We start from the raw sequence: 121,896 nt of genomic DNA, 5'->3' as shown, positions 1-121,896 counted from the left end.
GCTGTTTAATATCCTTATATTAGCTTGGAATAATTTTTCCAGGCTATTTAATTTTCTTGTTAAAAGCATCAACTGTTTCATAACAATCAACCCTTTTGAACGCAAAAATAAGATTTTACTACTAATTAAAGTAACAGCTGTTTTAATAAAAAGAAAACTAAAATAAGCCAGGCGAACAACAGAGTCAGCCACAGAAGCTGCTGGAAAGCACCAAGACTCCTTAGGCAGGTGACTGAGGAGATGGGAGCCTTCTTGGGCTGCAAAGAATTTTATAGAAACTGGGTTTGTGCCTTTTAGGTTATTTGTCATTTAAAGAAGGCCTAAATTTACTTTAAGGTAAAGAGCCCTTTAAGCTAGGAAACATGAATTTAAGCCTCCATAAGCTGAAGTATTTTTGCTTGCAAAGGTAGGAGCTGAAGGTACAGTTATGGGAAATATAAACCTAATTCTGTGAATAACTGCATATATGTATAGAAGATATAAACCAATATTATTTTCAAGTGGCACAAACTGAACAGTTAGTTTTCTTAAGGCAACAAGAGCAGCCCGCTACAAGATCACTGGATGGGAGAAGAAGTTCTTCAAATGGTCTCTGCACGTAGATGTGCAACTTGCCATCCATGGCAAAATGGGTGGAGTCCATCCTGAAGAAATCAGGTTACAGATTAACTGTAGTTTCCCAATTTTCCATCTTGCTTTCTAGCATGATCATTACCCTATTATGTTGACTCTTCTATGCAGTATTGTTATGGAACAAAACCACCACCACGGCTCCATGCCACTATGTAGGACAGGAAATAAGACAAGCTGCCCTGTGATGAATGTTTTTAGTAGCTCGTGAGAGGGGGAAGTGTAAACACTACAGAAAGTCTTACGATTTACATAATCATTTAAGTTATACATAAAAAGGTGATTTACAAGTATATGCAAAATTTAAAAAAAAATAAGGTTAAGGATGAGAGCTGATCTTTCATTTTAAAAACATCCTTTGTTCATTTGTATTTATCAAAACTAAAAAAAAAAATCACAAAACAGCATCGTTATAAAATATGCAAATACCAATATTTAGTTACATTGCCATGATAAATTTAGGTGCAAAGCAAAACACAAAGTGGAATGTTAATCATGCCCATCCACATCTTCCTTCCTCTTCAATTAGATGCTCATAACACACTGTATGAACTGAAAGAAAACAGGCATCCATATTAACCACATGCAGTGGAACAGAAATAATCTCCTCCCCCCAACCACTCTATTGTTTGAAATGCTCTCCACATATACCCATTGCCATCAACTCCATTTTCCACAAACTGTCTTCAGCCAAACAAGACACAATCAGGGAGCCATGCCCAAGGAGGCTACCAGAGCATCAGAGTCCCCCTCCAAGGGGCGGGTGGAGGGGTTAAAAAAGTTTGACGGCATGAGAGCTTCACTGAGGGGAAGCCAAGCCAACCGAAGGAGTGAAACAGAAACCTAACTATACCTGGATCCCAGCCCAGAAAGCACACGATATTCTGAAGATCTAGAACACCTACTGTCTGAGGGAGGAGTGACGAGTATGCACCACCATTTTTTTCCCTCCACAATTGGTTAGGAGGGAAGAGCGGATGGGAAGAGACAACTTTCTCAATACCTATCCTATCCTTGGGATCTCAGCTAAGATAGGAAATAAGGGTGCCACTTGTAATAGTCTTTAGCAAAATGATTTTTTGGCTCCAGTTCTAAGTACTTTTTCTTTCATTACAATTGTAGCTAGGATGGCGTAAACAAGTGTCTTAGGTGCACTTACATCATCATACTGGAAATTCACAACACCCTGCTGGGATGTATCCCTTCTTCGAAAACTGTCTGCAAAAATATATAAAGAACTGTGTATTACTGGAATCAATGGAATCACTCTATTTTATCAAAACATTAAGTATTTAGATGCTATCCTTCGGATTAAAATCAGCCACTACTTTATTACTAAGCAGCATATGCAAAAACAATCCCTCTCTCCTGTAGTCTACTTCAAATTTGTAGCTTTTAAGCACTGCTCAGTTGGCACAAGGTTTTCATGTGCCAGTTTGTCCAAAGGCCAGTTTTTCTTTTCAGCAAAGTCCTGGAGACTGGTTTTGTGAGGATTAATAGGTCTCTTGCTAATGCAGAAGAGCTTTGATGCTGCCAAATAATTAACACTCTACACCTTCTACTGTGAACACTGGCTCAGCAGAGTAGCTGTGGCCCACTCGTAAGTGCACTATTCGCTACTGAGGAAGCGTTAGGAGCAGTGTTCTTACAGGGCAGGAGCAAGAAGGAGAAAGAGCTGAAGAGAGCAATGGAGAGGGTTCTGGAGCAAGGGTGACAGCAAGAAGTTAAGGGGGCGAATGACAAGAGAACAAACAGAAAATAGAAGAAATAAGGAAAGAGGTGGGGAAGACAATAGTTGAGCTCAGACAGGAAGCAATTCATACTACTGTTGAAACTCCCAAGATGGTAATTCCTTAGGTTCTTAACCTCAGTCTTTCAAAGCAACAGTTTGGAATTTTTCCATACACTTTTATGGTAATGAATAGCTGGAGAGACTTCTGGTCTGGCTAACAAACAATCTTTATAACCATTGCTATGTTTGTAATGTGGCATAAAAGTTGGTTTCCCTGAAGCGATTAAGCCCTTTCAGAAGAGGACAAGTGGGAGAACTTCAATAATAATATACGGTATCAGCTCTGACTGCTGTAGGAAGAGCCAACTCCTGGGATTAAGAGTTTAAAGTTTTCTGAGACACCTTAGATTAACCTGATTTCATAAAATAAAAAATGTATTACCAGATACTTCTCTATAACATACCAGTGAGAGCTCTGAGTTTTACACAGCAGGCAATGTAATCATCAAATGTAATCTTCCCATGGGTGCTGTATCGTTTTGCGACTGCAGTCACGGCCTGTGGGCTCAACCTAAATCCTAATTAAAAGAGTCAGGAAAAATAGTGAAATGACAGCCAAGTTACAGTGATCCAAGGCAATTTTTATGCGAAGATTTGTTGTGTGCCAGTTAATGCAAAACATTATTATGTTGGGAAATCCCACCAAGTCATGATATTAGAAGCAGGAGAAATTTCAACAGCCAGTAATAGGGAAGTTTCACAATTTACCCATAGTTGTCAAGGCTTTCTGCAGCTCTTGAGGATCCACTGTACCACTTCTGTCACTGTCAAAATTTATGAAGTGTTGTCTCCACCCATTCAACACAGCCCAGAGCTCTTTAAATTCATTGAATCCCAATGTACCAGACATATCCCTCTGAATCATGGCTAAGGAAAAACTGTTTAATTTCCAAACAAGTGCTAAATATTCCTCAATGAGGATCTATATTCAGTCATGCAGGATTGAAATTTATTTACTGAAGTTTGGGAAATAAAAGATATCTTAAAAAAATTCATTGCACTAGTGTTACCTTCCTCTAGAGCAAAAAACTATCCCAGAGCTCAGGTAGACAGAATACTTTTGGCCAAAAGTCAGCAATCAGAAAGCCAAAGGTACTCCTCCATCCATCTGAAAAATAAATACAGCATTTCCTCTCTGGTGCTGTACTGCCTCCTTGCATTTTTCATCATTAAAGTGCAGCTGTAGCTTTGTCCAAACATCAGAAAAGCAAGCAATAAAATAAAGGCTTGTGCATATACTAGTATTTGATATCATAAAAATAAGATTTGTTTTGCAGGTCAGGTACTAAGAGTAAATAAGAAAGTTAAGGTAGTTAGAGCCCTGCAAATCCATGGATATCTGCTTTATATCTGCGAATGTGGTTGTATTGTTTATGATCTTTGCGGATCGCATATGGATCCAAATTTTTGTATCTGCACAGGGCTTTAACAGCAAGATAGGTGATATGGGTGTGGATAGATATAAAAGTTAATAGTTTTTGCATCCGTGCAGACTCTAAAGGTAGTGGACCAGAGAACTATAGGGGAGCTATATTTTGTTAGTGGTGAGCCTACATGTCCTAATGCTTCTTATTTTATTTCTGATAATGTCTTGCAGCAAAGCATTTGGAATAGTGGTTATAGTTCCAATAGTGTACAAAAGAAACCAACTCTCCTCTTGTATTTTTCCCTTTTCATTCCTTTGGCATTTTGAGTTAGAAAATGAAGGCTTTTTTTTACGCTTTGTGTTCTCAATTCTGTCACTCACAAGAGTCTACTATTGGTATGCTAAATATCAAGTGATCTATCGGTGCACTGAGTACCAATCACATCAGTGCAGAGAAACTTTATAAATGAATATAGTAGAACCCCTATTTTATCAATTGGGTACTCAGTTCTTAATATCAAAGATCTCAGAATTACATAGGTATAATGCATAAGTTAATCGTTCATAACCAGTGTATACAGTATGCTTTTCTTTTCTTTTTTTTTGAGCGAACTGCAAACTTGTCAAACATGTGCAGCCACTTGAATGCTGGCTGAAGGACTGAAGTCACATTCTGTGGCAGAAAAAGGACTTGGCCAGCAAAAGAAAGAAAAGGTTAATATAACACGTCTTTCATAAGATCAATGTTCATAAAATAGGGGTTCTACTGTAGCTAATCCTTCCAATTCCAGTTGTGTGTTAGAGCTGTACTACCTTGGATACTCTTCCATGGAGACTTTCTACTTAAATGACATAACTAGCAACTCATTCTGCCTACAATATAAAGATTAACCAGTGTGTTTTTAAAAAGCACTTTAAGCCGTCAGAGCTTTCATGTTAATGCAATTACAGGCAGGCCTGATAGCAGCACATATTAAGGTTGCCAGTCACTTTCCATTATAACACACTGTTTTCAGTTACTTATAACTTTACCAATCTTTAACCATTTGGTCTGAAATTTTCCAGAACAAAAGCCTGTAAATTTCCAGTTTACCCTTATAGTTTGAAAGATTTTCCTAATAGCTAACCTAAATTTCCCTTGCTGCAGATTAATCCCACTACTATTTGTCCTACTTTCAGACATGGAGAACAATTTATTACCATCCTCTTTATAACAGCCCTTCCCTTAACATACTTGATTTTTGATACCAGGTTCCCCCTCCCACCCAGTCTTCTTTTCTCAATGAATGAGACAGGGTTCTGTACAAAAAAGTATTATGGGATTGAAGACGATATCAAAATGCATAAATACAAGGGGAAGAATTAAGGTTGCCAGTGCAAACTAATTCTGGTATTTCTTAACATCGGAGTGCCTGATTTTGCAACTGTAATGTTCTTTTAGCAGTTTCCTTTTGTAATATTTATGTAGTACACACGACAAAGGATACATCCAGCATAGAAATCATGAGCCTGCACGTCTCTAGGTTGAAAGCTGTTTAAATGAGGGGGGGGAAAATAGATTAGTAGCAGTAAATATGAATTACTGATTTCTCAGTTTGGTTTCATACTATGGACATGAAATAAAACATCACTCCCACTGGAAAGCTGCAGTCTTGCAATTAGCAATCTCACTCTGATTCAAATAAAGAAAAAACCTTACATTATGAGTTGGGTGGTGCAAGAGGTTATTATTTTAAGCCTGTTTTTGGAATCCAGTCTTAAATTACAAATGAGATAAATTTTAGTCAATCTCAACTCATTTAAGCTTTTGGTTACATCAAAATGGGTAGTCTGATCAGGACAGTAATAACAGTAAACGCTACCAGCCTAGACTGGAGTCAAACTGTTGGGATACAGAATGTTTCACATCTAGACCATTACTGGTGCCCTGAGCAATTCAGCTCCACTCAACACATAAATTTAACTTTGTGGACATCGTATCTCAGGTACTTGGATCATCAAGTCTACTCATAGCATTCTTTGGTGAACATCAATAGATGCATGCGGGTGTCACTTTCCTAAATGTGTTAACACTGGTCATTTTAATACGTTATAGATATTATCGAACTAGAAAAACTTGTTTTCCGAGTGACTTATTACAAAATAAAGGGATAAAAATGGAATTATGAAGGCTCTCTCAAAATTAGTTTATTGTAGAAGTTAAAAACCTGAGACACTTGTGTACATAGTTTATTTTTAACTTCCCAAAAGCTTGACACAGAGCTGTTTTTGCAGTCTAATTACCAGCCTCTAATTGCGCTTTAAGTTGTTTTGTTACTGTAAGTACAAGGCTTTAGACACTATGAATGTGTGTCAACTCTGCAAAGTGACTCTTTGAAAAATGGCACATTCTTACAAAACAGATCTGTTCTTGGTGGATTCAGAATTATACCTGCTTGCTTGAGAATCCACACTACTCTTGCCATTAGTCTCACTGCACGTCAGATTAGTTAAGAGAACTTGGTACTTCATTAGGAATTTATGTTCTAAGAGAAATGGGGCTGCACAGGTGTAAAAGAGGGAAGAATTTGGCCCACACAATCTTCATTACTGGTGATGATACAAGCAGCAGGGGAGGGGGAAAAAAAAAAAAAAAAACCTTGATTTTCAGATCAAGTTAAGTTTCCAAAGCAGGCAGCAAGAAAAATCTTTATTTATAACTGTACAAGTTAGAGTTGGACTCACAGAAGAAAACATGGAATTGAATCTACTCTGCTACTTTTATAGTACCTTTTCAGAACATAGCTTCACATTAAAATATCTGTGCATTTGTTTTAAAAATTTCAAAAGTCAGTTGCATGAACTTTAAGATTAGAAAGGTCTAAATTTAACCTTTGTACTTTGTCTGTAGTGTCTAAAGAGCATCAACCCAGATTTGTAGTCCGAGTTGTAGCCTTCACTCCAGATTTCTTTACTGCTCAGGATAAAAATTCAAAATATAATTTTTGGATATTCTACAGAAGTTTCCTCATTATAACCACCTACTCAGGGTTGTGAACCCTCCAGGACTGTCCTGGAGTCTCTAGGAATTAAAGATCAATCTTAATTAAAGATTATGTCATACAATGAAACCTCCAGGAACACATCCAACAAAATTGGCAGCCCTACACCTACTAACTATGCTTAAGTAAACACATGGGGCTCAACTCAACTGAAGGTATGTCAGCTTCTGCTGTATAAACCCTCTATTATCTTTGTATGAAGACTATCATGCAGACAAGATCAATATTTAAAAAGGTTACATCCCAGGTCATCAAATTCCTCTGTTTGATGTAGTAATCAATAAAACCTGTACTGCTCAAACGGCTGATGACAGGATTAGGTGTAAAACTCCTTCACTGGAGGTTTTATAGAGATGACTATCTAGTCAAATAGATGTTGCAACTGAGTCGCAGAAAGACCACTTCTGAAACATGAACTCTTTTACACATTACCATTTAGAATTCAAAATTCTAAGCATTAATATTTGGAGAGTGGCTGTTCTGAGTTAAAACTTACCCAACATCTGAAACAGACAGATATCTCCTAGACAGCCAAATACTGTAGAGTGAAAAATCAACAAGATACTTAAACCCCTGAATTCTGTGACAGACTAATTAGAGAAACTGTATCAAAAAGTCCTTGAACCGATCCTCTGGAAATCTGGTACTAAATACACTCCAGGAGCCATGGGCCTAGGGATGAAAAGAGAACTCATACCTTCTCAATAGAAGGGCCTGCTCCAAGGGGACCTTTTATGCTGGTTTCTAATGGACTCTGTGGAAGGCTCTCTCGTTTATTGAATCTGGGTGTCCACAACACCCGGTCCAACATAAATCTTAATTGTGCATTGGAATATCACATTCACAAAATTATTAGGGCAGTCAAGCAATTACTCGCACTGTTAAACAACAGAATACCATTTATTTAAATAATTTTTGGATGTTTTCTACATTTTCAAATATATTGATTTCAATTACAACAAAGAATTGAAAGTGTACAATGCTCATTTTATATTTTTGATTATTTGCACTGTAAAAAAACAATAGTATTTTGCAGTTCACCTGATATAAGTACTGTAGTGCAATCTCTTTATCATGAAAGCTGAACTCACGTAGAATATGTACAAAATAAACTGCATTCAAAAATAAAACAATGTAAAATTTTAGAGCCTGCAAGTCCACTCAGTCCTACTTCTTGTTCAGCCAATCACTCAGACAAACCAACTTGTTTACACTTGCAGGAGATAATGCTGCCCGTTCTTGTTTTCAGTGTCTCCTGAAAGTGAGAACAGGCATTCTCATGGCAGCGTCATAGCCGGTGTCTCAAGATATTTACGTGCCAGATACGCTAAAGATTCATAAATCCCTTCATGCTTCAACCACCATTCCAAGGGACATGCATCCATGCTGATGACGGGTTCTACTCAATAACAATCCAAAGCAGCGTGGACCCACGCATGTTCATTTTCATATCTGAGTCAGATGCCACCAGCAGAAGATTGATTTTTCTTTTTTGGTGGTTCAGTTTCTGTAGTTTCTGCATCAAAGTGTTGCTCTTTTAAGGCTCCTGAAAGCATGCTCCATCCCGATCAGATTTGGGAAGGCACCTGAGAATCTTAAATCTTGGGTCGAGTGCTGTAGCTATCTTTAGAAATCTCACATTGGTACCTTCTTCGCATTTTGTCAAATCTGCAGTGAAAGTGTTCTTAAAATGAACCACATGTGCTGGGTCATCTGAGACTGCTATAACATGAAATATATGGCAGAATGCGGGTAAAACAGAGCAGGGGACATTGAAATCCTTGAGGGAGAATTCTGTCACAAATTTAAACAACACATTTTGTTAACGAGAGTCATCAGCATGGAAGCAGATCCTCTGGAATGGTGGCTGAAGCACAAAGGGGCAAATGAACGTTTAGCATATCTGGCACATAAATACATTGCAATGTCAGCTACAAAAGTATGAGCGTTGCCAGCAGACTGAGGGAAGTGATTATTCCCTTCTATTCAAAACTGGTGAGGCCACATCTGGAGTACAGCATCCAGTTTTGGGCCCCCCACTACAGAAAGGATGTGGACAAATTGGAGAGAGTCCATCAGAGGGCAATGAAAACCATTAGGGGACTGGGGAACATGACTTATGAGGAGAGGCTGAGGAAATTGGTCTTATTTAGTCTGCAGAAGGGAAGAGTGAGGGGGGATTTGATAGCAGCCTTCAACTACCTGAAGGGGGCGTTCCAAAGAGGATGGAGCCAGGCTGTTCTCAGCAGATGACAGAACAAGAGCAATCGTCTCAAGTTGTAGTGGGGGAGGTCTAGGTTGGACATTATGAAAAACTATTTCACTAAGAGGGTGGTAAAGCACTGGAATGGGTTATCTAGGGAGGTGGTGGAATCTCCATCCTTAGAGGTTTTAAAGGGCTGTCTTGACAAAGTCCTGGCTGGGAGGAGTTAGTTGGGGATAGTCCTGCTTTGAACAGGGGTTGGAGTAGATGACCTCCTGAAGTCTCTTCCAACCTTAATCTTCTATGATTCTAAGAAGAGGGCAGCATTATCTCCTGTAAATGTAAACAAACTTGTTTGTCTTAGTGATTGGCTGATCAAGAAGGAGGACTGAGTGAACTTGTAGGCTCTGAAGTTTTACATTGTTTTGTTTTTGTACACTTTTATTTCAATTACAACACAATACAATATATATGAAAATGTAGAAAAACATCCAAAATATTAGTAAATTTCAATTGGTATTCTATTGTTTAATAGTGCAATTAAAACGGATTTTTTTGAGTTAATTGTGTGAGTTAACTGCAATTAATTGACAGACCTAAAAATCATCTCATAGTAATGTACCTGCTAGCCTAATGGATAACACAAACTAAATTTGGTGAAACATTAGCAGTTCCAGGTGAGCCAATAGGAAGTGAGAAGGCAAAACTAAAATCCTTCTGTAAATAAGTGTTATCGGGGCCAACTACTCCCTATGACTAAGTTCTTGCAGCATAGTGCAAGAGACTCCAGAGTGGAATGTATGGAAGCAGTTAGACTACTTTCAAAGACAAATGTAAATGCTTCTTACCATGTGAACTTAACTATGCAGACAGTACAACTAATGATTGTCTAATATGAATCAAATATACTTTTATTTAAATTGTCAACTTACGTTTATACCCTCCTGCTATGCCCGACTGGGTCAGACATCTCTGCAGCTCATCAGCATCTATTTGTCCATCCTTTTGAAAACAGAAAAGTAGGCTTGGAAAAGTTAGCTTTTCACTAGTAAATGTCGATAAACGTTCATATCAAGATCCATGTTCACTGATAAACCTAAACATGGAACCATATACAAAAGACTGGTTCTACCTAGCATACTAATTTCAATTTAAATTCACTCCAAATTATTTTATTCATAGTTTAAGACCAGAATGGACCACTAGATCATCTAGTCTGACCTCCTGAATATCACAGGTTATTTAAATATCACCCAAATACTTCTGTTGCACCCAATGATCTCAGTTAAACTAGAGTACTTTAATCCTCAGAAAACTGAACTGTTGCATGCCATAAGCAGAGAACAGGAAATACTGATGTGCCATCCAATGCCCCTGTGACAGTAGGGAATTCATTGGGTGAAATAAGTCCAGATGATCCTACCAGGAGATCCATGCCCCATGCTGTGGAGGCGTAAAAAACAGCAAGCTCCTAGCTGATCTGAGTGGAGGGAAAATTCCTTCCCCACCCCAAATCCAGCAATCAGTTTGACCCTGAACATATGAGCAAGACATCAGCAAGGCACAGAGAATTCGCTGTACCAACTCAGAGCACCACTCCACCTCAACTGGTATCCCATCATCTCTAGTTATGTACAATCTGATGTTTCAGAGGAAGGAGAAAAACATTCCGAAGATTACAAAATGTGAGGGTGGGTCGGGGGGGGGGGGGGGGGGGGAAGAGAGAAACAACCCTCCTTCCTGACTCCTGAGATAAGATTAGTTACCATAATATAGAACTAAAAGTGCTATGAGCTTGTTGAGGACAACACAGACAATCCTGGTTTAAAGATTTGCATTCTAGATTCTATAATGGGACTCTACAAAACAAAGTAAACTATATCAGAGAACATATATCCCCACTTCCCGAGATAGATATTAGATCAACTTTTTTTGAACCGTCAGTTTGGAACAGTAAATTGTTAATAGAGCAAATTAAAGCAGAAAGTAAAGTATTTTAAAGGAATAAAACAGAAAAAATACCTATTTGCTCAATTAGGAATACGATTTCCTTCCAAAGCATCCCTCTCAAGGCCAGTTAGAGATTATGAACAACTGCCAAGTCAGGTAAAGCAATGAGCTGTCAAAAGTGGAGTTGGAATTGCATGTCACATTCCTCACACCCACGATTAAAGTTCATAAAAATTTCTAAAGTGCAATTTAACCTCATTCTAATATGAAATGTTTTTTAGATGCAAATAGACTTGACTGATTCTAGAAGCATTAAGTACTAAAACAGGGAGTTGTTTTATATTTGAAGCCTATCTAATTTTCCCCAGCATTTTCCTGAGAGTTTTGTATATCTGGTACATATCTAATTTAAGCCTTAAAGAACGATAAAAACTGCTGACTACAGATGATACCCAGATAAAATCATCAGAGAAAGGATACAGTCTTCAAATTTATAACTATAGTACTTCCAAGAGAGACTAGTGGGGGGAAAACATGCTTATCTATCAACTCCAGATACACTCCTCTGAATATGTCCTGTAAATAAGTGGTCTTTATTCTAGCTGACATTTAATTTTACAAGGCCTGACAAAAGGCAATTGTACCTTTTGACCAATACAATACACTGTTCCCCAACTTTTAGTATCTTTGGTCTTCAGGCCAGCTTCATAAACAGTGCATTATATGCACTACAGGTATGGTAGAAACACAGGAAAACTCCAGTATAAGAAATTCAATTACATTAAATCAGAAGTGGTCAATCACGTTCTAAAATTCTTTAAATTAAGAAGCAAAACAAGAAGCCAGTATCTTGACAACTTGAAAATGTCAAGGAGAACTGAAAGAATGGAAATTGGAAACAGAGCTATAAGGCAAGTTCTAGGTAAAAAAAAACCTTAACAGTCCAACTTTACATTAGACAGGGCTTTACAGACAAGCAGTAATAAAGTGAATAGTTCTCAGAGACAAATTCAATTCACTGAATAGAGATTCTGAAAAAAAGGTTAGTGTGGTTTCAGTTTTTATTTTAAATATCTAAGATATTAACATTCATATGTTCTTTTAAGATAATTTCCAGTATAAGTTTTTATATAAAACTCAGATTGATATTGCAGATGTACAAATTCATCCTGCGATAAATATATTGAGAGTGACAACAGGCTGCAAATGAAAAAGGACAGTCAAGCCAGTTTGAGGTTCTATAATAATTTGACTTGAAAAGTTAGGTGGGTTTGGCCTGTTACGTATTTTCATGGATGGACACGTGATAGTCCTGTTCATTTTATCCATTCAGTCACTCTTTGCTTACAGGTTTATTCATCTCAAGGACTACTACAGGTAGATAACAGATTCTTCTTTAGCTCAGTAAGAAACATTTCTAAAGGTCTCTACTTTATTTCAGTGAAGAACCAGATTCGTCACGAATAAGGAGACTCCTTAGATATGTGCTCATTTGACTACCTTCATGTGGTTTGTTCTAACATTCTCATTTGTTGTCTTTGCTGCCAGAATGCATTCATTCAGTAACCGTGTATTTTTGAAACTATTACACTTTAAGAAGTTAAATTATTGAAAGAGAATAGTGAAAAGGGGGCAGAGACCAAGAGTACTCTGGGATCCTTAATTCTGAATGTCTTGTCTTCCACAATTACACCCTTGAAACAGCATTAATGGGTTTTTGCAAATAAACCAACAGTTGGACAGACAACTTGTTTACTGGACAATACATAGGATTTATTAGACAAAAATGACTAGAAAGATGTAAAGTCTATTTTATCACAGCAATAAAACCTCTAGCTCTAGGGAGCTTACTTGATTAAAATAAGATTTTAACATTGATTAGAAATTGTTACTTACAGGAATATATAGATGTTTAAAGACATTATGTAGAAAATACAAAATTATAGTATACCAAATCCTTTAGAGTAATAAATAGGCAGTCAAAACCCGGCATAGAAAAAATAAGAAACAAATATCTGAAGAAAAAATGCACCCTTCTCCTATACTATGTTCACTCTGTCCAGCAAGCTACTCCAGGTAGTTCATGCCACCAGGTTCTGGTATTCCCATGTTCCCACACCTAGTGAAGCCATCCCCTTACATAATGGCCTAACTCTTACTAACCTCTCCTGGCTCTTATTGAGGCCATCCATGCAGCTGACATTTCTGGTTGGATTCTTACACTACAAGTGATGGGCCCTCCCCACCCATGTGCATAGTTTTAAAGTGAGCCAGCATAAACTCAAACAGTATTTAATCTAATTTGACTTGATTCCCAGCTTGTCCTCACACACAGTTTCCAGTATTCAGAGTTTCAATATGCTAGGAAGTTCTGCTATACATGCATCTCTGTGGCAAACACTGATGTCCAATATTTAAGTTGTAATATAATAAGAATATTTTTGTCTTATGTCAACTTCAACCAAATTGTTTTGGGGGGAAAACATACCTGCCCAGCTACCGCAGCAAAATAACCATACAAAGGATCTTGAGTCTGCCCATGGAACACTGGTCCTCCTGGAGCAGCTCCATACTTTAAAACAAGAAATAAATGATTAAGATAAAATTAATGCTTTTAGTTGACAACAATATTTGCAATCTTACATTTCAACATCAATTCATTTTTATATACACCTTGTCAAAACATATAACTGCTTTAAAAGAGAGCACACAACTTTGGTGTACATTCTTGCTACAATGTAAAGCAGGCCTACATAAAATCTTACACTTGAGTCAGTCCAGTGATCTAATAGTAGCACAGAGTGCCTAAATTATTCGTATATGGCATCTCCATTCCTGGAGTTTTGCAACCATGGTAGCCCATGTTGTACGATCCTCTGCTAATCTAGTTCTTTTGATCCACACAGGATACTACACTGTCCATCAAAGATCTTCTTTTTCTGTGTTGTTCTCCTGCCATCAACTTTCCCTTGAAGTGCCTGCAAACTCACATCACCCACTGCAAACTCAGTCTGTCTTCTCACTAGCATTTGCTCAGTTCTCTAGTATGTTTTCACTGGTTACATAGTCTATCCATATTTTCCAGAATTCTTCTATAACACCATAATTCAAAGGGCTGTCGTTTCTTTGTTTGAATGTCCATGTTTTACAGCTGTAATGTAATACAGACCAAATGTTGGTTTTTAAGAGTCGGAGTTTAGTCTTCAGATTTATATCCCTTTTCCTCAGATATATATTCTTCCAGAATGTCTCTTTCCTCTTGTTATTCTGGTGCTGATTTCAGTATCAGATCTTCCATCTTCTGAATGTGCTTCCTAAAAGTAGCAATAACTTCTCACTTGCTGTATGACTGTTATTCACTAGAATCTTCCATGTTTTCACAGGATCCTTGCATACCACTATAGTTTTTGTCTTGTCCACATTCAACTCTAAACCATATGTAATCTCCACTAACTTCATCAGACCTCCTTCAGAATCAGCCACCAGCACTGTCAGTTGCATAGCAAATATGCCTAAATTAGGGAGTCAAATTTATACTCTAGTGCAGGGATGGGTAAACTTTTTGGCCTGAGGGCCACATCTGGGATTAGAAATTGTATGGTGGGCCGTGAATGCTCACAAAATTGGGCTTGCGGTGCAGGAGGGAGTGACAGCTCTGGTTGGGGGTGCAGGCTCCGGGTTGGGGCCAGAAATGAGGAGTTCAGGATGCGGAAAGGGGCTCCAGGCTGGGGGAATGGAATGCAGGTGAAGGGGGGCTGCGGGCTCCGGCACTGGGGATGAGGAGTTTGGGGTACAGGTGGGTGCTCCCGGCTGGGACCGAGGGGTTCGGAGGGCAGGATGGGAATCAGGAATGGGGCAGGGGATTGGGATGCAGGAAGGTGTGCAGGCTCTGGGGTGGGGCTGGGGGTGAGGGGTATAGGAGGGTGCTCCGGGCTGGGATCGAGGGGTTTGGAGGGTAGGAGAGGGATCAGGGCTGGGTCAAGGGGTTGGGGTGTGGTGAGAGGCTCAAGGGTCCAGACTCTGAGCGGCGCTTACCTCAAGTGGCTCCCAGAAGCAGCAGCAGCATGTCCTTTCCCCGGCTCCTCCGCGGAGGCATGGCCAAGCGGCTCTACATGCTGCCCCGTCATCAGGCACTACCCCTTCAACTCCCATTTGAGTGCCGGAGGGGGCCACTGGAGCGCACAGGAGCCAGAGGGGGGCCATGTCACAGCTTCCAGGAGCCACGTGGAGTGGCCCCCCGATCCTGCTCCCCGACTGGAGCATGGGGGGGGCGGGGACATGCCGCAGCTTCTGGGAGCCACATGGAACGCCCACCACCGACCCTGTTCCCCAGATGGAGCACCGGAGGGGGGGCCATGCTGCGGCTTCCGGGAGCCACGTGGTGCGGCCCCCAACCCTGCTCCCCAGCAGGAGCTCGCGGGCTGTCTTAAAATAGCCTAAGGGCTGTAGTTTGTCCATCCTTGCTCTAGTGCTTTGAGGTTGAAAGAGTGCACCCTGCTTGACTGAGATGAAACCACAAATTATTAGTATTAATTTGCTTTATAGCAGAGGTGGGCAAGCTACAGCACACGGGCTGGATCCAGCCCATCTAACATTTCCATCTGGCCCACCAGGCTCTTCGGCTGCCCCCTCGCGATCCCCGGGCTCCTAAAAGTCCTGCAGCGCAGCAGGGAACTTAGGCAGGTACGCAGCCTGCCATTGCCCCAACGCTGCTCCCGGAAGCGACCGGCCGCTGCTGGCATGTCTCTGTGCACCCCTGGCAGGGGCAGGAGGCAGCGCCACATGCTGCCCCAGCATCATCCTCACAGTTCCCATTGGCCAGAAACCGGCCAATGGGAAATGCCAGGGAGGAGCCTGCAGGAACAAGCAGTGCATGGAGACCCGCTCCCCCCTTTTCTCTAATGGGCATGCAGAGACATGCCAGCAGCAGCCGCTTCCAGGAGCGGCATGGGGCCACAGCATGCAGGCAACCTGTCTGAGCCCTACTACGCCGCTGGCCAGAAGCCACCTGTGGTACACGCCTCCCAGCCAGAACCTGCACTTCGCACCCCACCCCAAGTCAGAATCCCCTCCTGCACCCAAACTCCCTCCCAGACCTCACACCTCTTCCTGCACCGAAACTCCCTCCCAGAGCCCACCCCCCGCACCCCCTCCTGCACCCCAATCCCCTGCCGCAGCCCGGAGCTCCTTCCTGCACCCTAACTCCCTCCCAGACTCCAACCCCCTCCATTAATATAGTAGAAATATGCAGCCCGTGACGACTTACAAAAATTCGTGGAGTGGCCCCCCCTGCGAAAATTATTGCCAACCCCTGCTTAAGAGCAACATATAAAATCCACTACTAAAAATGTGGGTCCCAGTATACTAGGCACTGTACAAATACATAGAGACAATCCTTGCACGGAAGAGCTTACAATGACAAAGACAAAGTTGTAAAAAAGTATTGCCCTTTTCCAGATGGGAAACTGAAGCACAAAGTAGTGAAATGGTTTGCTAAAAATCATGTAGAAAGACTATTAGAGCCAGAAATTGAACCCAGCTCACCTAAGGCCAAGTCTACCCTTAAGTTTCATTGGGGTAGCAATACCAGTATAGTTATACTGGCACCACCTTCCTAGTGTAGATACAGCTTACCGCAGCAATACAAATGCTTCTGCTGGTGTAGTTTATACAGGCTTGGTGAGCAAAGTAAGCTATATCGGCTAAAGCAGTTTTATGCCAGTAAACTATGTCTATACTAGAGCTTTTGCTGGTACAGAAATGTCACCCCGCCATGCTCCCTAACCAACAATGCTGTACTGACAAAATTTCTGGTATAGGCCTGGGCCTATGCTCCTGTCTGTTAAAGCACACGCCCATTCTTCCTTTCAAAGAAGCTGAGTGTTATTTGTACCCACAAAAGGAATATTCATGTTTTAACCAGAGCTTTGATTCTAACTAAATTAGTTTTATTTAACAAAGAATAAGTTTAGTATGCTATTACCTCTATTGAGGGTGATGGAAGAATATATCTTGAACTGGATTTGCTGGGAAAGGGAGGGGATTCTAATCAAGTAGGCTGCTTTTCTGAGGTATTAGGCATCTACCACTGTCACTGATTTCATTGGATTTGTGTTGGAAATGGCCCAACTTGATCATCATACACATTGTAAGGAGAGTGATCACTTTAGATAAGCTATTACCAGCAGGAAAATGGGGTGGGGGGGGAGGTATTTTTTCATGCTTTGTGTGTATAAAAAGATCTTCTACACTTTCCACAGTATGCATCCGATGAAGTGAGCTGTAGCTCACGAAAGCTTATGCTCAAATAAATTGGTTAGTCTCTAAGGTGCCACAAGTACTCCCTTTCTTTTTGCAAATATAGACTAACACGGCTGTTACTCTGAAAACTGATTTCAATGGCTTCCATTAACACCAGCACACTGAAAAAATCTTCGCCATTTCTACAGTTCTATCAGTTTCCTGAGCCAGCAGCTTTTGTTATTCTAAGAGGAAAGGAAGAGACTATGTGCTGTGATAGGAGCCAGCTTCTGGTCCGCCAGAGGCGGCAGCAAAAATCCCGTTCTAGCCCTAACTATAACAGGAAAACAAAACCATTACCCACCTCAGGCTTGCTACAGAAATTTAATATTCTGACCCAGTCTTCTCCCAAGCCCCGCAAGCTTGTAAAATGCATGTACTCCAACCAGTTTACTTTTGATCTAAGAACTGTTTACATGATTACACTAACCAGACAAATGCTTTCAATAGGCCTAGGAACCAGTTCAGTCTGAACCATCTTACATCTAGGGAGGGGACACACAAGAGATCAAACTCGGTGGCTCTTCAAAATCTCATACAATCCATCGCTTTTGCTAGGGACTGTGGGCTAGGTACTGGGCACTGCAACGGAAAGCGTCTAGATCAGTGCTGCGGAGAGACGGGGGGGGGCGTGGGGAAAGGATCTTAAACTAGTTGGGCGTCTAGTGCCGATGGCGTGGAGGCCGCATAGCCACAGGGCTTGCGAACAGGATCCATACGCCAGCGGAAGAGCGGGGGGCGGCTCCCGAGAAGGCAGGGCACGGCCGTGCTGTTGCTGGGGCGGTGGATGTTGCACGGAGACTTGAGCTTTAGCACTGGCACGTGCCCCGACAGCTCCGTGGCCGGGCGCACAGACTCTGCCGGACAGAGAAGCCGAGCTCCCTGCTACAGACATGGCGCAGGCCTGCAAAGCGTGTCCGACCCCCACCCACCGGCAAGGCACCTGCAGCCCGGACACGGCCCCCGAGTCCGGGGAAGAAGCCTCCTCCCCCGCACAAGGCTGGGTGTGTGTGTGCGTAGGGGGGTGTCTCCTCTCGCCCCCCCCATAGCCCCCGGGGGGGCTCCTCTCGCCCCGCAGCACGGACAGCCAAGCGGGGCGGGCCTGGCTTTGCGCCCGGCGGGAGGCTCGTCCCAGCCCCTCAACGCCCTGCAGGGCCCCGGCCCGCGCCTACCCCGCCCTGGTAGTAGCCGCCTCCAGCGCCGGGATGCCCAGGATACGCCATGTCTACCGCGCTGCAGTCCGCTGTTCCCAGTCCCTACCAGCTGCCCCACAGGGCGTGGGGAGGGGCGACCGGCTCACACCATCCTCCGGGTGGACCCGGAACAGGGCTCACGACTTGCCGCACCGCTTCTCCCTTCCGTCCCGCAGGGCGTGAGCGACTGCGAATCGCTGAGACGCGGCGCGGTTTGTTGCTCTGTTAGACCCCCCCCCATTTTAGGAAATTATCCCCTTTGGCTCACTCAGAAGGGAGAAAACACCCCTCCGCTGTAATGGTACCGGCCAACAGCCTGAGAGGACGGTGTTTTTTTTTTTTAAACAAAAACTTTATTCACACGCAGGCGCAGCTCGGGGAACACTGGGCGCGCTCTCTGTGCGGGGGGAGGGGGGGCTGTGGGATAGCGCGGCGCAATGCGCAGCCTGCAGTCTGACGTGCGACCTGATTTAAAAAGCTACTTCATTGCTCATTCTTTACCAGAAGGGCGGGGGAGTGCGCGGTAATGGGCTGCTGCTGCTCCTTGACTATGGCAGTGTTGCCAACGCTTGTGATTTTATCCAGATTCTCATAATACTTCGTGTTTTTTCGTAAAGTTCCAGCTCCTAGAGTCACGTGAGAATCTCTGAGACCATGTTTTTAAAGGACTTTTCTAGCCTGGTTGCAAGAGAGAGGCTTGAAAATACGACTGACGTACCTGTGGGCTCAAAACCCGGAAGGAAAAGAAAGAGATGCTGCTAAATATATTATGTTTTTAAAATCTCATATTTGAAAATATTTGTGAACAGAGTTTGCATATTACTGACTATTAGTAATCACAAGCATTCAAAAACTGTGAGCCAGACTCCCAAAATCATGAGATTAGCTTAAGTGGCATAAAACTTTGAAAACAATATACTTTAGATTTTTTGTTTGTTTCTGACCCTTTAGGTTTGAGAACTTTGAGCTGTCTCTGAAATCATCAAGGCCAGAGACTTTTTTTTTAATCAAATCTGAGATTCTCACTTAGGACAACAGGAGCTGGAATTTAAAGAAAAATTCCAAATACTGTGAGAACTGACAACAGACTATTGTGAAGAAGAAGTTCTGACTATCAGCCTTTCATGGTCTGTGTTTAATCAAACATATTAATCATGCGTAATAATATTGAGAATAATAATGAAAATACACCTGAAAAACAGTGAATATAAAAGTGCAAATAATCCCCCTGTTTATAATCAATACCCAAGAAAACAAAAAATCTAATATAGAAATAAGTTCATCTTGCTCTACGGGGGTTCCAGACTTTTGGGACAATATGTACTCATTTAAACAGACCAAATTATTACCCTATCCAATGCAGTCACACGTGGCCACAGCTGGGTCGGCCATGCATGTTATAACCTGTTGCTATCAGGCTGGGAGTGGGAACAGATCAAGTAATATGATGAGTTAGAATTACCGTTTAAGCAGTAGTAGCGCTCACAGTGTGCTGGAAGGCAGTTTCCAAACACATAGGACGACAGTCCCTGCACTAAGCAGTGTACAGTTTTTAAAAGAATATATATAGTTGAATGGGAGCTGCTGGCAATACAAAGAGGCTCCTCATTTAAAATGGCAGCCGACAGTACCAGTTGCAAAAGTCAGATACTTATCGTGTCCCCATATTTACTAAAGTTTGATTCTTTCCTACAGTGTTCTCCAGTAATTCATTCAGACTAATATTACAGGACTAGAAGCGGTAATAATGGTATTCCAGACATCAGAGACTTTAAATGAGGAAGCTAGAAGTGACTCCTCTTATTCTTTAGTTTATATGTTAGAAAAAATTAACATGCAGACAATTAAGAATCACAGCCCCTTTCCCAGGTCATATGGAAAGAGTAAAGTTGAAGGGCTATTGGTCAAGCCTAGATCAAGACATAGTACTGGCAGACCTGGTGAAAGGTCCAAAATATAATACAAAAGGTTAATTCAACCTCATATGCAGTGTTTTTGTAGCCATGTCGGTCCCAGGATATTAGAGAGACAGAGTGGGTGATATCTTTTATTGGACCAACTTCTCTTGGTGAGAGAGAGAAGCTTTCGAGGTTACACAGAGCTCTTCTTCATGTCAACCATTCATTCAACCTTGGTATGCCTGCTTTCCTATGCAGCTTTTCCAATGCTGTTCTGTGCTGACCTACAGCATCCTTGCTAGTCTATTCTTTAGCATCTTTAATATTAACATTAGCATTCACGAATCACAAATTGAATGACAGTCAACAATGTGATGCAGTTGTGAAAAATGTTAATATTTTGGGTGAATTAACAGGAGTGTTGTTTGTAAGACACAGGAGGTAATTGTCTATTCAGCACTGGTAGAGTTCTGGGCACCACACTTTAAGAAAGATGGGGACAAATTGGACAGAGTTAGGAGGAGAGCAATAAAAATGATAAAAGAGTTAGAAAATCTGACCTATGAGGAAATGTTAAAAAAACCTGGGCATCTTTAGTCTTGAGAAAAGAAGACTGAGGGGAGACCTTATAATAGTCTTCAAATGTTAATGAAAGGACTGATATAAAGAGGAAAGTGATCAATTGTCCTACCTTCAGTGGATATGGAGAACAAGAAGTAATAGGCTTTATCTGCAGCAAGGGAGATTTAGGTTAGCTATTAGGAAAAACTTTGTAACTATAAGCTTCCAAGAGAGTTTGTGGAATACCTGTCATTGGAAGTTTTAAAGAACAGTTTGGACAAACACCTGTCAGGGATGGTCTAGGTTACTTTGTCCTACCTCAGTGCAAGAGGCTGGACTTGATGTCTTCTCGGGGTCCCTTTCAGTCCGACATCCCTATAGTTCTGTGATCTCACAAAAAGATGTATACACCTTTACATGACTTGCCATTTACCAGCTTCTGGTAATCTTCTGGCTCATATAACATAAGATACATTGATCACTTTGGAGAGTGAGCATTAGTTATGTAACAATACTTAATAATCAGAGAAAAAGTCTTGGCTTGTGATAATACTGAGGAATCATAGGAAGAGTCTTGGCCTACAGAAAACACTGTTGCCAATATAATATTCATAGTAACAAGATTTCAAGAAACACCATCCCAATTGTCACCCTTGTTTGCAGCCTCAATGATGAGAGTGTAAAGGCACACAGCACTGAAAACTCCTAATAATCTTTTCCTTCTTCAGGCTTAATTTTCAGAAGATGGCAACATAGTGGGATATGGAAGAAGAATGTAGATTTGGCTGGTTTGCTAATAAATCTAAATAGAAAATATGAATTATTACACTGATGTGCGGGTAATAATTTAACAAGAGGTTCCTAGAAGCATAGCCCATGATAAACCTGACATTCACATGAGTGCTCTTTCAGGGAGCTGAGGGACTAGGGGAATCTATTCATTTGTTTTTCTATTAAAATAAAACCACATCCTCACAAACGTTAGCAGGGAAAGTGGCAACAGCACCACTTGGCAGACGAGATTATATTAAGTACATTTGCTGGAAATGTTTATACTCTGTTCCTGAAAATTATACTGAATTTATCAAGAGCATAGCACAATGTTCAGCCTGTATAATTAGATGTGTGGGTGAAGATTTTGGGGGGGTGCATTTGGAGTATCTTTCAGCAGATTTTTTAAATGACTTCTGATATAACCTGGTGCATTCCAAAAAGGTAAAAAACTGTGTTTCTGAGAAGTCTGAAGCCCAAGGAGAAGCCACTCCTAGCAGGGTGAGTCAGCAGTATCTAAAATGGGGAGGTTTCAGAGTAACAGCCGTGTTAGTCTGTATTCGCAAAAAGAAAAGGAGTACTTGTGGCACCTTAGAGACTAACCCATTTATTTGAGCATAAGCTTATGCTCAAATAAATGGGTTAGTCTCTAAAATGGGGAGTAAATTCCATCAGTGGCAAGGACATCATTCCAGCTTCCTTTCAGTGTACTATCAGATTTTTAACAAGTGGTTTTTATCCTGCACAGCACTGAGTCCATAAATATAAGGAAAGGAAAACTGTTAGTGCAAAAAAACAGAAGAAAGAAAAAATGAGAGCAGTGAAAAAAAATTATTGATTGATTCCAACATGCAATGAAACAACAAGCAATTATGAATGCTTTCTAAATTGGTTGAAAGGCCAGATGAAAGCAAGCCACACATTTACATTCAGCACTATTGGCCAGCACTTCATTCTTGTAACATGAACATTTGTTCTGAAAAAACAGAAATGATTTGTTTTTGCAGAAGCGCATCCAAAACTCCATTTGAAGTCCATGAAAGCTGTGCGTGTTTAGCAATTAAATATATAAGGTCTTTCAAACTGGACACCCAAAATCAGAGGCTGCTTTTGAGAATTTTGGTATTGCTATAGTGAATTAAGTCTATACCATTGGAACATAATAAGACATGCTGCTGCATTTACATGGGAATTTGGGATGCAAAGAACTTCAGCAGGAATTTGAAATTAGGACTGGCCGGAAAACAAGCCTTCCTTTTCACACAAAAATTTGAGGATTTGACATTTGGTTATATTCTGGTGAGGGACAGATTTAACTGTTCCAATTAATTGGAAAGTGACTTTTTTTTTAAATTATGCAGGAAAGAAATAATTATCCTGTGAAGATGATTCAACATGACTATTAAATCAATTTGTGTTGTTTTTGTTTTAAATGAAGCTGGTGTTATCTGCATATTGACAAGGGAGAAGTGCCAGAGATTCCATAAAGTCCATTAGGGACTTTACATGGAACCTATTCAGATAGTTAGATTACAGGTGGCAGTACAAAACCCTTAGATAGATTGTAAGTCAAAGAATAATCATACTTGTTTAAACAGTGGCAAAACAATAATGACATATCACTTTGCATTTTTCTACACAATAGGTGGTACTGTGTGTAAAGGAAATAGAAGGTGCCTATATTTTATGAATATTACAGGCCCTATCTGTTGGCATGTTGTGTTATTTGCTCTATGATTATAAGTAGTTAATTCCAAGAGAAGCTGATGGCACAAATATAGGAAGATAAACCATAGCTTCAGATAGCTCAGTTTTCCAGTACTTAACAAATAATACAGATGTCATTCGCTGTGAAGTTTTACTTCTGAACATGCTGTTCAACAGTCTGGCTTGTAACCCAGGAGGAAGGAGCTGGATGGGAAAAACTGCGACAAAGAATTTTGGGGTGGATAAAAAAGACTGAATCCAAGGCTCAGATTTTGGGTTGTCTGGATAAGCTAGGCCTACTAAAGCCTTTTGTGGCCTCATGGTCATGCAAACTGGTCTAGTAACCACACACTGATGTATTTCAAAGAGAAACTTTTTGTTTTGCAGAATTATGTTTTGAGCCCCTGGTATGCATCATGTCTAGTAGAGAGGTTTCAGCGGTATCCAGAGAGGAATTTACTTAATCAGGGACAGAAAATCATCTCAATCTTTCCTTCAGTGGAATTTTAACAAGGGGTTCCCAAGAGCTTCCCTCCAACACATCACTGTGTTTTTAGAAAATCAGTGTAAGAAAATGTGTTCTAATAGGCTTTTCATAGTTAGTATGGACGGGCAAACTAAAATAATGATACCATTTTTAAAAAGTTAAAATCAATCCAACTGAGAACACATTATAAATCTTGTATACATATTATTTATGGAGTTTGATTTATTATTAATTTTTTAAAAGCACCTATCTTGTGATCTAGGAGCATTTTAAAAATTAGATACTAGAATACATTTACAAACTCAGCAGTTTATTTCCTTTCATGCATACACCACAGATAAATGAATGTTATTTTAAATATATCCTTCCCTTTCTTCAACATTGAAATCCATTACTCTCTTCCCCCTGCCATCTCTCCAGAAGCCTGAGAAAACAGATGAGCTCTGCAAAGTGCCTGGAAGGTTAACAAATCCATATTATTTTGGATTAGAGAAGAAATGTGAATTACAAAGTCTTGCCAGAATTACAACGGCCTTTCCCAGACAACGTCCTGCCAGCGGTCCCATATCTCTTAAAATAAGGCAACTTAAGCTTGAACAATTTAACTAAAGGATGTGTTGAGAGTCTCTACCAGCAATGAACTAAATTCTTTCCCACCAGGCTCTCCCAGCCAGGAGGGACATGGGTTCAAAACTCAGGTTGTGGCATGAAGAATTTTCAATACTTCCAGCATCTCAATAAGCAAGACTGTCCGAAATTAAAGGAGAGAAGACTTAAGCCTTTGTCTTCACCCTGCACATGGACACACAGAGATTGGTCTGAATCAGAATGATTTTATTTGCAAAGTGTCAGAATATTCTCATGGTGAGAGGGACTTAAATGAACTACCACACAGGCAGAACTCTAATTAACCAGACTGCCCAGTACTGAAACAAACCCACTAACCGAGACTTTGTGGATGTCTGGCGGAGGCAAAGGATTGGGTGGTTCAGAATACCTGAAGAAAGGATATAGTTTTCTTTTAAGTTCTACAGGTCTTTTTAGCATAATTTCTGAAGAACTCTATTACAGTTTGTATAAAACCCCATTGTTTAATCCCTTTTAAATTCTATTCGACTTTTCCATTGGGGTTATTTGGCTTTCTGAACCAGCTTCCAGATCATTCTAGAAACATGGCTATCAGCCCACATCTTCATAGTGTATTATTCCACCCTCACAGCCCCATTTGGACTAATACAGTTTATGTTGCTAGTAACACACCTAGGGATTGCTTGTTTATCTTGTGAAGTTTACTACAATAGACTGAAAGATACAATATAATACAATATCTTCACCACACAAGCAGGGGCACACCCAGATGACACCATTCCTTTCAAAGTGGTTGGGAAACAATGCAGCTAGTGTATTTTTTTTTTCTTTTTGTTGTTCACAAAACATTTCTCTAGCTCACAAAAATGCTTGACTAGCATTCATTGATATCAAAGTGTGCAATAGGCAAATAGTATGATTTACTGAATTTAGCTTGTACATACTGTATGCATTGGAAGAGGATCTGTGTCAAACCTAGTTACAGAACACAGATTGAATATGCAGCATATATTGGTTCTATAACTACGCTTAGTTGTGCACTCCAAAAAAATCTTTTTTCCTTATATTATCTTTTATTTGAAAATAAGAATCCAGAGCAGTAGTCATGTTCTTGAAAATCTGCTTAGATGATCTAATATTGTCTTCATGTGTAGGTATGTTTCTGAACATGCCACAATGTAATGATCACTCTGGTTGCAAATTTTGTTTTAGAAAAAGGAGTGACTTTTATTAGTGAAGCTGTTTCTCTTATAAAAATGATAAAATCAATATTTACATGATTTCAGGAAAACTGTCTATAAGTGTTACAATGGTGTTATTTGATGTTGAGCTCTTTGGAAAATAAGGTGGTTAATTAGATGCCTAACTAGGAGTTGAGACCTTTTGAAAGTCTGGCCCCAACAGTGGGTGTTGAGCAATTGAAAATCTGGCCTCTGGGCATGAACTGAAGTCGCTGATCATATCATACATAATAACTGTGCATCTTAAAGGAAGCCAAGCTTTGTTATTTGTGTGTTTTGGCTTTGTCTAGACTGCCACTTTATAGTGCTACATCTTTCTCGTTCAGCGGTGTGAAAAAACACCCTCCTGAGCGCTGCAAGTTTCAGCGCTGTAAAGTGGCAGTGTAGACAGTGCACCAGCGCTGGGAACCACGCTCCCACAGCTGGTAGCTACTCCCCTCATGGAGATGGCTTTTTAACAGTGCTGGGAGAACTCTCTCCCAATGCTGGTGCTGCGACTACACAGCCATGTTAAAGTGCTGCTGCTTTATTTGTCATTAAATCAAGTGCTTTGAGATCTCTGAATGAAAAGTGCTTTATAGGAATGAAATTGTATTATGAATAATATAGAGTGGGTGTTGAGCAATTGAAAATCTGGCCCTCTGGGTATGAACTGAAGTAGCTGATCATATCAAACATAACTGTGCATCTTGAAGGAAGCCAAGCTTTGTTAATTGTGTGTCTTTATCATTCTCTTGCCCCAAGCCAAAAGAAATTGTCACACTGGAGCATTAGTGTAATCTTCAGATTACATGAAATACCTATGCTATATAACACAAAATGGTAAAATGTAGCAGCTGGGGAGAAGACAGCACATGAAGTAGATTCCATGCAAATATTTGTCATTGAATCAAGTGTTTTGAGATCTATGGATGAAAAGTGCTTTATAGGAATGAAGTTGTATTATGAATAATATAAAATCACAAATGTGCAGTATGTAATATAACCAGATAAGAAGATAACGTCCCCACCCTAAAGAGATTACAATCTAAGGGTCTGACCCTGCAAACACTGACTACTGATTGTAATGGGACTACTCCTGGTAATGAACAATACACCCAGTAGTAAATGTTCACAGGATTGCACTCTAAGGTAGAGAACATATAGGCAAAGGAGCTGTGAGGAAGGTGGAATGAAGTACTGTAATATCACATGGATTATTTGTCTGGCAGGCATCTTTTAGCTCAAGTGCATTTTTGTTGTTGTTATAATTTTACATTTATACTGCAGGCCCGAGGGGAGGAGGCAGATTGCTCTAGGCAGAATGGGACAAGGTGAAAAAAGCCAATAAACCAGTTTACACAAGCTCGGCATCTGCCCCCATCGTTACTCAGATTAAGGCGACCTTTCAAAATTACAACTGAGAAACTAACATTTGAAATATGACAGTAATAAACTTGTCTAAAACTAATAACTGCTGCTTGTGCAAATCTCAAACAAAATATTGTATGGTCCCTCTAGTACAGTGATCTCCAACTTGTTTACCCTCAAGATCACTTTTTTAATTTAAGGACAAACCAAGATCTATCCCACCCCTTCCCCAAAGCCCCTCCCTGCTCACTCCATCCCCCCCCCCCCGCCCTCCATTGCTCGCTCTCCCGCACCCTCTCTCACTTACACCAGGCTGGGGTAGGGGGTTGGGGTAAGGGAGGAGGGGCGGGCTCTGGGCTGGAGCTGAGGGCTTCGCAGTGTGGGAGGGGGCTCTGGGCTGAGCCTGGGATAGAGGGTTGGGGTGCAGGAGTGGGTGAGGGATGCAAGCTTTGGGAGGGAGTTTGGGTGCAAGAGGGGGCTCTGGGCTGGGGCAGAGTGTTGGGGTCCAGGAGGGGGTTTGGGGTGCTGGCTCTGGGAAGGAGCTCAGGGCTGGGGGTTGGGGTGTGGCCTCCTGATGGGCGGCACTTATCACGGGAAGCTCCCGGTCGGTGGCTTAGCGAGGCTAAGGCAGGCTTCCTGCCTGCCCCGGTTCCACGCTGCTCCCGGAAGGGGCTAATGTGCCCCTGCAGCCCCTAGGGGGAGCAGAGGGCACGTGGCTCTGCCCGGTGCCCCTCTCTGCAAGCACCACCCCTGCAGCTCCCATTGTCCACAGCTCCCCGTTCCCAGCCAATGGGAGTTGTAGGGGCGGTGCTTGCAGGCAAGAGTAGCGCGCCGAGGGAGACCCCTGCCCGCGGGGCCGCGCTGGCCGCTTCCAGGAGCGGTGTGGGGCCGAGGCAGGCAGGGAGCCTGCCTTAGCTGTAGCCCTGCTGCACTGCCAGTGATTGCGATCGACTAGGAGATCCTCTAGGATTGACCGGTTGATCGCGATTGACCAGTTGATGACCACTGGTCTAGTGAAAAGATAGGAGTCTAGAAATGGAAAAGGCCAACGGAGTGGCCCATGTTAGAGAGTTTACTCTGCTTACTGAAGAGAAGGTGTTCATTAAAATAATTTCTTACCCCGGGAAACAAAACATTATTATTTATTATTTTATAGTACATGAATTTTGCTAGGTTCTTCATGATACATAGGAGAGAAAGATGTTAAGAGTAAATTCACTACTAACTTAGAGGAGTCCCCTACTTAAGAGGGGAAGTGGGATTCTCTAACGGCAGGAGCTTTTATATAGGGAAGCACTATTAGCATCAGACAAGAGTTGTTTTTGTTTGTTTGTTTGTTTTTTAACAAGAGATATTAATTTTGCTTACCATGGTTGCTCACAATAACCAACATTATTAGTATTTAAACATGACATGGGCTCACATATAAACCTTAACGTCAAACCCCTTGTATTAAAAGTCTTAAACTGCACTATATTTGTAACTTACTTGACTGTCCTGGGCTGGTGACTGCATGCTTAGGCCTCTAAGGTAGCTGGCAAGCTGGGTGAGGAATTTGTCCTTCCCAGATGTACAGTACAAGTGGCTGTGGAGCAAGAATAGAAAGGAAATTAGGGATTAAAGGTCAGAGCTGCTGACATGGCTACCTGGCATATTTAAGGCATTGGACAGCAAGCCATAAAATTTTTAATTGAAAAAAGTTTGCCGATTGCCTTTACAATTGCTTCAACTGCTTTCCAGCAAACAGATGACTGGTGGCCTGTGGGTGTGGGTTTGTGTAAATATTTATATAGCAAGGGTTGCCTTGGAGAATAAACTCAAGAGGTGATGTAATGATTCATTTGAAAGGTAAATTCAGTCAGAAGGTAATAACATTATAAATAACTACCCACAAAGCTATGTTAAAAGAGCATGATTAAGGTGACAAAGCCAAGCACTCAAATGTTAGGACACTCCAGAATTAAATTTGCTTGTGCAATCTTAATTCGCTCCTGTGTGTGCATGCATTACAATATAGTCTTTAATTACATGATTTCATACTACTTTTAACAGCGTTTTCTGTGGGTAATTTCCTACATTTAAAAAAAGCAAACTGAAAAAAACAGAAATTCCAGCATGTTGACACGCACATGATTCATCAGCAATGGTTCCTACTCAGAGTCCTCATGTCCATCAAGTCCTCCCCACGACTCTGCATCCGATCTCAGTGTTCCCCGACCAGCCAACTGGCTCCCAGTCTTTCCCATCTGTTTACAGAATCACTCTCCCAGTCCCAGTCTCTTCCATGAGACCCAGTCCCCTTGCCCAACCAGTCTGCCTTCCCCTTCCCACCAGCTCTGCGTCTCCTTGCCCAGCCAGTGCCAGTAACAGTTTCTGTTCCTTGTCCCAATCTACTCCTTTTCTTCCACTCATTCTGTATCAGTTGGTTTCCTCCTCCAAGCTGCCTGAATGCCAGCAGGGGGACCACTGAGAGTACAGGAGAGAGAGGCTCCTGCTCTCAGTTCCGGTGCCCGGCACCAGCACAGCCATTACAGTGAAAATCTGGCTTTGCCCCTATAGCCCTGGGCTGGGGCATGCTCAATTGCTCTGTGAGGATAGGTTTCAGAGTAGCAGCCGTGTTAGTCTGTATTTGCAAAAAGAAAAGGAGGACTAGTGGCACCTTAGAGACTAACAAATTTATTTGAGCTATAAGCTTTCGTGAGCTACAGCATCCGATGAAGTGGGCTGTAGCTCACGAAAGCTTGTGCTCAAATAAATTTGTTAGTCTCTAAGATGCCACTAGTCCTCCTTTTCTTTCTGTGAGGATAGTGGATGCACAGTTTGGTCAAAGTAGGAGCTGTGAGGGGGTGGAGCGTACTCATTCGCACTGTGGGGATGGCGCATGAGCAATCCGGTCAGCACTAGGAGCTATATGAGGCTCAGTAGGGTTGCCAACTTTGGTTGGACACATTCTGGAGATTATATCACATGACATAATCTTTTTTAAAAAGATTAATCTTTAATTCCTGGAGACTCCAGGACAATCCTGGAGACTTGGCAACCCTAGACTCGAGCATGCTCAGAGCAGATGGAATCTTTGGAGTGTTCAGCTGCTAAAATTGAAAGTTTCTACTGAGCTTGTATAATTTTTCAAAGGCCAATAATTTGGCCAAATTTGAGTGAATTTTCATCTAACAGCAAAAGGAACTTTCCCCATGCTAAAGCCAGGTCCTGCCAAATTTCAAGTCCATGGTCCAAAGCATGGAATACTGAGGAGTTCAAAGGAAAGGTCTATGGAATTTTTTAACATGGGGAAAACAGCGTATTTTCCCCTAGCCTTGCTGTCAGAAATGGCCGAGCCATTTTAGCTCAATCTTTCAAAAAAAAAAAAAAAATCACCCAGCAAGCATGTACACCTTTACCCTGAATGGCTGATGTTTGGCAAAGTTATAAGCAACTGAAAACAGAGTCTGATAATGGGAATGATGTGAACCTTAATAATAGGAGGCATAGCTAGCCCTGCCTACAATGTGGTATTGTTATCCCTTGTTGACTTAGGAGCCAGCAGGTACAATCAGCTGTTCCTGAAATAATAACAGTTAGCATGTATCTTGTGCTTTACATGTTCAAAGCACTGTACACTCATTAAATAACTTTTCAAACTCCTCTGGGGTCAATGTCAACCTTATACAAAGATAACTGAATTAAAGCTAAAGTATTGTTTCGGTCACAAGGCAGAAAAGTTCGTTTCTGAGTCCCAGTAACTTGCAAGTTAATGGTTCCAAAGGATGTTGTACTGCATCTTTAAAAAATAAATAAGGAAAATGGAGGAGTTATATATTTTGGGCCAAGACAATTTTCCTGTCTACTTATTTTGCACATCATCTGTGTATTCCTTCCTAGTTCATTTTCCTAGGGGAAAGGGAGAAAGCTTCAATTCTTTCTGGAAGTTTGGAGGATTTTAAACAGGGTCAAAATTGCAATCATTTACCCAAACTTCCTTACACTTTTGGTTAGGTTAAATGGGACCAGGATCCTTGCCAACTCTGTGCAAAACTAAAGTGAGAGGCAGTTTATAAAAGTAGGAGAGCTTTGTCTAGTGGTTAAAGCATAGGAATGGGAGTTAGCAGAGGTGGAGTTTGAGTCTCTCTTGCCTTGCTCTTTGTGTTGTCATTTACATCAGTGCAAGGGAGTACCATTCAGATTCGGTAGCGCTTTGCATTTACTGTAAATGATTATACAAAAAAAATGCAGGGCCAGAGGGAACTGGGCCCCTGATTTCTGTTCCTGGGTCTGCCACAGACCTATGACCTTTGATAAGTCATTGTATACCTGTGACTCACTTTCCACATGTCTAACATGGAGAAAATACCTACCTCCCAGAGATACTGTGAGCTTAATTGTTTTATAGACACTTTGAGATCCTCCAATGGAAGGTGCTATACTAGTTGTAATATTAAACCTTAGATCACTTCTGGCTTTGCATGTTTCTTTAACTGACGTAAGTAAAAAAATAAAAGGCAAAAAAGTTGCATAATGAAACTTGGTAGCCTTCTTCATAGATGCTCTTGCTCCTTTTCTAACAAACGTGAAAATAGCTTGATGCCTACAGGCCAGAATTTTCATAAGGGCTTACCTCCAACACATATACAGTTGGGGCCAAATTTTCTAAGTGCTCAGCACTCAGCATGCACTAAGGTCTTTTGAAAATCTGGCCCCATGTTGTTTATGTTCCTCACCTGTGGTAGTTAAGCTAAGAGCCTACCTTGCTGCAGGCCTGGAAGAACTGCAAGTCACCACAGTTAACCCTTTCTCTGCTGATTTTAAATTTCCCTTGGGAAATAGGGATAAAAGAAATGCGGAGTAGTTTTGAAAAATGTCTGAGGGCTCATTTATCCCATTCTTAGCGCGTGTAACTTATTGACTTCAGTGGAAGTTGTGTGCATGCAATTGATTGGATAGTACACTCTCGGAAATAAATTTTGCATGTTTATGAATATTTTTATTACTGAAATTGCTAGGTATGCTAAAAAAGCCTCCCAAACATGGTAACATTAAATTTGTTTATAACTCCTGTCATGTAACTTACTCTTCAGCACCCTCTTACTACAATTCTAGTGAACAGAATTATCCCTTCTGTCTAAAGCTTTTGTAATAATTCGGTTTGGTTTCTCTCCCACGTATAATTGCAGTTCTCCACTATTTTCTAAGCCCCCTTTCCTTATGTTGATCCTCTTGCTTCCTGTCTTCAGCTGTTTGTTATCTCATATTTCTCATTTTTGTGAACTTCTAAAACTTTACAGAATGTGACTATCACTTTCCAATAAAGTGTCCACTAGGTGTCACACTAGTATATTTAATACAGCCATTTTTGGTCATTTACTGCTAGCTCTTTCATTTTTAAAAAAAAATGGTATCAGTTTCTGAATTCATACACAAAAAAATTAAGATTATTTAATGATTCATCTTCAGATACTGATTCCAGTCAGCCTATGATCTCATAGATATAAAATGAAATTCCCACTTTTGTATACTCCTGGGGGAATTCTGCACCAAAAAATTAAAAATTCTGCGCACAATATTTTAAAATTCTGAAAATTTTATTTGTCAAAATACCACTCTATAATCACACCAGTTTTAATTGTTTTGGCCCCCTCCCCACCCAGATAGTCACACCCCTCCCCGAGCCCAGATTTTCTTTTCTGCTTACTGGTATGTGAATCACAAGAATCTTCTCTCCACTGGGAGGAAGGGTGTGTGGCAAGGGATAGATAATTTATGTCCAGGCCAGGCAGAGAGGCAGCACTGCTTATAGAGATGGGAAAATTAAAGAGTGTCATTAGCAGACAATATCACCTGGATCACCTGGATCGATTGGTCTTCAGCTGTTGTTAAGACTGCGCCAATCACAACACGTCCGCCATTCTTCTTGCACTCTCGCCTTTCTTCTCCACGTTCATCCGAAATGTTTAACAATATCATCTTCCCATCTTCTTGGAGGCTGGCCAGGTGGTCTTTTCTGTTCTTGTGGGTACCACTCAGCTATGATTGTGGTCCACCTATTGTCCGTGAGCCACGCTGTGTGGCCCACCTATCGCATCTTTTTATGTCTTCTTTCCATGATAATATCTTTCACACTGCTGCATTCTCTGATCATTTTATTTCATTTGGGATGTGATCCAGACATATTCAGATGGACAAATATAGCTAATATCTGGGGAAATTATAATTTGATTCACCTCTAAAATCTGGTCATATGAATATCAGGGACAGATGAAGTTTATTTAAATGAATTTTTCTTATATAATATTTGTTAGGTATACTCTCGTTCACTGTCACATTGATGTTCATTTCTTATCCATTTCTTTGTAGCTGAATCCTTTTTATACTTCATTAATACCCTATAGTTGATTATTTTCTCTCCTTCTTTTCAACAGATGGTTGAAAATATGCATAGGATGAAACAGAAATCAAAAAGAGGCTATCATATGGCCTGTCTATTATCATATGCCTTGTAAAGTTCAGCTCTGGCATTTTTACAAGCTGTTCAAGGATATTACTCCTATTGTAGCAGTTCTGATAATTATTTGTGTATAGTATTATAAAATGATATACATTTTTATGCAACTTACCTGCTCCAGGAATCTTTACAGCTAGTGTATAATAACCATATGCAGCTTTGTATTCTGTATTGCACCTGCTCATGTCTTTAGATTATAGAGAGCGAGGAGCAGAGACTTGTTGGCCTCATTCTGTTTTACAGTTCCCTGAACTACAAGGCACTCAGATGATGGTAGCAAGCACTTCGGAAAAGTGCTCTTAACTTAAGAGCTGCTTTCAAACTTAAGATCCTGATCCTGCAACTGATAATACATGTGTGCACTCCTGTGCCTGCACAGAGTGGCAATGAAGTCCACAAGGCTCTGTGTGGGCACACTAACAATTTCAGGATTTTGTGCAGAAGTGTGTAAGGATCTTTTTGTTTTCACTTAAAAGATAAAAGATTATTCAAGCAAAGAAAGAAACTTTCTCATCTGCCACATTGTGATGGGAGCAAGTTTCCTCAAGGGCTCCCATAGCCTGAGGGTTTTTTACATTTTAGCTTTTAAATGGAGTTGAGAGCTTACCACAATTTTTCAATGTAAAAGAAAACAGGTGAGTTATTTGGGCCACAGCGGGAAGCATGTGTCTTAACAGTGAAAACAAAATGGATGCTGGCTTGAAATATGACAAAGCTAGTGCTTGAACCAGTTCGTGACAATGATATACTAAGAAGAAGAAAGGGAGTTGGGTGAGACATGCCATGCAGTTTTGGGGGGGGGGGAGGGGGGCAGTACTGGAGCAGAGAGAATGTACAAGTTCTGTCTTATTCCCACAACTGCTTTTTGTAGAGACACTTAACAATTATATTACATTGATGATATAAATGTTTTATGATGATAAGAAACCTCACTGTCTAGGATTTCCATGATTACACCGACTAAGTTCCACATCTGCAGAAGAACTCCAGACTGTATTTGTAACTGTTCTATTAAAAATTTCCCTCATCAAATGTAATGATGATCATCCACCACAAGGGGGCATATTGTCCATCATGTTTACTTCATTTTGCACACAGATTTACAAAAAAGTTAAAAAATATACATGTATAGTCCAATTCTGTGCACTTTTATTTGCTGCAAACACCCCAGCCATAAACTTTTTTACTTGGTTATAGCACATTCTCATCCATCTTGATCACTGAGACAAAAATATTGATGACTACACCAAACATATTTGAATAATCTAATAATTTAAAAACCACAAGCTATTTCTATAATAAACAAACATCAGTTAATACTTTTAATTACGGAAATCATTATTCAAACATTTTTTCTCCTCGTCTCCACTCCATGCTGCTTTGATCTTCTTTTCCTTCACAAGTTTTGTATCCTTGTCTTCTTCCTGGGTTTTTGTCCCCCTTCTCCAGTTATATTGTCCTTCCGCAATATAGAGCATGGATTTTTGGAATTTAATTCAAGCACTCTAGTTCCAGTCCAGCAAAATGTGCTTAACTTTAACCACGGGCTTAAATACTTGGTAAAATCTGGACAAGAGTGCTCAGCACCTGTTGAGCTCTGATAACTAGAGCTGGTTGAATAACCAATTTTTCAGTTCTCTGACAGTTCCAATTTTAAAAAAAATCAGTTTGAGTTGAACCAAATCCAAAATTGTTAAAAAAGGGGGGGGGGATTAAATGGTTAAATCAAAGAAATCTATTTCAGGTCAAATGAAACATGGTTTTTTGGATCCAAAAATGGATTGTTTTTGGTGGTGGTGGGGAGAATTGGTAAGGGGCAGGGGAGGAGGAGGCCACCTTTATGTAAGGGGACTGTTGCCCCCTTACTAACATTCAGTGGGGGTGTTTTAGTTGCTAGTGCCCAGTACTAAAAAGGGGGAAGGGTCGATGGAAAATCAGGACCTGAGACTGACAGCCCCCAGGAACAATGGGGAGAGGCCAATGCTCCAGGTCAACCTGAATGACAGGGCGGGCAGGCTAATCAGAGAGTCAGGAGGCCAGGGAGGTCCCGTCCTCTGTGTGAGCTGGAATTGCTTGGGCCAGACAGAGTGGGGCTGAGCTAAGTAGAAAGCAGGGCCCCAAGCTGAGCTGGGGAGCAGAGCTGTGCCAGATTCAGAGGGACCAGAAAAGAAGCCCAGAGAGAGCAGACCCTGTCCTGGCAGCAGAGCTGCAGCAACCAGAGCCAGAGGGGCCAGAAAAGCAGCCCAAGAAGCAGGTCAGTGCTGGGAGCAGAGTCACAGAAGCAGCCTGCAGAGCAGACCTGTTCTGGGAGCAGAGCTGCAGCAACCAGAGCCAGAGGGGCCAAAGAAGCAGCCCAGGGAGCTGGAGGCAGAGCAGCAGCAGCAGTGCAGAGACAGAGTGGTGCAGCTGGGGCTGGAGCAGTCTGGAGCTGGGTGTGGTGAGCAGCTGGGGAGACCGAGGGGGACCCTGGGCAGTGGGCCCAGCACAGGGAGACGCCTCAGCCAAGAGGCTCTGCAGGCCAGGCTTGGATCATAACCCCGACAGGGCGGGGGCGGCACTGGGCAGAAGGGTCCTACCACTTAGAGCCTGAGAGCGTGTGTCCATCACGAGAACAAGTGTCCAACCCACAGCATCCCTGCAGCACAGCCAGGGCCTGAGAAGGAGGCCTGAGACTTACAAGGAACAGACTGTGAACTGCCCTGACATTCCAGAGACACTGTTTGTGATGTTCCCTGCCACAGAGCGAGTTGATGTGTTTCCTTTAGCCTTTCCCATTTTTCCTTATTCTTTTTAAAATTAATTGTTGATTAAATAACTTGCATTTGCTTTAACTTGTATGTAATGGTCATTGGGTCAGAGAAATGCCCAGTGCAGAGAGAGTACCCCGGGGTGGGGACACCCTAGCCCCTGTCCTGGGTGATCACAGCAGGGTTGGGGGTCGAGCCCCTCAGGAATCCTGGGCCCAGCCTTGTTGGGGTTACGAGGACTCTGCCAGACAGGAGAGTGGAAGGGGAGTCCTCAAGGGCAGGGAGGCCACTGCGTAAAGGAAGTGGGAGTGAGGACTCAGATCCTTTCGCTAGCCCACTTCACCAGGATAGTACAGAAGGCAGGAAAGTTCCCCACAATAGCGGGACTATTTCCCCGCTTACATTTACATCTTTAACCCAGTGCTTAAAGCACTCCCTGGGATGTGGGACGCCTGAGTTCAATACCCCCCCTCTGCCAGACATGAAAGAGTGATTTGAACAGGGGTGTCCCACATTACAGAAGAGGGCCCAATGACTATGAATTGCCACTGTGTGGGTGTGTTTTGTTTTTAACTCTTATTACATTCGGGATAAGATCATGTTTTTAACTGACTGATCTTTCCACATACCTTATTTCCTTTTACTTCCTCCTTCGTCCACAGATGAGAGATCGAATTACTTCCTGTGTAATTTTGTAACAGCTGCTTAGTTTAGATTCGATTGTGTCTTTTCACTTACTGCATTTGCCAAAAAAGCTTATTTTGACTAAGTATTAATATTGGTATAGCTCTAGCAACAAGAGTGTAATTTGGACTGATCGTTGAAAGTTTTCCTTCTAAATGGCTCAGAGGAAAATCCGTTTTTCTTTAGTTTACAAATATTGGATACATATTACAAGGTGGCCTATTTTCTCATCTCCATTTTCCATTTAAGGATCTCCCTGAACAGTACATGAAGGGTATGTTAATTTGTAGCATACTCAGCATTTATACGGGGCTTTACATATTCACAGTTCAGTCATAGACTAATTCATAGATTTTTAAGGTCAGAAGTGACCATTAGCTCATCTTGTATGATCTGCTCTATAACACAGGCCATAAAAGTTCACCCAGTTACCACTGTATGGAGCTCAATAACTTGTCTTTGAATAAGGAATATGTTCCAGAAAGATATCCAATCTAAAATTGAAGACATCAGAGATGGTGAATTCATTACTTCGCTTGTTAGTTTATTCCAAGGGCTAATCAACCTTCCTGTTAAAAATCTGGGTCTTATTTCTCATTTGAATTTATTTGGCTTTAACTTCCATCCACTGGTTCTTGTTATGCCTTTCTCTGCTAAATTAAAGACCCCTTTAGTACCTGGTATTTTCTCCCGGTGAAGATATTGTTACCCCTTTTGACTCCAGAGGTTAGCCAATATTTGGGGTCATGTGGGTTCTTTCTATTAGGAGGACAATCTGGTATTTCTCTGGTGCAATCCTGTTTATTTACAAAGTCCCGTTTCCCTGAATGCAGGAGGAATCATAGAACCATAAGGTTAGAAGAGACCGCAAGGATCATCTCGTCTAGCCTTCTACAAAGACACAGGATTAGGTGCGTCTATACCAGGGATCAGCAACCTTTGGCATGTGGCCCGTCAGGGAAATCCGCTGGCGGGCCGGGACGGTTTGTTTACCTGCAGCGTCTGCAGGTTCGGCCGATTGCAGCTCCCACTGGCGGCAGTTTGCCATCCCTGGCAAAAGGGGCTGCGGGAAGCAGCACGGGCCGAGGTACCAGGAACCAATTCCTACAGAACTTCATTAGAAACACCCCCTTTGACAATTATTTTTGAGATTATTGTATTAACTACAATAGATCCCCTGTTTTACAAACTAATTGGGGATTGAGGAGTTCCTAAAATTGTATATCTCAAAAATACAGTACATCAGTTGACCTATGCTACATTGCATTGCTTTCTTCTTGTCCTTCAAACCACTGCAATTTCCAGATGCACTGAAGACATTGCAATGTGAAGGGAAAGCCTTGTTCTTCATCAATATGTTTTCAATGTATTTTTATTTAGTTTTACTCTACTTGAAAATAAAGAGCATGTGGCTTGAAGTTGCTTTGATCTAGTTCTCTTTGAAAGGGGACTAGCTCAAAGCACAATCAAGAATTGTTAACATGCTTCAGTAGGGTGCACATGACCAGTTAGACCACAGCAGGCTAGTAAGAGGTAGAGTCTCACCCCAGTTTGCTGCAGTCTAATTGTGTAGACAAGCTCTCAGCATTCTTCCCCAGGTGTCTGGCAGGCAGGTCTTACTCAGGATCTAACTGATTTCCATATTTGGGGTCAGGAAGGAATTTCCTTCAGGAACTGGGGGGCTTCATTTGCTGCATGGGGCACGGGTCACTTGCAGGATTAAACTAGAGTAAATGGTGGATTCTCTGTAACTTGAAGACTTTAAATCATCATTTGAGGACTTCAGTAACTCAGCCAGAGGTTAGGGGGTCTACTACAGGAGTGGGTGGGGGAGATTCTGCAATGTGCGGGAGGTCAGACTAGATTATCATGATGGTCTCTTCTGGCCTTAAAATCAATGAGTGTGGCGTAAGTGTCCACATGGGGAATTGTGCAGAGTAGGTAGCTGCAGTAGCTACTGTGGGTTTTTTCCTTCGTGTAGACACGCCCTATGATGTTTGGTAGCTGTAGTTTGCAATTTTCTGAATCATCTGAGTTATTTTTGCATTACTCCAGCTAGAGTAAGTCTAAAGGAATAGAGCCCCAGTATCTGATGTTTTCAAACCAATAAAGCACAACATCTTGTTTGGTGTTAGGGATGCTGGAAAGTAATGTGGGTGAGGGCAGCACTAAGGTGTGACTGAATTCACCCCATATTCATATCCTACACATCCTGTAATAATCTTTGTATAAAATATTCCTTGTGAGGTATCATTTGAAAAACAATAACTTGCTCATCAATAATATCAGGGTGAAGTGTGTATAGCAACATTATATATAAAGTTATGAACATAAGATGGAATTATGACTGAAGTGTGTTTACCAGACAAGTGTGGGGAGTGGGTACACCTGTTTCTCAAAGGCAGAGGACAAGGGGACACCTGTAGCCAAGTGTCAAAGTTGATTGACAATCACCAGTGAAGTGGCCATTGTTTGGCAATGAAGTGGGGCAGGAAGAATTTTAAAAACAGGTTAGACAAACATCTGTCAGGGTTGGTCTAGGTATACTTGGTCCTATCTCAGTGCAATGGGAAGGATAAGGTCATTTCTCAAGGTCCCTTCCAGACCTTCTTTTCTATGATTCTCTGATAATAAAACATGAAAATGGGAGACATTTGATTTGTTTCATATTTTAAGAGAGACTCTAATATCATCACAGGTTCTCAAATCTGGATCTAGTTTGGGGTATTTTTTATTTCAGGTTTGGTCCATCCCCTGTTATCATGGACGTCTTCTCCTCCAGTCAGTCAAGGCAGGAAGGGAGAGGAACTATACTTGGTGAACTCTCTAATGAGCTGGATATAGGAAAGGGGCAGCTGGTCACTCATGAAAACTGTAGGAAAAGAAGGGCACTGTAAAATGCTAAAGGGTAATGGTTTGTTTTGCACCAGTTTTATATTGATGTGACTGTTGATTTCAGGAGAATTATTCTTGATTTAAATCCATGTAAGTGAGAGGAGACTTGGATATTAAGTTTCAACAAGGTGTGCTTAGAGGGATTGTGTCTGAATGAGCCCCAAGCTAAGCAAACCTGGCGGACTGTGAACACATATGAACTAAAAATGTCAGTTTGGGTTTGCATGCTTCTAAGAAGTTATTAGATTCACACACCCCTGTGGTCAGCACAAGTGATTAATTGTATTTTTTCAGGGCTCTGCAGTGCTGTGTTTTATAAATTTCCTCCTCAGAAATCAATAGTTCAATGGCTTTAGTCTTGTCTGGGCCATCATTTATGTGAAGATGTCTATACCACATCTTTAGGGCAATTCTGGGCCCCCAAAATCGAGAACATTGTTAGAGAAGCCATAACAGTGAGATATGTGCTATTTGTCCAACTGATGTGATACCCAAGTACCTCTTGGGAGTTGTAGATTTCCTTTTAATGAAAGAACTGCTCAGTTTACCAGGCAGAGTTAGAAACAAGTGCGGATCAGGGCAAAAGCAAATAAAATGGAAAAAAAGTTGAATTAAAGAAAAGCTTTAGGAGTATGTGAAAAAGGAAATGAACAGAGGCTATTGCTTGCATGTTAAAGACTTAATAACTTGCTAATTTTAGCAAACAGCAGCTGAGAGGGGTTAAAAATACGATGTTTCTGATCAGGGGCAGCATGTTAAGAAAAATTGTTCCATCTACCTATTTATACCACTCATCACTCCAGTATCTGGGTTGGTGGATCTGAAGAGGTCACTGTATTTGGGACAAGGTACACTTTTCTAATTCACCTTGTCTAATAGATGGTGACAATAATGAGGCCCTGAGAAAAGCACGACAAGCAGGAGAAGGGGGTTCTTTACAGAAAGACTCCTGAGAAGTCACAATTTGGATTTGGTATTGAGCCTAGAAGCAAGGGTTAGAAAGCTCTGGCCAAGGAATTCAGATGCTAGGAAGAATTTCAGAGATGTCAATTTATAGCCTGCGTAAGATCTTGCTTGAGGATAAAATAGGGTGCAAACTGTGGGACTCGGTGTAATGGTAGTGGAACCAAATGTAACTAATGATCAACCCAACCAAATTCTCTGTAGTCCCAACAGTACTATTATCCATGTACCAGCTGTAGCACTGGGTTCTGGTGCATACTTGACACCCCAAAATGTCTCAAGCCCCACATACAGTTGATGCAATTAAAATGTTTTCAGGTCTTGTTACTAATAGGAAAAGTATTATTTTATTGGTTCCAACAGATATTCCGTAAACATATTCATAACATTTACTGGTAAAAAGACAAAAGCAAACCTAAGTCACACCTACTGTTCTGTATGTAGATTTTTTTAAAAGATCTTATGCTGATCCCTGTTCATCAGAGTAAAGCGTTCCCGTGCTATGAACCCTAAACCTGGCTTGTGGTGCTGATCTCCATGTAGTCTGTAAATTTCACCAGTATCCTATTATATTTTAATGATTGCTTAAAGAGCTGCATTTCATATTTTCTAAAGCACCCATTCATTGATTTGGATTTAACAGTGTAGTCAGAAAGCTAATGTGCTGTTACAGCAGGGAGTCGTAAGATGGCATTAGACACTTACACACACAAAGGCTTCTCTAGGCTTCTGAGAGATGAACAGCACACACCCAATCCAAAATCTATATGCTCTTAATTTTAACACTTCTAACATACTTGGCATATTTAAAACTCAGCCAGTAACCATATGTATAATGTACAGGTGCTGTTTTACACAGCTGATCATTATTGTTTTAAAGCTGTTGTGGAATAGTTCAAATACGTAAAGATTACTACAGAAAAATAAATATACTTACACATTACGATTTCTGTTAAAATGTTCTGGTAATAAATAGTTAAAATAATTCTGCCCCTGGACAACGGGATATGAAATCATTCCAGCTCAGACAGGAAAAATATGTCCTGTTGGAGGGCAGTTCCACCACTCGGGGCCGTTGCGAGGACTTGAAAAAACTTTTACAGGAAACATCCCTGTACCATACTCTATCAGTCAAAGGGCTTTGGATCAATCCCTTAGTGCTGCCTGCACCCACATTACTTTTCACCATCCCCAGCACTAAACAAGATGTCATTCTTTATTGGGTTGACCACATCAGATTCTAGGGCTTTACTCCTTTAGTCTGATTCCAGCTGGAGTAATGCAAAAGAACTTAGACTAAAGAGAAAATTGCAGACTACAGCTATGAAACATCACGGGACTTGTCTACATGCGGAAAAAGGCCACAGCAGGTAATGTGTGGGAGGTACTCCGCACTAACTCCCCATGTGGACACGCTTACTGACCATTGAGAGTGCCTTTGTGTGCAGTAGTTTAGTGCGCTTTGGAAGCACATTAAGCTAAACTACTCAAGCGCAGTTGTAGTGTGCAGTAAGAACATTCACAGGGGGAGTAAGTTAGGGTGTGAATTTAAAAGCATACTAGCAACTCTGGACTAACTTCCTCATATAGACAAACCCTTACTAAAAATGTGTCTCACTTTAAAAAAAAGGAATCATTTTAGTTCATATACTAGTCACAAAACAAATTTTACATCAATCTTTATAGAAAGGGCCCCCTACTCTCAGTCTCCCATGAGGCAAAGTGTATATTCCATGGTCTTACGTCATTTGGTGGTACTATTTAGCCCGTGTGATGAAGTGGGAATTAAAAAAAAATATTTTAATGAAGGCTATATGTGCCTCCGTGTCCCCTATATGCTGCATTTTGACCTAGTGGGTGAAAAGGGACTGTTTGTTCCTGGGGCAAGCTAAGACACAGGTGCAAAGGGTGACTCACTTTCTGGAGCCTTAGATTCCATATCAATGGAGCTCTTGAGAAGACACTGTCAAATTCAATAGCCTGGACCTGGACACCTAGGAACCAATGATCCAGAGAGATATGGACTTCAAGCTGAATTTCTCCAGCTTGGGGACAAAGAACTGGGGTGAGGTGGAATTTAAGGGCCAGCTGTGGGAAGCAGTCGGGGGCACATGTAGGAGTCTGACATAGGAGATCAGACAGAGGGACAGACAGAGCTTGAATAATGGGGACTCACTGCAGCTTGACTGGGCTCTGGCTACCCAGAATGGATTGTTCTATAACCTTAATTTCTCTAAACTAACCAAAGTCTTCCTATGCTGTGTTCCAGTCAACTAATAAACCCTACTGTTTCACAATGCTGGTGGAGTGTGGCTGCAGGTGCTTGCAGAGGTGCATTGTTCCTTAAGGCTGTACAAGTTTTCCTCAGGGTCCTGCCTCAGAGTGGGACTTGCTGAATGGTGCTCATGATGTGAAACGGGAGTGCTGAAGGCCTAAGGAGGCAATGAAGCTGCGCGGCTTACCCTGAAGAAAGAGTGGGGTCCTCCCAGAGACTGTTCCAAAGCTGGGGCCATAGCACTGATCCTGTGGATCTGTGACAACCCTTACTGATTACAAAGATTGTATGAAATCATGCAGCTGTAATTTTGTACTAAGACGGACTACTTTGCAGTGGGAGTTTTGCCTGAGTAAAGACTACAGGATTTGGCCTTGCATTGAGTACCCTGACACAAAGAACCCTGTACATAGAATCCTGCATAGGCGCCAACTCTGTGGGTGCTTCGGGGCTGGAGCATCCATGGGGAAAAAATGGTGGGTGCTGAGCACCTACCGTCAGCCCCCCTATCAGCGCCTCCCCTTCCCCCAGCGCCTCGTGCCCGCCGGCGGCCCTGCCAATCAGCGCTTCTCTCTCCCTCCCTGCACCTCCCACCCACCACAATCATCTGTTTCACAGCATGCAGGAGGCTGGGAGGAAGGGGGGAGGAGTAAGGACGCGGCGTGCTTGGGGGAACGGGGTGGGAAGAGGTGGAGCAGGGTTGGGAAGAGGTGGGGTGGGGCCTTTAGGGAAAGGGTGGAGTGGGGGCAGGGCCTGGGGCAGAGCCAGGGGTCAAGCACCCTCCGGCACAATGGAAAGTTGGCATCTGTGGAGCCCTGCTCTCTAAAACAAAGGGCAATGAAGTACACACTATATTTGTATTTGGTAAATCAAACCTACTGGACTTTTGTTACTTGGCACTCATTAGTGAAGTTTATACTCTAGCCCAGAGATAATTCCCTAGGAGTTTCGCAGTGACAGGTAGAAAGGGGAATTCCTGAAATTGCACCTATATTTGCAGAGCTCTTAACAGTAATTTCCTGAAGTTACAAGCAATTGGTGTATCTTGGAAATATTTTTGTGCTCTGTAGTCTGAAGTAACTCTGTTGACACAGGTGTTACTGAAGGCAGAATTTGCCCCTAGACTGTAGGTGTGTAAGATTTCTGTTTATCCATTACTTTTTTGTTTTCAGCTTTTCTTCTCCAAACAGCCAGCCACTTTACACTTGGTGTGTCAGAGGGTTGAATTTTAAGGATAATCTTTTCTGTGTTTTTACTTAGCCAAAAGGACATTGAGCTAGGACTGTGACTTTTGCACTTTCTTCAGTCAATAATTTCTTAACATTAATTTGAAACAACTTTAAATGGACCCTCTGTGGACCCTCACCTATCAGTTAAAAGGGGAAAGAAAACTACTTAATTGCACCAATGGTATGTATAGCTTAATACACCTTGAAATATGAAGTTTGCACCAGTGACTAGTGGCTGTAGTTAGCAGGCGGATAACACTGGTGTTAGACTAGACATAAGGAATCTGGCTGGGCCAGTCACTAATACATTTGTCTCGTTTATCATTCCACCATCAGGCCTACGCTTTTTTAGGAGTCAGGTACATGCTAAGTACTTTTTTCTTTATGGTGGATGTAGTGGAGTAAAATTACTCCCATACTGTAAAGGTTTTGGAAAGCGTCAGATAATGATTTTTTTGTTTATTCTGGCCTGGTTGATACTACCCATTTGAAATTTCAATTAGTCATTTCATTATTACAATTACCCATTTGTATGTGTTGATCTTGTCTCTGAAACAGTGGTGATACGACAGAAGAGTTGGTGAGCAAGTCTGTTCCTGTTAAAACCCATTATTCATTCTTTTCTTTCCCCTCCCAGTGCAAAGAGGTCTGGTGGTTTCTCTAGTCACCTCAATTCTAGAACCAAGTCATCATTCACCATCTGCTCCCTGTTTATCAGCAGCATTGTCACACACAGGTGACTTGGTGGCTAAGCATACATCTATAGAGCATTTACAGTCCTTCTGTGTTGCAAGATCTCCAAAATTACTCTCAGAAATCAATTATTTTGAGGATTTTCTTCATTGTCACTGAAATATGCACAATATAACTGCTGCTGAGCAACACTTGGTCATATTGAACCCCAGGATTTTGGAAAGCAAAAGACCTCCTCTTTATTGAACTTATAACAAAAAATTCCAATAAATCAGCATATTACACCAGAGATTATAATTCATTATAAGCATAGACTAAACAAATCTGACCACAAATTCATATTAAGCAAAATGATGAATTGATTTAACTTGAGAATGCAGCATAATCACAATCTCAATCACTGGTCACTCTTCATGGAGAATCACACATTTGTAACCACCATAACCAAGGTCTGTCTTTTCCTGACACCACTTTCCTTATCCATGATTTTGAAAAGTCTCTCTTTTCCCCGCTTCCCAGCAGCCTGATGCCTGAGTTTGCAGTAGTCCAGTGTAGCAAGGACCACTGGCCCACCCACTTCCAACAGTAAAATTTCTGTACACAAACCAAACAAATCTTGGCCAGCTATCTTTAAGGTATACATGGCGTGTAGCTAAGGACCTCTCCTGAAACAGAGGTTAATGGAGAGAAAGCAAAGCCATCAAAGAGCTGAGCTCCTCTTTGCCCATGGTCCAGGCAGGGCCAGCCTAACAACTGGTGGTGCCATATCCAGAGTGGTTTTCCATACTAATAAAAGGAGGGAAATCAGGCAGTTTCTTCCTCCTGTCTTGACTCCAGGCGAGTGGGAAGGGGCAGACAAGCAGTGAGTTTATAAAGTGAATGAGAGGGAGATGAAGCCAGCTCATGGGTCACAGAGCATTCCCAGTGGCTTCTGGCTTTATTTGTGTTTAAGATTGGACCTATGTCATTTTTTATATCAATAAATTGCTCAGACCTGGCAAAGTTTCCTCCTTTTTGCCTTTTCCTGCATGTAAAACTGGGAAAGGACATTAATATAAAATTTAAGTTTTTGAGACATTGCAATGATATACAGATTGGGTGTTTACTAAGTGATTATACTGCTGACTTGCTATCATTGTAATTTGCTTGTTTTGAACCTTTGGAGTTCCTCTCCCAGCCCTGTCGAATTTGTGTGAGTGGTCGTTCTATACATGGGAATATCAGAACAAATTTAACGGCCAGGACAATGCAAGGAACAATGAGAGAAAGCATATATGCTGCAGGAAGATACCATCTATACATTGAAGGGTTCAAGAATCTCTTCCCACCGTAGACCAGCGTATGTGCAGTGCACAAAATCAGTGTCAGGTATCCCAGTTTGGACTATTGGGAGGGGAAAAAAAGAGCATCAGTTAAGATTGTAAAGTAAACTTTACAGTAAATGCTATTTACAAACTATATAACTATTGGGATATAACCAAAATTGGGACTGAACTGAGACTGTTTAGGTGAAATTGCTTTATATTCTTAACCAAAGCTTTTTACTTCTCAAAATGTTTGCTTGGCAATTCTGATAATTTTTGCCAGGTCACACCTAGGTCCAGCTGGTTGTAATTTTCATGAAAATTGGTGAAAATTAATCCAGAGGCCCTAGCTCTTTAGAGGCCATAATGATAATCCAACAAGAGTTTTCATATCATTCAGGTTTCTTCAATACACCAAAGCTTCCTTGATAGGAGACTTTCCCGCCCCCGTTACCCAGAATGGGTGCATTGAAGCCAACCAGTGCTGCAATACTTCCTATGAACCAAGTGCTAACAGTAATCAGTGTTGCACTGTCACCAGGGTTGTACTATTTATACCCACATGATATCATGTGCCATGAGTTTACCAGTTTTGCTTGCACATGAGCTGGACCTTAGAACAGGTGACTCACTAGAGGAAAGGCAGGCTCCCTATAGGTGTCCAACACGGAGTGGGGAGGCAGGATTTGTAGCAGCAGGGATGGCTGCTAATGCAGCCAAACAAACTGCGACATGCCCCACTGGCTCTCTGATATCTGGTGAGGTAGGTCTAGCAGTGTGGACGGCCCACATCTTTGTAGGTGGGACAAGCAGTGTCAGGACGAGTGAGCAGTAGGGGCAGATGATGCGGTTGAGTGTCAGATGAGTGCCATTGACAGACTTACAAGAGAATTCAAACACAGAGAGAGGGAAAGGGTCAAAGATGGAGCAGAGGCATAAAGGGGCTGAAGAGGAGGCAGAAAGAACAAGTACACATGAGCAGGGGCAATTTCAGCCTGGCTAAGACTGGCACTTGATGGCACTATACCGAATTAAATGTTGATACTTTGTGCTGCAAAAAGTTCTCCGTCACTGACCACCTCAGTGGACCAACCATTTTACAGTTTATAGATTAAAGCCATTTTGTAGCCTTAATTTTTTTTCCATAAATGGAGCATAAACTTCTCATCTGACTAGGATGCGATAAAGGTGCAGGCAGTCAAGGAGCACCCCCTTGCAGCCCAGCGTGACGCTGCTGGAGTGCCCCACCTTGATTGCCCCAAGCGGAGCAGCCATAGATTTCAGTTTAACAGCCCAGGCAAGAAGAAGCAAATTTTTTTTTTAAACAAAATACCATCTCCCCTTTTAAACAGGCTTCAGCCCAGGAACCATTACAACAAACAGCTGGTAGAGCCCTGGTTCAAGCTGCCCAAACTTAAAGTCCATACCCAAGTCTCTGAATCAGTTCCAGGTCTGTCTCCTAGTGCCTATGAGAGCAACTGTCATTCACATCAGCCTACCTGACATCTACTTCTCCCGTGCTTCCCTGCTTCCCGTTCCTTTTATAGAACTCAGCCCTGCCAGGGCCTCTTTGATTATTCCCCAGGCTTTAGTCTCCAGCCTGTCCCCTTAAAGGAACAATACCCTTTTAATCATACACTCCATTCCTTTACAGATGCACAATAGCATCAGTACTGCTACAAATATGTAAGTCCTGATTTTCAAACCCTGGGACCTCTGAACGATGTCCAATTGCTATGTTTGAAAATGAGGTAAATGCGGCGGTGAAATCCGAGCTAACTCTCTCACCCTCACCCACATAAACATATTTTTGGCTAATAGTTCTGATTGTTCTGGGGGATGGGGCATGTTTTGCCCAATTCCTTTTAAGAGATGCTTATGATCTCACAAAGACGGGGGGAAGGCTGGGTGGCTTATAGGGAGAGTCTAAAGAAAAGCTACCTCCTGCCAGATAGAGTGCATCATTTTATGACAATCACTTAGAAAATCACCACATTTTTCCAGTGTTGAGAGGGGAAAATGGATTGTTAATATTGACTTTTATGAAATGGCAAAAAGTGATGGTATAGTTGCTTGTATGTTGCCTGAATATTGTTGGCACTTCACAGTGACAATAACTGTCAATTTATTCAACAGAGTGAATTTCCAGACTAATGTTAACTGAAATTTCAACATGGAGTAAATACTTCATGAGTCAAAATCATTAGTGAAAGAACATGGGTTTTTAATCAGTGGCTGAATATTTCTGGGGTTTACTCGATGTAACTGATCACTCTGTTTTGTACAACCATCTTCTGAAAGCAACACATTTGTCATTGCAACTTCTCATTTGTTGTTTGGAAGTTCAGTTTTCCTAATTTTACTTTATGTAGGTGGCGGCCGCAATGCCACCATCATGAGCTACCACGGAAACACGAAAGTTGACAGCAGAGTGCAGGGAATGCAGCAGAGAGAAAGGACATGAACTTAGTTTTTTAGTTGAAAGAAAGTATATTTCTCACCTGTACAAATCGAAATTCTCTCCAGTTGACGCTGTTGCTGACAGAGGGCAAGGAAGTTATTCCCAGCAAGACAAACAGAAAAAATCCCAGGATGCCTAAAGCCAAGTAAGAGTCACTAATCCAGCCCGTAGTGTTGTTAAATGGATTTGTTCTGTTGTCCTTTATCTGAAGAAGAAAAAAAATCACATATACTTTAATAGTACAGTAGCTGCAGCTCCAATGGACAGAAAAATGCTTTTTAACATGAGGTTTCTTTAAGGTGAACTGAAAAGGCTTTTTGTAAATAGATTAAAAGAATCTGAAACAGCAGACCAGATTGTCTCATGAACAGAGTGGGGTGTCCTGAACTGCCAGCATGCAGGGCCTTCCATAGCATGTGCCACTCAGAGGCAGCAGATACAGTGTTGCATACAGCCTTAGTGTAGCATTAATATAGCTTTGTAACGTGAACAGTACATTTTGATAGACCTATTGATGATTGAGGGAATATGGTTATTTTTAAAAATAAGGCATGACTTTCTGAATGTCAGTAAATGTGCCACTCTCAAAGGGATATGCAGAAATATGGAACATGTACCTCAAAATTATTTATAATTAATATTTTTCTGCACCTGTTGTTAATCACTACACTAGCCAGAAGGAGGATTGAGATCAGAAGTCCCCCATTTAACCACAGCACCAGTGATCTTTGGAAATACAGATGCCTAGAGGAAACACCAAAGATACAAAGAAATTCACTAGCATAAAATCAATACAAATATGACTTTTGACATGAAATTCTGAAACTCAACCTACAAAATAGTAGCATACATGGGTTGCGGGGAGAAATGAACAGAAACTTACCTGAGATATGACGTAAACATTTAATCTCCATCTTACATAATAGCGAATAGGGATAACAAGAGTATACAAAACATGTAGAAAAGCAAAAACCAAGGCTACTAATCCAAGCTGTTTTCTACAGAGCATCCATTTGTCTAGCCATTCTGGGAAACGACTGTATTTTGTACCTCTGTGTAACTGGAGAATTGCAGCAATTATGCCAGGAAGGTAAACCAAAGCAAGAAGGATGAGTGCCACTATGGGGCAGACCCGATTTGGAATGGAAATTGCAATAAAAAATGATAAGTCTTTGTTTTCATATATGTAGGGGTAGATTACATCACGGATCAAACTGTAGAAGAAAAAAAATGCACTTAGGCCAATAGCCAAGTAGATAGGAAACTTCCACATTGGAAAGAGCTGCAGTGGGTAATTTTCTATCTCTTTGGCTGCCAAGAGAGAGCCTTGATCCAATGGTGTAAGACCAAGAGTCCGAACAATATCCATCACCATTTGTTTGGCTTTGTTGTCATCTCCACAGACAAACACCTGCAACAAAAAGAATGGGCTTTATTTTGACATATGTTTGGGACAGTCTTTTTTACTATTGACCTGTAAAATAAGACCTTTAAGTTGACTGTATTTCCAAACTTTCTAGAAATCATTGGCTTTCTTGCTAGTCTTTGATGCAAGGGTCAAACGATAACATTCTGCTACTGAGAATCGGAATCAGAGGTAAAACCTTTTCATTGGGGAGGTGGGAGGTTTAAAGTGAAACAATCTTATATATGAAAATAGCAAAATATAATACACTTAACAATGATATTTAGCTAGAACTGTTGGATTTTAGCACACGCTTTGGAAGACAACTTTGTCAAGCAATTTGTAAACACAATTGCATCTTACTGGCATAGGGTTCTCTAGGATTTTATACAAATGGTCACAATCTTCCACTTTTGCCCCACACATATAAAGCAGTGATTCCCAAGGGGCCCAGAGCAATCAGGATACAGGTAATAGGAATATAGATCACCTGTCATTAAAATAAATATTTCTTTTCAAGGATTCTGAGAACAATGTAGAGGGAGCCTCTCTCATATGGGTATGCAGGGTAATAGAAAAGCGTACCCTCACCAGCCAATTATCATGTGCACAGGGCAGCCAGAAGAGATGGGCGAGGGGTGTTTTGGGAAAGACAGTACTCATCTTGGAGTCTGGAGAAAAAAGGCAATCTGCTCTCATTCAGATCCACAATAATGGGGATTTTTGGAGCTTCTGACCATAGTGCAGTTTGAAGGGAGCTACATCTGTGCAGAGATAAGCCTGGACAGGAGTACAAGGCACCAGATCCTTGGCTCTACCCTGGCAGTACGAAGCAGGTTTAATGATGGCTTAAGTGACCAGTTGAGGCAGCACATGGCGTAAGGGAATTCTGATGGTTTCTGGCTGCCAGAGCAGTCCCTTGGGAACAGTTGCACCTGGAGCAGCTTAAAGTAACCCCTGAAGTTCCAATAAGCTGCTTCTCAGGCCTACCCCAGCACACAGTGGACCAAGGATCAGAGAACCATGAAGATGGCTAACAAACTGCATAGTTCCTCCAGCCATCCCAAGCTGCCTAAGCATCAGAATCTCCATGCCCTTCTTGCCCCCTGCCCCTCCCCTCAAAACGTCTAAACTCCGGATAAGTCCAGCCTTGCTTCTGAACTCTGTGGGAAGGGACATATCTGCTTCCACGCTTATCCACAACCTGAAAGTAACCAGAATGGAAGTGTGATTTATACAACTTGATATTTCCTCTCCACCCTACATTCCTTTCTGTCTCAGTTCTCCTCCTGCATTGTGCAAGTGCCCTCATTATGCTTCTTCCTCTCTTCTTTCCTTCTTCTCTTGATTCTTTGGTTCCTTCTTCTCAATTCCTTTCCTTAGTCTTTCCCATCTTCAGCTTCCTACAACCCTCATTTCATCCTGGTCTTCTCCCTCTTTTTAACGTTCCTCTTTTGTAACTTACTAACATTTTTAGATGATTTTAAAATCCTCCCAACACTGTCGATACATAACAGTTGTTCCCTTCTTTGATCTCTGTTAACATCTTCCTGTGGTTTGAGGGTCGGGGACATGTGCTTAACGATCAAAAGGCAGGGAAAATCAATTTTTTAAATGTTGGGGATAGAGATTTATTTCTAGGCTAAGATCAAACCATCATATTTGAGCATGAAAGGATTTTTTGGCTTAGTTATTTGACTGAACACAGGGGATCATAATGAAAGTTGCATCTGAACCTTGTCTGATACTTTTCTCTATTATTTATATGTATTTTGCTGTTTTGTTCAGAAATTGCCATATGATATAATTTACAAGAAGCTCTTATTCTTTCATCTTACCTGTCTGCTTGCATCCAACGTGCCTGACTGCAAGGCCCATGCTGACACGGTGTTAAATGCTTTCACTACCTTAGCGGCTGGCACCAGTTGAGCAAGGTATTCTGCATTGGATTCAGGATATTGGTTTATTTTGAGGTTGTTGCTTACATCCACCAATACTTTTCCATGGAGAACTTCAGTTAAGTCTGTGAGAAAGTTGTAATGTTGTCTCTGAATTGCTACAATAATAATGTCAGCCTTCTGAGCAGCCTCTCCATGGCTCAGCACCTCTGTGCCTTTGGGAATCAGACTGGAAGTCTGTGCATTTCGGCTTCCAAACACTATTGAGTAGCCACACTGGAGCATTTTATACCCCAGAGATCTTCCAAAATCTCCTGTTCCAAAAATACACACAGTCTCTTGTTTATTAGGAGAGTTTTCAGCAAGAGGGATCATGTTGGAAGAATTTCTCTCCATATCTAAAAAACAGTAATAGGGAAAAACAGGAATACTTTGAAAAGGACAAACTAGCATGGTGCTTTGATTATACCAAAATGTATATTAGAGTTCTCTTTGTTTCTTGGACTATTTAACAGGAAAGTCTAACAATAACACACATTGTCAGAGGACTTACTGTGCCGTTTTGTAAAGAAAAGTAAAGTTAAATTTCTCTTCCATGGGCTCATAGCGCCCTACCTTGTCCCCCAGCAGACCCTAGATGTGGAAGAACTGTTTCAGTTCTCTTCTCTGAGGGGAAAAGGGGGAGAGAGGGCAGGATACAGAGAGAGGAAGGAATAGTATTTGCCCCACGTTTCTGGGTCATTTCTGCTTACTTTGTTGACAGAAACAAGTTAAAGGGGAACGTACCAACAGAAATCAGAACCTGGAGGCTCTTTGCAGGAAAACTCAAAGAAGAGACATTACAAAAGGAGCAAGCTGGGAGCTCCCCTCCCCTACTCAGTGTTTTATTGTTATTGCTCTTCAGTGCCAAAGTGTTTGATTAGGAAAGAACCCCCGGAGAAGGGACTACTGAGGTACTAGGCTTTTAGAGTGTATTTCCTTTACTTATAATAATTCCATTATAAGCAATGTATAACTATTGATCTAGTAGGTATTTATATGACCCACTTCACTGTAATATCTAAGTGCCTCACAATCTTTTTTATCTTTATTCTTTATTTGCATTGTGGTATCACCTAGGATCCCCAGTGACCAGGACCCCACTGTGTTAGATGTTCTACAAATGCAGGACAAAAAGACAGTCCTTGCCCTAAAGAGCTTACAGTCTATGTAGCCTCTCAACACATCTGTGAGATAGGAAAGGACTATTATTCTCATTTTACTGACGTGGACTGAAGCACAGAGAGACTAAGTGAATTGCCCAAGGTCATGCAAGAAGACTGTGGCTGTGCAGGGAATTGACGCCAGGTCTCCTGAGTCCCTGGTAGTGTCCTAACACACCACCACCCTTTCTCTACGTATCTATACATATTTCACAAAGGAAACCTATTCAAAAGGACCCATAAGTGGAAAGTTCTAAGAAGCTAGTATTTGTATGCTCTGTCATGTGATACTACATTGTCCTTCCTTTGGACATGTTTAAAAATCACTCTCTGTTGGGTTTGCTGATGTCCTCAGAGACTGTGATGCGGTGTGTAACCCACAGGCCCTGAAAGGGTTAATGTGAGCCTGAGAGGTCAGTTATGGTACCTGGCTGCACCTGGAGGGAGAGCCAGGCTTAACGGATCATGAAGCCCAGCTGAGCAGGAGCAGGCTGGTTAGCATAAAGCCAGGAAGATGAGAGCAGAAGAGGGCTAAAGGGAGGGAGTCTTCAGTTACTCTCTGGGTACAGAGAGGTGGTGAAGAGGACATCCAGGGAGGAGAATAGGCCCTTGATCCTAGCCCTGAAAGAAGGGTCTACCCAGAGAAGTTAGGAGGAAGAAAGCCTGAGAGAGGCTGGGTTGGAAGAAGCCCAGGGAAACAGCAGAAATTAGTGGGATTGCACAGACTGTGACTGCTGGTTATGGGGTTCCTGAGCTGGAACCCAGTGTAGAAGGAGGGCCTGGGTTTCCCTACTGGCCACTGGGAAGGTGGCACAGGACCTGGCGATGTGAAACGGAAGACTGTCTGTCTGAGGTGGCACTTGGACAGCTTGTCTGATGGGACTTTGTTACCTTGAAAGGGGAGGACTATATAGTGACCTGGCTGGAGGGACAAGTCACAAAGAGGGAATACCCTGAGGCACAGAGAGAAAGAGGGGTCACAGGATGAGCAACTAGCAGAAGGGGGTACAAGACAGGGTGAAAGCTAATTCCCAGATACTGCTAAGGAAGTGCAACTGTGATGAGTGAACCCCTTTACAGAGACTCAAAGGGGAGGAAGGCTGTAGAATTCCCTCTTGTGGATATTCTTATATTTCAAAGCAGAATAGCAGCATGTGTAATACTGATTAATTGCTCTGAGCCACTATATAGTAAATGCAACATTCCTTTTTTAACATATTCTGTACTATAAAATGGATGATCAACTTTGTTTGAAATATGGCAGTATCCCACTCAAATCTTCCAGGGCCTCCAACCGTAAGAAGTCAGAAAGGTGGCACTGAATGAACTGTGTGGCAGTCATGCCCTTTCCTAACTGAGATTTGAATGGAAATCAAATGGCTGTTTCTTTGTGACATGCAGAATTAATTAATATTATAAACATTTTATTTAATGAAAGCTACAGCAATAAGAAACAAATCTACAAAGTGTCTCCAGTGTTCTTTAAAATAGAATACCAAACATTTAATTTGCTGATGATTGTTTGGGGCTAAGCACTTGCCCAAATGATCCAGCAAGCAATGTTCTGACCTCTAGAGACCTTAAATATTGTTTTCTGTTTATATGCCTCCAATTACAGGCCAAGCACTCTCAAAACTAAATGTTCCTCATGTAGGCCTTGCCATATGATTCTTGAGAACTGGAGTAGGAGAGATTACATAACTGAATTCACCCACACCTGAAACAAAGGACAGATAACATAGTCTTTTACAACTCTTCAGGGTGACAGTAATCACACTTGGGCTGGCTACGGCATAGTATAGTGGTAATAAACTGTTTTGTAGGAGCCGAAAGTATAAGAGGTATTTATAGGCTTATAAATATTGCACTGGCTTGTGTCAGAGAGCAATGATGATTAAATGACTGTATTTCAGGGTCCATCCTGTTCCTAATGAAGTCAATGGGCATTCTGTCTTTGACTTCAGTGGCGGCAGGCTCCGGTCCCAAAAACGCCTTTAAAGAAGGCTGTCTGTGTATCTTTTCCTCTAGAGCAGGGGTGGCCAAGCTGTGGCTCCGGAGCCCCATGCGGCTCTTCACGAGTTCATATGCGGCTCCTTGTCTAGGCACCGACTCCGGGGCTGGAGCTACAGGCGCCAACTTTCCAGTGTGCCGGGGGGTGCTCACTGCTCCACCCCTGGCTCTGCCACAGGCCCTGCCCCCACTCCACCCCTTCCCACCCCCTCCCCCGAGCCTGCCGTGCTCTCGTTCCTCCGCCCTCCCCCTGCAGAGCCTCCTGCATGCCATGAAACAGCTGATTGGGAGGTGCACGGAGGGAGGGGGAGGTGCTGATGCGGGGGGCTGATGACGTGTTACTGTGGCTCTCTGGCAATGTACATTGGTAAATTCTGGCTCCTTCTCAGGCTTAGGTTAGGCACCCTTGCTCTATAGCACACTGGGCTCTTTTCTCTTTCATCCCTTTCTAGAACGCTCCATTCCTCTTTCCTAGAAGGAAGTCTGCAAAAGAATTTTTTTTCCCTTTGCTTTACTATTTAGGGCCCTATCCAAGTAGGTGCTGACAGCCTCCTATAAGGTTCTGAGCATCTTCAGTTCCTAGTAAAGCTGAAGTTGAAGTTGCTGTTGCTCAGTACCTTGTAGGATTGGGTCCTTAGAGCTGATAGGCCAAAATCCCCTTGCTTCACTCTCACAACTAGTCCCATTTCATGCGGTGAGACCACTTGTATGAATAAAGTAAGGAGAATTCAGCTTTTTTTGTTAGGAAGTACTGGGTGTCAGACATAATGAAAAATGACAGTGCTTATGATTATCACCTTAGTGATTTGATGGCACACAAATACCAGAGATAAATTAGTCAGTAGTTAATGTCTTCATAAATATCATACATTGTAAAATCTTGTTTGGTAACTTTGTGTAGTTTAACATTTGTTCCTGCAAGACATAATCCAAGAATACAGCACTGTACTAAGTGATATGGAAAAAGTTGGCTTTGAAGCTACAAGCCATCTGTAACTTGCCTAGTTAAAAGAACAAATATGGAAATGAAATGAGTTGACTTCCATCTAACCCCTTTTCAGTCCTATTATTCCCCCAAGCTTTTTGGCAAAATTCAGTAAAATTTCCAGCTGTTGCTGAATTGGCCCGATTTTTTTTCTAGACTAAGGTTTATGTAGGGGTGAAAGTAAGATAAATTACTTACCAGTACAGGGGCCCGGCTCCAGGCCCCCGGAAGGGGCGGGGCCTCAGGTGGAAGGCGTGGGGCTGAGGTCAGCCTCCCCCATCCAGCTCTTTCACGCTGCCTGGCCCATGCTGCTTGGGGCTCCGGTGATGATTTAAAGGGCCCGGGGCTCTGGCCACTGCCACAATAGTGGCAGCTGAGAGTCCCTGGCCCTTTTAAATCGCCGGGCCCTGGGGCAGCTGCCCCTTTTGCTCCCCTCATGCCCTGTCGGTGGCCCTGCCGGTAGGGTGCCTACCCGTCGGTGGCCCTGGGAGGGGAGGGGGAGAAGGAGCAGCGACGTTAAAGCACTGCCGCGGCCCGGTACCGGTGGCCACTTCTTACCAGTATGCCGTACTGGCCCGTACCGGCCTACTTTCACCTCTGGGTTTATGATTTGTAATGAATCTTCTGTGATAAGTTCACAGGGTAGTTCATCTGGGTATCTCAAAACCTCAGAAACCTACAGGCAATGCTGATTTTGTTCTGAGTTTTGGCTTTCCTGTGCACATTTGGTTCAAAATTAAAACTCAGAGTGCAACTCAATCAGTATGAATGTGTGAAAATCAAAACTAACAAGTGTCATGACCAAAAGACCTAGTGAGTTTCCCTCAGCTTTAGCTGTAATCCCTACTAATATACTTTACTACATCAGCTGATGTATTTTAATACAACATCAAGGACTCTACATGAAGAATAACATCTATATCGTCTTGCGGCTCAGGGTTCAATCCCATAAGGTGTTGAGAACAGCTTTAGGCATATGCTTTGCTTTAAGCATGACTTAATGGGACAATTCACATGATTAAAGTTGAGCATATAGTATCATAGAATTATAGGACTGGAAGGGACCTTGAGAGGTCATCTAGTCCAGTCCTCTGCACTCGTGCCAGTACTAAGTATTATCTATACCAGTGTTTCCCAAACTTGGGACACCGCTGGCAGGACAGGACGGTTTGTTTACCTGCTGCGTCCGCACGTTCGGCCGATCGCGGCTCCCACTGGCTGCGGTTTGCCGCTGCAGGCCAATGGGGGCTGCGGGAAGCGGCATGGGCTGAGGGAAGTACCGGCTACCGATTTCTGCAGCCCCCATTGGCCTGGAGCGGCGAACCACAGCCAGTGGGAGCCATGATCGGCTGAACCTGCGGACGCGGCAGGTAAACAAACCGGCCTGGCCCACCAGGGGCTTTCCCTGAACAAGCGGCGGAACAAGTTTCGGAAACACTGATCTAGACCATTCCTGACAGGTGTTTGCCTAACCTGCTCTTGAAAATCTCCAATGATGGAGATTCCACAACCTCCCTAGGCCATTTATTCCAGTGTTAATGATCCTGACAGTTAGGAAGTTTTTCCTAATATCCATCCTAAACCTCTGTTGCTGCAATTTAAGCTCATTGCCTCTTGTCCTATCCTCAGAGGTTAAGAAGAACAATTCTTCTCCCTCCTCCATGAAGCAATCTTTTATGTACTTGAAAACTGTTATCATGTCCCCTCTCAGTCTCCTCTTTTCCAGACTAAGCAAACCCAATTTTTTCAATCTTCCCTCATAGGACATGTTTTCTCGACCTTTAATCGTGTTTGCTGCTCTTCTCTGGACTTTCTCCAATTTGTCCACATCTTTCCCGAAATGTGGTGCTCAGAACTGGACACTGTATTCCAGCTGAGGTCTAATCAGCGCAGAGTAAAGTGGAAGAATTACTTCTCATATCTTGCTTACAACACTCCTGTTAATACATCCCAGAATGATGTTCGCTTTTCCCCCCAACAGTGTTACACTGTTGACTTATATTTAGCTTGTGGTCCACTATGACCCCCAGATCCCTTTCTGCAGTACTCCTTCCTAGGCAGCCATTTCCCATTTTGTATGCATGCAACTGATTGTTCCTTGCTTAAGTGCTTTCCTGGATGAGGGACGGAATGCTCAGTATCCTCTAGGACCAAGCCCCAGGACTTCTCGCCGCTGTCACAGACTTCCTGTGTGACCATGGCCGAGTCACTTAATCTCTCTGTGCCTCAATTCCCAGGCTGTCATATGGGAATAATACTTCCTTTGTCTGTCTTGTCTATTAGACTGTAAGATTTTAAAGGCAGGGTCTGTCTTGTGCTGCATGTGTGCACAGCACCTTGCACAATGTGATTCTGATCTTTGTTGGAGCTTGTAGATTCTGTTGTAATTAGCTAAAAAAAGAAACAAAAAAACCTAAGTGCTGATGAACATGAAGTCTTACACTAGTGTTGAAGGGAATATTAATGCTGAATCTTTCAAAATAGCCATAATTAATATCCAGTTAATGACACAGGTTTCATCCTACCACTTGTATAGAAAAAATTAATATGCACTTTAAATTTAGCCTTCTTTTGAACAACTCTGGAGTTGTGTGGTTTGGATATATGCATATTTTATTACTCTTTCAATTAAAATGAGTTGCAGCCTTATGAAATAGATTCAGCAAAGTGGGAAGCAATGAAAAAAAATCACATGGAAATAGATTTAGTTACTTCCCTCTAAATGTTATTCATTAAGATATATTACCAATCTATAAATATATAAATAAATAAATAAAAATGGGCACTAAATTATAGATATTTTATTGGAGAATTCTGCTACATTGTGACCTAATGCTAAATAACTACTTTGTAGCATAAGCTATCATGCTGTTCTGGTTCTACAGCAGTGATACTCCGACCTCAGTGATTCAGGAGCCAAACTGGCGATCAACATTACCTAAAAGAGTCACAGGAGCGTGAAGTCATTGTTTCATTTATTCTCACAACAAAATGACTGACCAAGTATTATTATTTTATCAACTACAATGATTAACAATATAGTATAAGCATCCTGATTGGTTAATAACTTAGACTGGCTAATAATGAAATCACACAATATTTTAATATCACGTGCTGCCAAGAGCCGCAGCAGACACATTAAAGGGCCACTTGTGGCTCACGAGTCTCAGTCTGAGTATCACTGTTCTACAGTCTACGTTTGATGCAAAATCATTGGATACATTTTAAAGTGATTCTCATGCTGTTAGCCAGGGCCTGATCCTCTGAGATGCTCAGTGTCTTCTGAAAGGTGGAAGCTTGTGTACTACCTACTATTTTAAAATAGTCAGCATTTCATGTCTGTTAATATTCATTTAGCAAGAAGAACACTAATATAATGAACTTGTCTCCCAATCACTGCTCTGGGAGTTGAGGAGGGAGTTCAAAACTTTGCAAGATTGTGCCCTGTATTGGGAAGCTTCACACTCTCTTATAACTATTTGTCGTATTTGTACAATGAATGTGAAGATGTAATTCACTTGTTCTAAAAACACTCCTCTTATGTTTACATGGGCTGGTGCTTTTACAGGTGTTAGAGGAATCTAATCTTTTGTTTCCTGGAATCTAGACACACATATATCCCCCTATTCCAATTCAGTCATTCAGTAACTTGTCTGCTCACCCCTCCTCTGAGAAACTTCAGAGGAAAATAATTTGTAAAACACCAGGGAAAGTAATTTAATGTGAAATATCCCTTGGTGTCTTTCCTTAAAATGTTTTGGGAAGGGGAAAAAAAGAGAACGAAGTTAAAGTTTCAAAATAATTGTTCAGAAAATTTCAATTACTCTCCACAGCTCCCCCAAAACCAAACAAACTAGAAAATGAAAAGTAAGTGTGTGTGTGGCACAGGGAAGGTGTTCAGTTTGTTTTTTTCCTTTTCACCCTTTGTCTCCTGCACTTCCCTTTTTCAGTGGCCAAAGGGAATGAAGGGAGAGAGGGATAGTGTGAAGTGAGTGTGAAGAATCTCCCCAAAAATTGAAAATAGAATTTTTCCAAACAAAATCTTTTAAATTTTTTAAAAAAATCTTTCTAAACCTGCAGAATGCAGGTGACTTCAATTTTTTAATTTTTTTCACTAAAAATGGTTTTCCATTTTCATCATGTTCTAAAACTGAATCAGTTTGATTTAAACAATATTAATCAGATTCATGTAAACAGTGAACGGAACCTATGATGTTATACAGTCCAATTCTCTACCAATATAGGATTGTTTCCAGCATTTGAGACAGATTTTCTAACGTAGTCTGCTTCTGGTGCAAAAGGAGTGGAAACTTCCAAGTCCCTAGTACAGAGAATCAGGGAGCCACCGCCAGTTCCCTGACATCCACAGCAGCAAATGGAATCTTTACGCATGTCTAATTCTCAGTGTTCCAAAGGAAAAGGCTTCCATCACTTTCTTGGGGAGACCAAGAACAGATGTTGTGAGAAGAAGTGATTGTAAGCCACTGCCTTTCCCTCACCCAGCGATAGCTAAAAACAAGTGGACCTGAGTCCTGTTACAGGAGAGGAAGGGGGAAAAATACAGTTGATTCCTCTTCAGGTTCTTATGGATCTTTAGCCTCTGTTTGTGAGCCTTTCTTGGAGAATTTGCCTTTTGTAATGAAACTCCAAACCATGGTGACTTTGCATGATTTTTGGATTTGGGTTTGTAAATTTTATTTAGAGAGCCACTATATTTCTGTTCAGCCAGTAGATGGCAACATAACATAGCTTTGTTCTGTGATGTTAGTCTGGTGATGTGATGACAGTACATAATGCTTGGGAGAAAACATACAAGAATTATTTTTAGTTTTTTATTTAGGTGTTCAGATACTATAGGATGAATGCCAAAGAAATGTTTATCAATACACGACATCTGGTTTTTCTACCGTAATATTTTCTTTCTTTTTTTGGTAAAGATTGACTTCTTTGGAAAAGAATCCTTATATAAGTTCTTTAATGATTTGCTTATCTGCTTTTTGCTCCGCAGTGTTGTTGTTGGTTGCTTCCTAATATAGAGTCCTAGCCAACTGAAGATCTGGTCTGTGCATCCACACCCTTTCCGAAAACCAGCTTGCTCTTTTCTTACAACTACAATATCCACCTGCTGAAGTGAAGAAACAGATTGACAGAGCCAGAAGAGTACCCAGAAGTCACCTACTACAGGACAGGCCCAACAAAGAAAATAACAGAATGCCACTAGCCACCACATTCAGCCCCCAACTAAAACCTCTCCAACGCATCATCAAGGATCTACAACCTATCCTGAAGGATGATCCATTACTCTCACAGATCTTGGGAGATATTCCAGTCCTTGCTTACAGACAGTTCCCCAACCTGAAGCAAATACTCAGCAGCAACCACACACCCACACAACAGAACCACTAATCCAGGAAACTATCCTTGCAACAAAGCCCATTGCAACTGTGTCCACATATCTATTAAGGGGACACCACCATAGGGCCTAATCACATCAGCCACACTATCAGAGGCTCGTTCACCTGCACATCTACCAATGTGATATATGCCATCATGTGCCAGCAATGCCCGTCTGCCATGTACATTGGTCAAACTGGACAGTCTCTATGTAAAAGAATAAATGGACACAAATCAGACGTCAAGAATTATAACATTCAAAAACCAGTTGGAGAACACTTCAATCTCTCTGGTCACTCGATTACAGACCAAAAAGTTGCAATTCTTCAACAAAAAAACTTCAAAAACAGACTCCAACGAGAGACTACTGATTTGGAATTAATTTGCAAACTGGATACAATTAATTTAGGCTTGAATAGACACTGGGAGTGAATGGGTCATTACACAAAGTAAAACTATTTCCCCATGTTTATTCCACCCCCCACCGTTCCTCAGACGTTCCTGTCAACCGCTGGAAATGGCCCACTTTGATTATCACTACAAAAGTTCCCTCCCCCGCCCCAGTCTCCTACTGGTAATATCTCACCTTAAGTGATCACTCTCGTTACAGTGTGTATGGTAACACCCATTGTTTCATGTTCTCTATGTATATAAATCTCCCCACTGTATTTTCCACTGAATGCATCCGATGAAGTGAAGTGTACCTCATGAAAGCTTATGCTCAAATACATTTGTTAGTCTCTAAGGTGCCACAAGTACTCCTTTTCTTTTTTCTGAGAACATTATCAACTGCCTCTGATATATGCTGGGACTATGATCTTACATAATACTTTGCTTGGCACAGATAAAAGTGTGATACCATGCCAGTTATTACAATCATTGAGTTCCTTTCTTCCTTCTTTCTTTCACTATAACCCCTTTGGTCCTCTCATCTGGCACTTTTTCCCTTTCATAGACTGATGTAAATAGAGGGGCCAGGATAGATGCTGCTAATTTAGGATTTATCTTGAACAATTCTGCATTCAAGTTATCCTTGCCAGGAGCTTTCCCATTTTTTAAGCATTTAATGGCTTGAATGATCTCTTCCTTAGTTGCAGTGTCTGTGTTGATATCAAGATCTTCTTCTGCCTCCTGGATGTTTGCTTCCTCTTTAGGTGGCTCCCTGTTCAACAATTCTTTGAAATGGCTCTGTCCAGTGCATTTCTTGTTCTTTTTCGGTTGTTAGTAGGTGTCCTTGTTTGTTCCTGATGAGATTGTTTGTTGGTGTCTGCCGTTTACCACTGATAAGCCGCGTCATTTTATAGACGGTTCCTTGTTCACCGCAAGCAGCTGCATCCTCTGTTTGTGTTGCTAGATTATCAATTTAATGCAGTTTGTCCGCTCTCACAAGGCGTTTGACCTCCCGGTGTGCCTTGCTATACTGCTCATGGTATTTGGCCTTTAGCTTCTGGGATTTTGTGTCTAAAACTTTTTTCTTCAGGGCTCGTCTGGTTTCTGTGGCGTTCTATGTGCTGAGTGTAATTCACTCCTTCCTTCTCGCCTGCCTGTAGCCTAAACAGGCTTCATTGCTCTGTTTATAAATTACTGTTACTTTGTCCCACTTCTTGTTGATCTCCTCATCTGTATTTCCCTCCTCTTCATCAAGGTCTGCAAGTGCTTGAAACCTGTTCTTTAACTGCAGAACAGAGGCCTTCAGTATTTCAAGGGACTTTAGCTTATTAATATCATAACATCTATGTCCCTTGTTTGGTGGACCCACACTTCTCAGTTTTAGCTTGATGGAGGCTGTCACAAGGTGGTGGTCGCTGCCAACATCTGCACCCCTTCTCACTTTCACATCTGTCAGTGAGTGTCGCCATTTGCCATTGATCATGATATGGTCAATCTGGTTCTTATCTCTGCCAATTGGAGAACACCATGTCAGCTTGTGAATTTCACAATGTTCAAATAGGGTTCCACCGATTACTAGGTCATTCATATTACAGAAATCAACAACCCTTTCTCTGTTTTCATTCACAGTGCCACACCCATGTCTTCCCATTGCTCTGTCATTGTTTGTGTTGTTCTTACCGACCTTGGCATTCAGGTCTCCCATGGTGATAGTTAGGTCATGGCGTGGTACTCTCTCTAACTCCGCCTGTAGTGTAAGGTAGAATTTGTCCTTTACGTCTTCATCACTGTCATTTGTTGGAGCATAACACTGAATCAGGGTGATATTATTATGTTTCTCTTTCAGTCTGGCTCTCATAATTCTGCTGCTGATGGATTTCCATGCAAGCAGGGAATACTCCACTTCCTTCTTCAAAAGGATGGCAACACCCTCATGATGTTGTCCATCATCCCGTCCAGAAAACAGCAAAGTTTCTCCCGAGGCTGCTGTTAATCTTCCTGATCCCATCCATCTGCTCTCGCTGACACCCAGGATGTGTAAGCTGTAGCATCTCATCTCTGCTCTGACCTGAGCTAGCTTTCCTGCTTCGTACATTGTCCGTATGTTCCAAAAACCAAGTTTCGTTTTTCTCTTGGTGTTGAGCACTTCAGTCTTCATGCCAGTGGCTTCCTTTTGGCTTTCACCACTGGCAGTCATACAGGTCATTGACTCCCGAAAGCCATCATATACATTAATGGTTAATTTCTCTGTTGCTGTTTCCGTAACATATTTTGTTTTTTTACGGGACAGGGTTGTTAGCCCTATGCCTGACCCCCAACCTGGAGAACAACGGTGTCTGTTTTGTCTGGCCCCTCCCCCACAGACCAATCCGGCATGGTTGAACCTACGAGGAGCAAAAAGCCCCTGCCGACACAGACTCTGGGGATCATTAGAGCACGCAAGTTGTCCTGCCATGACAAGGCACGGACACCAGAGGACAGATGCTCCTGCTGACGTAACTGCCCCATTACGCTGACTTAACACCACCTCTGTGGGCGGCGTAGACTCAGGGTCAATGTAGTTAGGTCAACACAGTGTCACTGTGAGCGCTGTATTACTTATGCTTACTATTACTGGTCTCCAGTAGCTGTCCCACAATGCCCCATACTGATCGCTCTGGTCACCACTGTGAACTCCTCTGCCCAGGGGTCAGCTGCCCGTCCCCTTTAAAGCCCCATGAATTTTTGAAATTCCTTTTCCTGGTTTTCTGGTGAGGTGAGCACACCTAGCAGCTCTCCATTATTGAGTGTAACTGCCTAGCTGACCATGCTGGCAGCATGCTGCAGACACACTTCTGCCTAAAGTACACAAGAGGTATTGGATCTCCTGGGCCTGTGGGGAGAAGAGGCTGTGCAGGAACAGCTCTGATCCAGCCGTAGAAATGTGGACCTCTATGAGCAGATTGCTCGGGGGATGTGGGAGAAGGGCTACAACAGGAACATGCAACAGTGCCATGTGAAAGCCAAGGAGCTGCGGCAGGCATACCAGAAGGCAAGGAAGGTCAACAATCAATCTAGTGTGGAGTTGGATACCTGCTGCTTTTACAAAAAGCTGCATGCCAGCCATCTTTGGTGGAGACACCCATCCCCAGGAGCACCATGGATACTTCGGAGGAGCCCAAGTCACAGACCCCCACCGTGAACAGTGAGGGGGAGGAGGTGGACAAGGAAGGAGGAGTGTGGGGGATGGGTGACCAGTGGACCAGCTGCACCCTACGTCATTTTGTAGTGTAGACATGGCCTGAGGTTTGTCAGGGTAAATTTACAGAAAGTCATAGAGGAGACATGATAAAAATGTCATATCAAACCTGCTTTCTAGATTCACCTTTGTGAACCAAATCTACCCCTTCAAATTTAAAAAGGGTTGTTTATAGTTACCTAACAGCACGGGGAAAAACTCCTGACACCTTGGAACTAAGTACTCTCACTGACCGGCCAGTAATTTAGTCCATTGTGTTGCTCCTGTGTTGACCCTCAGCTGCTGATCTCTATTAGCTTCACATGGAGTCCAGTGTTTAACTCATGCTGTCAGTCAGATTGGTTCATCAACTGTCCCATCATTCACATCGACCTACGTAAATTTCACCCCCCAACATATGTGAGGACTGTAGCCTTCCTTGCAAATCATCACCTTCACTCTGCCTCTCCTGAATGGTTCTAGCGGTTATTTCATTCAGCGTAGCTCTGGAAGAGAACAGTCTGCAGGTCCAGGGAGAGCAGGGGCTCTGATTATGCCTGGCCTCTGTGCGGAGGCACATCTGTGTAGTGTCTGGGCACAGTTAGACTCTGTCTCTTCTGCATAAACAAGTACACATTTTTGTTGAGGAATTCACCTGTCTTGGTTGGCAGTCTTTCCCCGCTCCATGCCCTACAGAGTCAGACAAAATGCCCTTGCTCTAGAAGTAAATCCTGCCTCATCACTTCCTGGACAGATTCCTGCATATGCTCACAAGCAGAAGTAATCCCTGACTACTCCTTGTAATGAGATGCTTGGTTTGTGTTGGAATGTCTGAGGCCTGAATAATTTTATCAAAGGGAAAAAGATAGCCATGGATATGCAAGTTAGACAAACTGTCTGACCAAATGCACTTAAACTAAATTCTCTACCAGCAACTTGATAAAGAGACTGAGTAATTTTATATGACATGTATATTGAATAGTACTGTCATTTTGAATGTATTTTTCTTTAAGTATTTTGCCGTGTGTGTTTTAATCAACTACCTTCATGCATTTTGGAGAACAATGGAATAATGTGGTTTAAAAAGCAACCTAAAATATATATGCAATACCCACAGCTAGTTTCATTTATGTAAAAAAAAATCATTTTACTATTTTGAAATATATATGGCTTTGTCACAAATAAAAATACAATATGCTCAGTTTTTTATTAGTGCACAATTGTAAAAACAGTTCCTGCCCTCCTCATTTATATATTATATAATCTGTCTTCTAATTCATGTACAACTGGGAGACTTATATGTGACTAAACTGGATTATTATGCTATGAATTACATTGTTTCTCATATAAAACCAACACAGAAGAGAACAAAACAATGTGAGGGATCAAAGGCTTAAAAACATATTATAACCAATTATTGGCCAATTTACTTTTACGTAAATGAGGTCCTTTCCTGGGCAGTTACTCTCAGAAAAAGGTCCAGAGCTCTGAGTTTGACAAAGCTGATCAAAAGAATTGTTGGAGATGATAAATCCTACTACAGACAACACACCGGTATTCTGTTTCCCACATCTGCTTTTTATTAGGAGAACACTAAAGCTGTCTGGAGATTCTTCAAATATATGAAGTATAGGCCTTAATAGGTGTGCTTAATGTTGTCTAAATCATAACACAGTACTGAGAAAGCTGCAAATCTCACTGCCTCAGACTGTTCCCATAAATACACAAGACCCAGCTAAAAGCCAAGTTATTTCCTCTGCACTTTCAGAGTTGTCAAACTGTTCAGAGTCTTAAAAGTATCAAGCACTAATTTAATTCCGTGAGCTGCACACAGAATAGAAAATGATTCCGCCAGAAGTCTGAGGCCTAGTTAAAGCACAGGACTGAGAGTTGGGAGATCTATTACAACTAGACCAATGGCTTGCTCTGGGATCTTGGCTAAGTCACCTAAACCCACATTTTCAAATCCCCTGTGCACCAGATAACAATTCTTCTGGGAGTTCCTGCTTGCTCCCTCAATGTGGGGCTATGCCAATAGGGCAACCTGTGCTTAATATTCAGTAATATTATAATTATGGGTATCCTAAAAGTGCCTTAGGTGTACATATAGCTCTATATATATATATATATAATATTCTCTACTTGTCAAAAGACAGGTTAGTGAGAGAAAGTGAGCAACGTGTTTGAATTATGATCCTCGTATATTATTTTGGTCTCTTCAGAGACTTGAACTATGAGGTGGTAGAATATTTGGAAAGTCCATCAATAGGACACTGCTAGACATATCCATGAACTAGCTAGCTGGCTGTGCTCTTGCATCCAGATAACTACTCACACAGCTGGTTCAAAACCAGTCACTTTGAACAATACACAGAAAACAACCCATTCAGCTATGGAAACATACTATGGGCTTGATTCTCTTCGCACCTACACGAGGATAACTGTTGACTTCAGTGGAGTTACTCTTGCTTCTGTGCTGGTGCAACTGAGAGGAAAATCAGGCCCATTCCGCTTTGCTATCTACTGCTTCTGAATGCAGATGAATCGACTACATTAAACTGCAGGCTACCTACTGTTGTGGAAAGGCTTCAGTGGGGTTTCTTGGCTCTCCATCACAAAATATAAAGTTGCAGGGTGGGAGAAAGAGGGAGAACAAGTTGGAATTATTAAAAGAGAAATAGCTCAAGCAAGAGTTTTGCCTGCCAAAACAAACAGAACACGTGATCAGGATCAAAGACACATTGGATATGGTCCAGAACTGATTTTACAGTACATTCATTTTATCTGCATTCTTGCTTGCACAATGCTGTGGACTGTCATATTTTGATAAAATACTATTTTTAAGAAAGAAATAATCCTTTCTTTCCCTCTTGCTTATTTTCTATGTCCTTGACAGAATCTTGAAGAACTCATCCAGTTTCTCTCTCATTAGAGCCTGCATCACAGTCACGTTGCACCCACAAAACATGTGCTTAGATTCAGGATACTTTGGATTCAAGGTAAATTGAGGGGCAAAGACCCAGTTCTGCTGTAACTTTTGTAAGAAGTGATCACTACATTGAAAATATTACTAAGGCTGTTCTGAAACTGATCATTCCTCTTTCCAGAGTCTTAAGGAAGGACTGGTTCTAGCACTTACATGTAAATCTGGCCAGATTAATAACAAAGTAAACTTGAAATGTTGTCACCCAATATAATATTTGAACTGAGGTCTGCGGCACCATCTAGCCATCTCCTGCTAACCAAGACAACTGAGATCCTCTGGGCTGTCCCTGTTTTCCATCCATTTGAAGGTTCTGTTTTGAATGGACTAAGAGCAGCACCTTCTCAATTCAGCATTCCCTTCTATGATCCCCTTTCCCTGTTTATGTCCACCAGAGTCCTTCTGTAGTTTTCAAAGCTTGATATGAAGCCTCCGTATGCAGCTCTGTTCAGCTTTGCCCATTTTGGCCTCCCTTTATCACCTTTTCCTTTCTGGATTTCCTTTTCTGCTGTTTGTCAGATTGGCTCGTTTTTCTCTTTTTCTAACCCTCCCGAGCTACTGGCTTACATTCTTTCTAACTTATTGTTGCAACTGGTGTACAGTGTCCCAAATTCCTCGTGATGGGTGGCACTCCTGAGTAAGTACAAGTTATACCTGTGATACTTGCAAACAGAAGAGTTGGGGAAATAACTGCCAATGAAGAAAAGCCCCAAGCAGTGGCTAGCAGTCAGCCTTGCAAGTAGTTGCTGAAAAGCTTGCGTGAACAAATGCTGCTATAACTATGAAATCAAAAAGTGATAAGATGTTTTATATATCCCCTGGCCTTGCAGCAATTTTATGTGTCCACATAGTAACATCATTCTTGACAATCCATTTTGGTATGTACACACACAGCTTACCTAACAACCGTGATTGTATCAGTGCATTTTGGGACACCTTGTAAACCATGTTTTCCAGGTAGTATTGCTGAAAGCAGGGATTTTGGAATCATTTGCAAATGTGAGGCACCCCACAAAGGGACAAAGTGAGGAAGACAGTTTGAACCGGCTGCAATACTTCTGGCTTATTATCCCTGCTGGGGAGAATCATTAGAGAATGCACTGGTCCAACAGACCTGACTAAAGATCTGTCAACAGATGTTGCAATCAGATCATACTATAAGAGTCATTTCTTGTAAAATTCCCCGGACAGTGCAGACTGTAACTTTTTGGTATTTCTTAACGTAATGCATATTTACAACACCTTTTAACCTAATGTAGGCAGTGCCCATAAAGGAATTATGTAATAATTCTTGATTGCGGAATATGAACATAAATTTAATGCTAATTTTAAGGAATGTGGAATATGTTGTTACAGAAATGAAATGTTTAACAAACTAACCTGTAAAGATTTCTGCTACCAGTGTGATAGTATGATTGTACTCCCTGGATGTGTCTGAAGAGCTCATAGTGTCAGCGCAAAGGTGGCTAGTGTAAGCCATTTTTTACCTTCCCTGAGTTCCTGGGTGTCAGGCCACAGCTAGTCTGTTTACCTGCTAGCTTAATCCCCAGGCAATTTAAGAGCACAGTCACCTGACTGGTTAAACAGCACAACTGGCTCAGGGGATCAGCAGATATGTTCTTAAAACCAGCAGCAGGGCACTGGTTGCTCAAAGCATTTGCCTGTGGATGCGTTAATTTCTGCTCCTGCCTTTTCCCAGTCCTGCTCTGTGTTCCCTGATTCCAGGAAACCCGGTTCTGACCTTTGCCTTGGATTTCTGTCTCTGACTCTACCTTGACCCTTGGCTTTGGCATCTGGTTTCTGACTCTGGTGCTGACCCTTGCTTCTGTTTCCCTGCTCTGGATGTCTGCTCCAATCATTAAGCATGAGTCCGGCTCTGACAACTAGGCAGGACTGCCCATATCCAGGTTTCTAACACTGTGTACTGGTCTGGTCATCTGAAGACTGCTCTAAATTATGGCAGTTGCCAATGGCTCTGAGGGGTCAATGCTGCAGGGAAATCTTGGTCACACTCATTTCCCAGCCCTTTATATTTCTACGCAGGCTCAATGCTCTTTGGCTTCTCCTTCAGTTACTGACCGTGCTGGTTTTCAGACTACTTTGCACTGGAGGCACAACACAAAGTGGAGTGGATAATCTGGGCCTCTTAATCTGTATGTCTAAAATTGCAGAACTCCTGAATTACTTTGGAATTTAGGAAGTGGCAGGGTTAAATCAATTCTTATTTGAAATTCTTGACATCTTCCCTGAATATATTTTCTAAAACAGAACAGCAACACTTGCAAATATTTTGCATATATAGAAAAACTATTTAAAATGTGCAATTTCCAAAAATAGTGTAATATACTCAAGAAGAGAAATGAATAATAATAAATACTTTTGGACCTCTCACAGCCCAAACCATGCCATTTATATAAATATGGCAGCAATTATAATTCACTGGATCCACTGAGATCACTTGCTAAAAACTGATTGATAAATGGTGTAAACAGTTCCCTATGTATTTTATTACAATCTATCTTCTTCTGTCCATTAGTGATGTCAACACTCTGAACAAGTTCCTTAGAGGTCTGGCTTTATGACACTACACATTGGAGGGGTTGTCTGTTGGACATGCTGGACGGCAAAACAGTTTCAGGCATCACTGGAACTAGGATATTCTGAAGGTGGTGTCTCACAATATAGGAACAAGAAGAGCTGAAGACAGGGCTATTCATACCTGGTTGGTAATTAAGCAGTAACATAATGTTAACAACATGTTTATGACAACAACTCAGTTCTTTACTTCCTCCTGCGTCTCCTTGTTAAAACAGCAGCAGAGGATGACCCAGTTCTGTGTCTAGGTGGACAGTCCCAAAGCAATGTGGCACACTGTTTTCTACCTCCTGGCAGCTGGACTAAGCTCAGTTCTGCTCTGATTTACACCCAGTGGATCTCAGTTGACTTCAGGGAGGCTAAACAGTTTGGGCAGAATTTGGGTCAATGCCTTGGAATTGCTCTCAGACCTTGACTGCTCAGATGTTTAGGGGACAATTCTCCTAAAGTACACACAGCAAATCTAAATTCTGATATTCTCTTTTCCCATTAACATTAATGGAAGGTCTGTTCCAGCAGGGACACCAGAATATCAGTCAGTACTTCCATCACTTAAATCTGAAAAGAGAATTTTGCTCTTAAATACCATTGTTAGATACTGTAGTCAGGTCTCTGACACAACAGTGTAAAGCACTACCATTCGAGCTGTTTTATTAAGAAAAATGCCCCAATCAATTGTCATTTTGATTAATAAAATGCAGGTTGAGAAGAGTGTTTAGAAAAAGAATAATCTCTTAAAATATGCCATTGTTTAATGTAAAACAAAATTATTCTGATCTAAATTTCCTATCAAAATAACAACCAATTACTTCCTGCAGCACGGCTTGTGGGTTTTTTTCTTCTTAATCTGTTGTGAATCAGAAGGACTGGAGGTATCAGAAAGAAATCTTTTTGTTCTTACTCCTTTCCTGACCAAATAAGGTCAGTCACAAAGGTGTCTGTGCACATAAACCAAGGCTTTCCAGCCACCCTGTCATTCTCTAATATCATTCATTGTTTCTTCATTACAACTGTACCTATAGCCCCTAAAGCCCCCTGTTAGCGAGGTTTAAACTAACTTCAACCTTCTAAGACCAAAAGCATCACCTCTGCCACAATCTCACACATTTCAGGTGGAAAGAAATAAGTGGAATTAAACCAGGGATGAGCCTGACTCAGAGACCACGAGTTACTTAAATTAGATAATAGAAACTACGGTGGCTTCCCTCTGAAGACTGCTGCCACACAATAATGGTGCTAAGGCAATAGAGATTTATAGAAACACCACGTTTCCTTTTTCCATGCACTTTAGAACATGATACATAAGACATAATGCTAATTTGGGTTTGTTCTGCTCTTAGCATTTTGGTGGCAGCTCGAAGCCCTGCAGGAGTTCTGGAGGTACAGTGCTCTGAAAGTTAGGTCTCCTCTCCATAGTAACATGATGAATGACTAGCCAACCTCATGGAGTGATATCAGGTGCAATACCCTTATTATTCCAATTCACCCTTATTTGCAATGCAAAGTAAAAAACAGTACTGTGTGAATGGGAATTTTGTGTGTAAAATGACTGAAGGTTCAGACACTTTATTATGGCAGGTGTGGATAAATGGATAGTGAGTCTCCCATGCAGGAATTGATCTTAAGCTGTTCCTTACATGCCCTCTACCACAAAACAGATTTTCAAGCCTAGCTACAACTAGGGTGCGTGTGTGTGTGTGATTTAAAATCCAGTGTTATAGTTAATTTTCAGATGGATTTTGTTGCATAAAGACCCCTGGCCTCACTTGAGAGCAGGATTTTTCTGTGTGTTTAGTGAATGCAGCCTGAAATTTTTTGGCTGAAACTTTTCCTGTTGAAAAATGAGGTTTCATTGAAAACAATGTGTTTCTGTAGGAAAATAACACTTTTGATTTTTTTTCTTCTATTTTTGATGGGGAAATTTTGAAATGACATTTCAAATTGAAATTTTGTTTTAGTTTTGAAAGATGAAAAGAATTTAAAAGTTTTGCCCCCCCATCTCCATTGCCCCTCCTTTTTAGTGACTGAGTACAATAATACAAATAACGTCTAAGGCTGCCCTTTGTAGCGGGATGGTCACCCTGCTCCGGCCCTGAAGGGGGCCCTGGAGAGGGCTGCAGCTGGGAAAAGCTGAGTGAGTAGCTGACCACAGCTGTGGCCAGCTCAGTCAGGGCCCAGCTGGCCCTTATAAGAGGGCTGGGGGCTAGGAGCTGAAGGAGTCTCATTCTAACCCTGAAGTAGGAAGGACGAGCTGCCTAGGAACAAGGTACCTAGCGCAGCGTCTCTTTAGCTCTGGAGAGAGAAGGAGCTGGCTGCTTGGGAGAGAAGGGTACCTGAGGCAGAGCAGTGCTGGGGAATAGGGCAAGGGAGCTGGGGAGCTCCAGTCTGGTAAACCCCCAGGCTGCTGGCCTTGTTAAAGGCCTAAAAAGGTACTGGGGCTGCAGAGGGGCAGCCCGGGGATAGGCAAAGGCAGCAGGTCCTAACCCCTTGCCAACGATGAGTGGCCATTACACTGCAGTCTGCCCCAGTGAGCAGGGGTTAGATGATGACTGGCAGTAGCCACTGAGGCAAGGTGGGTTTAGAGGGTTGGGGGTTCTCCAGGGCGGGAAGACCCAGAGTGTGGGGGTACTGCTGGGGCAGCACTCCAGGATAAAGGTCACTGGGGTCTGTGATGGACACGGGGGGCTAGTGGCAAGCGAGACACTGGCCTACAGAGGGTGCTCTGGGCTGGAAGAGCTAATTCTCAGGATGACCAGCAGGAGGTGCTGCACGGGTGAGTTGTCACATCACTACACCCTCCCATGTTTTCATTTTTCCCCTTTTCCTTCTTTCCTCCCCCCCCCCCCCCCCGCCCCCACCTAACTTTTCAGAGCTTCTCCAACTTGGTAACTTTTGCAAAGTTTGAATTTCACTTTTCTGTTTGACAGTTGGTAACTTTTTTTCCAAAGTTGGAGAAGTTTTGAAAAGTTAGAGTGGAAAAAGGGAGTGTGGGTGGGAGCAGGGTAGGATGGTTCCTGGACATTGTTTGTTTTTTATTGCATTCAGTGACAAACAAGAATAAAGGAAGACAAAGTGTGTATGAGGAGGGATACCCTAAAATGGGAAAAAGCTAGTTTTCAAAAATAAAAATGAAATTAAAACTTGATTTCAAATTGAAATAAATCGTGTCATCCAGAAAATTTCTTGAAAAGCAAATGAAAAAATTCACATGAAATGTTTTTTCTACCATTTCTGTTAGTGAGTATGTTTTAGAGCTGCTCTCGCCTTCCATTTTGTCCTAAGACAATCTCAAAATCAACTAAGAAAAGGGATTTGGATAAAAAAAAAGAGTAGGCTGAGCATGTACAGATCTACGATATCATCCTTTAAAGTACTCTGTAATGCTCCTGTGTATCACTAAGTGAGCTACTTTAGCCAACTACGTGTCTTCTGTGTTCTAAGAATGGAAGTAATTGGAACATTCTGTCTGGCCCACTGCTATACAAACATGTTAAGTACTTTTCACCCTGGAAGAAGAAAGTACTAGTAAACTTGATTTCACATAGACTATTGAAATATTTTGGTGTGGTAAGAGTACTTTTTTTTTTTAGTTATTACAATTTCATGCAATTCTGAATCATTACTACCAACAAATCTGGGAACTTTGGAAAAGTCATATCTCAAAAAAATAAATTAACAAATTACAGCCTCAACGGAATGCACTGTTTTATAAAAGAACAAGAATCTGAAAAAAATCTGCTGTACTTTGAGTGACATTTTATATGATTGCACGTTTACAGGGAATATGAAATTTTTCATATATCAAAGATAAGAATAGTTCTGACAGCCTCAAGTGGTCTCTGAATTAACAGTCTGGTACAAGTCATTGTTAAGGAAAAATCCTTTTCCTTCTGCAACAATGGAGACATTTGCATATCAACCTATAAAATATACATTTTAAACATTAATACATTATTGGAACACTGATTTCTGAGCATAGAAACGATGAAGTCCATAGCTGAATCTGCACAAGGAAAAAGAAATTTGCAGTATCTAGCTATCCTTTCAACAACTGATGAGTTATAAGTACAGGATCAGGAAAATCAAATACCATGGGAATGTCACCTTACGCTGTAGCTCACGAAAGCTTATGCTCAAATAAATTGGTTAGTCCCTAAGGTGCCACAAGTACTCCTTTTCTTTTTGTGAATACAGACTAACATGGCTGTTACTCTGAAACATGAGAATGTCGTTGCTTTGACTGCTAAAATCCAAAACAAAATTTCTGGTATTGTAGTTACAAAGAAACTCTGCTTTTTCAGTCTAGTCAGTACTTTTTTAACAAAAGCAGTATTTCTGGGTGCTTTGCTTACTTCCTTTAACTATGACGAATACCTTTAAAAGGCTGAATAAACTTGGGATCAGATTTTGTGTTTTTAAAAAACTATGAACTCTGTAACAGACTGAGCTGATTTCCTGTCCACCATTAATTTTTATCTTACAAAAAAAAGTCCCAACAAATCTCTGGTGCTGCCCCATCCACCACCTCTTTTCGCGAGGAACATTTTTTGTGAAAGGCGATTAACAGAGAAGAAAGAGAAAGGAAGCAAGCCATCCCTATGTATGTCACGGGGGAAAGTCAGGGCAAGCTCATTCGGGACACTGTAGAAGTTTGAGTTCATGGCCCTCTGAGCAGTGCAGACTTGGCAAAAACAAAACTTGCCTTGGCTCAGAGAGAAAGGGCAGGGAGCAATTTGGCGAGCAGTCCCCCGCCGCTGGAGCTGCGGGAGGCGAGGGACACCTGAGAAACTTACTTACCTCCCCCGCCCGCGACTCTCAGTGAGGGATGATGCCTGCGGCAGGCAAACCAGCGCCTCCCCAGCCTGGATCGCGTCGCTGCGGAGCCGCGTCTCGCAGCTTGGAGCGGAGTGGGAGCATTTATCAAGCAGCGGGGATTGGGGGTGGGGGAGGAAGAGATTTTGCAAGTCTGCCCACTGTGCGGTGAGAGTTTCCCGGCAGCGCCCCCGGGAAAGCCCCGCGGCTGTGCAGGGCGAGAGGGGTCATGCTGGCACCGCCACACGCCTGGCGCCCGGCCCGGTCTGGCGGGGCAGCGGGCTGCGGCTGCTGCACGAGCCGGGCCTGGCTGCGGACACAGCGCTGCAGGAGCCCCCAGGGCCTTCCGGGCCCTGGGCACGGGGCTGGCTCTCGACCCAGGCCGGGAGGGGCAGCGCGTTGCTCTGGCTGATCGCGGCCGCCCGCCCGCGCTGGGGCAGGAGAGCGGCCCTGAAACTGGCCTAACTGGTGCCAAGGCGCGGCGGGGCGGGGCTCTGCCTGGGTCCTGAACAGGGCAAGTGACTTGGCGGCTTCAAAACGGCCTGCGCCCTGCCGCTCCCGCCCCAGCGCCAGGCACAGCCCCAGGGGGAACCTGAGCCTTTAAAAGTAGGGGTGGGCCCCCTGAGATGGGGCCTTGCATCCTCCCCAGACTCAGCGGAGCTACTCGCAGTTCCAGCCCTTCAGTGGCAGGATCTGCAGGTGTCTGTGGCCCACCCTGGCTGGAAGGCAGCAACAGTCACCTGTCAAGCCCCTTGCTGGGAAGCCTCACCATGGAGCCAGGAGGGGGCGGGAAGATAACCGCTAGTCGACTGGATTTGAGCAACAGGTTGTTTTCTGGGGGGCTTTAGCCCATAATTTCCCCCATGTAGGGGCCAAGCCTTGCAAATCTTCTCTGTAGCTGCCCCTGTGCTTTCTGGCAAGGCATTATTTCAGAATAGAGGCTTTGGTTTGTGAAGATATACCAGTGATTTCTATATTGTTGGAATTTCCCAGTTATTACTATATGCAAGCTCCAGAAAGTTGGCTGGCTTTGGTCTGTTTCTTGCCCAATGATTTATTTGTAAAACTCCTAGATGGGAACTGTCCAGAGTGGCTGTGTTACGCAAATGTCCTGAAGCTGCAGATCCAAGGAAACAACATTTTGTAATGTGTTGAACAAATGATAATGCAGGTCAAAGACTAATATACAGAGAGTGAGGGGAGCTATCAAATGTTAAAAGCCAGGGAACAGCTCATTCTTTTGGACAGAGGGGGTGACTTTTCTAGTCACCTTCCTCTAAATAAATCACTGGTCTTGCTCAACCTGGTCACTGACCCAGAACGTAAAGGGTGTCACTGTTCTCTTTGGAGAAAGTACAGCATTTAAGAAGTAAGGGGGAGAGGAGAGGGACACAATTTTTTTTTTGTCAGAATCAAACTGACACAGTAAGGGAATGGACACCAATGATGTTTGAGTACTTTCCTGTTTGCTATAATAAGTACTTTGAAGCAGCATGCTATGCCAAACTCGCTCCCTTGGGATTCATGCCAATCACAAGACAATGAATTAGAGAGCTGAGAAGGGGAACAAGACACAGTCTAAACAGGGCAGACTGGGGGCAAAGGAACTAGAGAGCCAAGGTGGGTGAGGTAATACCTTTTATTGGACCAACTTTACCAACAGAAGTTGTTCCAGTAAAAGATATTACCTCATCCACCTTGTCTCTCTAATATCCTGGGACCAACAGGACTACGACAACAACACTGATAAACTGCCATTGCTGATGGCTAAATCTTCCAACAGCCATTGACCAAGTCTGTCTGAGGCTGTGGTTCTTGGTGGGAATGGGTGGGTTGTTCTGGAATGGCTCTGATAATTCCTGGAAAGGAGGAGTGTTCATAGGCACTTGTTCATCTGTACCTATAGGGTGCCATAGTATTCTTCTACTCTTAACCATACATAAAGGCTAATGGGGGAGATCATATGAAACTGTGATCTGAGATAACAACAGTAAGTGGATGGCAAAATGCAGCACTACATGCAGCACTTTCAATTCTATTATTGCCTGTTTCTTGGCTATTAGACTGTTTCTTTGCCAGCCAACTTTTTTTTCATTGGGATTAAAGACAACCGGTTAAAACTCAATGCAGCAAAGACTAACTAGTGGCCATTGGGGCATTCTATAGTCTTTGCTGTGTTGTGAGATGCTGCAGTGTGAGATACTGATTGGTGGTGGTTGCGCCTTAATCATAAGTCAGGTCTCCCAGTGGTGGAACAGCTGTGGAATTTGTCATCACCATTGATTTCTCTAAAAGAAAAGGAGTACTTGTGGCACCTTAGAGACTAACCAATTTATTTGAGCATGAGCTTTCGTGAGCTACAGCTCACTTCATTGGATGCATCCGATGAAGTGAGCTGTAGCTCACGAAAGCTCATGCTCAAATAAATTGGTTAGTCTCTAAGGTGCCACAAGTCCTCCTTTTCTTTTTGCGAATACAGACTAACACGGCTGTTACTCTGAAACCTGTCATTGATTTCTCTGTCAGCATATGACTATGTTGTGACCATAGGCAATAGTCATGCTTGATAAGTCTGTCTTACCTGGAAAATCCAATAGTTTTTCTTGGGATGTAGATCTTGCCCTAATCATACATACTTTTGTCACATCCAGGCTTGACTGCTCTGCTCCTGATTAGTCTTTCCTTGAAATTTATTCCAAGGCTACAACACTGGAGAACACGGGTGTTCTCTTGCTTCTTGGAATATGCCCTCTGCGGGCTACATTGGTTGCCAGTATGCTAAAGCATCCTAATCAAAATAACTGACACCCTAGACAAAAGTGATCTCTAGGGTTTACACAACCCCCTGAAATTATATTTCATGGTAGTTATGTATCTTATGTTATGTCTTATAGTTTTAAAGTTGTGTGTGTGTTTTAATCTCAGGTGGAAACCAAAATACCTGTAACTGAAGTTTCACTAGAATAGCATCATCACCAGGAGTCAAATGAAAGAAAATAATTGGCATAAAATATTGATAAAAATTCTTAAAATGATTGGCAGGGGCAGAGTTAGGCTAGGGTTTGAAGGTTTGCCCTACCCTTGCTGGTGCAGAAAGGGACATTTTTGCAATGGGATGTGAGCTATTGTGTAGCTGTGATGGTATCTGATACTGTAAGTGCTTTGTTCTGGAAGTTGCTGAGCATCACCAGACAATGACAGCAATGGGTGCAGAGCACCTCACAGATTCAGGCAAATTATTTTTGTTTTGTGACTGCATGTCCAACAGAATAGAGAGACTGAAATGAGAATGGCTATTTGGCTGACTTATTTCATAAAGACCTCTGAACAGATAGTAAACTCTATCAGCTTCTTTCAGCCTAGACCAGACTTGAATAGTTGCTTAGGGGTGTCCCCTAAACCAGCGGTTCTCAACCTTTTTCTTTCTGAGGCCCCCCACAATGTGCTATAAAACTCTAGGGCCCAGCACGGGAGGAGGGGAACTCGGGGCTCTGGGCTGGGGTGCTCAAGCATAGGTATAGTTTGACTTCTATTCTGGGTGGGCAGGATTCCATGGGGGTTGATCCAGCTCCGCACAGTGGGGTCCAGGGAAGGAGCGTCACCTACACCGCCTGACTCACCTAAGCTCTTGCATTGTAGTTTGGGGGGGCAACACCCCCATGTCCCCCCAACTCTGTCCATGCGCTCAGGACTTCTGCCCTGTAGGGGCACTGGGGATCGGGGCTTCAATCCCACGGCTCCTGGCTTCAGCCCCATGGGAGGTGCTGGGGCTCAGCCTCTGGGTTTTAGCGACAGAGCCCCGTGGCCCACCTGAAAGGGTGCGTGGAGCCCCGTGGCCCACCTGTGGACCCCCTGTTGCAAACCGCTGCCATAAACTATCCTAACATATCTATCAATCTGGTCTTTTCCTGCAGTTTATTCAGCATGGTCCATGAGCCAAGGCTGGTGTTTTCTCCTCCTGTTTATACCTTTATTTGGATTTATGTCAATTCCACAAAGCAATACTATTGTGTTTGGATGGGGATACTGTGGGGGTTGTCTTGTGGAAAGCCAACCATCTCACCGTGGATTTGATGTCTGCTCTGTAGTTTCCTTCATAATAATTTTCTGAAACCAGCTCACTTGGTACGACTCAGATATCGGACAGAAATTTTTAATGTATTATGACTTAATTATATTGGAGCAGGAGGCCACTTGGCAGCTTTCCTCCCCTCAATATCTGTGCTTTATAAGTTCTCACAAATGTGTATTTCTGCTGCTGTAACAACAGTTAGTATTTTATGTTGTATATTTAGCAGCTTTGAAGCTAAAATGTAATGAATGAACTTAAGCTATAGTAAAAAAAATTAATTACATTTTGAACAAGATATATAATGAAAACCAGACTAGGCAATCAAACTAGAGATCTGTTGATTATGTACAGTACAGTATTTAGCTCACTGTCTGTAATCTATCCTGCTATCGACTCCTGGAAAATTCATTTTCAGTACTAGCCTTCTTGCTGGGAACTTCTGATACTAAGGAGTTAAAGGCTGAAGTTTCATGAAAAACATCCTATTCTGTTGCCAGTTCTTCAGGACCACATATGTTTTACATTTCCCTTTCTTTTGTTTACTGTTGTAAACAACTGAGGAACAAGCAATAGGAACAGATGAAGATATAGGGTCAAATTCAATGCTAGTGTAATTCCTTTGATGTCATTAGAGTTGTGCCAATTTCAATAGGACTGGTATATGATGTTATCTTTGTGATAAGTATCAGAGGGGTAGCCATGTTAGTCTGGATCTGTAAAAGCAGCAAAGAGTCCTGTGAAACCTTATAGACTAACAGATGTATTGGAGCATAAGCTTTTGTGGGTGAATACCCACTTCGTCGGATGCATGTAGTGGAAATTTCCAGAGGCAAGTATAAATATACAAGCAAGAATCAGGCTAGGGATAACGAGGTTAGTTCAAATAGGGAGGATGAGGCCCTCTTCTAGCAGTTGAGGTGTGAACACCAAGGGAGGGGAAACTGCTTTTGTAGTTGGCTAGCCATTCCCAGTCTTTGTTTAATCCTGAGCTGATGGTGTCAAATTTGCAAATGAACTGAAGCTCAGCAGTTTCTCTTTGAAGTCTGGTCCAGAAGTTTTTTTGCTGCAGGATGGCTACCTTTAAATCTGCTATTGTGTGTCTCACTGAAGGACTGTCTGGATATGTGGACTCTCTACTCAGACCCTATGCCACCAGCACTCCCAGCTATCTCCGTGACACTGATTTCCTGAGAAAACTACCATGCGTTGGTGATCTTCCAGAAAACACCATCCTAGCCACCATGGATGTTGAGGCTCTCTACACAAACATCCCACACACAGATGAAATACAAGCTGTCAGGAACAGTATCCCTGATGATGCCACAGCACAACTGGTTGCTGAGCTCTGTGACTTTATCCTCATGCACAATTATTTCAAATTTGGTGACAATAGATACCTCCAGACCAGTGGCACCTCTATGGGCACCCGCTTGGCCCCACGATATGCAAACATTTTTATGGCTGACTTGGAACAACGCTTCCTCAGCTCTCATCCACTCACGCCCCTTCTCTACCTACGCTACATTGATGACATCTTCATCATCTGGACCCATGGGAAGGAAACCCTGGAAGAACTCCACCACGATTTCAACAGCTTCCACCCAACTATCAACCTCAGCCTGGACCAATCTACACGGGAGGTTCGCTTCCTAGACACCACGGTGCAAATAAGTGACAATCACATTAACACCACCCTATACCAAAACCCACCAACCGCTATGCCTACCTTAATGCCTCCAGCTTCCATCCCGGACACACCACACGATCCATTGTCTACAGCCAAGCACTGAGGTGCAACCACATTTGCTCCAACCCCTGAGACAGAGACCAACACCTACAAGATCTTCACCAAGCATTCTCAAAACTACGATACCCGCACGAGGAAATAAGGAAACAGATCAACAGAACCAGACGTGTACCCAGAAGCCTCCTGCTGCGAGACAAGCCCAAGAAAGAAACCAACAGAACTCCACTGGCCATCACATATAGTCCTCAGCTAAAACCTCTCCAACGCATCATCAGTGATCTACAACCCATCGTGGACAATGATCCCTCACTTTTACAGGCCTTGGGAGGCAGGCCAGTTCTCGCCCACAGACAACCCACCAACCTGAAGCATATTCTCACCAGCAACGACACACTGCACCATAGTAACTCTAATTCAGGAACCAATCCATGCAACAAACCTCGATGCCAACTCTGCCCACATATCTACACCAGTGACACCATCACGGGACCTAGCCAGATCAGCCACACCATCACCGGTTCATTCACCTGCACGTCCACCAATGTAATATATGCCATCATATGCCAGCAATGCCCCTCTGCTATGTACATCGGCCAAACTGGACAGTCCCTATGTAAAAGGATAAATGGACACGAATCAGATATTAGGAATGGCAACATGCAAAAACCTGTAGGAGAACACTTCAATCTCCCTGGACACACAACAGCAGATTTAAGGGTAGCCATCCTGCAGCAAAAAAACTTCAGGACTAGACTTCAAAGAGAAACTGCTGAGCTTCAGTTCATTTGCAAATTTGACACCATCAGCTCAGGATTAAACAAAGACTGGGAATGGCTAGCCAACTACAAAAGCAGTTTCTCCTCCCTTCTGCTAGAAGAGGGCCTCATCCTCCCTGATTGAACTAACCTCATTATCCCTAGCCTGATTCTTGCTTGTATATTTATACCTGCCTATGGAAATTTCCGCTACATGCATCTGAAGCAGTGGGTATTCACCCACGAAAGCTTATGCTCCAATATGTCTGTTAGTCTATAAGGTGCCATAGGACTCTTTGCCATGTTTGTGATAGCACAATTAATTGCAGAGACAGATTGTAATGCATGGATAACTATGCATATTAAGACCATGCCAAAATGAACTATACTTAGATGGTAAATAACTTCTGATGACAGCATGATAGCTCCAGGATAGAGCTTGAGTGGTTTCTAATGTCATCAGACCTCTGAGAAGTGTCAAGTCACTTTCAGGATGTTTATGTGTTTAGTGTGTGGTGTAATTTAATTATGTCACACATACATGTTTATTAAAATGGTTATGCAAAACCGTACTTTGATTTTTTGAAAATACATTCAGGACATTAGAGGAATACTACCTGTTCTCTTTTAAGTTTACAGTTCAATTTCAAGACAGATACTCACTGCTTTGTTTGTGCCATTGGAGGTGATTCAGCTAATTATCATACAAATGACAAGTTCATTTGAATACTGCAACCCTATTGTTAAATATTGCACAAGTTGTTCTGGGTTCTCTTAAAAATAATGTTTATGACCTTTCAGACATGAAATATAGTGATCAGATTACCAGAGCAGTGAAATAAATAATATCTAGCTCTTATTTAGTGCTTTTCATTAGTAGATCTCAAAATGTTTTATTTGCTAGTTGATTTAGGGATTACGAATTTCTCTCAAAATATAGGTTTCAGAGTAACAGCCGTGTTAGTCTGTATTCGCAAAAAGAAAAGGAGTACTTGTTATTCAGTGGAACTCTCAGGGGAACACCCTGCACCCCCATGTTCATCCTTATAATATGATTGTGTGGTATCCAATGCGAAGTTTGTCATGTCGGGTGTCTTCAGAAGGCTCATGATGCACTGAGCATTGTTGTTATAGTGATGTTATAGGTTGTAATTTCACGTATATAGTTATGAAGCTGAAAATGTGTCCTCCATAGCTTAAAACAAGTCCAGGAAAAACTTCTCCTGAAGCAGAGGGTCAGTTCACTCCTCATCAGGGCAGGTATGGGACAAACCCAGCCCAGCATCACAGGAACGAAGGACACTGGCCAAGGCAGCAACAAAGAATCTGTTGGATTCTTGAGTGAGTCACCCCTTCTTCCCTTGGTCAATTTGGGACCACGATGAGGTAATGCTCACCTGACTCACTGTCACGAATTTACCCTCACTGTCACGAATTTACACCTTTATTTTCCTGTCTGAATTTGTCTAGCTTCAATTTCTAGCCATTGGATCATGTTAAGTTTTTCTCTGTTAGGTTGAAGAGGTTATGGTTAAATATTTGTTCCCCATGTAGATACTTACAGACTGTGATCAAGTCTCCCCTTAACCTCTTTGTTAGACTCAGCTAAATTGAGCTCTTTATCACCAAGGCATAATTTCTAATCCTTTAATTATTCATGTGGTTCTTCTCTGAACCTTTTCCAATTTATCAACATCCTTCTTTAATTGTGGGCATCAGAACTGAATACAGTATTCCAGTAGTGGTTGCACCAGTGCCAAATAGAGGCAAAATACGTGTTTGTTAGACCGGATGATTGGTACCCATATCTGAGCAATTGGGTTAACCTAGCCTGGGTGTGAGCAGCAATACTGCAAAGCCATACCCACCTGAGTTACAGCAACCTCACTGGTGCTGCACTCACCCAGGTGTGTTGCTGTGATGTCTGGGAACACATCCCATGGTTCTTTGTGCTGCTCTGTGAGTCTTTCTTCCCAGTGAATTGTGGAAGAATTTGTCCGTCCTTCTGGAGACATGCGGGGGGAGAGGGGGATTGCGGGGAGGCCTTGGAGGACAATCAGCACTGGATTCCCTGCATTCTCACTGCAAAGTAGGCAGGTTACCAACCCAAGTGAAAGCAGATAGACATTGTTCAACCCAGTCTAGCAGGCATTGCAAGGGTACAGGCTACAGCCCAGGTTCTGCTTTCACCTTAGGCTGGTAACCCACCCATTTTGCAGTGACCCAGGCTAAATCACCCAAACACAGATTGTTCTCCAGTGTCTTCCCAGGATTTCCCCTATGTGTCCATAAGGACAAACATGTTCACCCACAATTCACTGGGAAAGAATCATGGCATTTGTCCATAGAGGTCCTAGCAATACACATGGGGAGTGCAGAACCAGTGAAGATGCAGCAATTTGAATCTGGCTCTGCAGTGTGCCTGCTCACACCTGAACTAAGCTAATTCAGGTACTCAGATCCAGGTGCCTATTGCCTGTGTTAACTCTACAGAGAATGCATGGCCTGAGTGTTGTAAGCCTTGTCTTCCTAAAGCTAGTATTTTGCAATAATTTTTTCTTGTAACTGTTGCTCTTCAGTAGCTTCAGAAACCCATACTTGCAAAGTTACTTGCTGAGTTTTCAAATTTCATCAGTGGTCAGACACACATTCAACGTGGATTGAAGTGTACATTTGTATAAATGTGCTGCTGTATACTCCTAGGAGATGGGTTGTGCCACTCCATACTTTCTCCAAAAGCTCCTGTGTCTGACCTTGACTTTGTAATGAACATTTTCCCCTTGACAAATCTTCTCCCCACCTTTTCCTCTTCCCTCCATCTTCCTGTCCTCACAGTATCCACCACCTTCTGCTCCACTCTTCTTTTCTCTTCCCTCTTTTTCTTCTCAGTTGTTTTATTTGATTTATTTCATTCTTTCCAAGTTCTCTGTCTGGCCCCATTACCTTAGGTGCAGCCTTTCCTGCTTCTTGCTCTGAGCTGACATTCCACTCGCATGAAATACATTTTTCTGGAGTCAGGATTTACAGCTACTGCAATGTGACGGGAATTAGAGGTCCTTTAAGAATAGCCGAGGATGCAAAATTTAAGATAGCATAATCAATATTTGACTGGTCACCATATCCTGGGGATGTGCTGAAAGCAGTCTAGGTAAATCCTTATTCTTATGATGAGAAGAAGGGTAGCTTGTGCCCAGTTCTTTAGGAGATTCATGAACCTTCTATCCCCTGTCCAGTGGAATCAATACCTATGGTGTTTGGACTTGGTAAAAGGTAAACATTCCAGAAAATTCAAACAGTGGATAGGGGTGTATGGGTGGAGATGATGGTTTCAGAAGCTCAAACATTGAGACACATTACAGTAAAGTCTCAGCAGTCCTGTTTACTGCCTTGTGTCTCTGTTACAATCAGGCATTTAATTTCATAATCATGTCCCAAAACACTTCCTGTTAGTGCTTAGGGTTAAATCCCGAGTGGTTACATATTCTTCCGCATGTGCATTGTTCTAATACAGTCCCCTTTATTACATCAATTTGATCCCTCCCCCCACATCCTGTTCTTTTTTAGCATGGTAGGAAGTCACAAGTCTCCAAATGTAATTGGCCTCGTAAGGATTTGTGAGGCATCTGCACCAGAATGACTAGATCCAGGAAAGAGAAGTCACCCACTGGACTAATTTTAGTAATGTGAGAACTTTTTTTTTTTTTTTGGTGACCAAAATTATGGACTAGGGAATAGAACCATCGCCTGTGGGAATGGACGTCTACAAAGCCGCACTTATGTCAACAATCTGCTGTTAACATCACAGGAAATTACTTGAGGAAAAACAGATCTGTCCGAAGTAATGATCCTTGACTGGCTCCTTTAGATGCAACTATAATATATATACATAATCATAGATAGCATGAGTACAGGCAGACCCAAACAGTCTTCGGAGAGGGCCAGCTCATCCGTGCCCATTGTGAAACCCGAAGGGGAGGCTTCTTCAGAGGCCATTTCTACAATAATATGCTCACTGAGACTGCCCATCCATCATCCTGCTTCCCTATCTTGCAGAAAAAGCTCCAGGGCCACCCCCTTCCCCCTGGGGAACCCCAGGGACTCCCATAAATTCTGTGTTACCTACATGAGGACAGGGCTATCCACACAGTAGTCCAGGAACTCTGCAGCAGCAGTAGCCTTCTGTGTCCCCGCTAGCTCTTGGGCAGTGTGATTCAATTGAAGCTGTTCAACCAGGGACTTTACCTGCCTGTGGCTGCCCCTGCGGAACCAAAGGGAGCTCTGTGGGGAAAAAAATACAGCCACAGATTGGTTTATCTTTTCTGATTAAAGCAACAGGAGGGGATACCAAGTGCATCCCTCCATGCCTTCTCCTAGCCTGCCTCAACTTAATTTCCTCCTCCAGCGTTAACCCAGACTCAGAAAGTGGAGGGAGAGGGGGGTGTTGCTGTTAAGGTTGCTGAGCCAGCCCTTATGTGCAGAGGTGTGAAGGGGAATACATGAGGGCCCCTTTGTGCTGATTTTGGGTGGAAGAGGGTGATCAAGGCCACCAAAAGCAACTCAGAGCAGGCAAATTGTAAGAGAACCTGGGAATGCAGAAAACAAAAGCCAGGATAGAGTGCTTACCCTCTTTCCAGCATGCTCACCTTCCAAAGAAAACCATAGACAATACAATAAGGGAAAGGACAAGCAAATAATTCGGTTCTCTGCAACAAGGAGCATTGCAAACCTTCTTGTAACACTGTCCAATAATCCATCAATTATCTTCTCCCAGCAATTCTACCGCTGAGTGAGGGAGAGTATTGAAACCAACTATACTCCCATCAGTTATCATAAAGATCGAGTTCAAAACCACAAAAAGAAAAACAAATTCAGAACTGCAGAAAGATGCATACAAATTTTATTTTCAGATTCTACTATGTTGTATTATATATAGGCTCTTGTATCACACTCATCACTAGTGTATCTGAGCACTTTCCATTAGACATTAAGCAATGTGACTAAAATCTGTTAATCATGCTTTGTTTTCTCTCTCATCCTTTCCCAGGGGGAAAATTCTGTGTACAGTGTAACGTTTCGGTAGGATTTTTAAAAACAAATATGTACACACTGTTATGTGTCTTTACTGTAGAAGGCAGGGTCAAAGAAGTGTGCCTTGTGCTTAGAGCCAAAGATGGTGAGTTTCATGGTCATTTTAGTTTCTATGGGAGTTTGTTCCACAGTCTAGGAGCAGCCTCCGAGAAAGCTGTCTCCTGGACAAACACGCTTTATTCTTGTGGTGGAAAGTTCCATTGTGCCAGAGAAGCAGAGTTGCTGACCAGAAACTTTGTCCTGCAGCTGTTAGATATGCTGGGCCCAGGAGGTTGAGAACCTTCAGCTTAAGGGCTGAGACTGAACTTGACTCAATAATATTCTATGGGAAATCAGTGCAGAGAACGGAGGACAGGTTTGATGTGCTCATGGTAGCCCATGTGGCTGAGGAGATGTATTACTGTTATGAATTAGCTGGAGTATCTTAAGGGCAGATGCCTTCGTGCTGCATTGTAGTTGTCCAGCCATAATCTATCAGGGTGGTGGGTGTGATTCATTTCTTGTATATGGTGGGCTGCAATGCTTCTACCAGCAGGTCAGGCTTCTGTGCTGCATATGGAGTGGCCACAGAGCTTCCTTCTTAGAGAAATCCATGCCAGATGTGTTCACTAAAGATCTTTAATGTTCTGCCTGGTATGACTGAGGTTAGCTTAAATAATATATGTTGCACACAGCACCACCTATTGGCTGAACTACATAATATAGTTTAACTTTCCATTACATCTCCTCCTTTTAAGTCCTATATTCCTAACATGTACAAAATTTACACTCTCTTTGAAATTCAGTATGTGTCAGTCTGTTAAACTTCTCTGAATTGTACTGGTTTTCTAATTACACATCCTGAATGCGTAACAACTTGGTGATCTGGCTAGCCATTAGTGGCAATGACTGGCTATGGTCGGTTTGGAGTCCCTTGAATCTTCTTCTTGTTCTGTATCTGCCTCCTGTGGGGTTTTCTTTGTCGGTTGTTCTTTCTGAGGAACAAACTGTAGATGTTGAACACTCCACTGTCAGTCTCGGTCACACATGATCTGGGCAAATAATTCTTTTTCTTTACGACAGCTGGAGTTCTCCTTTTTCTCCATCCAGTTTGACATGAACACAGTCACCAGGTTCTAGACCCAGCAATTCTCCAACTGAGTGACATCTGTTGTAAAAGTGTTTGTAAGCTCTTTTTCCATTTTTATCCAATTTGGCCAGTCTCTTCATGTCTGGCCACTTTGGAGACAGAACTAGTGTTCAACTTTGGAAAAGAACCTGAGTTGTCTTCCCATCAGGAGTTGTGCTAGACTATATCCAGTAGCTGCTGGTGGGGTTGATCTGTAGCTCAGAAGAGCAAGGAATGGATCTTCTTGCTGTAGGATTTTCTTGACTCTCTGTGCAGCTCTCTCTCAGGCTCTCTATTCATTTGTGGGTACCGTGGGCTGCCAGTAACATGATCAAAACCATATATCATTGGAATTACTTAAATTCTGCTGCAGTGAGTTGTGGTCTGTTGTCCATCACTAGTTGTTCTGGAATATCAACATGAATAAAAATGCACTTCTGCTCCTCGATAACACTGCAACATAATATGTCTTTTAAGTATATTATTTCTATATACTTGGAAAAATAGTCCATTACAACCAGGCAATGATGTCCTCTGAATTCACATAAAGCTAGTCTTGTCCAAGTTCTGTGTGGTAGAGGTGCTGTTAAAAGTTCTTTGTGTTGTGTTGGTCTGTTAGTTCTGCAATGTTCAGATGCAGATACTTTATTCTTTATGTCCTTGCTGATACTAAGCCACCGCCAGGGGTGGTACTGGGGGTGGGGGTGGGGAGGGAAGAGGACTTGCAGGGGCTGTAGCCATCCCAAAATTTGCCTTAGCTCCCCCCACCCCCCGTAGCAGCTGCCACACTCTAGCCGCCCAGCTCTGAAGACAGAGTAGAAAGAGTGGCTGCTGGCAGCAGTGGAGAATTAAGCCCAGGCAGGGGGCCAGGGGGCCTGAGAGCAGCCTGTGGCCCGTGTCCCTGACCACAGGGGCGTACCACCCAGGGTAGGTGGAGAGTCTGTGGCTCCCCACAGTGGCCCTGACTGACCCACTCCAGACTGGGCTCCTGGGCCCTGCTCCCTGCAGTCACTGCTCCCAAAGGCTCTGCCGGCCCTGGAGCCAGTCCCCTTGCCAGGGCAACTCTTACGGTCTGTGAGCAGGCAGAACCCCCCACTGCCTGGCTCTGGCTTCCAACCTAAGGGTGTGGCCTCATGGCAAATGCAGGGTGGAGGAGGGAGTACATCCACCCCAATTTTCTGTCTGCCCCACCTCAGCCCCCCCAAACACAAACACTGGGAAGAGGCTGGCTTTGTGTCTGACCTGCTCATGGCATTTAGTTAATCCTTGGTGTCCTTCATGGATGAGATTTAGTATTTCTCTTCTTATTTCATTTGGAATGACAATGCAATCATCTTTAATCATGAGTCCATTTGACTTGCTTAATTGTCCATGTGCCACAAAGTAGTCTCTTGTCACTTTCTTAGTGTCCTTTAGATAATGTGACAAAGTTCCTCCTCTACTTTGGTGGGTCTTGCACTTATTGGTGGATTTGCTCGCCTTGGAGCTTCACGGCAGCCCTTAGTTTGGCCATTCTCGTGAACCCACAGTCCAGGTCAACTCCTCCTGTGTCTGACCAGGAGTTGGGAGGTTTGGGAAGAACCCGGGCCTGCCCTCTACTCTGGGTTCCAGCCCAGGGCCCTGTGGAATGCAGCTGTCTAGAGTGCCTCTTGGAACAGCTGTGCGACAGCTACAACTCCCTGGGCTACTTCCCCATGGCCTCCTCCCAACATCTTCTTTATCCTCGCCATAGGACCTTCCTCCTGGTGTCTGATAATGCTTGTACTCCTCCGTCCTCCAACAGTCCGCGTTCTCACTCTCAGCTCCTAGTGCCTCTTGCTCCCAGCTCCTTACACACACACCACAAACTGAAGTGAGCTCCTTTTTAAACCCAGGTGCCCTGATTAGCCTGCCTTAATCAATTCTAGCAGCTTCTTGATTGGCTGTAGGTGTTCTAATCAGCCTGTCTGTCTTAATTGTCTCCAGAAGGTTCCTGATTGTTCTGGAACCTTCCCTGTTACCTTACCCAGGGAAAAGGGACCTCCTTAACCTGGGGCTAATATATCTGCCTTCTATTACTCTCCTGTAGCCATCTGGCTCGACCCTGTCACAATAAGTTTGGCCCTAATGTTACTTAGAACTTCCTGAAGTGGTGTGTCTGCTGAGGTTGCTTTTTGTGGCTGGTGTAGTCTCTTTTCTGATGCTGGTCTGCGTGCATCCACATATGCCTTTACGTCACTTTTGAGTTCATGGGTAGTTGAGTGCGATACTGGGCTCCATGACAGAGTGTCTGTTACTACCAGATTTCTCCCCAGGAACATATTTAGCAATTGGGTTAAATTGCATTAACCCTTTATCAGTAGACTTTGGCACCTTGGCAATGGATTAACAATGTATGTGGATACCTTCCACCAAAACAGATGTGACTGTATGGCTATGTCTAGACTGGAGCTGGGGATGTGAATCGCAGCTCGCATAGATATACCCAGACTCACTCTGCTCAAGCTAAAAGTAGCATGTAGCTGGGGTAGCATGGGTGGTGGCTCAGGCTAGTCACTCCATGCAAGTACCTCCCTGGACCCCCCGCATATGTACTTGGAAAGCTAGCCCGAGAGGCTGCCTGTGATAGCCTGGCCACGCTGCTCTTTTTAGCATGCAAATTTGAGCAGAGAGCGCATGGGTACATCTATGCAAGCTGGGAATCACACCCCAGCTCCCAGTGTACAGGTAACCAATGCAAAGCTGATAAAACTGAATATCTTTTTTTATTAGTTATTGTGGGTTTGAACTTCTAAGTGTCTTTCCCCTTTGGTTCTTGTGTATCATTCAGAATAAGCGTCTGTTGGAATTTCCTAGCAGACATCAACTAGGAATCAAAATGCAGCTTATTTTTTGCTCTGATTCCTGCTTTTGGCCTGTTATACCCCATTCCCCATAAACCACTTCACCATCTAGTGTGATTTTAAAGGGTAGATGTGCAAAAGTAGTGAAACATTTTCATTAAAATTAGTGCATATTTTTCAGCCGTTTGTTTTGCATGAGCGTGCACCTCTGAAATTGTATGCAAATTTGGCCTTTGTGTGGGCTGGGGTCTGCACTGGGGGAGGGGAAGGAAGAAAGGGGTGGAGAGTTGTCTGGCCACAGGGAGGTGTCAGTAGCCACCGGACTGGTGGGGTGGGATGCAAAACATCTCCCCTTTTGGCACCATCAGATTTTTATCTGAGTATTTTCCGGGACTGTTATTTAAACCAACAAAAAAAGGATAAATATAGCCTGGGTTTGTATCATTTTTCCAGGTGCTTACAATCAGAAAAACTGCGGGAAGTCATAAATGATTTCACAGCTATTTTGTCATATGTGTAGAGTTTAATGGTTTTAGTCCAATCTGTGATTGCTGAAAATTAGACCATAATGGTAAATGTTTGGAGGATCTGATTAATTACTTCAATTTAGTGATATGCTCAGCTTAGGTATCAGGAATGAATTTAATTAATGTCCATTTATATCTTATTGATGTAGAATTATATTAAGCAGACCTAGCTCACAAGTGACACTAGAGAGTCTTATGAAAAGATCCACTAGCAATTGATAATTTCCCTAAAGGATTTTTTCTGCATATGTTAGCAGTAATTGATAAAAAAGTAAAGGTGAAATTTTAAGTAACTGAAGTGGAAGTATTCAAATATGACTGTAAAATTCCATCAGCATGGAGCTAATTGTTAATCCTATAGAAATCTTCACTAAACATATTACAGTATCTAGAGCTCCCAACCCTATATAAACCTAAGGGGCATTCCATAAAGTATCCAGGCAACAGTGTGGATTTCCTGTAGGTGCCATGACCGTATCTGCACCTTGCTCCTGAATTCCTGAGTTTGACCTCGGCTTGATTTGGACTTTGCCTCCTGACTTTGGCTCTGACCCTTGGTATTGACCCTGGCCAAGAACCTGACTATGAACTCCTCAGTTACTGCCAGCCTGAGGTTTGCACTTGCTCTGACCCTTGACCCCAATTGCCCTGGTTGGGATCCTGACACTCAATTAGTTTAAAAATAATAATAAACAAAATTGTTTTGAGGGATGGCAGTTCAGATGAAATTCAATTTAAAAACACAGATTGTTTCCTTATACTAAGAAATTTTGTTTCTGATGATTAGTCTTCATTGCAGTATGTCATATTCAACCATCTTCTATCTTGCAGATAGCTGCCGAGCACACTGTTTACTACTGATTTCAGTGGGCCTATTCATGGTAGTAGTAATCACTAGATTTGGTAGCCTTTGTCCAGGAATGACCTTAAAATGTAGTTAAAGCATACTCAGTGCCGGCAGTCAAAGCTCAGAGGGTACAGCTAAGATTAAATAAAGCTAGAAGCTTTGGTTTCAAGTAATCAATTAAAAATGTCACTCTCAGGGCTTAGGTGACTTTTATTACCTAAAAATTCTGCTGAATTTCCTTCCTCCTAGTATGAGGGTGCATTTTCTTTTTCAAGGTTCATTTATGGCATCGATCTACCTGAATGTTGTTTTGATTTGTTGTTGACCTTTTCTTAAATGTGGCATTATGGATAATGAGATCCCAGTGAAGAGCTAGCAACCGTAAGAGTAGATGACATTCTCTAAAATAAGATCCAGTTGAGATATATCGACAGTATGTAACCAGAACACTTTACAAAGATAGGACACACAGCCTTCCTATAAGAAGTGATCTCCAGCAAACCAGCATGCCACGAGAACAAGTAGTAACCTAGTTCTCAGCCTTTCTACAAGATGTGATATCTTACAAGAGACAACACTCAGAGAATAAACAAAGGGAATATTCTACAGTTAAGATACTAGTGTGAGCTACACCTTTGCAATGTCCATTATAATAATACTTGAGACTAACAGCTCTTCAATAAACATAGTATTGCACATGGTAGGGACTATCAAAGGAATATATGTCTATATAGAAATGTTTTTGTATGGTAAAGAAGCAAAATTGTATTAGCTGGGATGTGATAAATAGCACTATGTAATATGCTAATAGGAGGATATAAGTGTATATAATCTAAAGATATTGCTGGCCATGGGATAGCCTTGGGTGAAGATCTAACTTTTTTTCTGTAGACTCTGCAGTTAAGATGTTAGGGACACTTTTTTTAAAAATGACAATGGGAATCAGTACCTCTGCCTGAATGCTACTGAAACTACCTGTACTGCAACCACTACCTGTACGAGATAGAAATCATCACATGAGAGGACTGTTGACAAAACACTTACTCTAATTCATATTGGACAAAACTGTTTAGAAAAAAGTCTGATGCTAGGGTGGTAAGCCTCGAGTAAAAGACATCAATGATATCCACAAATGATCTGGATAGTAATTCTATGTGATGTCAAAGGAAAATATACCTAGCTCACATAATAGGATATCCGATCTCTAGCCCTCAAAAGATAGGAATTTTGCCCCTTTCACCTACAAACAACCTGCGTTCTGAGTGCTTCATCATCACTGAGCTCCTCATTTGGGTTTACACTGGTTGCTGGCCCTTTAAATCTGAGACAGCTCCCTGCAGTATTAGGCTAGTAAAATTTGCCTTCTGATTACTACAGGGTTGTGATTTGTTCACTTCTACTAGCTAGTAAGTATCTAGCTCCTTTCTCTTGTCATAGCTGAGGTGGCACATCTTCACTGGTGTCAAACGAGTCCAGATGATAAAGGGCTCACTGAAATCTTAGAATTTTACGTTATTGGAATGAGAACAAAAAGGAATAGCATAGAATGCTGTTAGAACAGGAAATAATTAATATAAGCTCTTCCCTTGACTTAAGCCCATGAATATTCACAGCAGAGGGTTGAATTCCTCTGACAAAATGTGAATATGAAATCAGGTTAGAAAAAAGTCTAGAAATCATTATAGCCCTTTCACTGGAGATGAACCCTTAGACTTCCTGTCCAGAAAGCTATGGAATCAGGGAGGATAGATTAGCTAACATTAGTACAATGCATGCAGTTATTTCAAGAAGGTGTTTATCACATCAGATTTCATTAGGCCCAAGCCTGAAAAAACTGCAGGCGTTTCCTATCTTATTTATGTTTTCTTCAGTTTTGTCAAGAAAATAAGTGAAATGATACTGAAAGTCCACAAAGGGACTTAGGCAACGCAATACTGAGCGTCACAACGAGTGCCTTTTAGACACCTAGGAAGTCACAGGAACAACAATGCTACTCACAAAGCCTTAGTGAGGTGCCTAGGCTCCTATACAATGAATGTGGAGAGATAGGTGCCTTAGAATGTGATTTTTTAAATTTATTTATTTATTTTTTAAAGCCAGCATGTTAGGTAGGGAGCCACCTAAGCTATCTAGTTGGAGATGCTGGTGAGACAGGTGTGTCATAAGTCCCATTCCTCTCATGGAGCTAGGCACTTAATTCAAGGCTGCAGGGAGGCACCTTCCTCTGCTTGCAATCCACAACCAGGAACCCTCGCCTGGAGTCAGGCAGCTTATGTACCTACGTTTCTGAGAATGAGTTAGGCACCTGTCTCATTCCACACACAATGGCTAGAGGAGAAGATGCCCACCTTAACTTTTAGCCAGGCAGATCAGGAGTTGCAGAGGAGTGCTTGTCTTCTCAAGGTTTGTGGGTCGCCCTGGGGCTTAGGTGGAAGATAGGTGCCTACAGCAGTGGTTCTCAACCTGTGGTCTGTGGACCCTTGTGGGTCTGCAGACTATGTCTAAGATTTCCAAAGGGGTCTGCACCTCCATTTCAAATTTTTTAGGGGTCTGCAAATGAGAGGTTGAAAACCACTGGCCTAGAGTGATGCAGCATTGCGCCTATCCAGAGGCAGACATTTAGGCACCTCGGGGAATTTTTACCCTGAAAATTTAGGCATTAAGTGAGTGAGTTTAGGCACTTGTGGGATTAGGTCAGCTGAGTTGGAGTTTTGTGGATCTGGGCCTAAATTCATTTCACATTTCCACAGTCGAGGTATTGCAGGTATTTACATAAGTATATTTATGTATCTTAAATAATACATGAGGTTTAATTAGCAAATTGGGTAAAGATTTTAATGTTTAATAGAGCTGGATGACTGGGCCTGATATTTCATAATACCAGAAGAAATGCAGTAGCTTGTAGCATCATACATTCTACCGAAAATAATACAGGATCTAGGTTTGCCAGATTGGTCCATGAATTCTCGCTAGACAAACATTCTTGGGGACATGTAACCTGAAATACGCAAGCTGGTGTATGTTATACTTCTAAGTGTAAGATGGACCAAGCTGAGAGATTTTGAGTCCACTGTTGATGGAACTTGTTAATGTTTCTCAAAGCAAATTCAGGGTGTCCTGTGATTGAGAGATCAAAATAGGAGGGGAAGTTCAAAGCTTATGTGTGTCTATCTCTCCAACAGAAATTGGTCCAATAAAAGATATTACCTGATCCACCTCTAATATCCTGGAACTGACATGGCTACAACAACACGGCTTTCTGCTAAAGACCATTAAGCATCATGGCATACAGAAAAGCAAGAACAGGAGTGAAGAGCCCAAGGGGATGAGGGGCCTTATGCCACCGTTATGCTGTCCCATCTTGGGGCCACTTTAAAATCCTGGGGCAGATTAGAGCAACCCCAGAGTTGCTCTAATGTGTGTCTGATTGCCTGTTGTTGCATGGGGTTGTTGCAGCATCTGGGAATAGTGACATTCAAGCCATGCCTCCATTCCCCAGGATTTCCACTGTTACATCCCCTCTGCTGGGAAGGGCTCCCTGTTGGGTGATGGAGCCGTGTGGCAGCTCTGGGGGGAATTACCCATGTGCTCCGCTGCTGAGTGTATGGCCTCTTTAGCTCAGTGGAGCCAGTCTAAAGGAGTTTAGTCGTAGATGCACAAAATCTTATCAAAACACTCTTCAGCAAGAGTATTGAATAATACTGAGGCTGAGGGAGTCTTGTTATCCCTATTCTCTGGCACTCTAAGAACTAAGAGTTACTGTGCATTTAATCAGCATTGTGCAACAGTGCCCTCCTGTGCTAGAATGAAGGTGCCTTCGTGCCTTTCATCAGATCCGCATTTATTCCCAATAATGTTTTAGGGACAAAGAAGCAAAATTTTCTGTGGATTCTTTTTAATTGGGTCCCAGTGCTTAATTCTCTTGGAATGACATGTGATCTGAATGAGATGAGAAGAAAGATGAGTGAGGAAGAATAAGTGATTAGCTGGAAAAACTGCTTGGGACTGTCAATGGAAAATTGTCATTCATCTCTCAAGCTCCTTGTCTGGCGACTCCACCTTACATTACTCTCTCTCTATAACTCCCTTGTTGCGGCATTTTAAAGGGTAATGTCATTGTGATTTTTTTTCCGAATGATCGCTCTTCTTTTTGCCATGAAGAGCGTTCACTTATGAAGTCCAATTCTATTCATTGTCAAGTGATTCCACTGATATCTTCCTCATTTGGGGTTTTGCTGGAAATATTTCACTGCCATTCATGTTACTACGTCCTTTCATTTATGTTTTATTCAGTACTATGACACTACCTTTGTTTAGGGGGTGGTTGTCATTCCTTATCAATTCAATATGGCATGATAGAATTTGGCCCTCAAGGGGTATCATGCACAAGTTCTCTCTCATTGCAGTGGACAGCTGCTTTTCTTTCTATTTTCTGTGCTGTTAAGGTGCCATTTGTATCAGTCACAGAGATACTTTTTTGGGGGTCACTTTTGATTATCAGTTTGTAAGATCAGCACATGGAGCAGACTCATGTTGAGAAATTTAGCACTAAATAGCATAAAGCTAAATTACAAAATCTGAACACTGCAGCCTGCTACCCCCCAAGAAAACTAAAATTAAATACACTTTTATTATTCTGAACTATAGGACCAAGTGTGTCCAGATTTGTGAATTGAGAAGCAACTGGCTTATAAAACTCTGATACATTGGTGTTCTGATAAATATATCTTCTGTGTCTGGACTGAGGGGAAGTGCAATGAGATCTCAATATAAAGAGTCCCTCCACTCCCAAAAATGTTTTGCTGGAGTTTTATTTACAGAATTTTTGAGGGACACTCAACACCTACAATTGAGGGCCAGATTTTTTGAGAGAGCTCAGGGCACCGAAAGAAGTGGCCAGATTTTCAAAAAATCTCAACGCACAGAGTACCATTTGAAAACCTTGTCCCAATTGTGGGTGCTGAGCACTTGAAAATCTGGCTCTGAATGTGAGCAAATTAAATGCGCAAAAGTATTCTGAAAAAACATTAGAGAGAAAATGCTCTCTGGCCAGAATTAAGAAAAACATAATCTATTATATCTGTATAGTTTCAAAGGAGAGTAGGAATGTATATAAATAATAGCATCTGCAGTTACACTAGCACAGATAAAAAATTCTTAGGGCTATCACTCCTCTGAAGCCTCTGGTATTTGCAGTTCTCAGACAGGATGCTAGACTAAAGGCATGTCCTGGCATGAATATTCTTGTAATTCCTTTCTTTAAAAAAAGTTATGCAAGGATTTGTAATTTATCCAAGTTACTTGAAAGAACAGAACTGTTCCCTGCTAAGCACAGAGTACCTGTCGACTTGCTAACTCATATCAAAATGAAGAGAAATAGCATTAGAGCTTTGCAAAATATTTGTGACAAAATTAGCCTTTTTGGAAATTAGTGTTTCATGCAAAATTGTTCACATAAGCAGACTTAGTCAGTCACTGTTAAGCCAAGCTGGTCGCCTGCCATATTCACTATTCTTTCTACACATCGGGATGGTTTGTCCCTGTAACCTCAATAAGGATTCTTTAAAATCCAGCCAGCTCTCCTGGACTCCTTCCCCCTCATGTTATTCTCCCAGGGGATCTTGCCCATCAGTTCCCTGAGGGAGTCAAAGTCTGCATTTCTGAAGTCCAGGGTCCGTATTCTGCTGCTTTACTTTCTTCCTTGTGTCAGGATCCTGAACTTGACCATCTCATGGTCACTGCCTCCCAAGTTTCCATCCACTTTTGCTTCCCCTACTAATTCTTCCCGGTTAGTGAGCAGCAGGTCAAGAAGAGCTCTGTCCCTAGTTGGTTCCTCCAGCATTTGCACCAGGAAATTGTCCCCTACAGGCAGCTCTGCTGCCTGTCTCCACCACTACCTACATCCACAGCATCCTCATGCCTACTCCCCTTCACCTCCCTCCCTTCTTTCTGACCTCCAGCATAAAAAAAATTTTAGAAGGTGTTCACATTAATGGGAATGTGTGAAAGAGATTTCCTATATTGATTCCCAACTGCTGCTCTTTCCACTTTTGTCAGCCATGTTTGATTGCCTTTGAGTGACAAACTATACAATTTTGTAAAACCTTGAATTGCAGATGTGGGGTGACTATAGGGAGGTCTGGGGATCAAGAGAGATGATCCTTTGGGGAGTGCTCTGTCCTCTTTGACACTGTCCTAGTTGAAATTCATCTAGTGCAAGGGAGTAACCTACTAAAATCAAAGTGGATTGGATGGTCCCCTTTCCTTACATGAGTGGAGGTAACTCTGGTCGCAGGAAGTGTTTGTATGTGTGGTGGTGGTGGTGGTGGTGGTGGTGGGGGGGGGCTCCTTGACATGTCTCCCCAAAGCCCCTAGAAACCTCCCGTGTGTGTTCTGAGGAGACATTCTTCTGGAAGGTTTTGTGGTTGAGCCCGGGGTTGGGAGGGAATGTTCTGGGGCATTGTTCCCTGCTCAGCATGGAGATTTCCATGTCCAGCTCCAATTGGGAATCTGCCAATTTCAGCCCAGTTTCTGGTAGAGCAGTGCTACCAGGCCAGCCAGCAAGCTATCCGGAGGAGCAGCTGTTCAAGCAGGATAAATCCTGGATCTGGGGGTGCCCTGTCTGCAGATTCTCAGATTAGGGCATGTTGGTCCACTTTATGCTCCCCACCAAACCACTGCCACTAGAAGGACAGTTCTTGAAAATGCCACATGTTCAGCTTTGCAGTTTATCATCCCCACTAGCTCCCTTGCATAGGTTTCTAAATATATGGGGGGCATGATCTAGCTCCCTTTTATCAGCCAGTGTTTTTCCTATATCTACAGCATACAGGTCATTAGACCTCCATCACTGTACTCTTCCTCTGATGGTGAATGTATAAATTGAGTGCCTCTTTGATATACCACCTCTAGATGGCATTATGATACTATAAAGTGTTCAAGAAATAGGTTATGCATTTCATAAATTATTAAATTCTTATCATGGTATAATGTACTCAAAAGACTAATCTCTAAGCTCTTTATAGCTTCTGAGATATTATCAATTCCTAGTGTGCAGTGAGTGGTCATTATGTTAATACCAGTGTACACATTTAAAAGGTATGAGAAAATTACTGGGCATGCACAGTAGCCACATTTTCAATATTAATAACTCCTCAATTATTTTTTAAATACCAAAATGGCATAGTCCACACTGTATAAAGGCATCAGTTCATTTCATTTTTGTAGCAGTCATGTATGAGTTTCAGGAATGCAAAATGAGGATATCCTAGCTAAACTCCTGTTTTCTTTAACCTCTCCATCGGCATTTTCATGGTTCTAAACTACACATGTGTTCTGAAGGAAAATAAAATGTGAAAACATGCCCTACTGGTCGAACAGATTTGTAAATGACACTTTAAAAGGCTCAGAGCCAATGTTTACCCTCTAGTAGGCACATGAAATTCTTATCAAGTTCAGTGGGAGCTTGTAGACGTCTATTTGCCTGTATTCCTGAATTTGGCTCACCAGCATGGAAAAAAGTCCACATTACCATCTTCAGAGGAAAAGTATACATGACAAATCCTCAGCACTTTATATCAAATTATTATGTAGTCAATGCCATCCATGTGCTGTGCCCTGTATACAAGTAGAAGAGAATATAGGGTCAGATCCTCAGCTGTTATCAATTGTCACAGCTCCATTAAAGTCAGTGCAGCTGTGACAGTTGACACTAGTTGAGGATCTGCCATCTGGTCTCTCCTTCAAAGAGCCTGCAACTGAAATCAGACTCAGAGAGACGACAAAGCAACTGACAATTCAAACTGAAAGTGAAGCTAATACCTGGGTGAAATCATTGATGAAAGGATTGATGGAAGAGTGAGATTTGGAGGAAGAGGAGGAGGTCACTTGCCGTACAAGAGGTAGGCATTTCCAAAAATAAGGGATCACAAGGGAGAACCCTATAACCCTAATAACTCCCTTTTGGCCATAATTGCCCAATGCAGCAGTTACTATATATCTGCCTTCAGCACTCAAAGGGTGTGTCTACATTGCAAAGTAAGCCTGGGCTCAGGCTCAAGCTCAAGCCTAACCCTCCTTCCATCCACACACACACAAATTGTTCTAACCCAGGGCTCGGATCCAGGGTCCCAGGATCCTGCAGGGCTTCAGGGTCTGAGCCCAGGTCAAGACTTAACCCAGGGTTCGAACCTTATTGCTTTGCAATGTAGACGTAGCCCTGCTTGATTCAGGTACTGGGAGTCCTCCACAAAGTACCCCACAATCCCATGGGCCAACTTCTTTTGTCCTCTCGATCCCAAGAATCTTGAATCTACTCTGTCAAAACAGAAGCAACCATCCTTGATGTACCACAGCAGCTCAGTGAGTCAGCATTAATCCTTCCATTGTCTTCTGACCATGAAGCTGCAAACACACCATCAGAGAGCTTTCTGTGTTTTCAGTGGAGACTGAACAGAACAAGCCTTTTGCAAAGCCTGCCACTTCATGGTGCACAGCCTGATTTTGGTGACTCTCTGGTGCAACAATAGCAAAACTGTGGACTTCAGTAAAAGTACAGGTGTGATCGCATATACCAGCAGAGAGCAAAGAAGCTGGTGTCTCCGCAAATTTACCAGACCGGCAACCAATACAGGGAGCAGATTAAATGGCTCAAGAGCGAGTACCAGAAAACAAGGAACCAGAACCGCACCTTGGGCAATTCATCAGAATCTTGCCTGTTTTATGAGGAGTTTGAGCAGGTGCTGGACACCACACCCAGCATGGAGCAAACCATGATGCATGATGATCTGGTCAGTCAGAATGGTGCCCGGCCGGCCCACAATTGAGCCGGGGGTTGATGGGAGCTAGTGGCAGGCATTGAATGGGGTCAGTGAAGGCACGCTGGGCTTTGGAGCAGCAGCAGCACATTCTGGATCCATACTTGGGGGAGCTGAGGCACTCCCTGCGGAACAGACCCATGAAAAGCCCTCAGCGGACAGGAGCTAAGCCCAGTAAATTTCTGGCTCAATTTTAGTGTTTATTAATACAGTAGTGGGAGGGACTTCCTCTCTATGAACCAATGCAGAAGTTATGAGAGGCCCTGGCTAGCAGCGTGTTTCTGCTAATGATGGATTGTACGCTAGTGGGATGGCTTCCCCTCCCCACAACCACATGGAGTTCTAAATGGCGACCAGGACATGTACAGAACACCTTTTAAAGCATGTTTTTACTGCAAAGGTACATGTTTTTGCTAGGGCTATTCCTGTTTCTTAAAAAAAAACCTTACATTGTCATGCCTGTAAGCATGCCACTCTGTAACCATTCTGCTATCTATCGAGACATCTGGAAACAGTGAACTCTGTATATGTTTGGGGAAATGTGTTCCATTCACAAATCTAGTTCATTGAAAGTAGAGGAGGTCCATGCAATCCAAAATCATTTGTCCCAAATATAACTTCAGTTTGAAATTTTGTCCAGCAATGTGCTGGGGATGAGGAGGAGGAAGGCTGTGGAGTTTTGAATATAGTCACAACAGGCTAAGCCATGTGGAAGCTAACACAGCATCCCATTGATTCCTTCATGAATTCTGACCCTATACTGGGTGTTGATAGCTGTAAACTTTTCCTGAAGCAGGAACTCCACATAGGTAGGGTATATGTGGGGTAAGGGTGTATTTTCCAGGTCCACTTCAGTAGCTGACCAGCTCACACTATTCATAGATATGTTGTTCAATCACTACACATTTGAATACTCCATTTTATAAACCAGCAGTTTGGAATAACATCACCCTTTGCCAGTCAGGCATCACAAGAACTATTACATCCTCCACAATGTGGAAGGCCTGAAATCCTAGAAAAAATGTTTGTAGCATAGCCACTGATGGCAGTCCACCCACGCCCAGGTAGCCTTGCAATTTTCTAAAATCAGAAAAGTCGCTTTGCATTTTTAACTTGCCATTGTGCCTGCAACTCTTTTACTGGGATTAACCAGGCTATGTCCAGGGTACTTCTGTGGTCGAAGCATCCTTCTCACAATATACTGAAGTTCAATTTGTAGAAGTGTCATTTTATGTCTTTGAAATTTCACAAGGATTTTTTCTGGGCTCCTGCACTGAGCTATTTGACAATAACCCTCTGTGTCTTGTCCTGTTCCAGACCCCTCAGCCTCTACTGACTGCAGGACCTCTACAGCTCGCCTACACTGTAGTACAAGCCTGGGCCAATATACCTTCATGGACCATTCCAAGAGGAAGCATTTCTGTGGTAAAGTTATGGTTGAAGTTCTGGAGAGGGCCAACCAGGTCTGTTACCAAAGACAGAGGGACTTGTGGCTAGAGGAAAGGCATGGTGACAGGGAAGATGAAAGGCTCAGGCTGGCTGCGCAGCTTGAGGACAGGGTTTCAGCATGGGAGCGGGTACTTGCTTTGCAGTTCCTGTAACAGGAATGGTGGCTAAGGGAGGAGGACAGAGCTCATCAGAAAGAGCTGTTTGAGTGGCTTATATCAGTAGTGACTGCAAGAGTAGCGACTCCTGCTGCATCACCAACACCATGGCCTGTCCCTGGTGTGCTACCCTGTGGTGCGATCCAGAAGCAGCTTGGAAGATGTCATGGCTGGTTGGCACATGCAATTGGCCCCATGAGCAGCTGGGCAAGGCAATCTTGTTCATGCAGCCCTCCATATTGACCCCATCCCCTGTGGATGCTTCTACCTCCCTTCTACAGCACCACATTCATGGCAAATGGGGACAGAATGGAAAGTAGAAGAGATGGCTGGGGACATGCCATGGTAGGGGATTTCTGTCTTGTACGGGGTTTCACTGTTTGTACTTGTTCATGCAGTTCATTTAAATTGGATTTTTTTCTGCGAAGTCCTGTTACTGGTCTTTTTGATGTGGTAATGGCAGGAGACCAGCCTGGTAATGCATGAATGTTGTGCTTTTTATAATACATGTTTTTAATTAATCAAGAAAATGTATTTCTCACTACTTCACACCATATGACTTATATTCAAAATAAGAACAGTAAACACATGATCAGGGACAATTAAGAATTAGTATGCAAAGACTGTCCCTCATATAGTTATGTATAGCAGTTCATACTTCAATTACTTCCTTACATTGAATCTTAGGACTGGAAGGGGCTGAGAGGTCGTCTAATCTGGTCCCCTGCACTCATGGCAGGACTAAGTATTATCTAGACCACCCATGACAGGTGTTTGTCTAAGCTGCTCTTAAAAATCTCCAATGCTGGAGATTCCACAATCTCCCTAGGCAATTTATTCCAGTGCTTAACCACCCTGACAGTTAGGAAGTTTTTCCTAGTGTCCAACCTAAACCTTCCTTGCTGCAATTTAAGACCATTGCTTCTTGTCCTGTCCTCAGTGGTTAAGAAAAATTTTTTTTTTCTCCCTCCTCCTTGTAACAACCTTTTATGTACTTGAAAACTTATCATGAGGTCCTCTATCAGTCTTCTCTTTTCCATACTAAACAAACCCAATTTTTTCAATCTTCCCTCATAGGTCATGTTTTCTAGACCTCTAATCATTTTTTGTTGCTCTTCTCTGGATTCTCTCTAATTGGTCCACATCCTTCCTGAAATGTGGTGCCCAGAACTGGACACAATACTCCAGTTGAGGCCTAATTAGCGTGGAGTAAAGCAGAAGAATTACTTCTCGTGTCTTGCTTACAACATTCCTGCTAATACATCCCAGAACGATGTTCCTTTTTTTTTTTTTTTTTTTTGGCAACAGTGTTACTGACTAATATTTAGCTTGTGGTCCCCTATGACCCCCAGATCCCTTTCTGCAGTACTCCTTCCTAGGAAGTCCTTTCCCATTTTGTATGTGTGCAACTGATTGTTCCTTCCTAAGTGGAATACTTTGCATTTGTCCTTATTGAATTTCATCCTATTTACTTCAGCCCATTTCTTCAGTTTGTCCACATCATTTTGAATTTTAATCCTATCCTCCAAAGCACTTGCAATCCCTCCCAACTTGATATCGTCCGCAAACTTTAGAAGTGTAGTCTTTCTATGCCATTATCTAAATCACTGATGAAGATATTTTAGTGCCATGCAATCTACTTATGGATGACCTGAAATGCAGGGAGGAGGGTTATTCACAGTATGGATTAAAGAAGGACTTCTAAGCAGAGATGGGCGTCCACTATCAAGGAAGGGGGAAGAGCATATTTGGATACAGACTGGCTAACCTAGTGAGGAGGGCTTTAAACTAGGTTCAAGGGGGCAGATGACTCAAGTCCCACTATGCCTGGGCTTACATTGCAGTATAGATATTTCCACTAGCTTGGACAGAGTTAGATGCGGCAGCCCCCTTGGACCTTACATCTCAGCAGCTGCAATCATCTCACAGTGGGATGTTTTGAACCTCACTGCGTGGTGCCCTTACTGAATCCTCGGCCATACTCCGGTTCTATCCAATAGTGATATATTTTATATTTTGCTTTCCCTATATCCCCTTGCAGTCCATGCTCAGAACTGCTACGCAGAGCTGCTGAGAGCAGTTGAATAGCTGAACTGTTCCGCCCCAGTGGCTGGTAAAATTTATATAATCCTGTGTGTATGTAACAGTTTGTTAAAGTTTTTAAAGCACTTTGGGAGTCTTGAGCATGGAAGACACTATAGAAATGTAAGATATTACTGTAAAACATTATTTAAGACATTAAAAGCCTACTACATGCCTTTGTTTTATTATTAAAGGTCATTTGAAATAATTTTCTTATATGATATTCAGGTGCAATATTTTCAAAAATCCCATAGTGGTGTTCTCTTTTTACTTTTATAATAAAACATCATCCAAAGCTCTAAAAGCATGGGGAGAAAAGCACCATATGAATAAGAACTAGGCCCTCCAGTAAAGAATTTCAAAATTCAGTCTTCATAATAAGAACACCTAAAAGTGTTGAATCATTCATAGTGTGTAATTAATACATCCTGTTTTCTGCTTCTTTCAAGAATGTAAGAATTGCAAAACCACACAGAACAATTACAATACGTGCAGTGCTGTTAATCGTGAATAGCATTTAGTTTGAAATAATTTATTTCCTTCTCCAAAAGAGCTTATCTTGTTGTGTTATTTGTCAATCCTGTAAAATTCTGTGCAGTACCTCCCATTATTGTTCATGTTTTGCAAAGATCCAACCCCATGAGAATTATTAAAGTCCATCTAATAAGATCGATGTAAGCAGGGTCTGAATCAGCTCTCCCCTGACATCTGGTGATAAACTGGGGTGAAAGACTTCAGGAGCAAACTGTATTTGCACAGGCACATGAACCCAGCAGACAGAGCTGCTTTGCCAAAGTGATCAGTTTTGGCTTCCAATGCACTTTTGTACACTATACCCAGATGTACAGACACTCTTTTCTTAACCTGTGTATTATGTCATTTTTTAACGTTGGCTTTAATTTTTTAAATTTAAATGCCAGGGTAATGAAAGGTTTCAGAGTAGCAGCCGTGTTAGCCTGTCTTCGCAAAAAGAAAAGGAGGACTCGTGGCACCTTAGAGACTAACCAATTTATTTGAGCATAAGCTTTCGTGAGCTACAGCTCACTTCATCACGAAAGCTTATGCTCAAATAAATTTGTTAGTCTCTAAGGTGCCACGAGTCCTCCTTTTCTTTTTGGGGTAGTGAAATGTTATCCTTCTTGTATGAGTAAAAGGCAGCAGAACTGTACCTAGCATGCCCTGACTGAGGGTGTCGGCCGAACTTGAACCTCACTTGCTAAGTAGGGGGTAGAAATGCCAAATCCTAGTGAAGATGGGTGGATGTTTGTTCATTCCTACCCTGGCTGTGTGGACTCTGCCTAAAGAATCCTAGATGCTGTTTGGCCCCCCCCACTCCAGTGCCTAAAGTCAGGGCTAATTGGACTCAAGGAGAGTCCTTGTTTCTGTTTGCTGATGAGCAGGGCTAGGGAGTAAGTCTCAGGCCTGGGGCGGGGCAGTGTTGCATGGAAATAAAATGCAGAGCCTGGTCTAGCAGTGAGGTTCCCCACTACCCAGTGGAATCTCTAAGAGTGGAAATCATGCAGAAGAAGAACTGGTAGAACCTCAAAGGCGGCATCATGGAAGTGGCAGTGAGCCGCCATAACAGCGGCAGAGGGGGCAGTGAACAGCAGGCGGTGGCAGAGACAGCGGCAGCAGCAATAAGATGGTTGAAGAGGCGGCAGGAGCAGCAGAGGCTCTGCTCTGAATTCCCCCTCCCTTTTCAGTGGTGTAAGGGGAACCCACGTGAATGCATGTCTGCGCTCTTGGTCTTTGCTGACCAATGGCAACTGCCTCTCAGTGGGGTGCTGTGGAGAGAAAGGGGAGTGGTGTGTTTGAAGGGACATTCATTTGTCAGACATTCCCTGGGAAACTGAGGCAAAGGACATTGGCCAGCATGCTGCGGGGTAAGGGTTGACTTATGGTTCCATGCTTATGAATCATGGTTGTGGTGTTTTCCCAATTTAATGCTCAGTTCCCTTTCCCTTTTAATAAAAGTTTTCTTCTGATAGCACAGACTCAGTGCTTGTGAGTGGGGAAGTATTGCCCCTCAGAGGCAGCCAGAGCTGGTTCCCCGATTACTGGGTGGGGGCCGAAACCAATTCTATTTTTGTGTTGTTAGGAGGAGTCCCTAGATAGTGAACCCAGCCCTTGCTGCTGCTGACAGAACCTGGCAGAAAGGTTACATATGTATGTACTATATATGGACAGTTTTTTTATCCAGAAATCTGTCAGAAATTGAACATTCATATATTCTGTCAAAATAGTTACAAAGCCAGTCACTCTACAGTTCCTTATTTCTTTATATATTGAAATATTTTCAATGTTTTTTTTAAGAAGCTTTAGAAGTCTTGGTGAGTTACATTTGATAGTGAGACAGGAAACATGAACCTGTTAGCCCCATATTAGAGAAAGGGAAACTATTGACTTACTGATGTTCATCCAGGGAGTCAGAGTCCAGACTAGAAGTCAGGAAATTCCAGACATCCAGTCCTGTCCTTAGACCATCCATCCAGTTCTATACAGCCTGTATCACAGTGATACGTAAGTGCCTGAGGCTATGTTGTTGTTTTTTCATGCCTGAGGAGAAAATATAGATCATGGACCAGATTCTAATCTTGGTCACAGAATAAACTAGTAAAACCAGAATAATCCATTGATTTCAGTGAGATTACCCCTGATTTAGACCAGTATAAATAAGATCAAATTCTGGCCCTATTTTGTTTATTTTTAGGTAGATAGAAACTGAGAGGAAATTAATTCAGTCTGCATCAGTTGTATTGCAAATTGTAGTTCTGGGGAGGAGTGATGGGAAAAGCCGATGATGATGTCATATATGAGGTAATGAAACTCTTTCCATTCCAACAGTAACCAAGGAGGATGTTAAACAGCAGTTACTAAGGTAGCCATTTTTAAATCAGCAAGTCTGGGTAACTTGCTTCTAATAGTTTTAAAAGACCAGCCTGATGAGCTTACTGAACCATTAAATCAGGGGTGCTGGAACAATTTGTATAGTGGAGGTGCTGAAAGCTATTGAGCCAAACTGTAAACCCAGTATATAATGGAAACCACTTCAAGCCAGGGGGGTGCGGCAGCACCCCCAGCATCCCTAGTTCCAGCACCTATGCCATTAATATTGATTTTCAATAACACTGGGGAAGTTCCAGAAGACTGGAATAAGAAGATAAATGGGATTTGGGTCAAAATAATGGAATGGCTGATATGGGACTCGATTAATAGAGAATTAAGAGAAAAATAGAGTGAATCATAGAAATATAGGGCTGGAAGGGACCTTGAGTGGTCATCCTTTAGCCCTTGTGCTAAGGCAGGACCATGTATACCTAGACCAACCCTGACAGGTATGTGTCTAATCTGATCTAAAACTCCCAAATGGTGGGGACTCCACAGCCTTCTTTGGTAACCTATTCTAGCACTTAACTATTCTGATAGTTTAAAAGTTTTTCCTACTAGCTAACTTAATTGACATTGCTATATATTAAGCCAGTTATTTCTGTTGTCCTTTCAGTGGTATAATTGATCACCATTCTGTTTATAATACCCTTTAACATATTTGAAGACTTCTTAGGTCCCTTCTCAGTCTTCCTTTGTCAAGACTAAACATGCCCAGTTTTTTAACCTTTCCTCATAGGTCAAGTTTTCTAAACTTTTTATCAGTTTTGCTGCTGTGAACATTGTCTGTATGACCTTTATCCTGTGTATGTGCCTTTATAACCTTTAGCCTGGTGGATAGGGTACTTGCCTCCAATGTGGGAGACCCAACTTTAAATCCCTACTATGCGGCAGGGACTTGAATTTGTGAAGATAACATGCCCTTTCCTTCCCTCCTTACCTGTGTCCCTCCACTCCCAAACGTGGCATGCATGATTCTCACACCTGCTTTTCTCACCAAGCCTGTGACACCATTTCCCCCTTCCATCTTGTGAGCAAAATCTAATCCCAACTCCTCAAACCACAGTCTCTTCTCCAGAGCAACACTTTCTTTACTACTACTCCCTCCTCTTACCTTTAGAAGGGGCAGATTTGGGGTTGCCTTGTTCTGGTCTGGTGTTTCTGTACCTTTCACCTCACTTTCATGCCTTGGGATGAAACAGTGAACATTTAGAAATGGTGCTTCATAATATTTAGAATAGGTTGCCAGAAATCAATGGCAACTCATTTATTTGAATTTGAATTCCAGTTGCACAGTCTTTCTTCCTCAGCTTCATGTCTTGAGAAACCATTCCTGCCTTGGCAAATACTCTGGCAATGTATCCATTCTGGCTCTTAGTCTCTATGCCTTGGTTTCTCCATATGTAAAATGGGCATAATATTTACCTACCCTACTTCACAGGGACAGCGCCTTAAGTTAATCACTTTTATAATTATTAATCATAAATATCTAAAGTTCTTTTTTAAGCAAACAGTACAACTTAAGTTGTACAACTATGTACAATTTAAGAGAACTCTTTGATGATGATGAATCACATACGCAAAAGTTCAATGCAAAAATTGAAAAATAAAAAAGTTCAATACTTAGCTTTGAATCCAGCTTCTGATTTTTACCATGGCAATAAAATTGCACTAGTTTTCCTCTGCAGTTTTGATTGTTATATTTCCAAATTTCTGACATTAGGAAAATGCAGGAGGTAACACAGTTGTATATTTATGAGAAATATGAAAAGAAGGGATCTGACTGCAAGTATATATCCTACTGAGCCAGAACTTACTGTGTTCTTCCTTTCTTTCAAATTGGTCTTTTTGTAACATCAAAAAACAGTGGTGAAGGAAATTAAAGTAGTTATACTTAATTTATTCATCATTGAAATCCAAAGTATAGAAACTGCTCTTACTTAAATTAACACAGGACAGTTCAATATTGCGACCAGAACAACTAACACAAAATTGTTTGCAATTTAGCTATTATGTAACATCTTTAGTGTCAGCCTGATTAGTTATACATAAGGCTGAATTTTTGCTGCAACTGTCACAAGAATCATAAGAACATAAGAATGGCCATACTGGGTCAGATCAAAGGTCCATAAAGCCTTGTATCCTGTCCTCTGAAAGTGGCCAATGGCAGGTGCTCCAAAGAGAACGAACAGACAGGTTATCATCAAGTGATCCATGCCCTGTCACCCAATCCCAGCTTCTGGCAAACAGATGCTAGGGACACCATTTCTGCCCAACCTGGCTAATAGCCATTGATGAACCTGTCTTCCATGAATCTATGTAGCTCCCTTTTGAATCACACGGCTACGGCTTTCATATTTTTAAAATATGACTGTAAACATTTCTGTGTATGAATGAGTGAGTGGGCAGAAGTGATGTTAAAGGGTTGAAAACATTGGACTGAAGTCTTGAGAGCTGCAAAATTTAAAACATCAGTTTGGAGGGGAGACTCGTAAAGAACAGATGTTTGATAGCAACACTGAAGTGGCCCAAAGGATTTAGAACAGTGGACTGACTGGGAAAGGGCTCTGCAAAATATTTGGACTGAAAGTCAAACCTAAAATTTCATGAATTTTGGGCTAGTGGAAAAGAGGCGGGTCAGAAAGCAGAAACTTGCCCGTTTCCTTATAGACCTTGGGAAGACTTGCAGGATCTGCTTGGAGTTTTGGATTTTAGGAAAACCAAACTTCCATCAAACCACACAAAGTGAGAATCCCTGTACTCTGAACCCAATAGTTTTGGGCTTCCTAGAAAGAGGAGTAAATGAGAATTGGCATATTTCTCCAGTGAGCTCTCTAACTGTTCAAGGCACCTTGAGGCTCTCTTTCCTTTGGGTAAAGGAGAGCATCTCAATTAAATCTGAGATTTAGGTTTACAAAGGATGGCTCCAGAACAGTAAACTGTTCAAACCATATTTGTGATACCACAGCACATGCGTTGTTCTTGATGCTTGGACCATAAAAATGAATATATAAATTATTTGGGAATCATTTGCTTAGATTTTTACCTTTCTTACTATATTTTTATGATCTCTTCTCCCCCCTCCCTCCCATGAACCTAGAAGTTTCCTCCTCAAATTTTATCTTGGGCAGGGAAGGAACATAAGATTCAGGGTGTGTGACTGGGTGGGAGGAAGAGGGCTGCAATCTGAGAAAAAGAAAGGCAGGAGAGAATAGCAATAAAAACAGACTCAAATGAAGGAGTAAATTTTCAGTGGTTGGTTAGAATAATGCAATCTAACTAAACTACCCTTCAGCCCAATGTACCGCTCATTTTAAACTGTCCAATAAATAAGTAACCAGGCATTTAAGCAATCTGGCAGTTACATATACATGTACAATCTTAAAAACAATTAGATCATACCAAAACAATTATAGTAAAAAGTTACTGCAGCGTAAAAAGAGTTTGTCAGCCGGTGGATACAATGCAAGCAATTTACTTAGCAATTATCTTAACAAATATAGTGATTTTCCCAGTCTTTTACTATATGTATCAAAGTGAAAGCTTGCCTTTATCTACAGCACTGGGAGTAGCAAAGGAGGCTAATGCTCTAGTTTTAAACTTCAAGAAACGTAGTTTCAAATCTTGTTTAACATATTGACATGTGATAATTGCCCAGTCATTGCAAAAGATTTACTGCATAGTCTTGTAATGTCTTATGTAACATCATTTAGTTAATCTTAAAAAATAGAATCACAAGCCTGTGATAAATCATAAGCTTCTGATAAATCTTGAAATAACTAACCACTACGTGTCACTTCATGACTGTAGGTCACAAGAAACTAAATGATCTCAATAATATCTTACAACAGTTATCTTTACTTTTTAGGCTTGTAGGAGATGTCTAGGAGGTCAGGCTGGTCAAATCATTCATTGTAGATTTAGCCCTTTTATCCGTTCATGAATCCTTCTCAAACCAATCTTGATTTCGGTATTTGTTATTTTTAGTTACTTACTAAAGAGCTTGGCAAACAATTTTCAGAAGATATTTAAAAGATAGGAAACAAACGTTAGGTATAAATGATCAGTTTTCAGAATGGAGAGAGGTAAATAGTGGTGTGCCCCAGGGGTCTCTACTGGGACCAGTGCTGTTCAACATATTCCTAAATGATCTGGAAAAAGAGGTAAACAGTGAGGTGGCAAAATTTGCAGATGATACAAAACTAATCAAGATAGTTAAGTCCAAAGCAGACTGTGAAGAGTTACAAAAGGATCTCACAAAACTGAGTGACTGGACAACAAAATGGCAAGTGACATTTAATGTTGATAAATGCAAAGCAATGCACATTGAAAAACATAATCCCAACTATACATATAAAATGGTGGGGTCTAAATTAGCGGTTACCACTCAAGAAAGAGATCTTGGAGTCATTGTGGATAGTTCTCTGAAAACATCCACTCAATGTGCAGTGGCAGTCACTAAAGCTAACAGAATGTTGGGAATCATTAAGAAAGGGAAAGATAAGACAGAAATTATCATAACACTGTTGTATAAATCCCTGGTACTCCCACACCGTGAATATGCATACAGTTCTGGTTGCCCCATCTCAAAAAAGATATATTGGAATTGGAAAAGGTTCAGAAAAGGGCAACAAAAATGATTAGTGGTATGGAACGGCTTCCATATGAGGAGAGATTAATAAGAGTTGGACTTTTCATCTTGGAAAAGAGATGACTAAGGGGGGATATGATTGAGGTCTATAAAATCATGAATGGTGTGGAGAAAGTAAATAAGAAAGTGTTGTTTACTCCTTCTCATAACACAAGAACTGGGGGTCTCCAAATGAAATTAATAGGCAGCGGGTTAAAACAAACAAAAGTAGGTATTTCTTCACACAATGCACAATGTAATGAGCTGTGGAACTGAGGATGTTGTGAAGGCCAAGACTATAACAGTTCTTCAAAAAAGAACTAGATAAATTCATGGAAGAAGGTCCATCAATGGCTATTAGCCAAGATGGGCAGGGATGGTGTCCCTAGCCTCTGTTTGCCAGAGGCTGAGAGTGGGTGACAGGGGATGGATCACTTAGTGATTACCTGTTCTGTTGATTCCCTCTGGGGCACCTGGCATTGGTCATTGTCAGTAGACAGGATAGATGGACCTTTGGTCTGATCCAGTAGGGCCATTCTTACGTTGTGAAGATGAACTGTTCGTGAAATATTTTTTTGGGCTTTTTTCTTTTTGTTGTTCATGTTGTGTGCTTGGTCAATGGTAATCTAAGTCACATGCTAAGTCAAATAGTTTCTGCTCTGATTAGATTACATTTTGGGAAAAAGAAAATATCGCCAAATGATGAATGAGTACTTCAAACATGCTAAAATTCATGAAACTTGTGTGATTCATTAACATCTTCACAAATACCAGGCAGACATTCAAATATTTGCAAAAAATGAAGGACTCCATAAAAGCAGTGAAAATGGCCCTTTTATTTATTAATCTGCTTTGTTATTATTCCAACAACTTTGCATTCCTTTATTTATGCCCCAAATGAGTGTTACTTATACTTCACTCTTGGTAATAAAGTAGTGACAATGTCTGTTTCTCAAGTACTAATTTAACTATTTGGTCCTCAGTCCAATGTTAGCTCTTTGTTTTGAAGGAGTTGCAATGGGAGTTTTCCACTTACCAAGCTCTTATAGCCTATGGCGGTTTCAGTACAAAAAGTTCCCCCTTCTCCTGGCTTTGCTTACTCAGTCTCTTTCTTTGTGCTTAGTGCAGAAGACTTCACGGTTACATAAAACACTTCCTTAAATTGCTCAGTCACACTTCATCTCTTTTCTTCTTTCTGTAGCCGTGTGCTTTCCTTTCCTCCTTTCACTCTGCTCCTGTTGACTTTAATGCATTCCTTTTCCTCCCTTTAAGCTCGTTATCCAGAGTACTCCCTGTCCAGAGCCATAGAGTTCACCTGGCTATATTTACAGCAATTAAATATGTTTAATCCTATTAATATATCACCTCAGGGTATTAAGTTTAGCATTCCTATAAGTTCAAGTTGTCAGAAGGGGAGAGCTGAAGTTGTAACTGCACCTGATTTGAGGTGGTATTATACTGCTTCCTCCTCCCCCAGCCTGGTAGCGCCATACTAGCCTGCCCAAGGAGGAGTAAGCTGTATTATTCCCATCCACCTACACAGCAGGAAAGTTTGGAGCACTAACTGAGAGGGAATAAAGCAGACTTGAGAGACGAGTTGGAAGGTACTCGGGAAAACTGATTACTGTTGTGAGGTATCGTAGCAAAGCAAAGTAAATAACCTGAGCCATAGTCTCCAAACACTCCTCCATATACATCATTGCCCCTTTTGCCCCTACCCCCCCGGGCTGCTGACAGGAGGTGGGGTATGGGGCAAAAGGGACAGCTCTTAATTCGCTGCCGGAGCCCCAGGCAGCGCAGGCCAGACAGCGCAGATGGGCTGGCTGTGGGAGGCTGACCCCCAGCCCTGCCCCTTCCGCCTGAGTGTTTAATATTAGTTTCACCCCTGCTTCAAGAGCAGTGGTTTTCAATATGGTAAAGAACAGCAATGTCTGCAATTATAACATAATTGCTTAAGAATTCTATTTCATTGTTACCTCCCTCTTTACAAAAATGGGTATGAACTACTTAGATGTATGCAAAAGGACTCGTGGGGCCTTGAGGAGGTCTTGGACTTTTCCATAAAGGGCAGGGGCACTTTGCAAAATCACCAAGCTGATCTCAGAGTTAATGGTTGTTGCAAGTTGCTCAGTAGCTGAACATTGGAAAAAGAGGCCTCGGATGCAACTGCTTAATTCCAAACACATTTAGGATCCTTTAATTACAGAAATATTAATGGGGGATAAAAAGAAAAAGGAGTTTCTGGCTCCTGCAATTGAAACAAAAACAAAAATGGTACCACAAACACAAATAGCAGATAAAAATAAAACTTTCTTCTTATATTGTATAGTGGTTGTGTTCTAAGATCTGCTTCCTTCTGCTCTTGATATGCAGCTAGCCTGGTTGTACAGATAAGCTATGCATTGAACCCTTTGCTTATCTGTATCTGCATTGTATCCGTGTCTAACATGTTTTCTCAGGGTGAAATTCTCAAAAGCACAAATTAGGTACCTAATTTCCACTGAAGTGCTTTTCAATGGGAGTTAGGTGCTTAACTCGTCTGTGTGTCTTTGAAAACTCTTCCCTTTGCTTTGCATTTTGGGGAAAAAAAAGCATTTAAAAATTGGGGGTGGGGCGGGGGTCAAGGATTCTTTTCCCACAGTGGCTACTTTGCTGTAGTTACACTGGTAGCATCTCTTCCAGTTGCTGGCTGCCTAGGAAGGTAGATGAGACAGTTTAAAAAGAGATTGCAGTTGAAGTTCTAGTGGAAATTCTGGATGTCTATGAATTTTACTTAGCTCCCTCTTCAACCACAGAGAGGCAGATGGGATGCTGTCTAGAACCAGCAGTACTGTGTGTGTGTTCGTGGGCACGCACACAAACACACACTGTATAGAGCAGTGTTTCCCAAACTTGGGATGCCACTTGTTCAGGGAAAGCCCCCGGCGGGCCAAGCCGGTTTGTTTACCTGCCGCGTCTGCAGGTTTGGCCAATCGCGGCTTCCACTGACTGCGGTTCGCCGCTGCAGGCCAATGGGGGCTGCAGTAAATGGCCGCGATTGGCCGAACCTGTGGACGCAGCAGGTAAACAAACCGGCCCAGCCCGCCAGGGGCTTTCCCTGAACAAGTGGCGTCCCAAGTTTGGGAAACACTGGTATAGAGGATTGAAACAGTGCGGACAGTGCAAGATACTACTAAAGTTTTTTATTTTAAATTCTTGTTTGGCAGAGGTACTAGAACTAAGTCTTGTGTAGCTTTTTACCTGTGTGGTTGAGGCAGGGGGAGGAGTGATTCCTTTTTATTCACATGTGCATTTTGGATAAAAAAAATATTAGCCTATCAACACAGTCCAGCAATTTTAAATATAAAGAAAGCAAGTTAATGGAGGAAAAGAAGACTAAATATGAGCTTTGTGTTAAGGTTCAGTAAATTACAAATCAGTGAATGGCTTAAAATAAGATTAAAATATGAGTTTTTCCAGTCTATTTTTAACCTGTTCTACTATTATGATTTTTATTATATAAAGTTTAGCCAGTCGTTTATAAAATAATCTAAATGCACCTTTTTCACCTTCTGTTCTCAGATTTGGCAGTGAAAAATTGTTCTGATTGCAGTAATTACTTTGTCAAAGGAAAATATAATTAGAACTGATATTTAAAATGCACTATAATTGTATGTTAGCCATTTGATAATTTGGTCACGTACTGGATGTTTTGTTAATTTAGCAACAGCTAACAATACTGAAGTTGGGAAATTGTCTGGCAGTTTTCTCTTTCCTGTTTTAAAGAAAATATCATCTGCACTAGCCTTTTGTCTAGTCACAGGGAGAGGCTGTGGATAGCCATCCTCCTTACATGAGCAGTACCATTGACATCAAAAGAGATTACTCATGTGAGTAAGGAAGTCAGTTAGTCAGAGAAGTGTGGTCTGAACAGTGGGTTTGGAAACTAGGAACAGTTTTCTAATCCCAGCTTTGACACTTCCTCTGTAGCAGTGGGCAAGGTGCTGCCTCAGTTTCCTGTGTTTGCAAAAGATGGTAAGGTAACATCAGCCTCACCAGGATATGGTGAGAATTATCAGCTGATGTTTACTTTGGAGACATAAATGGCTGCTTCAGTGCTCGGTATTATCTATATTAACAGTGGACAATCTGATACTGGAAAATGAATTACCCATCTGAATCTCCTTTAACATATCAAAATATTCTGAGCACCAGTCCACTCCCTTTGTTGACAGTTAACAATATTCAGCAGAGGTTCTTGCAGGTCTGGTGCTTCTCACTAGGTGGTTCCACAGTTGTCTTTCAACGTGTTGTTCACAAATGTTTATCTCAGACCTGAGGTACACAGTGCATTTTGGAGCAATTTTAACCTCAGGAAACCACAGAAGGCATGAGGTCCAGAGGTTGGTGTGAATGAGAAGGAGTGAGAGTAACAGGCTTCAAGAAGCTCCCATTTCTCTTCAGTTGGGTGAAAGTGAGATTGGGCTCTGGGAGATCACATCCATAGTCAGATGTTTGGCTGCTTGTGTTCCCTCTGTGTGCTGCTCCAGCTCTGTTCAGACAGTGGGCACAGCAGACCTTGGTAGAACCGCCCAATGACCACATGATCCATTAAGGTACAAAGGCACTTAGTCAGGTTTATTGTCAATGAAGGACGGTCCTAGCTCCCCTGATCAATGTCTACAGTTATACTAGCACATGTATGCCCGTGACAATGGATGCAGGACTTTCCATCCCCGCCCTCCCACACCCCCACCAGGGTGGCCAAAGACACTCCCTCTGAGATACCACTTTATACACCGATACAAACAAGTTACGTATTGCCCCTCGGACATGGCTAGGTGCCATCGTCTAACATATCTCGGTGCCACTCATTACCGTGTACGTGTTGGTTTGATCAAAACATCTCTATTCATTATGCACTCTGACAAGGTTCCTTCCCCACGCTGAACTCTAGGGCACAGATGTGGGGACCCGCATGAAAGCCCCCCCTAAGCTTATTTCTACCAGCTTAGGTTACAACCTGGTATGCTGCCACCACCAAGCGATTTAACAAAGAATCAGGGAAGAGACCATTTGGAGACGTCTTCCCCCAAAATATCCCCCCAAGCCTTACACACCCCCTTTCCTGGGAAGGCTTGAGAATAATATCCTAACCAATTGGTTACAAAATGATCAAAGACCCAAACCCCTGAGTCTTGGAACAATGGAAAAATCAGTGTTCTTAAAAGAAGGATTTTATTAAAAAAAAAGAAAGGTAAAAATCATCTCTGTAAAATCAGGATGGAAAATACTTTACAGGATATTCAGATTCCAAACACGGAGGATCCTCCTCTGGGCAAAACCTTAATGTTACAAAAGGACACAAAAACAGGAATACACATTCCCTCCAGCACAGTGAATTTACAAGCCAAAACAAAGAAAACCTAATGCACTGTATACAGAAGGGTGGTTACCCTTCCCTTTATATTTCTGACACACTCATCCTAATCTTATCTTTAGGATGGGTCAGCATGTTCCTGTTATCTTTGGGGAATGTGTTGATATTGAGATGTTATGGTACCACCCTTCTGGACTGTGTTTGCATGAGTGCTCTGTGCCTGCCACCTGTTAGGAATGTGTGTTTTTGAAATATCAACCCTGTTCTTTCCAGATTCTGTGAGCAGGGCCTTCCTCTTGCTCACAACTTGACTTTACTTTTTATCAGCAAAGTTTTGACCATTACTTTAGCTCATATCTCAGGCCTCATACCAGGACTCTGATACAAAGGCTTATGTTTCAGGCCCTCGTCCTACTACAATATCACTTTTTATCCTTCAGTGTAAAAGGCCTGTTGTGTTACAGAGGAGAGCAGCATGTATTCACGCAGTGTGTCATATAGCACAGAGGGGGAGCATACCTGGGTAAATAAGTCTTATTGCCAGGAAGATCTTGGCAGGTGTCCACCATGGAGGAGCCCATATGGTGAGGGTAAATGTTTGGGGGGACTAGGTGTCTGATGGGGAGGGTTGAGTAGAAATCTTACGTGGGAGGAGTAGCCGCGCATAGAAGTGATGGGTGTCTAATTGACAGAACTGCCTCAATTAGCATCCTCACTCCAGTGTGGCTGTCGTCAGGTGGTGGTGAAACCATTCACCACTGCCTTTCTCAAAAACTATCTTGGGGCATAATTTTGGGGCCCAAGCCATCCGACGTGAATCTCGTGACACAGGATTTTCCACGAGACTTCCTTTACTCAGCTGGCAAACAGGAACACTCAAAGCCTTTCACTTAGTGGCACGGGACTTGCGCCATTTTAACTCTCTCTCTCCCGGGTGCCCTTTCAGCAGCTGATCAGACAGAAGAAAAACGATGTGAGGACAGTGTGATGAGCAGCCATTTGTCCAGTTTCCTTAGCTGAAACCCCCGCTGTTCTTTTGCAGTCAAAGGCTGTGGACAAGAAAAATCAGCAACGGCCGCAAAAATTGACTGCTTGGTGGCGTACAATAGTTTGGGCTTGGGATTTATTTTCAAAAGGCTTTCGTGGTCTCCATTAAATCAGCCTTTGATCTGTATGAAGCTCTGTATTTCAGCCTGTCCAGTTATCAGACCATGCAGGTTTCATTTCAGGCAGCCCAGCAAAACTTCATCACACTGCAAATATATTTACTTCTCACTTATAAGCAGTGGTCACAGATTCTCTGGGCCTTGAACAATGTTTAATGTCAATATTGATATGCTCTCATCTGCCACTCAACTGACCCCTGACCCATAAAACATCCCCCTTGAGCAAGAAGCTAGGAGAAGAAATGAGTCTTGCACACGATGCAATGAGGACCAGCAGACTCAGGGCACTGGTAGGCCTGCGCTGACAGCCATTCACTCACAGCACCCTGATGCTTAGGGCTGTTAGCTCAAGCAACCAGTTTGCTCTTTCAGGGAGAGAGGAAGTCTTTCAGGCAACCAGCAATGAAACCACATAAGATAGTGTTTCCAAACTTATTTGGGCTGCAGCCCAAGATATTTAGGATGGAGTCTTGCATCTGTCCCTAATGTGATGGCTGCATCTCTTCTGGTTTTTATTCTTTTTCATCTTCTCTCAATCTCTTCTTGTTGTTTTCTTTATGTAGTGATTTTTTCCATTTAATTCTCCCCTTTTTTCCTCTTTGTGACACCCCAGTTCTCAGCCTCTCTTTCAACATTCTGTCCCTTTTACCTCTCTCCCACACTTTCTTTCTGTATCAGTTTCAGCACCCTCTTTCTCCCCCTCTCTTTATTATCTTCCTTCTCCTTGCTCCTAGTTCAAACCCCTGATTTTCTTCGCCTTCTCTTCCTTTGGTGTATAATGAAGAAAATTGCTAGGAAGGAGTCTCTTAATAAGGAATCTTGGAGCCCTGAGGCCCCCGGCTGATTGCACAGTCTTATGTGCATTCTGGTAATTTTTGTCATTTTCTTCTGAGTGGGCGACAGAAAAAAAGTAGAGAAAAGTCACCCAGACTCACCAGAAGGTGCCCAAATCTTCCAGCACACTGGCCCCACCATTGCCTGATTTGAAAAATCATCCCTTAAAAATAATATTGCTCCCTTTCTACCCCCATTCTCCTCTCTGAGCCTTGTGGCTTTCCCTTAATTGGCATTGGGAGTGCTCAGTGCTGGAGCTAGGTAGGAAACGGTTTTCTCATCCCATGAAAATATTTGAGATTTAAAAATATTTCCTGTTCTTCATTGAGGAGAGTGAGACTTAGACCTTATGAAATATTTCAAGAGCCAGCATCCCACCTCTGAATGCCCACTGGTAGTTAGGGCACACACCTGCTATATGGGAGATGCAGGGACTTGAATTTGGGTCTCCCAGATCCCAGGGAATGTCCTAATGACTGGGCTATAGAGTCATCTCTCTCTCTGGCCTGTGGAATATTTATACAAAGTGGAACAGTTCTAACAGGAGAGACTGAGAGAGCCACTCCAGAGTATCCAACAGTCGGGGGGTCAGGCACTCCCTGCGGTGCGAGACACCTGAGTTCAAATCCCTGCTCCAGATCAGACAGAGAAGGGATTTGAACCTGAGCACTCTTCTGGGGTGTGGGAAACTCAGGTTCCAATTCCTGATTTGGAGCAGGGACTTGAACACAGGCCTCCTGCATCTCAAGCGAGTGCCCAAACCAACTAATTATTCTGGGGTGGGTCTAGCTTTGCTGTTGACTAGAAAGTCCATTCTGACTCTGAGATACCTTTGACTAAACTTTTGTTGAAACTGACCTTCTCCTACAAAAAAGTCTCAGTTGTGCAAATGGGCATTTTCCAATTAAAACCCATTTTGTCAAAAAATTTCCAACCAGCTCTACTCAGCAGTCTTTAAAGTATATCTAACTACATTATTAGGTTGGTCTGGAGAAACCACAGCAGTACATGGTGTGGCACTAGGGTGACCAGATAGCAAGTGTGAAAAATTAGGACGGGGTGGGGGGGTAATAGGTGCCTATATAAGAAAAAGCCCCCCAAATCAGGACTGTCCCTGTAAATCAGGACATCTAGTCACTCTAGGTGGCACTCATGATTTGCATGATATAGTATCACTATAACTAGTATGGCTTTTAAAAATTGTTTTATAGCTCGCAGAGCAGTGATAGGCATGTCACAGAAAAAACACATAATTCAGATACCCCCCCTCAAAAAATCTTTCTATATGATGGACTAAAGACAGTCAAGTAAGGATATACAAAACACCAGGAAGAGGATGGAGCTGGAGGGACAAAGGGTAAGAATATGCAATTATGTAGGTACTTGATTGGGGCATGCTGGTGATTCCATTTTTTGTGTGTGTACAGTGTAAACACTCAGGTGATGCTGCAGAAATAGGTCTAGGAGAGTCTGAAGTATCTGAATCCTTAATTGTTCTAATTTCCTGGGACCAAAAGGGTGTCATATACACACATTAGGCAGCAGCTATCACCAAGCTAACCTTATTTTTTTCCCCTCTGTGCACATGCCATCAATACTGATAGGTGTTACACATGTATATATAGAGAGGAATGGATTCCTAAATAATGTATCTTATTGCATCACAACCTTTCTTGAAAGAACTTGGAAAAGTTCTTCTGTGATCTACAAGATGTTGCAGTACAGAATATTTAATGCAAATCTGACGTGTTTACAGAAAGTGTCAAATAGCTCTTTGTCCATTTTAAATCATTATTTTCATAGTTCCATCAAATTCAGGATTTTAACGCTCTGG

The 121,896-nt window shown here is 42.2% G+C and overlaps 2 protein-coding genes across 4 annotated transcripts; both read right to left on the bottom strand.

Annotated features, from left to right (window-relative positions):
* Positions 1–810: 810 nt before the first annotated feature.
* Positions 811–18,611, bottom strand: SRI (sorcin). 3 transcript variants are annotated; one of them, XM_077808139.1, is made up of 9 exons: positions 18,455–18,611; positions 13,471–13,554; positions 9,965–10,034; positions 7,326–7,367; positions 5,276–5,319; positions 3,131–3,278; positions 2,827–2,940; positions 1,790–1,848; positions 811–1,182 (listed from the first exon to the last, which is right to left on the bottom strand). In XM_077808139.1, exons 1-9 carry the CDS (start codon positions 18,503–18,505, stop codon positions 1,156–1,158), a joined length of 639 nt encoding a protein of 212 aa, XP_077664265.1. In that variant the 5' UTR covers positions 18,506–18,611; the 3' UTR covers positions 811–1,155. The 3 variants fall into 3 exon arrangements, with proteins under 3 accessions (XP_077664265.1, XP_077664266.1, XP_077664267.1); XM_077808140.1 differs by lacking the exon at positions 18,455–18,611 and adding an exon at positions 17,713–17,775; XM_077808141.1 differs by lacking the exon at positions 7,326–7,367 and having other exon boundaries at positions 18,455–18,610.
* Positions 18,612–45,316: 26,705 nt separating this feature from the next.
* Positions 45,317–52,527, bottom strand: STEAP4 (STEAP4 metalloreductase). Its single transcript, XM_077809422.1, has 4 exons — positions 52,072–52,527; positions 49,712–50,239; positions 48,869–49,033; positions 45,317–46,446 (listed from the first exon to the last, which is right to left on the bottom strand). The coding sequence occupies exons 1-4, from the start codon at positions 52,525–52,527 to the stop codon at positions 46,177–46,179; spliced, it is 1,419 nt and encodes a 472-aa protein (XP_077665548.1). The 3' UTR covers positions 45,317–46,176.
* Positions 52,528–121,896: the final 69,369 nt, after the last annotated feature.

Source organism: Eretmochelys imbricata, chromosome 2 (genome assembly GCF_965152235.1).
Source record: "Eretmochelys imbricata isolate rEreImb1 chromosome 2, rEreImb1.hap1, whole genome shotgun sequence".
NCBI lineage: Eukaryota > Metazoa > Chordata > Testudines > Cheloniidae > Eretmochelys > Eretmochelys imbricata.
Note: the sequence above shows the minus strand (reverse complement) of the source record. Positions and strands in the feature narration are given on the sequence as shown.

Excerpts from the sequence above, each read along its gene's own strand:
- SRI (XM_077808139.1), bottom strand. The coding sequence starts at position 18,505 with ATGGCGTATCCTGGGCATCCCGGCGCTGGAGGCGGCTACTACCAGGGC. Across the intron at positions 3,279-5,275 it reads TCATGATTTCTATGCTGGAT|AGGGATATGTCTGGTACATT; the intron begins GTATCCTTTGTC and ends GCCATGATTCAG. Across the intron at positions 2,941-3,130 it reads GAAAGCCTTGACAACTATGG|GATTTAGGTTGAGCCCACAG; the intron begins GTAAATTGTGAA and ends TCTTTTAATTAG.
- STEAP4 (XM_077809422.1), bottom strand. The coding sequence starts at position 52,527 with ATGGAGAGAAATTCTTCCAACATGATCCCTCTTGCTGAAAACTCTCCT. Across the intron at positions 50,240-52,071 it reads CGTTGGATGCAAGCAGACAG|GTGTTTGTCTGTGGAGATGA; the intron begins GTAAGATGAAAG and ends TTTTTGTTGCAG. Across the intron at positions 46,447-48,868 it reads GAGAATTTCGATTTGTACAG|TCCAAACTGGGATACCTGAC; the intron begins GTGAGAAATATA and ends CCCTCCCAATAG.